This window comes from Phaenicophaeus curvirostris, chromosome Z (genome assembly GCF_032191515.1).
Source record: "Phaenicophaeus curvirostris isolate KB17595 chromosome Z, BPBGC_Pcur_1.0, whole genome shotgun sequence".
NCBI classification, from domain to species: Eukaryota; Metazoa; Chordata; class Aves; order Cuculiformes; family Cuculidae; genus Phaenicophaeus; species Phaenicophaeus curvirostris.
The window spans coordinates 25190461-25311483 of record NC_091431.1 but is presented as its reverse complement, the minus strand read 5'-3'; the positions used below and the strand labels follow the sequence as shown (position 1 = coordinate 25311483).

Below are 121023 nucleotides of genomic sequence, written 5' to 3'. Positions count from 1 at the left end.
CTCTCCCTCAAGAAGTGTCTTAAGTCCATCGTGTGAGGAGAGAGTTCACTTTAGTGACTTTAGTATCACTGCAAGATACTTTCAGTTAGCCTTCACCTAATAAGTAGGCATCTCACAATCATTTTTGAAGATTATTCTTTACCTTTTGCCTTGCTTAATGTATGGCTGATTTTTCAGGAACATACTGTTGCTTTGGATGTCCTTGTTAATGAAAGCTACTGGTGCAGGGAGAAATGGAAAATTAAGATAAGTCAAAGTATGCAAATACTTTCATAAATAGAAAGAAGGTGACCTTCAGCTAGGCCAAAGTCTATTTTAATTCCTGCTGTTCTTTAATGTGCCTGTATGTAAAGGAATTTACCAAAGGCTATTCCAGATGAAGACCCTGTTTAAAACAAAACCAAACCAACCTGAAAACGTGCCCCAGTTTGCAGCTTCATAGTACTTGGTTGACAGCTTTGTCCTGATACAACCTGTCAAAATCTGGTGCACTGATATAACTAAAAATACCTATCATAGTAGTCAGGATATGAAGAATCAGCAACACATTGCCCTCAGTGCACAAATTAAATTATATACTTCTTTTTTTTTTTTTAAATTGTGAGTATGGAGGTACTTGTTTGACTGAAACACATGAGATTCACTCAACAACAGCATTCTCCTTCACACCCCCAATCCCCAGAACACATAGATGAAAATATCCATCAGGGTACAAAACTATATGTTCTGAACTCCTCTGTGCAAGGAATATTTGATGGTTATTTCATTTGTAGTATTACAAAAGCAAGAGCAGCTGAATGTGCCACAGATGTGAAGTTGAACTGAAATGCTTTTGTATGCATTGAAATACACACATAAGAGAGCACAAAAGATCTTCTCAAAGGTGAAAAAGAACAGAGGCCATGTTGGAATAGTGCCAAGTGTTCTAATGGTGAGGAGGGAATGACCTATCTACAGATAAAAAGCCAAGAACAAATTCTCCAGTGTGTATACAGAAACAAGCGCTGGCTTTCAAATGAGGGAGTGATTGTTTTTGAGAGCTAAGGAAAGCTGGTAGCCATTACCATTATCTGCAACTGACTGTTCAGTACGTAGGAGTTTAGAAACAGGCAAGGCAGATTTAATTAGTACAGCTTAAGGTTTAATAGGAAACAATGATTAGACAGGTGATAATTACAAAGGAAGAGGGTAGGATCTCACAATACTTGCACATTGTTATTCATCAAAGTATTTCTAAGAATTTCTTCTTACGCTCCTTGCTCTTCCTGCTCACAGAGGGAATAACCATTAACTTTTAAAATTATTTCTGAATATTTTATCTGTATGGTCTGATCCTGGAAGCCACACTGTACTGCTTAGTAAACATTGACTTAAAAGACTGTAAACCTGCAGTTGGGAGTGGGGAACTTGTCTTTGAAAACTTGTACCTCTGCATAAACAACAGCAATCTGTGGCTCGATTCATTGCTTATATTGCCTTGTCAAAAAAGCTAAATCAATGCAATGTGATTTGTGTAAGTATATAAGCTGCCTTTTTAGCTTATTATGCCCAACACTTCTGATGTCCTTGCCTTTTCACACTGTGTGTAGATAGACATTTTTTGTTACTTTTTTCTAAGTTCTTAGATTGTCCCATTAAGAAGTATATTCCTATGACAGAATACCATCTAAATACCAAATCAGAGACCTAATTCAGTATGCAATCTATTCTGCTCCACAAAACAGTACTACTGTTCTGCTCTTTTCAGAGAAGAGTGTCTAGCTCTCCATCAAGCTTTCACTTAGAGGCAATATAATTTGCCATCACTTTGTTTTCAGAACACTACAGAGTTAATATTTTCTCTGGCTAAATACAATGTTAATTGTTTGCAATAATCTCATGTGCTGTTAAATATTTTACTTGAAATGTTGTAAAATGTTGTGAAACTGAAAGAATAACGAACCATTACATTTACTTCATAGGATCATGTAAACGTTCAGAATTGTATTGTTTAACATGATTTTCAAATATATCTTTACAAGAGTCAATGGATGAGCTAGTCACTTTTGCACACGTTCATATGTTTGAAAAAACAAAGCTAGGGCAGATTCCTCCAGTCTCATATAGGTAAACTGCAACTGAATTGGTAAGAATTATTATGTAAATATGAACAGCAGCGGCCTGCTACTGCATTTGTACACTGGAATCAAGTATTCCAAATGTAAACTTGTTCTCTGTTCTTAAAATTGGAATCACTTTATCTGCCAAAAAAAAAGCTTCAATAAATTAATGACCTTTATCCTCCTATAAATAGATGTTTTGCAAGTAAAAAATAAGAGTCCTGCACAGAACAATCTTTCAGGTTGAACAATTAAGTTAAATGCAGTCCTCCCTGCCCCCCCCCAAAAAAAAGAGAAAACCTGCATTCTTTGTTAGCATTAACAGTGAGACAAGTTGATGGTTTCAGTGACTGATGCAAGTCTTTGTATTAAGCACATTACTATCACTCATTTTTTCTTAAAAGAAATTACACTTTTTGCCAGTCTTAAATTAATTAAACCTGATGTGTCCCCTTTCTTCAGTAGAGAATTCTCCTATTTTTACCTGACTTATTTCTGGTTTGTGCATATACGGACATATACAGAGCTGTTTAAAAATCTTTTCTTAGCTAACTTAAGTAAACTGACTTTGACTTCAGCTTTAAAAAAAATTGATAGATTTTTATTTACACCCCCCCCTTATTTGCTCTTTCCTTGCCAGAGCCTGCCTGACACTATTTTTATCTTCGTGTGAGTCATACTTGAATTTATTCCACATCTTCTGCTTTGCTTTAGACAAAGTTATGCATTTAAAATAATTCCATGAATAGAACTTCACAGGAAACCCGTAGCTGTACTGTTTGCTGTTTTAAAGCATTGTCTTTTAATCGTCGTCCAATGTGACCACTGCTAGGGAACAAGCGAGACTTTTCCTACCTGTTGCCGCTGTGCTGGTAAATTCCTGCATTCTGATACTCTGCATTCTTCTCCTTCATGTCAGACAACTGAAGAAACCAGTAAGGTAGGAGAGGGAGGAATCTCCCTCCAAAAACATGCATATTTTCTGATCATAATCCATAGGTTTACAAGTTCCAGGAAGCATAATTAATGTTGAATTATTTGCCAGAGAAAGATCAAGTGAATAATAAAACCCAGGATGACTGGATATATGCCTTAATCACTCTTATCCATTCATGTTAATTTGATGGGAAGGGGACTTAAGAAAATGTAACCAAGCATTTATGCTGATACTGTACAATAATGGACTAAAGACTGTTACACAACTTTAAATTTGAATTAAGTCTAACAAAACTCTAGTTGACTGTCTTGATTTAATGGGTATAAACTGGCTGATGCTAGTTAGCTAGACACTACTCTATTTGACTAGACTCAGACAGGAGGACTGGCATCCCCTGTCTAGCAGAGATTGGCGGCTGTACTACTCCTAACTTGTGCGGTTTCTGTTGATATGCCAGTAAAGCAGCTGTTCTGGGTCTGGAAGGTATAGACATGTATGTTCTTTGTGCAGGTTGTCTGTGGATGGTTGCATGTATGATAAAGAGAGTGTACTTTGCTAACACTGTAACACCATCTGAATTAAAGGTGTAACTGCAGTAACTGCAGGCAATTCTTCAGGTAAATCACCTCTAAGAAAGAGCTGTCACCCAAAATATACAGCTGCTTCCAAGACAGTAGAAAAATCTTGGATGTCTTTGTTCCTGTCTTCGTGAAGGGTCTAAATTACGGTGTGTAAGACAGTAGCTGCAAGTGCTGTAGCCAGGTGTGTGCATTTTAAAAGATGAGATGAGTAAAAGTGCATGCAATTTAAAGGATCTGAAATCTGCTTTTTCCCGATTAAGTATTGGAATGAGTAACTCCACAATTACAATAACATTATTGACAAATGAACCTTGCATCTGTCTATTTCCAGTGAGCCATGTCCCTGAGCATGGCAGGGGGGTTGAAACTAGATGATCCTTAGGGTCCCTTCCAACTGTTCTATGATTCTATTAGGGATTGTGCCTGTATCATTAGCTACTATGGCTAGAAATGAGAGCTGAACTGGATTTCAGATCACCAGCCGCTCCTCCTTTTGAAGTTTCGTGAACTATCAGTATAGAGACGTGACATCAAAATTCTTAGCAGTTTCCTTTCTCCACTCAAGGAACTTCGCGAGCAAGGAAATGTTACTTCTTGGTTGTTACAGGTTAAAAAGTGTCAGAGAGGGAGATGAAAATGCCCTCATTGGTGACAGCCAGTGCACAGAAGTTAATTTCACAGAATCATTGGATCATCGAATTATAGAATCATAGAAGCATAGAATAGTTTGGGTTGGAAGGGACCTTAAAGATCACCCAGTTCCATCGCCCCTGCCATGGGCAGGGACACCTCCCACTAGGCCAGGCTGCCCAAGGCCAACCTGGCCTTGAACACCTCCAGGGATGGGGCAGCCACAGCTTCCCTGGGCAACCTGTGCCAGCACCTCACCACTCTCATAGCGAGGAAATTCTTTCTTATGTCTAGCCTAAATCTGCCCCTCTCCAATTTACAAGACCAACTCTCTCAGCCTGTCCTCCTACAGGAGGTGCTCCAGCCCTCTGATCATCCTTGTAGCCCTCCTCTGGACCCCTTCCAACAGTTCCATATCCTTCTGATGCTGAGGATTACAGAATTGGACACAGTATTCCAGACAAAGTCTCACAAGAGAGGACTAGAGGGGCAGAATACCCTCCCTCAACCCGCTTGTCATGCTTCTTTTGATGCAGCCCAGGACATGGTTGGCCTTCTGGGCTGTGAGCGCACACTGCCGGCTCACGTTGAGCTTCTTATTGGCCAGAACCCCCAAGTTCCGGTCCTTAATTTCATGGGCTCATCGAATCATAGAATCACCAGGTTGGAAAAGACCTCTTGGATCATCAAGTCCAACCATTCCTATCTGCCACTAAACCATGTCTCTGAGCACCTTGTCTACCTGTCTTTTAAACACCTCCAGGGAAAGTGACTCAACCACCTCCCTGGGCAGCCTGTTCCAGTGCCCAATGAACCTTTCTGTGAAAAATTTCTTTCTGATATCTAGTCTGAACCTCCCCTGGTGGAGCTTGAGGCCATTCCCTCTCGTCCTGTGCCCTGTCACTTGGGAGAAGAGGCCAGCACCCTCCTCTCCACAACCTCTTTTCTGCTAGTTGTAGAGAGCAATAAGGTCTCCCCTCAGCCTCCTAATGCCACGAAATGTAACGGTTTGAAGCGTTTCTTCAGGAAATGTTTTGAAGAGGAAAAAGAGGGATGGGGGAGGTAGGGAAGGGAACAAACCCCCGCCCTTCCCTCAATGCGGCTTTTTCGGATCCGGGCTCTCTAGCTCACTAAGTGCGAGGCGGAGCCCATCGCGCCCCTCCCCTCCCCTCCCTCCGCAGGCGGGGCGCGTGCGCGAGGCGGGGCGGGGGGCGCGGGGCGGGTCCCTGCGGGCGGCATGAAGACACCGGGGCGGCGGCGGCCCCCGCCCGTCCCTCCTGCCGCCTCGCCCCTCGCTCTCTCCGCAGGGGGGTCCGCGGGACGACACCTTCCCGCGCACCCGGCCCTGCCCGCCGCCCTTCGAAGGTGAAGTGACACCCCGCTCTTCCCCCATTCCCCGGGCTGACGCCGGTGCCGCGGGGGTCGGGCGGGGCGCGCCGCTCCTCGGGTAATGGGTGGGTCGCGTTCCGCGGTTTGTCCCCCCACTCTCCATCCCGCGGGGCGCGCAGGGCGCTGCCCGCTTCCCGCAGCGCCAGCCGCTCCCAGCTCCGCCCGATGCCGGGGGGAGCCTCACCGAAGCGAACCTTTCCTTGGCGTGTTGGGGGGACCCCCGCAGAGCCCCGCCGTGCGTGTTTTTCCATCGCGGGGGCCTTGAATTGGCCCTTCCCCGAGCGCGTTCGCCCTGATGATGCTCCTTTAGACAGGTGCGTGTGCCAACTCCCTTCGCAGGTCGCGTTCCGTGAAAAGGCGTCCCTGCTGTGCCGGTGGCTGCCGGTGTGCGCGAGATGCTGCGCATAATGGTGGGTGCCGGGAGGGTGCTGGTGGGATGGCCCCACCTTCTGGTTAATCCGTCGGTGAAATCATACTTGTGACCTGAGAGTTGTTCTGGAAATCGTGCCTCGTGATGCGCATGGTGCGCGCAAGCCCGTGGTGGAATATCTTTTTATTTTTGGGGTAAGGCAACGTGGAGATAATCTCCTTTTCTGGAGACCGTTCTGTTTAACATCAGGATAATCCTACCGCGTGCCTGTATTTGAATAGAAAAAAAAAATATTGCTAGTTTCTGATGTCTCAGTGCATTACAGTGATTATTTTATCTTCTGAAAGCATATGAGTATGTTTTTCCTTTTATTATTTTTTTTTCCCAAAGTGGGAGCAGGCTTAGTGTATGAAGTGAAATGTGATCTGTGTTTGTATAAAGTCCATACCTCCTGTCATGTCGGGTTTAGCTTTCAGTTGAGGTGTTGGAGATGGCAGTGCTTGTAATAAGTTCTCAAGAGATTCACAGATTGTCTTCCAAATAGAGGCTTTTGAACTTGAAAAGAACTCAGCTATTTTGTCAGCAGATGGCAACACACAATCAGCTGATTTATATTAGCTTACAGCTGCTAGGAGTAACTTTCTTGAAATTATGTGTGAGAAGCTACACTTGGAGAGGGAATACTCAGAAGAAGGCTCTCTGAAGTCCTCTTGGTTTACAGAGGTGGCTTGCTATTCCATCTCATGTTTAGGTTTCAGTTAACAGAAGGCATTCAGCTTCTCACTCAACAACTTGTCAGCAGTGTATCTTATGATTAGAGACTTCGCAGCCTTTAGAATTCATGACGATACTGTGCTGCACGTATCTGGGAACCACCTGTTTTTTGGCTCTCAATAGGTTAGTTGAAACTTCTCAAATTCCAGTATCTGTGAGCTGCTCGCTCTTAGGAGATTGTTCCTGTGATATGAGTTGCTCGTGTCTGGAAGAACTGAGCACTGCTTAAGTGAAACTCCTTAAATGACTTAAAGAGGAAGTCAAGTTTCTTGGAGTGAGTGTGCTGAACAAGGCAGCTGCTTGTGTCCGTGGTTAGGAAGGATTTGTAGTGCAAGTGTATCTCTGGGTATGTTTTCAAGGCCTGCCACTATCTACAGCTTAACTGTCCGATATCCAGTGCTAAGCTTCAAGAAGATTATGAACTGTTCAGTGTGTGTCCTGGATATATAGATGAGTCAGTGTGGTTTACGTTTGGAAATACAGTTTTCTAACAGTCAAACATAGGAAGATCAGAATTAGGGGGTAGGAGGAGAGCACCCAAACATCCATCCTTTCTTTTGCAGCATCTGCAGAGATGAAAGTCCTGAAACCATCATCCTAAAAGCTTCATGCGTTGAAAGGCATATATAGATTTTCACTGAGTCCTTAAAACAACCTTAGAACTTAGGAAAAGCAGGATGGTCCAAGGGTTTATGTACTGGAGGTAGCTAATACTGTTTTAATTGCTTTAAGTATAACTCATAAGCTAAGTGGTACAAGTCAGGGTTTTGAAAGCAAGAATGATTGCTGAGAGTTTCATTGATTGTGAGATGATTGTGTTTCTGTGTCCTAAAGAGGTTGAAGGGCTGAAGTGTATTTGAGTAGATAAATCTGCAACATGAAGCCACAGATTTTTTTCTTTTTTCCTCTCTTTTTTTCTTCTGGATTAAACTCAGGCTTAAGTGTTTGCTTTTGCTGGGCTGATTTAGTAGCAGGTTGAGATGTTTGGATTGATTTCCTTACAGACTGACCTTAGCCATCAAGACAGTATAAGCCAAAGGACCAGTTGCTAGGTTGAGAACTGGAAAGCACCTCTGATATTTAGCACTGGGTCAATGACGCATTTCCTAGAGCTGGGGAAAATTACTGTTTCTGCTGCAATTGTGCTTTCTCTCTGGTTATTTTTATTGCTGCATTCCCTGTGCCATTCACCTTCTACCTGATGAAAGGGTTATGCTAGCTGGGCAAGAAGCAGCTGACTTATGCAATTTTTATGTGGACCTGTCACGCAGGCTTTGAATGTGATACTCTGTGAGCCTGCTGATGGCAAGTTTGTCATATCATGAGGAGTAACCTTATGCTTGCTGTGCCAGTAACTTTCTAGGAGCTTCTTTCCAGGCAAGAAATAAAGTGTTTTTATCTTATTTTAATATTTTTCCAATAAGTGCACTTTTTTTTAAAGGGGGTCAGTATTAGCCAAAAAAAGCTGTAAATACCTATGTATATCAGACTGTTTTACAGTTAAGTGGACTGGTCCTAATCAGCTGTGTGACATAGTTGGCAAGCTGCTGTACAGGGCTTTAGTGCTTCAGTCTTCTGTGAAGCTTAACATATGTCGGTTTGAATATCTGAGTTTATACTGCAGTTTATCCAGTCACATCGCACAGTTAGCACGTTGCTGCAATGCAGCAATTTCAGAGGCATTTTTCTTTTTTACTATTAAAGGTTGTTAGCCTTTTCATTTTATTTTGAATTTGAAAATTAGACACGTTTTTATCAAAAACTTAACATAGTTTTGCTACTTAGAAGAGATGGCTAGCCCTAATCTTAGAAAAGTATCGGTAGTTTTTCTAGAGTCTTGAACAAACTTTTTCTCATGGAACAAATACTTTTAATGTACCCTTAGGTACGTTACAATCTTTTGATAATTCTAAAAGCTTTTTGTACTGCTCCATATTAAAGTATTAGGAAGAGATAACTGTTTGGAGTGTACACAAACCCATTCTGGCCTAGTTTACTCTTCAGTTTAAGAAACAGTGGGTCCTGAAAATTTTATCTCTGGGCTGTTGACTTGTACTTTAATTCCGACAAAACTTCCACAAAGTAAGATTGGGGATGGGAAGTCTGTTTTTGCTTTACCAGTGCTTGTAGAAGCTGGTTAAGGAACTGAGTTAGGAACAGGCAACTTCAGAAAACATATTCTCACTGCCACGTTTTTTATAACTCTGTATATGGGTTCTGTTTACTAGATTGTTGTTGAGTATGATGCAGGATTTGTCAGCTTGAAACTTAGTTGTGAAGTTTGAAGGATTTACTGAGGTTTTCAATTGCTACAGTTAAATTACAGATAAGCAAAACCTTTATGTATAGTACTATAGATTGAGCTTTCAGGATTTGAAGCAGTTTGTTTAAATAACTGTGGCATGTCATAATAGTTGGAGAGTTTTAATCTAACATTAAGTCTCACGGTTTTATTAAGGAAGTTGTTCATGTCCAATAAATTTGTGAGTTTGTATGTCTTTAAAATATGATAGAAGTGTTTTTTGTTAAAAAAAAAGTTATATAAAGAAATATTTGAGGAAGTTGTCATCTGGGGTACTGAATTGGGAAACAAAATGTCATGTGTAAATGATTAAATAGCCAGAGAGGCTATTGAAGGTATAGTTTCTAAGCCCTTGGAAAGGGGCAGTCTCCCTTATGGTACAAGGGGATGAGAAGGCAGGGGCAGCACCACTGTGTTAATAGCAGTGGCCAGTCCTTACTGCTGGTAAGGGAAGAGCACTGTGCTTTGTTAGAGAATGCTTCTTGTGTAATCTCAAGTAACATACTGGTGTTTTCCATATTGCACAGGGATATTTGTGGAGTCTTGCTGTATTTTGGGTGCTTTTTATCGTGGTGGTGACATGCTCTCTACAAGCTTTCTGGGTAGTTTGCTTTTTGGTACTGAGACGGTGACGCTTGCTGTCACATGCTGCAGTGCATCTTATTCCTACAAGTATAAATGTATTTAAGTAAACAGTCTGTTCCTGCAGACAATTTACTTCTATGTTTAGTACAGTAAAGCACAAGTAGTGTTTTCAAATTAAGACTGCTAGAGAACACCAAAGCAGTGGTCTTTAAACAGCCTTTTTAAGTGTCTTGAAAAAGAGTATTTTGACCTTTGAACAGGAGGCAAGTCTTAAGGGTATCTGGAATGGAATTCTATCAAAGACCAGTTTGCTTCTGGCTTAATCTGCACTGGGACATGTGTACTTTGTGGCAGGTAGCAGTCTTTTGGAGGCATACCCAGCAATGCTATCACCTGATGTAGTGGAGCGGTTTGATTTAGCTTTCTTTATGCCTAGCATTTATGACATTTTAAGTCACTGCTTATTTTCTCTGTTCATATTTAGTTTCTCTATTTTTTTAATTTGTTGATTTTTTTTGGACACAATTCTGTCCTTTCAACCTTTGTATTCCTTCTACTTTCACATATTAGTTTTCTTTTTTACTACTGCAGCATTTACAAAGATTTCATTCAGCAACTTACTTCCACTATATGGTAAGTATACAGCAGAGAAATTATTTGCTGTGCATCTGTTCATGATTACCTTTTAAAAAATCTTTCAAATCAATAACTTTACAGTGAACATAAGTGAAGACTGAGCTCTGGCTTTGAAAATACTTTGGGGTGCACCTAGCTTTGAATACAAAGCAAAACATCGAAATAAACTTAGTTCAACAATCTTGCAGGCTTTGCAGACTTACACTAGACATCAATAAAACCGAAGCTTTATTTTGTCTTTTCATGAATATTTGATACGTGGTTTTGCAACTTATTTGTAATTTCTTGTTTTATAATACAGTGTAAAGTATATTCTGTATAAATTATATTAGTTTTTTTTAGTATAATATGAAGTATACTGTGTATGAAGTATATTAGTTAAGAAAACGTTTCTAGAAAATGGAAACACAGAAGACATTGCAACTAGAACAGATTTAATAGTATCAATCAATAATGCATGTCCATACTTGGTTTTGAGTTTTCTGGTGTCAGTTGAAAAAAAGAACTGTCTTCTTTGGAATGGAGTTACAAAGTATGTTGCAGGAAAGTCCTAGTATTAACCAGGGTACATTTCAGAAGTCTCTGGCGTTTTTAAGGAGTTTATTTTCTATATGGTTTTTTTTCCTTGTGTCTAGATATGTGGGTTTTTTTAGTGGGGAGGAAAGAAAAGAAAATACAGAAGTAGCTTGATTTTTTTTTTTTTTTTTTTAGTTACTATTATCCTTTGAAGAGAGGCATGCTCGGTGTTATTCTTTTCAATTGAGGCATGTTAATTCTGTTAATGTAAACTCAGAATGTTTTCCAGCTTCAGTAGCAGACAAATTGTCTTCTCTAAGCGGGAGTTCTGATAGCAGGATTTTAGCATTGAAAGTGTTTTTGTTTTTAGTCCCTGTGGTCTTGAGAAGTAGGCTTTATCTAGCATGCTCTGTACATGTTGTTTCTGAACTCGTCTGTGTTTTGACAGGGTCGTTTTACCTTGTCTGACTTCTGCTGCTCCTTTGCTTTCCGTTAGCTTGCCACTTTTCTGTCTTCCATGGCAGTTTTTGGAAAACATATTTTGGGGAGATTTTCCTTTGCAAGAAAATGGGCTTGATGGCAAGGCAGCCTGGTGTAATTCCCAAATATGTATATAAAATGTATATGTATATAAACTTCCACTCTCAATGAAAAACAAAAGGGGGGAGGGGGGAGTAACCATGAAAGTGGAGCTGCTGTTGCTCAAAAGAAAAGTTTTGAGCCTCGGATGTGAAGTTACTGATTGTTTAACATGAGGATTTTTTTCAGATATGTTATCAAAATGACAATGAAAGTGCTCAGCACTGACACATTGTGATGGTGACTGCATTTTTCTTATAATAAGTTTAGAATTTGATTTTGTGTCTGCCTTCTTTATTGTCCATTAGTGAGTAATGGGAGACTAAAGGAAAGACAATTTACAGTGAATATACTTAGCTGCAGGTTCTGGTACAGTTGAGCTATGCATTACTCTACTGAGCTTAATTTGATTTTTTTCAGTTTTATTTAAATGTGGCTGTTCAGAGTATGTAGACCTTCACCAGAATTATCGCTGTCTTGGAGAGGCCGAATATCTTGGTTTTCTTCTACTGCATATAAATTGACTTACTATTCAGGAAGATGGTCCTCCTGATGAGTCCTTCCAGTAATACCTAATACATGAGCCTGAATGTGAGGTTGGAACGAAATGGTGCCACTTGGTATTTTTAGCTGTCCTTTTGAGCAAAAGAAAACAACTTTGCAATAGTTCTTGCCATTTGTGCAGTATCTTTGTGGTCAGCATTTATTCAAGAAGTAGAGTCTGGGTTCCCTGTTATTCTGTTACATTTCAGCACATGCCGAAAGATAAATATTGGGGTATCCGTGGCCATTTTGCACAAGCTTAGCTGCTGAGTGGCAAATTTTCACAGGGCTGAAAAGGTGGATTAGTGGAGAAGGTGAGTCAGTGGCTCAGTGACAAAGAATTCACCTAGAAGGGAGGCAGTTGGATGTCACATGAGGCATATCTTTGTTTTTCTGGGGAAAAGGTGTTAATTAGATACTTCTTTATGTATGTTTATTTTATCTTAGTATTGGTAGCATTATTATAGTGAGTACAGCTTTCTGATACAGAACTTTACTTCTGGAGAAGTTTCATATGAGGAAGAAGCTGCCTGTTTCACCTGTGCAGGTGGGAGGAGGCGGGGAGGGATAATGTTCTACAGACATTGTGAAAAGGCAGAGGGAGATGAACAGAATCCATCATGTATCAATGTAAAGTTTAACTAGTCAGCACTTCCTGGGCTCTCTGCTCCCCTCCAACTTGTGACTTTTTTTATTTTAGTGGTTGTTGTTGGTCTTTTAAGTGTAGAACAACTAATGTGAATTTACCCTCTGGTCTGCTACTGCTGACCAGCAAGTGGCATTGTGTTTAGAAATTATTTTTAAATTGAGACTTACATGCCATCTGCCTTTACCTTTCTATCAATCCTTTATTCAAAATAAGCATAATATTAAAAGTTCTGAAAATAGTTTGGAAGTCTTTGCATCACCTAGTAAAACAATAGAGAGATTTTTATTACTTTAGCATACCTAAATGTGTGACCAAAACTCTATGGATTGCTGTTGTGTGTTTCTGGTTTGTTTGGTTTTTTTGGGGGGGCAGAGGTTCTTGTCCTTTTTCTTATCTGCTTGTTTTTTTTCCCTGTTGACTGGGAGCATTTGCACATTACTGCTTACTGAAATACTTTGTAATGAATTTAGAGCAAAATAATTTAAGACCTTGGGGTTCAAGATTGTTCAGCTGTGTGGCTGGCTGTACTTGTACAGCAGATCAGTACACTATAATATGTAGACACTGTTGGCACTGACAGACTGTTCATCTTTCTGACAGTGGATCAGTGCTGCGAGCAAAACAGCACTTGGCTACTTGCATTTCAAGAATCTAATATTTCCCCCCAGTAAGACCTGCAGCATACTTTGAATAATCCAAACTTTAAAATTTATGAAAATATCTGCATTGTGGTGGGCACAGCTATTCTCTTGTAACTGTTTGTCTTCTTTAAAGGAAGTCAAGCTAGTTTGCACTTGAAGGTTACTTGGACAAATCTAGGACACCTGTTGACTTGAGTCAAGCTGGAATTCTTGTGAGAAGCTAAGCATTTGTCTCCTGGCTGCTGGGGAAAAGATTTTGCTTTCAGGTAAGTTTGGAAATAATCTTACTTCATACTTCGTCTGCTTTAGCCTTTTGGCAATTGCAGAGTGGAATTACAGTAATTAAAACCTGATTATTCTAGGTGCTGAACAACAACGATTTTTGAGAAGCCTTTCAAATTGGTCTTGGGGGCAGAGGCAGTGCCAGGCTGTATATATGTGTTTGACTGAATTTCTTGCCTGCGTGTCCCAAGAGAGCGAGAAGTTTATCTTCCTTGTTCTCACCACATGTGTCTTTGAACATCCTTTTTACTTTCTGCTCTGTCTTCTACCTTAAAAGTAACCACTGTGCCCTTTGAGGACACTGTTTTTCTTAGTGGGAGTATTTGTCATTCATGTTAGATATCAAACGGAAGTACTGAGGTTCAGTTAATGATCCTGTAGACTGCAGCCTTTATTGCTTGGAGGTACCATTTGTGGAAGCAGTGTACCTGGAGGACGCTGTGTTCTTAAAAGTACAGGAAGATTGGGTCCTTAGCATGATACGGTTTCTATCCAATAAATATATTCAGGTCTTGCTTAAATAAGAACACCAAACATTCCATGTTTCTCACCGTGCCTCCAATACTAGTTATCATTTAGATTAATGAAATGGGAGACAGAAATAAGTATGTGGTGCAATCTCACAATATTGTGAAGTAAGTTTAAAGTAGTATCTTTATTGGCTTCAGTAAAAACTTTGTTCAATAAAATTCTCCCATGTTGTTTGCTAAATAACTTATAATTTTCTATTTTATCATAATCAGATGCTCAGAGCTTGCTAGGACTGAATCATAATGCAGAGCCTATTCCATACTTATATTGCAATAGTTTATTTTAAAAGCAGTCAATGCAAATTGTCTTATTTAACTTATCGAGTGTAAAGGCATCCAATATGATGGTGGCATTCAATCATTAAAGAACAGAAGATATTAATAATATGTAGTTGCTAAATATCTTCCAGGTTATTGGAGATGGTGATCTGAAGAATCAGTTTTCCGATATGAACAAAGTAAAAACATCATCTGAAAAAAGGTAAATTTAGAACTTTTCAACATCATTGTATTTGAGACTTGTAAAAAAAATGAGGTTTTATCTTAATAAGATCAGTAAAATATAAACTATGGGTCCTTAGTGGGAATGTGTAAGTTGATTTCCTGAAACACTGAGGGAGTCAGTACTGGTTGGTAAAAAGTAGCTTCACATTTATTAGATAATTAAGTTCAGAATTTTTGACTAGTGTTAGACGTGTTGAAATACAAAATATACATTACATTTCATTAAAAAATGAACAGTTTAGTCATTTCATAGAACATTGGAAAAAACAAAATTATTTCTACTGAAAATATTAAAGGACAAGTTTGTAATACAAGTTTCTATAAGAAACTATGGATTTGTTGTAATATGTGTATCATTATCCAGCAATGTTGCAGTGCAACACACAGCTAGGATAAACAAGATTGAGATTACAGAAGATCTCAAGAATTAGAAAGTTGTTTGTTATTTTCATGATAACTTGGTTTAGGAAATATTTGACAAAGTTATGAGATTATCTGTGGGAGGCAACGTGTTAAGTGCCAGGGAACTATTGAAAGGTTTTCAGTCTTACTCTTTTCTTAAGCTAGCACAGGTTAAACTGTTTTGTTAAATCAAACCATGTAATCAGATTTAAAAAAAATATTCTAAGGGCAGCAAAATAGGGAATTTTGGCTTCAGTCTTAGTTCTCTGAAACATCAACTATTTTCCAAATGAGTGAGTGAATTTGCATGAAGGACATGCTCTGCTGTCCAAGATATACGTCCAAGATATAAAATTAATCTTGGGATGGATTTAAAATATGAATTTAAATAACTGAATGTAGATCATCTTTGCTGTTGCTAACTTTAACAGTGGAGTGGTTTGACATAAGAGCCAGGGTGTTCCTCTGAAAGGTGGATCAAAAGGAATAGTAAAGAAACCATTACATTTTCTACTTGGAGTATATTAGTTCTTTAGGTATTACGATCAGCAAAGTGAAACTTGCCCTCCACAATGGGTATTCTTGGAAGTACTACTACCAATTCTAATATGTAAAGAATACTATCACAAAGGGTATTAGGTGTTTGTAGAGCGGCTACTTAGGTGCCATTTATTCTTTAGTTATTGAGCTAAAATTAAAGTTTCCATCCCTGTAATTCAAACCAGTTATTCCCCAAGTCATCAATAAATTATGGTGAGTTTGTTGTAGAGAGAGAACTGAGAGCTAATTGGAAATACCAGCTCTCTATTTTGTGATCGTGGAGGTGGGTGAGAATGGTTGGACTCGATGATCCGAAGGGTCTTTAACAACGTGGTGATTCTATGAATCAAGAATTGGAAATTTGCATTGGTATAAAATGAAAACAAACGCATGAAAAGCCTGCCTCCTTTAAAATAGTTATTTAAAGACTTGCTGCAACATGCTGAAACACAGGAGACCTGTTTGCTGTGAGAAGGGAAAATACTCCTGATAAATTAATGTGCTTGCTAACTGCAAACAACAGTTTGAGCGGAAGTAGGTACAGTTGGGCAACTGAAGGTTTCTGATTACTTCCTTCATTTGACTATTAACTTTTGGAAGGCTTCTTGCTAAGTTATTAGCCGAAACCAGTTTTAAGATAACTAAATTTTTATAAGCTGCTGTGATGGATGTTAGAGTTACCTTTCTTGTTGTCAGCAGATGTTTACAAAAAGTGTAATGATGTGTTTTATCATTTACGTGGTGATAGTAGTGTACAGTGGGTAATGGAGAGTTGTGAATCTAACATTTCTCTGTAATGAGAGTAGGAATGCTTAAACATTTTGGGAGCTGGTGAGACTGGACAAAATATCCTTGAAGTGAGTTAACTTTCATTGATATGTTTTCTTATTTGGAGACTTCCTGTTCAAATGTGAAACCCTGAAGCCTTTTGTCCTTCGCTGTCCTGGCGTTTGCTTCCTTTGTATCTACTCATAGCTTCCCTAAGCAGAGGAGGAGGAAATCCACAAAGCTTTCTGTTTAGAATCATGCTGTGTGGTTTAGATGATGTCTAGCTTATTCATACTTCCTTTTTGCAAGCAAGATGGTTGTGTGAGGGGCATATTAAGCTGCTACATTTGAACATGGGGTGGAGAAAAGATTTCCTGCCTATGGAGGCATCCAGTGTATGGGATCCGATATTTTAGCCAGGTTAACTTCACATCAGGATGCTTAAAGAATGTCGAAATCTATCCCAGAATAATAGCTATTGTTTGTCATAAGAACTCAAGAGATTTGCTTTAAGTAGTGAAAGACAGAGATGGCCAACCTAGTGGTTGTGTCTGTGGGAGTCAAGGAGCAGAAACCAATTCTTTTGTTCACCCTTATGCTCTCTTCTTTGCACAGAAAGAACCTGGAAGAACGAACTAAACGGGTGAGGTTGCAAAAAGCCAAAGTTGGTTTGAATAGTTTTTGAAAAATACATCCGATTCCTGATTTGTGAGAGAATAACAGGTCTCATGAGCAGGAAAATGGCATTAAAATGCCACGTATGTTTTTAAAGATATACTAAATTAGCCATTGCAAATGATTGTTGTCAGAAAGCTAAGACAAGTCCTGCATCCAAGTGCTCTGAAGTAAAAGCACTGACTGGATGCCAGAGCAGTGGTACTTAATAGTTGCCAGAAGCAAATGGTGCACAGTTTTTCATGAGCTCATTGTTTTTGGTTATGATTAATGATAGAAAATATTTTATGCTTCGGCTAATGATCTGAGAGAGATGAATGAGTTCTTGTTAAATTTGCGGACAACTTAAAGTTCTACAAAAATATTGGAGGACAAAATGAGTTCAAAATATTCTTGTAAAATGCACAAAATGGTTAAGAATATCTGAGGGAAATATGTACAAAGTGCTGTGCTTAGAGAGGTGTGTCACTGGAACAGGTGAAGAACAGGCTCATTTTAAGTGGGGAAGGCCAGAAATAGTAAAAATAAGCTCTGTGGAGGAACAATTTCAGTGAGGGAATGCAAAGGGTTAGAACCAAGTTGCCTTTGGTTGTTGAATCACTATTTTTGCAAACTGTTGAGGACTGGTTGGGCTTACAGCTGTCATGAAGAGCAACTGTGATGACCATCGAACTCTGAAACTAACAGTTTATATGGCCTCAGAGTTTCTTTTGGTTCTCCTTAGTCATGAGTTTTAGAACTAAAGGTGGAGACTACATGTGACCTTCAGTGACTCCTGAGGCTCTTGTGAGAAGACTTTAGAATGGATGGTGTGAAAAATGTCTCTCTTGGCAACAGGAAGGTTACTGCATGACATTGGAAACCAAGTTTAGTGTGAAATGCTGGCCACAGTGCATAGGGTATTCATGTGAGCTTCTGCAATGTCAACAACTTAATAGTAAATCTGGCTTTGACAAGACACTTTTTGTACCATTCTGACTATTTTCTATTATCTAGATGTTGGATTAAAAATAATGAATTCCAGTGTCTCTGTTTTGGAGAGCTATCTTCTAGAGTCAGGTCCTGAATGATTTTTTAGTCAAAACATATATTTGTGTTACGTATATCAGAAAGCTTCCCATGCAGATTTGGCTTGCATTTTTTTCTTGGATCAAATGGGTTGTTACAGCAGTATTATGTACAGGAATAGTTTGTCAGGCTGGCTGCTGTAATTCCTGTCTTACAGACTTTTCAGTTTACTGTGCAGACGTTGAAGCGTGTTGCAGTTTTATAACCACTCTGTATATTAGTTTAGAATGCAAATAAATAAGAGTATAATTCTTGTTTTAAGAAGAAAATGCAGTAATAGCTTAGAAGAAATCAGGATTTGAATTGATATTTCAGCATGGACTCCGGGCTGGTGTTATTTTCAAGAGTGATTATTGGGTATGCTGAAGATGTGAAGTTTGGCTATATTTCTTTTGGGAGATCTCGTGCAAGATGAATAGCTTAAAACCATTCTGAAGATCTCTAACTGCTACAGTGAGTGCTTGTGGGTTTTGATAGAAATTCTGGCACTAGGAGGAGATTGTACCTCTGAATCTTAGGATTTAGGTACTACCACCCAGTGGTGACAATGACTTACCCTTCCTAAACTTTTTAAAGGTTTCTCTAAGGATGGAGAAGTTACGTTAGGTGCTAACTTTCTGCACATGGTATATTACTTCCACATTGCATTGTGGCTTAAATTTTGCAGGCTACAGCATTGAAAAAATCAGGTTTGTTTGAGATTTTAATATCTGTAAATGAGTTTCATCTTTAGGAAAACTTATTTCTTTTATTTGTTTGTTCCTCAGGATCTTTGCTCTGTTGAGCTGTTTCTAGCTTTGAAACTACATGTAGTTCGTTTTGAGACCAATGACATACCACAATGGAAATATATATGTGTATATATACACATACATACACACACACACACATACATGTTGCTGTTGGGATGGACATGACATGCAAGAGTTATGAGCAAAGATGGTCTTTATTATTATTACAAGCTCTTTTATATCTTTTTAAGAATATGTGTCTATTGAATTGGTTTAACTAAGGAGCAACAGTTCATGATTGGATGATTTTTTTCTCTTGTAACTCCAATAAGCTTTTTCTACTTGCAGTCTGGCAGTTGCTTTATCTTGTTTACTTAGCTCTTGGGATGTTCTGGTCTCTTCATGGATGCATGGGTATCTGCTCAAGGTCAATGTTAAACTTGCATTCCACGCCCTTGGGCCAGCCAAGATCTCATGCGCACACGAACTGAAAAGCAGTGGTTCTCTAACACATTGGGTTATATGTGGGTTGTCTGGACTCTTACTTGTTTTAATTTTGGAGCTGGTGAAGATGACATACCTTGGAAATCAATTAGTTTGTATGCAAGGTCAAGAGAGGTTTCATTAAAATCTTGGATTTATTTTGAAGTATTTGGAGTTCAGTGGATAAATAGAGGAGTAGAAATAAACAAAAGGAAGCTTATGCAGATAATAAAGGCTTTATGCTATTCAACCTGGTGTTGGATGATGGGAAAGGATTGGAGGGATTATGCTTTATTTATACAAAGGAAGTAATCTGTCTTGATTGCTGAAATATTACTTTTAGCTCAAAAAAACCACATTAATTGTTAAGTCTAGCAAATAACTGAGAAGATTACATGCTTTCACAATATAAAGTTATTCTGACTTAAGCTCTACAATTAGTGTAACCATTTCTTATTACTGATATTAACAGCTTGTAATATCACCTGTAATCTGAAATCCTTTTTGGATTGTTTCTCATTTAAATGTCAATGTGGAAAGGTGAAAGTGGTGGAAGTAGTTTTATAATGAGCTATTATAACATATACTTTCAGGGCAGTATAGCCTTTGCTGTCAGCTACCATTTTCATTGTTTTTAACGTTTTTGTCCACACCTAGACTAACTATTCTAGTGAGCTAACTGCAGGGGTGAAACCTTTACACAGATGTAAACTACAAATCACGGAGTAATAACTCCTCGTAAACAAAATGGACAGTGTTTATAAGGCTGGTGTTACATACTTCAGTTGATTGCAGACAGTCAGAACATTGTGTGTGTAAAATGAGTTGTTGATTATTACAGGAGACTAATGTTGAAGTGCAAAGTCAAGGTAGTTGATCCTTGGAAATCTTTATTTCCTGTAGTTAATTACATGACTATAATTCAGATGTTAAACATTGGTCTGAAAATTACTTTTGTGTGGGAATCTGAAAACTATTCTAAATAACTGTTATGATCTCAAACCAGAGAGCAAATAAAACAATTTCTAGACTGACTCAATTTTGAATACTATAAATATTGACATCCATTCTTTCTTTATAACCTGCCTATCTACGCGAATGCATGGCTTTAAGTTGTTTCTTATATTAACATATATTTTCAAGCCAATTTTATGATCTCAGGCCAGATTACTCTTGTGTTCAAAATCAATCCAAACTGATGATAGTTTTGGATACCTTTCAAAGTTTTTTCTTTTTCTTCAGCTTGTGTAGTTGGTTTGCTCACTTCATGAATGATAATATTTTCTTTCACTTCCCAAATGCTGGCTTATATGACAAACAGTCTTTGGGACTTTTAGTAGCCAGTTTTTCCTTGAATGGCAGGTTTGGTATTTGACATAAACTGTATTAAATGCAAGTTACTCTAATTGACTTGGATAAATAACATTTTTACCCATATCTGGATTTTATTTGTTGCAACCCATTTCCCTGTTCATAGTTGCTCTTGGAGGTGCTGTTATATATAATTACTTTGCTGCAATGCAGACTTCGCAAAATCTGTGAATTTGCCAGAATTAAGGAGAATTAAGACTGTTTTCCATTGAGTTAAAGCATGAAGGCGAATTAGCCACTCCTCTTACTCTGACATGGGATTTCTGTTGTTAGTGATTTTTGTTCTTCTCTGATTTAAATGGAAAAATGAATGTAAAAAACCTTTCTTGTAGTGTTTCTGCAAATTCTCGGACTAAGTCTCTGCTGTCACAGCTGGAGAAGATCAATTTAGACTCTGTACTAGGAGAAGCAGACAATGCCAGATACGTTACCTCAAAGATCCTTCATCTGGTTCAGAGTCAAGGTAAATACCTGAGTCTTGTGGTGTTGGTAATTTTCCTTTTGAGCCTTCTGTTTTGTATTTCTTTCTCACTGGACTTCTCTTTTATTTCTTTGTTTGGTGAAATTGATTATCTACCTATTTTTGTCACTGGTTGTTGAAAGCACCTACTTAAGGCCATGTTTAATGTTACCTGGCATAGTGCAGGTTCTGCTTAGTGCACTGTATATTGTTGAACAGCTATAATTTAAGCAATAATTCACAGTATATGTATGTGTATATACATGAGAATTAGAAGTATCTCAAAGAGAGCTTGTGTATGTGTATATACATGAGAATTAGAAGTATCTGGAAGAGAGCTTTCTTAGGGATTTTTTTCTTTACAGTTTTTTTTTTCCTAGGGCATGGGGAGATTGTTGAACAAGTAAAAGCAAATACAGGTTTTAAAATAACTTGTCTTCTAATTGTTCTACTTAGTACTAACACACACACACACATATATATATGCAGTTTTTAGTTTTTTTTTTTATTTACAGTGTAGATTTTCTCCTCAATTTGCATATGGTATTTTTTTCTTCAAGCAAGTATATTAAAAGAATTTTTTTTTCCTCATGGGCAGAAAAAACCAGGAAGGAGATGACTTCTAAAGGCTCCACTGGAATAGAAGTTATCCTGTCAACCCTAGAGGTAAAACCTTTTAATCTGTGTGGTTATGGGTACAAAGATTGTTTACATTTTATCATTTGGCTTCATATTATTAAAGATGTTGTTATCCTAGCTAGTGTCCAAAACTTATGTAGGACTGTAATGATTAGGTATGTACTTCAGATAACACTATTCTTAATTTCTCTCCTTATGCTTAAATATTCTTAGAAATTATTTGTCAACTATCAGTTCGAATTAATATGCCATACTACAAACTAGACTTTTATTGGTTTTGTGGTTAGTTCAGGCTGCAAAGGGGCATGGTGTGCTGGGCAATTACATCTTAAGTTTCGTTTAATTTAGTGGCAATTTCTCCACGTTGTTAAGTATCTAAACTGCTGTATTCAACCTCTGTGTTAAGCAAAGAAATATCTCTGGTTTTATTGCAGAATACAAAAGATCCTCAAACCATTCTAAATATATTGAATATTCTTATTGAGATAGTCTCAGTTGGTAAGTTTTAAAAAAAAAAAAAGGCAATTTTTAATTACATTCCTTTACCCTTCTACAGACTTTTCTTTGGAGGGAGGTTGGTTGGTTGTTTTCTTTCTAATGTTTGTTAAAGCTGGTTTATATGCAGAATAAAAAGTATAAATATTAAAGCACCTTTCAAATAATCATCACAAATAATTTGTTTCTCTAGGACTACCCCAGCATGTTCTTGTATTGCTTAGTAACATGTGAAGAAAGTATTGATATTCTAAAGACTTTATGGTAACTGTAGCTTAGCTACTTAATTGTTTCTTGGTTCTGGAGATAACAGCTGAGTTTTAATTTCTAGGTGGTGGTCGGAGAGCAAATGTCTTAGTCACTAAAGGAGGGACACAGATCTTATTGCAGCTGCTTTTGACTGCCAGCAAAGACTGTCCACCAAATGAAGAATTAATGGTGCTTCTTCATACTCTTCTTGCAAAAATTGGTCCAAAAGGTGGTAATGATAAACCTAAGTAATATGGCTTAATACTTTACAGGTTTAAAATTGAAACTTAAGCGAAATTTTCCTTCCATTGTTTTTATAAGCATCCATGTACTCAGAATTGGTAAAGGAGAATCAAATGTGAAGTAAAATAGAGGGGATGAAAGAATGGTGGCAAACAGATTTACATTATCAATAGAAGGAATTTTCAGTTCATTTAACTTTTTTTTTGGTAATAATTTCAAAATTGCTGTGATTGATCTTGTATTTCTTTGTCAGACAAAAAAATTGGCATGAAAGCAAGAATTAATGGCGCCCTAAACATATCATTGAATTTAGTGAAGCAGAATTTGCAAAATCACAGGCTGTTATTGCCATGTCTTCAAGTATTAAGAGTTTACTCAAGTAACTGTAAGTATTGCAGATAATTATTTTCTTTGTGTTATAGAATCTTTTACCTAGAGTTAAAATATCAGATCTAAATGCTTGTTTAATGTTAGATGGTTAAAATAATTGCTTTTGTCTGAGAATTTGCTTGTCCAGTGTCAAATTCCTTAAATTCTAAAAAACATAAAGCTTGTTTTTACTTTCTGTGTATCTTTGGCTTTTGTTCAATGTATGTTTGTGTGTGTATATATGTATAGTTGGGGATTTTAACAGTGCCATTGGATATGTGGAATTTTGAGTAATTCAATTTGCATAAATGCTGATGCCTTAAGATCTAAACCAGAAATGCCAGCACTGGGCACTATGCTTGTGAAAGCCCTTCAAATTAAATTATTCTTATTCTTTTTATTATTTTATTTTGTTCTTTATTGCTAATTTAAAACTTGGTTCACACAGGAAATATTCTATTTCCTTTATTCCTTGTGTTGAAGTGCCCTACTATTGGACTAATATTCTTCCACAAGAGCCTAATTCATTGCTTGGAATAGCGGTAGGAAGTTGATGAGAATAGTGTGTTTTTTGCTGTATTTCTGATGTCAGTTACATGATCTCAGTTTTTTTTCATTGAGCTCAAAATAGCCATTAAACCTCTTAAATGCGAGAGATGAAAACATAACCACATTCCTTGAAGAGAATTGATTTGATTATCTGCAGGATTATGTTTCAGGGCATTCATATAAGCACCTATAATTCATAAATTCCTAGTTCTTTTAAAATGTGGAAGTGTTATTTCTTTAGAGCTCTCTGATAATGAGATAAAATGCTTCTAAATGGAAGATTTTAATGCAGACAGTTACGTATCTTAGATGAAAACTTGCTTCATCTTGGAAGTCAGAAATTGAACCGAGTGTCTAATTTGGATTCTCACAGAATCATGCAATCGTTAAGGTTGGAAAAGACCTGTAAGATCATAGAGTCTGACCATAAACCTAACGCTGCCAAGTCCACCACTAAATTGTGTCCCTAAGTGCCGCATCTACGTGTCTTTTAAATATCTCCAGGGATGGTGACTAAACCACTGCCCTGGGCAGCCTCTTCCAGAGCTTGACCACCCTTTTGGTGAAGTAGTATTTCCTAATATGCAGCCTAAATCTTCCCTTGTGGATCCTGAAGCCATTTCCTCTTGTCCTATCACTTGTTACTTGGGAGAAGAGACCAACACCCACCTCACCACAACCTCCTTTCAGGTAGTTGTAGACGGGCAATAAGGTTTCCCCTCAGCCTCCTTTTCTGCGTACTAAACAACCCTCAGCTGCTCCTCATAAGTCTTATGCTCCAGATTCTATGTAGATCAATTCTGTCTCTCTATTTCCCACTCCTGAAAAATGGAAGTAATAGTAGTTGATTACTTTCAGATGGGTGGTACTATGTGAAGTTCGCATACTTCTACCAGAATATAATCCTAACTTTTCTTAGATCTTAGTAATGTTGGTGCTAATGGTAATGAGATTGTAACTAGGGTTCAAGTACTAAATTCACTACTAACAGCATTTGTTACATTGAAGTCAATTCTTAACTTACTCTTTTCCTACTTTGGTAGGAGTGCATTTTGCTAAACTCAGTCAGGAATTGGATTTCTATGCTTGTTTCAACAGTGTGTATTTTCAGTGGGTGTTGGGCTCTAGCCATATATATGCACCCAATATGCTTTTCTTGATCCTAGATGTCAGAGTAATTTCTCTTAATTTGCTCACTTTCAAATAAATTATTTTAAAATTTTCCTGGAAACAGATATGCTCTGAAAAGCTTATACCGATTGGCATTTCTAAATTTTACAGTGAACACTTGGCTTTCAAATCCTGGTGGACATATCTGTCTGTCCCAATACTGGAGGATAACAGCAAGTCATAGAACTTGTTAGATGTGAAATTTTAGAAACCCTGCTGTTTTGATAAGATGAGATTTTTATAAAAGAAAATTTTTTATGATGAATCGTAACAACTAAGAAAGCAGAAGCATGGACTGGAAGTAGTAGGTTATTTGTAGAGTAGTAACTAATTTTTTTCTTCTTTACCAAGTTTCAATAGGATTTGATTAGCACACTAATTACATGCAGAGTAGTGTCTGCTTGTCATTATGTCTTAAAGCACAAACATGTCTAACGTTTTTTGTACTTCAAACTTAACTTGCATGCAGTTTATAATAGTTTGAGTATATTGATCTTTGTTTTGCATTTCATAATATCTTAAAATGGATTATTTTAAACTCTTCCAGCTGTAAATGCAGTGTCCTTGGGAAAGAATGGAGTAGTAGAATTGTTGTTTAAGATCATTGGCCCTTTTACTAAAAGGAACACTAGCCTTATGAAGTAAGTGAAGTCTCTTTAATGTAGTATACGGAAAAACCTTAGATGCATTTCAAAACTTAGTCATAAATGAAAAATAATATCGGAAATCAAACATAACTCGTATTTGAAAGTTAAAATGAGAAGTGGTGGGAATAAGAACCACAAACCTGATAGTTGAGTTTCACTGAGTAACAAGAAATATTTGAATGTCTAGTTACAGTACTTGTAAAAGAATATAACTGTTATTTTTCTTTTCCTTCTGATATTCCTACATGGAAACTGCAGTGGTTATTGTCAAATCAGGACAAACAAATTGAGACAATCCCACCATTTTTATTTTTTTTGTTGAATTAGCTCCTACATGTCCTTTGTGTTCTTAGAGTGACACTGTCTGTTTTATTTTGTAATGAAATATTCTTTCTGTTTTACTTCAAAGCAATTCCAGACTCAGAGCAAAAACATAAAACAAAGTAGGAAGGGCCAACAATGTCTGTCTATTGGGCTACTATGTTTTAAAAAATGAAACTCTATTTACTGTATATCTTAAGTTGGTAACTTTAGATTCCCCTTGTCCTTGCCCTGTGTATTTTTATTTTTTGTTTCTAAGTGAATTTAGGGTGAAAATAGGGAAGTGGATCTAGCTCTCTTTATACACTACTACCTTTTTTGAAGTACACACCTGTGGAAAACTGAATTTTTCATTGGGTTAGCAAAACAGTGTTGTTCATATTCTAACTAAAGTATGAAAAAGTATTGTTACCTAAATCTCATATTTGTGGTCACTGTTGTATCTTTTAAAAAGATGCCTTGCTGCTTTAAGCCCCAGCTAAAATTAGACATATGAACTTATTATTCCTTGGTGTGAGTAATCATGATACCCTTGTTTATGGTTTAGGATCAGATGTGTGAAGTGTGTCTTTACAAAGTGGGTAAAAATAAGTATGTGTTCTGGTTTACACCTTGAGTTGATGAATACAAGATTCTTGTGTAGAAGAAAAATTTTACATGGATGATCTTGTAGTACAGATTGAGGAGTATTACTTAATATGTTTATACACTGCCATTTTTGACCTGCGGTTTTCTGAAATAGTGTCTTTTATGTTGTGGCAGTTCTTGTTCCGCTACTAGCATGGGAAGATGAGTTTCAAAGGTCTTACCCATTGCGTATGGTTCATAAACATTACATTGTCACTTATAGCGCTTTTTTTGCAAAGGCTGGAAGTTTTTATAGTCATAGTGCTGATATTTTTAAACTTCATTACAGACTTCAGATTTATGACGGATGCATGATGTTTCAGTAAAATCAAATTTCAAAAGTGAAGTCTGTAATGCAGCGCGACTGGGAAAATATGAGGAGACATGCTAAATAAATCTGTTGGTGTTAAATATGTTGTATAGCTTTACTATGATGTGGATTAAGCTTACTGGTTGGTTGTTCCTTTGACTTTTCTTGTTATGTTGACAGGGTTGCTTTAGACACACTTGCTGCATTGCTAAAATCAAGTAAGTGTTTGACTACAAGAACCTGTTTGTCTAGTTGAGGGGCGGCGCGGGGGCATGCGTGTGTGTAAATAAGGACGGAATCTCTTGCACTTTAATATTTGTATGCTATATAAATATGTGTTTCATAATTAGTTACTGTCTCTGCAGTTATGCAGCAGAAAGGCTGCACTGCTTCTGCAGAACTGATGTGGATCCAAGTTGGAGAAATAGCCTTCCACAGCCACTCAGTTCAGCCCTTCAGTAAAAGATATCTGTAGCTTAACTCTTATGCATCTTCCTATATAAATATCTGAAAGTGGTGGCAAGGGAAAATACAGGGTTTCTTCAGGTAGCTTTCTGGGTAATTAGATCTTGGGTTCTAATGACTGGTCTGCTGGTGATGCCCTTGAGGTGGAACCAAACATAATGAAATGTTGGTCTTTTCCCAGATACTGGCTATCTTGGCCAGCAGCAGTGGATCCTGACAAATGTAATCTCTGCAGGTTTAGCACCAGGATTGTAACTATCAAGGAATTAAACTCACTCCCTCAAAATAGTTGTATAAAGTCTATGGCATTCCTAGTAGTTTTAGTGAAGTTGGGTAAGAATTGAGGTGTGATTAAATTTACAGAAAACCATTTCAAACAAATGACAGGAAACTTCCATACTGATTATTACAGGGTGCTGAGTTTTCTTCTGTTTGATCAATGTGATACCTTGGTCTTGCAGGTCGATGTATTTAGTAATTTTGCTGTTTCTCCTTGGGAAATTTCGGGAAAGAAATATTTCTGAATTATTGTCAATATTCTGTTCTGTAAATTGGCAGTTAAACATTAATGCTGGGGAAAGAAATGTTGAAAAGTTGTCTGTTTAAAACAGGAGGTCTTTTGCATTTACTTTTGAGATGTCTTATTCAGTCCTGAGCGGTTTTGATACTGTAACTTTCTACACCTTATAGTAAGTAAATCTTTTTGTAACAACAGTAAATTGTGATGGATAGAGTCCAGTTGTTATACCGGTTGCCCAGTATTGGGTTAGGGCTGTTTTGTGTTTACAAGGTTTAAGTGTTAGTTGCTGCAAAACTATATAGATTACAAGTGTTAAGAAGTTTATTTCAAATCTTGTATCTAAGCTTTGTGTGTGGATAGAGATAGATTTGCTTTACATAAACACCTTTTTTTTTTTTTAATTTGCTATCTTGCAGTTATCTTCAAGTATAATGCACAGTGTTATGGTAAACCATGAAAATTACTTACAATGTTATTCTGAAGAATGAGGTGTAGTCTTTTCTGGCTTCAATTAGTCAGTAATTTTTGCTCAGGCTGGTGTAATACTTCACTAAACATGGCTAAAATACTACTTTAAAGGAAATAATTAATTTACTTGGGTAAAAAGAATAATTTTAATATTGATTTGAGAATAATATTGGAATAATTGGATAATTTTTAATTTTCTTTCCTGACTTTTTTGCAAAGAAACAAATGCCAGGAGAGCAGTAGACAGAGGATATGTGCAGTTGCTTCTAACTATTTATATTGATTGGCACCGTCATGATAGTCGACACAGATACATGCTGATACGTAAAGGAGTTTTACAGTGCATTAGAAGTGTTGCAAACATCAAATTAGGAAGAAAAGCATTCATTGATGCCAATGGAATGAAAATTCTTTACAACACTTCACAAGTAAGTTTATCTCAGGAGTTTGTTGGTTTTGATTCTTAGGCCTTAGAAACTTTATGACTCAAACTTGTCATAGTTCTTTTATGATATCTGTGGTAGTTCCTGGCGTAAGGATTATTTTCTGTACTTGACTGAAGTGGAATGAAAGAGTATGGACTTAAATTAATATTTGCTATTATTTGGCTGTGACTGTGGAGGGGCTGTTTAACTTAATTAAAAAAAAAGCAGGGGCAAGTATTTTAATTTTGAAGTTTTGGTTTTTAAAAAAGGTGAATTGAGTTGGTAGAAGTTCTTCTGGCCTTCAAAGGAGACATTAGCAAAATTTATTGTAAACAAAATAGTTTGCTATTAATGAATTCTAGAAACTGTAAAACAAAGGTAGTTTGAATCTAAGTAGTAGTCTGAGATACACTTTTCTCTTGTCTTCATTGTCTTCCTGTTAATAGGAGTGCCTTGCAGTAAGAACTCTTGATCCCCTTGTCAACACATCCAGCCTAATAATGAGGAAATGTTTTCCTAAAAATCGTCTTCCTTTACCAACTATTAAAAGTGCTTTCCATTTCCAACTCCCAGTTATTCCTGCCAGTGGTCCTGTGGCTCAGCTGTATAGTTTGCCTCCTGATGGTATGGTTATTTTCTAATATTTTGTCTTTCACTATGTCTAACTTTGCCTTATATAAGGTGGAATCAGTTGCAGTTATTTGTGTTTCTGCACTAAATATTGGATGCTTGAGACTTTGCAGCTGACAAATGGTCTGTGACTGTTAGTGTGGAGCACCAATTTCTAATGTTAAGTTTTAACTGACGAAAATTTTATCTAAACTTCTGTGGTTATGTTTGAGATAGAAGAAATAAACCAGGAAGTAAAACTTTTTATCTTCATCAAACTCAAGTAATGCATAGGCTGTACAATTTGGTCTACAAATTTAAATGTGCTCTTTCCTTAATTCACTTTACATTTCACATGGGAGAATGTATGTTATGCAGTGTACATCCTGTTTTATAGGGGTGTATGTTCAGTGATTTCTTTGTATTACTCTGATAATCTAAATTCACTAAATCCAGTTTAACGTGTGCCTTTTGAAGTGCTTTTTTTTTAAAATTACTCTGGTTTCTCGTTCCTTTGTGTACGAACTAAAGTAGAGCTACTTTCTTGGACCGGTACAGTCTCTTAGGCAACTCGTGCCTGCAAAGCATTTGTGTGATGCTTTGTAGGAAATAGGTTAATCACATTGTTAATACCTTTAATTATTGTTTGATAACTAATACTTAATGCTTTTTCAAATTGCTGTCAGAAAGTTGCTCTAAATTGAAGAGGCCAAATCAGACTTTTTATTATCTTGTTATTTACATTATCTCTTGAAACAAAATACGATCAATTTCCTCTGAAAGAGGGCAGCTGTCTGACTGGGGTTCATATAGGTCAGAGTCAAACTGCAGGAGTTTGGAGTTTCTTTGTTTTGTCTTTAAAGCAGAAAATAGATTTAGAAATATGTTCCAAAATCCACAGAAATTAAGGCTCTACCTAATATAGTACTTTTGAGAATCAATTATATCTATTTTGAAATTTTGTATTCTGTCGAAGTGCATTAGAGATAGTTGTTTGGTTTTTTTTTTTTTTTTTTTTTAAATACAGGCTTCTCATCTATTAAAAAAAGTGAAAAACCTAAGGAGGTATCATACGTAAGATTTTCTGGTAATGGAAAAACTGCTGTATTGAAAGACACATAGGATATTGGAGTGGGTAAAGCTCTTGAGTTTATTAAGAATATAATCTTTTATAGTCATCTTTGTAAAAGCAATACATAAAATCATTCTGATCGAACTTTTTGCTGATAGTTTCCTTCATGGAAAACACTCTTTCAAAAAAACGTGACAAGCCCCCCGAAACACTCAAACTGCATGAGATTTCTTGAAAAAATTCAGCTTTTCAACTAGTAAACAGAACATCTGTCAGAATAACCAGTTAATGCCCACTTCCACATATTAGGGAGTTAGCCCAGTTCTTGTGAGTCATGAGTGAAAATCAATTTGCTTTCCTTTGTTTTCTTTTGTTAAAAAAGGGGGTCCTAGGTTGTTCAGTGTAGTCAGTAGTATCCCAGATAGCTCTACATGTCTAAAAAATAACATCTGTCTTTTTTTTGTGGATAAAACTTGGTTTCCAACCTGTCCATGCTAAGCAGCTGTGATGTCTAGTCTCCTACAGTATCTTCTTGCCGGTTGAATCTCCTCCAGTGATGTTTCTGATTTTTTTTTTTTTAATTTTTAAGTTGTTAGGCCCCATTTAAGCAAGAAAAAAAGGTGAAGAGGTTGCTTTGTCCCACTGTTCCCTGACAGTAGATCAGTAGTAGCTAACATGACTAAAAGCTGCTGAAACATCTTTTTTTTTTTTTTTCCTCTAATGTGGCCATTATTACATACTTTGAGAAAAGGTGTCAGAGACATATCATTTTGTGCTGACCACAAGCTGTGCTGAGATGTTCTTGGCACATCCATGTTGTAAAGCCTTTCTATTGGCCATGTGCTGTCTTGCTAGGTGTTTTGGAGTTGTTTGGTGGTGTTTGCTAGGGAGTTGTTTGGTGGTGTTTGGTTTTGGTTTAAACCAGAGCGCTTTCTTTTGACAACTATAATAAAGTGAAACTGAAGTATTGTCAAACAAGCAGTTTTGTTTTCTAAATCTGGTAACAGTAGTTAGCATTTACTAGTTCGTTTTCAGAAGTTTTTCAAGTGGTAAGTTAAAAGGAAAAGAAACCGATAACATAGATTTATTTTTTTTTAGCATATGTATTGAATTAAATGTATGATCTGTCTTAAAACTTTTTTGTATCATAGTGGATGATGTAGTAGATGAAAGTGATGATAACGATGATGCTGAAACAGAATCAGAAGTTGAAACTGAAAATGATGATGACAAGGACCAACATTTTAAGGTTCGTGTGAGACAAAATTAAATGGCAAAATCAGGTATCACATTTTTTTTCAGTTGCTTGAGTGATGTATGCAGCTGTACGTTTTAAGTTTTAAAAGGGCTTTGAGGAAGTTTTTAGGGCAATTGCTAAAATAAAGAAAGCTCCTGAAACTTAAGGAAGGTGGGTCCTGCTTGAAAATATCTTTGTTGTTCAGATTGATTTGAGATTTCTATTCAAAGCTGTTTGCTTCACGTGTTATGTCTGGTGCACAGATGCCTGGAACAGAACTGCCAACTCTTTTAGTAATATTCTGTTCCCAATTTTTATTTCTCTCAGCTCTCTATTCTTACCTATACCACTCAGTGCATAGGAGCTGCTCCTTTCCTGTCATTCTGGACAGGATTGAATAGGTTGGTGTTCCAGCAAGGTAACTTAAGTTCTGCCAACTGTAGAGGTAGAGCTTAGATCTCTCACTGTTACATGGCTTTGGGAAGGTCCTGTTCTGCTCTTCAGCTGTCAGTTATGACATGAGAAGACATTTGGTCGGAAATGCCTTTTTCTTTATTTTTGTTACATGTATTCAGGTGTTAATCGAATTGTCTGTCCACAGACTGGAATGAGAAATTTTACTCAAGACTCTAATGTGCCCTATCTGCCATAGAAGCAGTTATTCCTTTGTCACCACAGTCAGATGGAATCTCCACATTCCAGGTTGCAGCAGTTGGATTATGCACAGATCTCATGTGAAGTGTAGTCTGATGTCTGTACATAATACATTTGGGTGTAAACAGGAAAATGGAGGTGTTTGTACTATTTCCGATGAAATGAAGGCTTTGGTGTACTAATAAGACTGAGCTGCTTAAACCTGTGAGGTGAAAAGTGCAGGTCAGCTAATTTTAAAATAGTTATATTCAGCTTTTAAAGTATGCCCGTGTCAGTAGTAAAAGGTGGATGTAATTATTTTAGCAGTTCATTAATTCTGGATGCAAGATTAATTTGTTCTGGTATTCTTTCAGAATGATGATATTGAAACCGATATCAATAAACTGAAACCTAGAGAGGAGTTGGGAAGACCCATAGAAGAATTGAAAATGTATGAGCACTTTTTCCCAGAACTTTCAGAAAACTTTCAGGTAGAGTACATGATTCCCAATGCATTCCTCATCATGACTTATTGATTCTGGAACACACTCTTGACATTCTTCACTGGGTGTGTAGTTCCTCTAGCCAAAAAATGTGTGTGCAGTTCTAGAACTAAATATGAGTGTGCTATGGAGTGACTTACTTAATTAAATTTTATGAGTTACTTTGAGAAGGGAACAGTAGGCACATACAAACAAAGTGTTTTCTGATATGTGATTGTTGCACACAGCAGAAAGTAAAACAGTAAGAAAGGTTGTGACATTTCTGAAAAATATTCATTGTATCGTTTCTTTAAATGCTGTGGACAACTTTAAAGTAGTATGTTAAGATATCAGGGGAATCAACATAGAGTTGTTAATTTGTTATTGGTGAACTACTTGTTTATGACTTTGACACTACATTCTTGTAAAAGCTGAAACTTCAGCTGTTTACTATTTTTTAAAATATTTTTTCTCTTTTGTTCTTTAAGAAATATGACTTAATTTCCAAGGAGCCAAAGCCTTTTGTACCTGATGCAAATCTGGGTGGACCTATTGTTGTTCCTACAGCAGGAGAGGAGCACTCTGCTGAAGCAAAACAGTCAACCAAAGGAATTGCTTTAAAGGAGAGCAATCCTTTATTGACAGAGGAATACAATAGAAGGCCAACCTTTCTGGAACTACCAAAGAAAGATAGTATCAAAGACAGTGGTTTACACTACCAAAATGATCAAAGAAACCTGCTTCCATCCTGCCAGTGTCTAAGCCAAGAAATTGTGAAAGGCTTGGACAGAATAAGTCTGCAGAACAATGGAAAAAATGATCAGTATTATGTTACAGGCTGCGTAATAAAGAAAGAAAGCAGAACTAGCCTTACTCCACTTCCTTGTAATAAACCCTGTGAACATGTTTCACCTTGTGGCAGCAGTCTCCTTGAAGGATCGCCTGTCCAGCTGGGAAAACTCTGCTGCACTGGAGTGGATTCGGAGGAGGAGGATTCCAGATCTAGTTCATCAGGGGAACAAGTAGTGCTTGAGGTTTCTGATGTGTCACCAGTTCATGACTGTGATCTTTATATTGAAATGGTAAAAACCACAAAATCAGTTCCTGAATATTCAGAAATGGCCTATCCAGATTATTTTGGCCATATTCCACCCCCATTTAAGGAGCCTATTTTAGAAAGGCCATACGGGGTGCAAAGGTGAGTTACCATGCTCCTTTTTTTGTTGTTGTTTTGTTCCCTTAAGAAACAGTCTTTTAAGATGAGATTAACAGGCACATATACAGTGTTTACTTTGGCATCTAGAAATATTGTGGTGAAAAGCAGTATGAAGGTAGGTGAGTAGGCACTGATCATTGCAGAGCCATAAGAAAGAACGCAATCTGGTTTTGTTATTTCTAATTCTAATTCTGTACTTTGGTTTATAAATACCAAGTTCTGTATATAGTCCGCCTTTCTGCCTTCCCACTATCCCTTATCTAAATTTTGTAGTTTCTAAAAAAACCAAACAAGAACAATACACAGCCCCAACAAACTAACAGCCTCCACCATCTGAATACTCCTTTCAGTTCTTAGCAAAGAGCACAGTTAATAGTCTAAAGGTCCTTCAGCTCTTCTCTTTGCTGTGCTAGAAAAGCTGTCTTTCAGGAAAATGTAGTGGGAAAAATTAATACGCTTGAGTGTTTGGTTTTAGTGTTTGCGGCATGACAGACTTGAGAGGTAGAGAATGCTGTGGATGCAGTTTGTGTTAGGTCCTGCAGAGTGACATGCAATAAACACAGAATGAAAAATAAGAAGCCAACAAAAACCAGCACATCAACGCATCCATTTGTTTCTTCACTGAGTGATATTGGAAGATAATGAAGGATGATAGGACTCTTTAAGAAAAGTTTCCAGAGGCAGCAAGAAGAGCTGGCTCATAGCTATAGCAAGGCATTATAATGACAGGTAAGCAAGCTGGCAGAACATATAACAGTATGTATGAGACGTTGCCACTAGCTTAATTATTATATTGAATGCTTTCAGCTTTCTGACTTTAATGAGGTTTTTCATATTTACGTCTAGTTACTAAGATAATTAAGAGATTCTTTAGGCTGTAGTGTTAAAACCCTTCAGCTGTTTCACACGTTATAAAAAAAAAGTGATCTTTCTAGTTAAATGACAGTGTTGAAATGCTAACAATGAAAATGACTATACTGTTACTAGAAAGTACTCTTCAGTGTTGAAGTAGAATCTTCCCTACAAACTTATTTTTGAGATAGATTCAGCTTATTTAGAAGGGAGATAATCTTGAATCAGAAGTTACACAACTGCATTTCAAGAAAATCTTTTAAGTCTTCATGTACTTTCTTATAGTATTTAATTCTGAATTTTCCTCTATAAAACTGAGGTCAGATAAAATTTGTCATTTCAGTGCTTGTTCTTCTTAGATTTCTTGATTCTGACTTTAAACCAACAAACCTACCTGGGTGGTTATAATATGATATAAAGATGATTTCTAAACTGTGAAGGTAATCCTAGAGTGTTTTATTTTCATTTGCTTCAAAATGTTTTATTGTATTTGCTGTGTTGTAAGTAGCTTTTTTGGGTCTTGTATGAAACAAGATGAATTATCAGGTAATACTGAATACTTGAATAAAAAATCCTGCATCACCTTTTGAAGCACACTGTTCTAAGAACCGAGTTTTCTATGAATGACTTGGTCATATTACTGCAGTAGAACAAATTCCTGAGAAGAGAACCTGTTTAAAAAGGCTTCATCTTCAATATGCTTCATAGTTATAGGGAGGTGGTGAAAATTAGTTTGGTAGGGGACATGGAGAAACTTTTAATTCTTCTACAAAGCCATGTCCAAACTATTTTGGCATCCAGTGGGATTTACATTCTTTGTAATGCAAGCAAATAGTCAGTACTTGTCAGCTAAGTCTTATTTAGAAATCAAAAGGTTGCCTTAATGCTTCCTTGTAATAAAAGACAACGTTGTCAGAGCTGAAGTTGGGAGTTAGTTTTCATTTTACTTTTTTTAGACTAATGCGATATGGGGTTTGGAAGGTTCTCTAAATCTTGCAGTATGCTAGGAGGTGCGATGTTTTTGAATTTGTACTTTGGAGTGTTTTTGGGTTTTTGTTTACTCTTAGTAATGTGTTTTTCACTGTATTTTTGTTTGGAAAAATGTCATTGAGAAACGTTTTATGCTACGCTACCTTTTAGGGGAGAAAATTATTACATAATTCAATACCCTGTACATTCAGGGTTAAATTCCTACTTTGTTCAATCCCTTAAAACTTGAACTTGTTTTTTGCTGTACGCTTTAGTATTTTCTAATTACTTCTGCATTTTTTAATCATCTGGCACTTAGAAGTGACCATCATGTAAATAGGGATCCACAAAGTACTGACTTAGCTCCATGTCAACAGTGTTGTTTTTATAATTTTTCCTTGAATTATTCCAAAATAGCTTCCCTTTTCTTGTGTGTGTTTTGGTTTTTTTTTCGACCTGAAGGTTTTCACTACAATTTTTCCCTTTTTTGTGTGCATCTCAAATACCATTTCTTCTTTCCTTTTGTCTACTTTGGTTATTAACTATGTTTTTTGAATGCCTGATACTCATTAATGGACTTTGTCTTGGCAAAACTCCTGTGATGACAGGAAGTATTATGACCCTTTAGGGCTGAGTCATACTGAGATCTAAGGATTTTTGTGAGGTCAGGTGTGAGATCAAAACCATGTAGTTCTGCCCTGAGCTGAACCTTGTGAGATTGTGGTGAGTCAGCCTTTTTACAGTTTTGTTAGTGTATTGAACCGGTGATTCTTTTTTTTTTTTTGTGTAGTTTTAATTCAGTAGGAGGTGCTAGGGTTGTGTACTTACCTTCTTTCTCTCATTTATTAGCAGTATTTAAATTAAATGGAGAATGTCCATCCTGAACGTACTTTACCACTTTGTTCCTGTTTTCTTCATTGTTAATCTGCCTCCTTTTCTTCTTATTGCAGGTGCTGTGCAAGCTTTTCCACACAGCTCTGCCACTATATTTCATTCTTGAACTGCAACACATTCTTACTTTTCCAAACCAGGACCTAGATACTGCCAGTTGTGCAATGATTTTATGATCTGGATAAACATGCACCTGACATTTGGCTGACATCACCAAATTCATTCTTATTTGTTACCTAGTCGATAAATGAACCTAGATCTCCAGAGGTGAAAAGTTAGTGCACTAACACACTCACTGCACGACCTACTCTCTAAAACTCATTAATTTTAATTATGGTAGGACTCATGTAAGTTACTAATGTTATCAAGTACTGTCCTGGATTAAAGCATTAACATAAGTAATGTTTGAGTAATTCTTGCTTCTACTATAAAGTATGAAATGGTGCATTTTTTTCCGTAAGATAAAAGAAAATTGTGTGCATGAAAACTCAGTTCTCTTGCAGACAAATATTGAACTCAGTCAGCTGTGGACGCAGGTTTTTAAACTTAAGTACACTTACAGTTCGTGCACATAAGTGGTAGTGAGGCTCATGTCTCTGAAAATCTATCCCAACTTCTTCCTGTCAGCTTTATTACTTTTCGTTGTTGTATGAGGCAGTTTCTCTTTTGTAATTGGAAATGTTATGCAACAATTTAAACAAGAACTCTGCTTTTTGTTTTAGGACAAAAATATTTCAAGATATTGAAAGACTGATTCATCAGAACGACATTATAGACCAGGTTGTGTATGATCTTGATAATACGAGGTAAGTTTTTACTCTTATGAAAACAGTATTCAGCTAATACTCCAAGACTATCCCACTTTTTCTGGGATATGACTTGCAGAATTTAAAACAATACTATCATGACAGACTTCGATAAAAGCTTCATCATACATAACTGTGTTTCTGCTATCCAGGCTGTAGTTAGAGGAAATTTCAGAATAACTTCTGAAGTACCAAGTGAGGACTAAAATAAACTTAGATTTGTTTTGGTTAGGTTTGTTATATTAATTTTGGTCCCTTTTCTTTTTCTACTCATAGTTGCTCAGCACCAAAGAAAGCAGGTGTTTTGAAGTTTAATTCCAAATTTGAATCTGGAAACTTGCGCAAAGTTATTCAGATCAGAAAGTAAGATATTTAAACTCTTCTTTTCATAAATAAGGCCTTTTATTCCTGCTTCTTAATAAAATATTGATTTGGTTTTTTGTTAATTTTTAGAAACGAGTATGATCTAATTCTGAACTCGGATATAAATAGCAATCATTATCATCAATGGTTTTACTTTGAAGTCAGTGGAATGAAAACTGGCGTTGGTTACCGGTTTAACATCATCAACTGTGAAAAGTCAAATAGTCAGTTTAACTACGGTAAGATGCATTTTCTGTTTTCTGAGAAGAAATACATAGAAAAATAACTATACTAGACAGCCCAACTGTGTCCTCCCTTCAGTTTCAACTAGGATCAGTGGTATATGTTTTCAGATCAGATTCTTTTTTAGTAGTGCTGCTAGAAAACGTTTTGACAAGTTTCAGTTAAAAAGAAAGAACGTGTCTTAAAACACTGGGTGTCAGTTCTTAAAATCAAGTTCTGTTGTGAGGCTAAAGCAGGTAGTAAGAACATTGTGGATGTGGCAGCATCAGAGCCTATTGATCCACACAGGTTCAACAATGAAAGCTGTCGTCACTAATCTTTTTCTGCTTAGAGGTGTATTTCAGATGTGAAAGTAAGCAGAGATGTTCTCTACTGGTTTTGTCTTGCTGATGGGGAGGGGCATGTTATTTGAGAAGGAAAAGTAAGCCTCCTTTGAAGCAGGTGACCCTTGCAGTCTCCAGTGAGCAGCGTTTGCTGCTTGTACCTCATCCAAAAGTACTGGTGTACTGGCTTACTGAATATGCCTTTATTCCACTTTTCTAGGGCAGAGAGGACAGGAAGAGGGATATCATTAAAATAATTAATTAAAAAAACTGACTTGAAACGTTAGTTATTTTCCAGTTATCGAAGTGAATGGATCATAGCATCAATTTCTGTGTTCTTTGAAGACTCGTCATAATGATGAGTTGGATGGAGTGGGACCCAAGACTTCTTGTATGTTACTTTTCATACTAGCCACAGCTTTCATTTAAACATTTCATTTTGGTCTTCTGTAGAACTGATTCTTCTTTTAATTTTTTTTTCTGAAAATTCAGATGTGAGGGAAAATCTTTGGTCCCCTGGTTGAAAGAGTGTACATACCCAGGCATTCATGAAAGTATATTCAATAATAATGAGTGAATGTGTATAGGTAGTTCAGACACTTCAATATAAGTGTTGATGTGGATCATTAACATCTTGATGTTTGATGTTAAGCATTAAAATAAGATTAACTTTTTCTTTAAGGTATGCAACCTCTCATGTATTCTGTTCAAGAAGCACTAAATTCTCGACCATGTTGGACTCGTGTTGGGACAGATATTTGTTACTATAAGTAAGTACACCAATCAAACATACAGCAGATCTCACACTAAAGATTAGTTAGGGTTTTTGAAGTGAAATACTTACTTCCAAGTTTGGTGATTTTATTTCAGTAGCTCTGCTGTGAAGAGTTTCTTCGTGGGTTACTATGAAGAGTAACAGAAGTGATAGAAATATATAGGGTCTTGTTAGCACACTGCTAGAATTTAAGCTGTTTATCTTTTATGCTTTTGACAAACTGCATGCTGTTGCAGTTAAGTTTTTAAGGGAGTGTATATATAAATGCTTACTTGAGATCTTAACAGTGGCTTCCAGTAATACTGATCTTATGGTGCTTGTGATCAGTCTCCTGTGTTCTGTAGTGCAATCATTGCAGAGTAATCCTGAAGCACAGGATGAGATGACACACCATACCTATGCATTGCCTTTTTTGATTGACAGCTGTTTGCGTATTTTTCATTAAGTTTGGTGTGGGTTTCTTGCTGTTTGTTTTTGTTTACTCACCTCTTCCCAGTGAGTGAATGTCTGTCACTGCTATAGCAAAGTATCTTTACAGATGGTGGAAACAAGTATTTAACCTGTATGCACATAGAGAAATGCAGTCGTTAAAAATTTCTGGCTTTTAGAGTGTGTATTCAGGAATAACCAATGATAAATTAAAAAAATTACTCTAATGCATTTATTATTTTTATTTTACTCTTAGGAATCACTTTTCAAGAAGTTCAATTGCTGCTGGAGGTCAGAAAGGAAAATCTTATTACACAATTACTTTCACAGTGACTTTCCAACACAAAGATGATGTCTGCTACTTTGCTTACCATTATCCATATACATACTCAACTCTAAAGGTGAGAAGATTATGATCTGTTATATAGATAAATAATTATGCTTTTGAACACAAGCGTTAGTGAGTGATTTTTTTTTTTTAATAAAGTTCAACTTGCTCCTTAAAATGGGCAGTCTTCATTAAGTGTTAGTGTTTAGACTGGGGAAGAATGTAGGGTTTTCTAGGGACTGTTACTTAGAGCAGTAAAATTGATACTTGCAGGCTAAATGAGTTTTCTGGGAATCATAATTAGTAATTGACTGGAAAAGGTGCTAAATGGATGAAATATTTGTGTTTGTGTTGAGTGATTCATGTGCTACTGTTCTATATATACCTCTTAATAACTAACCTACTAAAGGTTCTGTATTTAAGATAATTAGAAACCTTTTTAGGATGATAATTTAGATAAAAAACTATTGTGAAGTGTTTTGTACTGAACAAAACTCTTGGCTAGAATTTCTGCTGGTTGTTTCTCTCACAGCAGTAAAAGCTAACTTGAGGGTTCAGTGGCCAGCACGTAACAGTATTGAATGGAGCTTTTAACTAAGCCACGCGTGTTCTAGGAAGAAGTACCTGTTAAGGGATGTTATAAGCACCTGCTGCCTCCAACAGCTTTGAGGCCTAGAGTTTCTCCTGCCAAGCTGCTGGGGCCTAGCCAAGGGACCCTGGAAGTCTGTCCTGGGCTGATGGGTTACCATAAAATCATAAACTGGTTTGGGTTGGAAGATCACTCAGTTCCACCCTCCCTGCCGGGGCAGGGACGCCTCCCTGATCCCACTTGATTAGGTTCCTCAGAGTCCCATCTAACCTGGCCTTGAACACCTCCAGGGATGGGGCTTCCATGACTTCTCTGGACAGCCTGTTCAAGTGCCTCACCACCCTCACAGTAAAGAACTTCTTAATGTCTAATCTAAATCTCCCCTCTTCCAGCTTAAAACTGTTCCCCTTGTCCTAAAACTACACTCTGTGATAAAGAGCCTCTCCACAGCTTTTCTGTAGTACTGTTTAAGTAGTGGAAGACTGCTATAAGGTATCACTGGAGTCTTCCATAGGCCAAATGAGCTGAATTCTCTCAAGTGTCCTCATAGGAGGTGCTTCAGTCTTCTGAGCATCTTTGTGGCCCTCCTTTGGACTTGTTCTAACAGATCCATGTCTTTTCTCTGCTGGGGACTCTAGAACTGAATGCAGTGCTCCAGATAAGCTCTCACAAGAGCAGAGTAGAGGGGCAGAATCACCTCTCTTGACGTGCTGGTCATGCTTCTTTTGATGCAGAACAGGATGTGGTCACGCATTGCCAACTAATGTTGAGCTTTTCATCCACCCACACCCCAAAGTCGTTCTCTTTAGTGCTACTTCCAATCCATTCTCATTCCAGCCTGTTTGTTTGGGATTGCCTTGGCGTAGGTGCAGGACCTTGCACTTGGCCTTGCTGAACTTCATGATCTTTGCACAGGCCCACTTTTCAAGCTTGTCCAGGTCCCTCTGAATGGCATCCCTTCCCTCCAGTGTGTCGACCATGTCACACAGCTAGTGTAAATGGCAAACTTGCTAAGGGTTAGGTGCTCCATGGTTATGGCAAACCTGGGGTCTCCTTGTGGTTGCCCAATATTCTCTACTGCTAGTTCTTCATAGATCTCTTCCCACTTTGATGCCCATAACAACTTTTGGGTCGGGCTTAAGACCATAGTCGCTAGCTGTTTACGATCCCAGGGGACTAGTACTTGTCCTAAAAACACATTCTCCAGCAATGACTGTGTAAATGGGGCTCTCAAGCCATTCATTTGTTCTGTTTTTTGGACTTCCTTCATGAGATCCCGTTGAAAAGCTGCCCATTGAGGTGGTGCATTTTCGTGGAGCTGAACTGGGTAAGCTGCTTTAGGCACACTTTTCCCTTCAGCCACAATGTTTTTAAACACATCATCCCATCTATGTCTATAATCTTGTGACGACTGATACCGTGACTCCGTCTCTTTCTCAAATAGGGGAGCAGATGGATGTACAATTATGTTTTCAATAGCAACTTTTTGAGGTTTAAGAGTGGGTCTCCTGGGTCTCACTACACTTTTCCTTTCTACCTCTGCTACTAATTTCTCCCCTTCGTCTTCTGACGAACTCAGGCATACTTCAGAAGTCTCCTGAACTTCTTGTTTTCTGAATAATCATTTTGCATTCCTTTGGCATCTAATGTTTGTTTTACTGCCCCAGCTAAGGACTTCTCCACTTCCAGTGCTTCTGCAGTCGCTAATACTAAGCGCCTCGTGGCTGCTACACGCATGGCTATATCATCTCCATGGGAGACATGTTTCCAAATTAAGTCTCCTGCATGTTGCCAGCTTTTGAGATCAAATGCTTGAGGGGTTTCTGTCAGAGCTCTATGATCTTTGAGCCATCTCAATAATACCTGCAGGGTATTTTTATCATAGGTAACTCCTCTTTTTGATAAAACATGCATTATCATCTTTACACTAGCTTTATCTTCTGCAGATATCTGGGCCCCCATTTCTACTACTATAACTTTAGCCGCTCACCTGAATTCGCGATTTGGTGATTTGCCTGGGCGTAGGTTTGTCCACTCAGTCCAGCTGGCCAGATGATCGTTAGGCTCAAGTTTCACTCCCCACACTGAGTGCTGGTTCTGCAGATCCAGACACCTTGTAGACTCATCACACCGAGGTCACCATTTGAGGGGATTGATGCACAGACTACTGCCTGGTGAGCGGAAGACCCTTATTTAGGCTTAATGGCTCCTTTATATATGTTAACTAGCCGCAGTTTTTCTTTACAATGATTGGTTGGTTTTGCTACTTGTTCCCTCACATTGGTGTTATACGATTGGCCAAAATTAACTGTTGTGTGCCGTGGTGTTATACGATTGGCTAAGATTAACTGTGCATGCCTTCTTCATGCTTCTTCTCTCAGCCAAGGTCTTTCAAGGACAGCCTCCATTTTCCTGTGTCCTTCAGCCTGCAAAAACCTCCGCAGTTCCCCTTTTTAAGGCAGTGGGAACTTCACCAGACTGCCATTGCTTTTCAGATACAATGGGTAGTGGCTTAGCAACTTCCTCTACCAGTTCCTTCAGGACCCACAGACACATCTGATCAGGTCCCATAGACTTGTGCATCTTCAGGTTCCTTAGATTCTCACACCTGATCTTCTCTTACATTGAGTGGTTCTTTGATCTCCTAGTTGCTGCCCTTCACATCTCCAACTTGGGCAGTGTGGCTTGAGCCCTTGCTGAGACTGAGGCAAGAAAGTTGTGTACTTTTGCTTGGTTCATATCCTCGGTAACCTGCTATCCTTTTCCTTCCAGAGAGGACCCCACATTCTCCTTAGCCTTCCTTTTATCACAGACATACCTACAAAGCGTGTCTTGTCCTTGACATCCTTGGCCAGATCCAATTTTATCAGGACTTTAGGTTTCCTAACCTGATCCCTGGCTCCTTGGACAATTTCTCTGTATTTCCCCCAGGCTACCTGCCCTTGCTTCTGTGCTCTGTAGGCTTCTTTTTTGTGTTTAAGTTTGTCCAGGAGTTCGTTGTTCATCAATGGAGGTCCCCTGGCAGTTTTTGCTTGACTTCCTGTTTCTTGGGATCTATCACTTGGAGAAGATGATCCTTGAATATTAACCAGCCTTCTTGGGTCTCTCTCCCCTCCAGGCCTTTATCCCATGGTATCCCACCAAGCAGATCCCTGAAGAGGCCAAACCCTGCTTTCCTGAAGCCCAAGGTAGTGAGCTTGCTGTCTAGTGAGCTCTGGTCACTAGAGCCAAGGCTTCCCTTGAGCTTCACTTCCACATCAGCCCTTCCTTGTTGGTGAGAATGAGGTTCAGCATAGCTCCTCTTCTCATTGGCTGTTCTGTCATTTGCAGAAGGAGTTTGTCAGCTGTGCATTCCAGGACCCTCCTGATTGTTGTTCGCTGCTGTGTTGTCCCTTCAGCAGACATTGGGGTAGTTGAAGCCCCTCGTGAGGACCGAGGCTTGCAAATGTGAGGCTGCATCTGTCTGTCTATAGAGGGCCTCATCCACTCATTCTTCCAGATTTGGCAGACCCCCCACTGTAAGGTCACATGTTCCAGCCTCCCCTTTAATCTTGATCCATAGGTTTCTCCTATATCCCTATGTGAAAACCAGTGTATGAAGACAAGTATTCAATCAATCAGATATAGAGAACAATATTTTGTGTTCAGAATTACGACGGAAACTTGAATGTTGTTTAGAACAGCAGAAAGAAAGATTGAAGAAATAGGACTTGTGGAATGTGGTGTGATATGTGACTGCAAAAGTTTTGAAGTATTTATTTTTTTTATGCAGATGCATCTTCAGAAACTAGAATCTATGCACAACCCTCAACAGATATATTTTCGACAAGACATTCTCTGTGAGACACTGGCTGGCAACAGTTGTCCCTTAGTCACTATTACAGCCATGCCAGAGTCCAATTACTATGAACATATCTCTCAGTTCAGTAAGTATGACTTTTCTTTCTTGTCTACTGAAACTAATCTAAAACTAGGTCTTTAGGAAAAAAAGAGTAATGCATTGTAAAATCAGCAATGTAAAGTCAAGTTAATTTAGTGAAACTAGAAGTTGTCAATATTTGTGATTTGCTTTGTATTTTATATTAATTTATGGTAGTCTAGTAAGGATGTTAACATCTTGATATATAGGAGTACATATATTCATGTTTTTAATAGTTTTCTAGATATTTTTGTTACCTTTTGTAGATAACACTTTCTGGAAAAAAATACCTTACTTCTTAGTGACTTTTTTTTCCCAAATGCTCAGGTTATTTGCTTGTAAAAAATCTTTCATAAGGCTAGTATCTAAGCTACTGTGATTTGTAGTCAGCTTTAATGACAGCATTCCTAGCTTACTCTTCCACACCAGTATTTTTCTTGGTTGTTGGGAAAAAAAAGCCAGCAAAGTCATCCTATCATAATGGCCAGTTCTAACTAGTTGTCATGGTATAATTGTCTGAATTTAAGACTCCATTGTGGGAGTTCTGTAATTAGTAGTCCTTATAATGGTATTCTGGCAAGTTCTATCAATAACAATGATAACCTTGAATACTTGGCTCTCAAATACCGTGTTTTGCGTTGTTAATAAATGAAGCTGGCTATTACCTCTTTTCTCAATAAACAAACTGTTTACTTAGCTTGGATCATATTTTGCATTTTCTGTGCCTACCTATTTTAGGGAATCGTCCGTACATTTTCCTGTCTGCTCGTGTGCATCCTGGAGAGACTAATGCAAGCTGGGTTATGAAGGGAACGCTGGAATACCTTATGAGCAATAATCCAAGTGCCCAATGTTTACGAGAATCTTATATTTTCAAAATTATTCCCATGCTCAACCCAGATGGTGTCATCAATGGAAAGTAGGCATAAGTTTACTCTTTTTCCATCTATTATTAAGAACAAAACAAAAACCAAAGTAATCCCAGAAACATACAAGTGCAACAACTTAATATGAAAAAAGAATTTACAGAATTGCTTGGACGTTTGAATATTTTTGCTTTTCAAAGACAGATGCGTTGTCATGAGTTTAACTTCATAAAAACTGTTTTCAGTTGTTCATGAATGATAATGCACATTTCCTATGTTATTTGGCACAGCGGTTTAATTGTCTGTATGAACTAGTCTTGGTTAGGTGTATAGTCTTATAGGGAAAGATGGCTGCTTTTAGGAAAAGATAAACAAGTTAGTTGTTCTCATGAAAAAGAACAGCTCTTGTCTCTGAGAAAGGGTTTTTATGTGGCTATTCTCCCTTTTTTTTCTTATTCATGTCTTTAGAAGAATGTTATGGAAATGGCTATAGTCAAATGTTATCAAAAGTGGGAGAGTTAGTAGATGTGTAAGAGTATCCTGATTTAATTAGTTACTAATGGCAATTCTTCCACTCAATACCACTTCTTTTATGTTTAAGGGGTATTTCAGAACCTTTTGATACTGCTATGAGTAAGCATTAGCAGTTTATATTTATTTGGTTACAGGGAATTCATATGAAATGCAAATTTTGGTATAGTCAATCTACAGTTCCTTCTTAACCTGTTTATGGGTAGATTTAAAAAATGTTTTGTGAACAAAATTAAACATAGATTTGAGTAGAACCAAAGTAAAGTTTTACCAGAGTAAAAGCATGTATATAACAGAACAGCGAGAATTAAGTCATTCAGAATACAAGTGAAAATTTAATGCAGGGAAAATTAAGGAATCTATTCCGGTAGACGCAACTGAAAGACAAAGTCACTAAGGGTGACTGCATGAACGTAAATTTCAGGAAGTTTATAAGTTCTTGCTGGTAATTGACTGAATGCAGAGATGATCTTTATTTGTTTGCTGGTTTTTTTTGGTTGGTTGTTTGCTGGGTTTTTTTTTTCGTTGGTTGGTTGCTGGGTTTGTGGTTTTGTTGGTTGGTTTTGTCTTTCCGTCTGTGTCTCTGCCCTAACAACTTCATGTTTCTGGTTGACTTTAGTCTTTTTATTACAGAGGACAAAAGGCCAAAACTGTAAAGTCACCATTTATTCAAAATTACTGATTTTGAGCTAGCATTTGAGTAGAACTGCAAGCTTTCAGTTTCAACATCAAACAAACAAGAATACAACTGATGTCATATAAGAAGCTACTTCTAACTTGTTTTTAGGTTTTCTGTAACATAAATTAAAAAAAAAACCAAACACTTATTTCATTTATCTTGTTAGAAAAGAAGCTTGTTTCTTACCAGACCCCTTCCAAAGAAGCACAGATGACAAAGAAAACTTTGGGGTTGGGGGTGGGGGAGGGAGAGGCTTATTTAAAAGTATCATAATACAGATTACATCCTGTTTTTTCCCACCTCCCCCAATAGCCACCGTTGTTCTTTAAGTGGAGAAGATTTAAATAGACAGTGGCAAAATCCAAATCCAGATCTACATCCCACTATTTACCATGCTAAAGGGTTACTGCAATATCTGGCTGCCATAAAACGTTTACCTTTGGTGAGTATATGTGTAAGGAATTCTGAACTTTTTTAATCTTATCTGTGTAACTAGTTGGTAAAGTGAATGTTTTAATATGGTATTGTAGACTGTGTCACACTTAAATTTGTCTTGAGCTGATGTTCTGCAGACCTTTAGATCTGAATCTAAAGGTTTCTTCCCTAGATGAATTGTACTTTTTTGTCTTAATGCACAACTTTATTATATAGGCAGTTGTTTCATGATTATTTGGAACTGTCAACAGTACAAATAAAATTTATTTGTCCTTCTGTTGCTTCTATGAAATGTTAATTCCATATGCCTTGGCTTTATTTTGCCAAATGATTTATTGTAGGTCTACTGTGATTATCATGGTCACTCTCGTAAAAAGAATGTATTTATGTATGGGTGCAGCATTAAAGAGACAATGAGGCACACAAATGTTAATGCTGCCTCTTGTGACCTGGTAGAAGACCCTGGATATAGGGTAAGTTTGATATTTGTACCCCTTTCACTTGGCATGAATTTGGAACAGACTTTTCAAATAGCTCCCCAGTATTATTCTGTGCACACAGTATAGCATTATAGTGTAAGCAGACTCATGGAATGATTTGTTTGTAATTCAGGAGTGTGCTTTGAAGTATTTGAGTGCATTAAACATTGTGCATTAGTGCTGCCAAGGATTTAATGCGAGTAGAGTGCTTAATTTTTTTTGTATCAGTATGTGAGTTTTTTTGTGTTCAACATTACTGTTGTAGTAAACATATGCAAAATACACTTCTGCACATTTATAATTACTGGATGAAAAAAGCCATTTAAACATGGAGAACAGCATTCTATCAAAAAGAAAATAAAAATACTGAATTGCTCTGAGAAATACTCGTTTTTGTGTATGGCAATAAGCAAAATTACTCTTAAGATGTGTAGTTAAGATACGTAGCCCTGATACATATGCATAGTAAAGTTGCACAAACAACATCTATTGCATTGTATAAGCTTTCAGAACTTTTGTAAGGTACCAGTCGGTGTTGCCTGTTTCTTCTATGTAACTCCACTGCCACCTTGTGTCAGTTGCAAACTGTGCAACCAAATGCGTCTGAACCCCATGTTTTTTTTCAGGAGATGGAGACTTAGACTTGAAAAGCCTGTGAATGCACGTTAAATACTAGTTATGCATCGGTAAATGTAAACGAGTACAGATGCTCTCAGAATTTTTTTTCCTACTCTTCCTAGTTCTGTAGCTCCTTGATTTTCTTGGTAGTTTCCTGGATGCTGAGTCTGTTGCTACGCATGTCTGCTGCTTAATATGTCTATATGGGGGTTTGTCACTTCAGCCTGTACTACCATAGCTCACAAAAGACAGTAAAACTTGAGGGGAAAAAGCTTTTAGGCTCCAGAAAGGTGGACTGAAATGTTTGGGTAAGATTATACTAGTAATGGTATAAGTGCTATTGAAAGGGCAAATTCAGTGTGGTCATATGTTTTGGCTTAATTGATATGAATATAACCTATAAAGAATGTAGTCATTTAGCATTTCTCAAGTATATGCGTTTACATAAGTGATTCTTTGTTTTTCCCCAAACCTGTCATGTAAACAGTTGTATTGAACTTTGTTTTGCATTCTTGAAGTTCAACATGCATCTAGTGCTTTGCTAAATAAGCATTAATTTTATGCAGTGATAAAATACTGCCTGTGTTAGGTTTGCAAATTAGATTGTAGGAACAGTCTGAAATTGAATTAAATTAATTGTGTGGTGTATGTAGTACATAATATGAGCAAAGTTCTCAGTGAATTAGGGTAAGATGATGATGACTTGGAGAACTCTTTTGTATCCTGGTTCTTGCCCACATGGCCAACATTTAACTTGTAGTGATTGAATCTGAAGAAGAGGGTTTTAATAAATAGGAATTGGCAAACCTGTTGTCACTTGAGCACAACAGGTTTTGAGAACTTGGGACAGAGAAATGTTTTCATTCTTGTTCTTTTAATTCAAATTCCAGCAGAATTTTTTGATAGAAGTTTGTGATTGAATATTCTCCCCCCCCAGCTTCTCCAAATGAAATAACTGCTGTATTTCTCAAATTTCTATTGTGCAGGTACTCCCTAAGATCCTGAGTCAAACTGCCCCAGCATTCTGCATGGGCAGCTGCAGCTTTGTAGTGGAAAAGTCCAAGGAATCAACAGCGCGAGTTGTTGTCTGGAGAGAGATAGGAGTGCAAAGGAGCTACACAATGGAAAGCACATTATGTGGATGTGACCGGGGCAAATATAAGGTAAGAAAATAAATGAATTAAACTGTACATGCTTTATAATTTCCTGCCTCTGCATTGATATCTCGTTCTATAATGCTGCTTGCTTGCTTGCTTTACACTTCTAAAACTCAGAATTCTAAGATCTCTGTGTACACTTACAGCGAAATTATGTAGTTCATATTATAAGTTGCGTAAAAGTCTTCACCTGTCACTTAAACTTCTTCGTAATATGTTATGCTTACTGGCTGTTCTAACAAGATTAATTATTGCTTGTAACATGTATGTATGCATGGAATTAAAAAAAGTCAGAACTGTTCTTTCAGTATATTATTAAAATTGGGTAGGAATGAATGCCAACAATAGAAAAAAAACTTCCTTCACACATGGCGATTTCAGACATCACCACGGCAGTTCATAAGTCTTCAGCAGATATTTAGTATTATCCCTTACAGAATTTTTGGATGTCGCTGCAGAAACAGGCTTATAAATCAAAACACGTTTGTATTGGGTTACTAGAACTACAGATTACACAACTCTGAGCATATAATGGGTGTTCAGCTTTTTAACTTAAGGCTTGCTTTCAACTTGTTTCCTTCAGAGGTGTTAACGGGACTGGATATTTGAAAACAGAAATTGAGTGTTCATAACTTCTCACTAGTAGAAAACTTATTTCAAAGAAAATATTTGTAAGGCAAAAATGGAGAACTACCAATCTAACGTCTGGTCTTTAAGTTCTGTGTCAGGGTTAAAATCAGCTACAAATTGAAGCAAGTTTTTAAAATGCACATTCATGGAAGAAGACAGTTCCTCTGCTAGAAAATAGGGTTTAGGGATTGCTAGTTGAGAAAATGACCACAAACCTCAAGTAAGGTGCTTGACAAAAGGTCAGAAAACTGGAATCAGGGTGGAGCTGGGCAGGAGCAAAGAAAAGATGGAACAAAGTATATTTAATGTATTAATGTGCTCCAACACTCATCTCCCTAGACAGAAAGACGGCGTATATTTTGGTGGGAATTTCAGTAGGTCTATACCTAAGTAAACAAGTTAATTTTGTTAATTAACAACAGAAGCATTCCTCCTATTGTTGGAATATTCTGTTATTCCTCAGGTGACTCATCCAACTGGCCTATTTTATAACTTCCACAGTGTTCCTACAGACATGAACCTTGCTGGCTTTAGCAGTGTTGCTACAAAAAATTCTTAAAGGTGAATTGATGCTTTGTGAACAGAATTTCAAGATGCTTAACCTGCAAAGCACTTCTTCAGTAAATGAGGAAAAAAAATAGCTGAATTCTGTAGAAAAAATTATTTACTCTAAAGGGCATTCTTTTGTAATATAAACTAACTGAAGAGATCGAATTGCTATTCTGTCATTCATTTTGTTTGGAATAAACCAGTTTGAGGTCTTAGTCATTCTCTGAACATGCAGCATTCTGAATTTTTTTCTTCACTGTGATAATGCTCAAGCTTATTAAGAAAATGTATCTAAAAGGGAAAGGTAACTGAACAAAGCAATAAAGAGTAATGTTTTTCCAGTGGGAAGGTCTAAGAGATGAAAAGGCTGGGTTTTTTTGGGTTTTTTTTAGTGGAGGGAGTAGCACTAGCAATTCTGTGAATAAACTGGTGGTATAAATTACACAACATATTTCATAATGTTATTTCAAAAAACAGATGATTTAAACTTTAAAAAATACCTCTTCTCCTGTTTACCACCCTGAAGGGCAAGATACTAGATATGAGGGACTGCATGTTGTGTGAAGGTCTGAAGCACTTTTTGCATTCTAGTTGGGCATCATCAGTGAATTTTGTTGAAAGCTCAAAGAGGATTACTCAACAATTCTGTTCTTTGTGGAAGAAATACAGAGTCTTTACCAAAGCTGGATAATATCAGAACATCAGCGTTTATTATTTTTTATTTTACTAAAGCACCAGTGATGCTAGACCATTTCCAGCCAGGAAGCTGTTGAACTCGAGCAAGGAATTCTTGCTTGATGTTAGGATCCCTGGTGACAGTGTTATCTCTGGAAGCAATCTTGTTTTAACTGCTTGTGTTGCGTCTTTGTAGTGCTTTGAGAGTTAGAGCTGCAAGTATTGCTCAGTCATCTATGATTCAAGATTTTGAAAAGCAAGTGTTCAGGTGAAGAGATGCTCAAAGATCTACTGCGGAGAATAATTAAGATGCCAGGCGAAAGAACAATGCCTTTGATAATTCAAACAATCAGAAAACTGAAGTGAGTTCCTTTCCTGATTGGAGATTAAGTTTGGGAGTATTACTTAATTTTCAAGTTAATTGATAAGATTTTGTTACCTAGAAATTTTATGTTGCAGATAAGGAGATAAAGATTCAGTTGACAAACCTTGTCAGTTATCATGATCCTTCAGTCTCTGGATTTAGAGTTCTCAGAAACGGGCACATCTTCTTAGCCTCTGCTGAATAAGAAAGCAGAAAAATAAGATCCTGTTTTGCAGTCCAACTGACTTCTCCAAATCTTAATATGGCTGTTTTAAATTTATGAAGTACATATCAGGAAGATTCTTCTCAACTTGAGGTCGCAGTCTGTTGTGCCTTTGTTCTGCATCTTTGCTTTCAGGTATCGAAGTTCATTGCTAAGACACTCTAGTCATTGGACAGTATTCTAATATTGCTGTTAGGAAGATTTTGACCAGCCATCTAAAGTGTTACTGTTGTATAGAATACAAAGAAAAAGATCTGAAATTCAGTGCATGTTAAAAAAAAAAAAGAAAGGCAAGCAGCTACATCCAAGTGGCTTGTGCTTAAAAACAAACCTTAAGGAACCTTAATAGGCCACAGTTAAAGGCCACAAAAACTGAAGGTGATTAGAAGGTCAAGAGGAGGAGTGTGTTCAAGGCGTCAGTGAAAATGAACTTCACCTCTGTTCCCTTAGTTAGGACAACTGTTTATTATTATTTTGAGTCTCTTGTTTCATGAAAGTTAAAAGATTTGGCTGTTGGAAGAATGAAAATGGATTAAGAAATTTGGTCTTTGGAAGCTGTGGCATATTACATTCTCCATTATGATTTAAAGAAATGACAGCAGCAAATCTAGACTTTGGTAGGGGCTTTTACTGCAAGTACTTAGACCTTTTAGTATAGTAAGTTCAAACTCTTATCATTCAGGTATTTCATTTACCCACCTCCAATCTGGTCCGTTTAGGTATCTCTTTAGTTATATTCTCTTTCTGCTATGTTGAAAATAGCACCCACAGAATATGCACACGCTATTTGCCTTTCTAACAATTGTCTTTGCACTTTCTTTCATACTGTACTCTTGTCCTTTTTTGACTTGGAGCCACTTCTGTTATACTGTCTGTAAGGAATCTGCCAACTAATGATAACTTCTTCAGCAACAGATGTAGACAATGATTGGAAAAAGCTTCTGACCCATCGAGTTGTGCACGTTAGTAATCTGTGTAACAGTGAGATTACTGTTACTCCTCTCCTTCCTCTTCTGCATACTTGTTGCCTCTTGTCCTTAATGTTATTTTAATCTTTTTGGGGCAGGGACTGTGTCTTCCTGTGATTAGCATAGTGGAGCCCCAGCAGTGATAGGGGTCTTCGAATCTTACTGACGTGCAAACAAATACAAAACAAAACCAAAAAATTGGCCTCTGTGGATAAGGTACTACACTGGGAGTGAGGAGAACTGATTTCTGTTCCCAGCGGGGTCAGTGACATGCTGTGAGACACTGTGCAAATCGCTTCAACCCTCTCTGCCTCCATTTCTCCATCAGTAAAGTGAGGATAATTCTTCCTTTATTAATAAAGTGGTTTGAAATCTACAGCACAAAAGCATTATAAGAGAGGTAAGTAGAATTACTATTAACAATAATACTCAAATATCCAGTTCTTCTTCTGTTATAACAGGTCTCTGTACCATTTGGCTGGAGGATGACACTGATTAGAATAGTAGATACAGCTTTAGCTTTCTTGTTACTAAAATGCAACTTTTTTATGAAGACTACCAAGGGAAAAAAAAAAAGAACTTGGAAGAAAAATAAAATCAAACCTTCCATTTTTTAAGTGTATGTATGTTCAAAACAAGTACATGGAGAATATGCAGACTATAACATTTCTGGAGCAACATAACAGTTTGTTTTAAGCCTTGCAAATGTCAGTGTGGCAATGTATGCAAAGCTTGTATGTGTGTGTTTGAACTTTTAGTTAAAAATTTGCTACTTCGTTCCTTTTACTTCAGCTATTTTCTTGTCTGGTGAGTTAGCTCACCATGAGTTCCTAGTCCTTCTGCTTCCCTGCTTGTTTTGTCAAAGCTCCTATTTAACTACTCTTTACCTTAAGAGGCTGAAGAGATACAAACTAAAATCCTTTTAAGTTGTCCTGAGATATAGAAGTTGCAAAAGATTAGAGTGAGTTGGGTTGTGACAATGAATTTGTTAGTGTATATACAGTCAGTATTAGCCAGTTCCATAGTTCTTTGAGGGTCATTCTGGAATATCATTCTCTTTATTCTTAAAGTAACTGAAGTTGAAGGTTCTGTCCCTGCATACTGCATTTTGATAGGAATGGTTGGACTGGATGATCCGGTGGGTCTCTTCCAACCTGGTTATTCTGTGATTTCTGGGTAAATTATAAGTGTAGAATTACCTGATGGGAGGCTTTATCACATATGTAAGCCTGGAGAGTATTATGCATGTTCTACCTCCCAAACACTCTGCAGAGACAGATGCTTTGGTATATTATTTGAGCTAGAAATGCCTGTGGCTTTTGATACTTTGTTTGCTATTTTAATTGCGAAATGTGTGAATAAATTCTTACAGAATTAACACATAGCCTGCAGTTTACAATATGTGGAGAGATGTTTGTTTCAAAGAGTAGCTTTTTTGCCTTATGTAGGCTTGTTTATAATGCGTAAGAATATTGTGATGAACATGATGAACTTGATCATAACTGCAGTATGAATTCCCTCATTCATTCTGATGGAACTGATGCTGAAGAATCTTGTGTTTGAAATCTTAGTATGTGAAATTTATTTTTAAAATTTCTGTCCCAGGTTTTTAGAGTAACAATAATACTTAGGAAATACTTGGACATGAGTTTTGTTTCTCCTCCAGTGCCACTAGGTAAAGTCCTGCTAGGTTTGATACACTATAAGTGTAGACTAGAAGGCTTCAAAGAAATGTGGACATGTCGAGAAATATCTGTTCAACTTCAGAGGAATCATGTAGTTATTCTTTGAGTTTTCTGATAATTTTGCTAAATGTTTATCTAAAGTTCATTTGTTCTGTCTTTAAAGCAAGGTATATTAAATGAAACAATTAAATACTTCCTACACAGTAATTCTGCAGTATGTATGGGTTCATCTGCATGTACCTATTTTGCATATTTAAATATTATTTTTAAATTAGGGATTGCAGATAGGGACAAGAGAACTGGAGGAGATGGGAGCAAAGTTCTGTGTTGGCTTACTGCGTTTAAAAAGAATGGCCTCACCTTTGGAATACAATCTGCCTTCTGGTCTGCTGGATATTGAAAATGAGCTGATTGAGTCAAGCTGTAAAGTGACAAGGTAGTACACATTTATTATATTTGCTATTTTTTTCCCCATGAAAAAGTTAAGTTTTCAAGTGAGGTAAAGATTCTCTCAAAAATGTTCTTCCCCTCAGCAAAAATAATGTTGATGTGTTGTGGCCTGTTAGAGGAACAATAATCTGTATATATTGGAAGCCTATTGTGCTTATTGTGTTAATTCAAATGCTTCAGACTTCTAAAGAAAAGAATAAATACAGAGTTAGACTACATCACATTTGTTGGTGAGATAAACAGTGGCAATTTTAATATCACCAGGGAGCTATATGCAGTGTAACTGAATTGGTCTTAAATCTCAATTGTCTGTTTGAGGGCTTTTTTTTTTTTAATTACTCGCTGCGTTATTAAAGATGTATTTATACAGAGTATGTGAGCTAAAGCACTGTAAGAATTGTAAGTTTTTTCCCAAACTTTTTATTTTTTTTTTTCCCATCTGGAGGAGATATGTAACAATGTTTTGAGAGTTTAAAATGTGTGAAATAAGGTTTGGGATGCAAAATAAATGTATCTGCTCAGTAGCTAGTTTATTAAGTTGCATTCTAACAACTCTAAATTGGCTTGCAAAAGTATGTGTACTGTTCCCTGTTTCCTTTCATGTAATTCATCACTGAAGCATCCGTATGTGCATGGTCATTGGGGATACAAAGAAAGCAAGTGATTTCAAATATACAAGCATCTCTCTCTGAAAATCTACTTAGGTTAAAGCAGAATTCCAGACTTCAGAAAAGCAGTGAATTAGAAACAAATGAGAATTACACACTGTAATATGTTATGACTTGGTATACTTACTGCCAAAACTGTCTTTATAATGACCTTAGCTGTAGCTTCAACTTAGCTAAAGCAATACTGTGGAAATTTGGGGAAAAAATGAAATTTATTATTGGTTTTGTGCAACTGAAACAGGCAGGTACTTGAGACTTTCATTAGAAGCTAGGCTAACAAGCAGTTGGTCTGTATACAGTGCAAAACTAGCAGAGGTGTGGGAGGGACTAGCAGAGGTTGTGGTAGCCTGTGAAAGGGGAAGATTTAGTTCATAGAATAGTTTGGGCTCAAAGGGATCCTTAAAAGTCAAGTACCCTGCAATAAGCAGGGACATCTTCAAGTAGATTATGTCGTTCAGTACCCCACCCAACCTGACCTTTAATGATTTCAGAGATGCGGCATCTGCCACCTCTCCAGGCAACCTGCTGCAGCGTTTCACCACCCTCTTTGTGAAAAATTTCTTCCCTGTATCTAGTCTAAATCTTCCCTCTTTCAGTTTAAATTTATCAACCCTTGTCCTGTTGCAGTAGGCTCTGCTGAAAAGTTTGCCCCATCTTTCTAATAAGCCCCCTTTAAGTATTGAAGTGCTGCAGTAAGGTCTCCCGCTAGTAGCTTCTCCAGGCTAAACAATTCCAACTCTTTCAGCCTCTCTTCACAGATGTCTTCCATCTCTCTGATCATTTTTGTGTCCCTCCTCTGGACCTGCTCCAACCGGTTCATGTCTTTCCTGTACTGAGGCCTCCAGAGCTAGATGCAGTGCTTCAGGTGGGGTCTCATCAGAGCAGAGTAGAGAGGCTGCCTGACCAAGAAAACAAATGAATCAGGCCTTCTAGACACAGCTAGAAGCAGCCTCATGTTTGCAAGTCCTAGCCCTTGTTGGGGGACTTCAGTGCCCCAATATCTGCTGGAGGAACAACACAGGAAGGCATACACAATCCAGGAGCTTCCTGGAGATAATTGATGACAGCTGCTTCACTCAAGTGTTACAAGAAACAGCAAGTAGAGGTACTTTGCTGGACCTAGTACTCGTAAACAAGGATGTGCCTGTTGGGATGTGGAGGCAGTCTTGGCTGTAATGACCAGGAGATCATGGGGCTCAGGGTCCCAAGAGGAGGAAGTCAGGCAAAAGGCGAGAGGACAGTTTGGTCTCTTCAGTGATCTTCTTCGAAGAATCCTATGGAATAAGGCCCTGAAGGGTAGAAGGACCAAAGAAGGCTGGTGGATATTCAAGGACCACATCCTCCAAGCTCAAGAGCAGTCCATTTCCATAAGTAGGAATTTAAACAGAAATGCCAGGAAGCTTGAATGGATGAATGAAGGAGAAAAAACTCGAACATGTAAAGGAAGTACACAGGAGGTAGAAACAGAGATAGGTAATCTGAGAGGAATATAAAGGCATTGTCTCAATATGTAGAGACACAGTTAAGAAAAAGCCCAGCTAGAGTGGAATACAGTGTGGGATATCAAAAGCAACAAGAAGGTCTTCTAAGCAGTAAAAGGAAGAATAGGGAAAACTTGGGCCTGCTGCTGAATGGGCAGGAGCCCTGATGACGTGGGACATGGAAAAGGCTTCTGTTCTGATCACTTTCACCTTAGTCTTTAGTAGTAAGACCAGCTTTCAGAAATCTTAAGGATTGAGAGACTGGGAAAAGTCTGGAGTAAGGAAGACTTACTCCTGGTGGAAAAGGTTGGAGAACATGTAAGCAAACTGGAATTCATTGTCTGTAGGTCCTGGTGATATGCACCTGTGAGTGCTAAGGGAGTTAGCTGATGTCACTGCAAGGCCTGTCTCAGTCTTTGAATGATCATGATGATTGGGACAGGTATCTGAAGGCTAGTGAAAAGCAAATGCTGTTCCTATCTTCAAGAGTAAAAAGGAGGGCCCAGAGAACTACAGGCTGGTTAGACTTGTCTTGATTCCTGAGAAAGGTGATGAAACAACTAATTCTTGAAAGCATTGCCAGCTATATGAATGAGGAGATTGAGTAGTTAACACAGATTCATGAAGTAAGTCATGGTTGACCAATGTGATAACCTTCTACAATGAAATGACTGGTTAGGTAGATGGGGGGAGTGAAGCGGGTGTTGTCTGCCGTGACTTCATGAAGATTTTTGACACTGTCTGCCCTTGGATCCTTACAGAGAAGCTGATGAAGTGTGGGCTGGATGAGCAGACATGTGGACTGGAAACAGGCTGAACAATTGGGCCCATAGAGTGGTGGTCAGAAGCACAAAGTCTAGTTGGAGAATAGTAACAAGCAGTGTACCCCAGGGGCACAGTGCTGGATCCACCTCTGCCTTAATGATCTGGACAGTGGAGCAGAGTGTACTCAGCAAGTTTCTAGATGACACCAGACTAGGAGTGGCTGATCCAGAGGGACTTTGACACGTTGTAGGAATGGGCTGACAGGAATCTTAATGAATTTAATCAAGGAGTGTGAAGTCCTGCACCTGTGGAGGGGCACCAGTACATGCTGGGGACTGACCATTGGGAAAGCAGCTTTGCAATAAAGGCTGGGGAGGGGGTCATAGTGGACACCAAGTTAAACATGAGCCAGCAATGTGTCCTGGCTGCAGAGAAGCCTAATGGTATCCTGGGCTTTATTAGGAGGGGTGTAACCAGCAGGTAGAGGGATGCATTTCTTCCAGTCTCCTCAACACTGATGAGGCCACACCTGGTGTCCAGCTCTGGGTTCTCTAGTGCAAGAGGCATGGACACAGTGGAGGCAGTACGGGGAGGGGCCCCTAAGATGATGAAGGGACTGCCATAGAAGGAAGGACCGGAAGAGTAGAAACTACTGGTCTGGAAAAGGCTTAGGGAGCATCTTATTAAGATATACAAATAGCTGAAGGGAGGTTGTAAAGAAGATAGAGCGAGGCTCTTTCCGGCGGCACCTGTTGACAGGGTAAGAGGCAATAAGCACAAACTACAGGGGAAATTTTATATATGTAATGGAGATATAAGCGAGGTCTGACAAAACCCAAGACTAGTCCTGTAGCTTGGGAATCTAGAGTGGGATCGATAAGACAGTCATAGAACACATCTTGTGCTGTGGCTCAACTTGGTCACTTCATTCACATTCACTTTTATGAGTGGATGTCTGTTCAAATACAGACGTTTTCTTACCCATGATTGGAAAATGTCAGTGAGCAAGAGTGAACAGTGAGCTAACATCAAGACAATGCCCTAGTGAACAGTGCTTTGTCTGTGAAGCATTTTTTAGCTAATAACTGCCTTTTCCCAAAGGTCAAATCAGGGCTAAAGGGAACCCTGTCAGTAGAAGATGACAAGGCAAAAACTATGGAGGTCCTTAATAGTCTTTAAGTAACTGATAGGCAGAATTGCTTTGAACATTGGCAGCACTGGCGTCAATTCAGAAGGGAACTATTTTGAAGGTGATCTTAGTCAATTTTCTTAATTTGTTAAATAGTTATTACAAGCACAGTCTCTTTGTGTTGGACCTCCTATATATCTGTTGATGAGGGTACTCAAGCATTGGAGCGAGTTTCTCGTGGACTGTATGGAGTCTCTATTCCTGGAGTTACTAAAAACTCTGTGGATGTGATCTTCGGCAACCTGATATAGGTGGCTCTTCTTGAACAGAGGTGTTGGACAAGGTGACCTCCAGAGGTCGCTTCTGACATCAGCCATTCTGTGGTTCTGTGAAAAGGGGGAAGTGTCTCCAGTCTGTCCTCAAAAGACACTGAGTGCTAGTATTGTGAGCAGCTTCAAACTGGAGTGCTAATTTAGATAATTAAAATACAGTGTTCTAAAAGCTTTGGAGAAAGTTAGAATCCCAGTTCACAGGCTGTACTTTGGGAAAAAAATCTGTGCTGGATGTGGGAGTTCATTAACAGCCTCAAAAAAAGCACTTGTTGAATTGAGGAAAGTTGTGGATAGTACGCTTCAGCATCAGGATGGGGTAAGAAAGGGTGAAGAGTCATGTACCAACCAACCTTCTAATGAACACATGCACAGACTTCTAGTTCTGAAGGTATTTGAAGGAAGTGAGTAGAAGTAACTATAGTTCTTGAGCTCCTTTCCCTGGTTGTGGGGGGACAAGCAGGTGGTTGCAATTGTGTTAATGAAGTGGAAAAGTATTATCTGGATTAAATGTCGGTGCTAGATGTTAACTTTAAAGTAAGAACAAGATTACCAGCATTCTAGTATTTCTGGAACTTTCAATAGGCTAGTACAATAACTTCTTGAGAGAGATTTTCTTGTTCCAATGAAATGAAGCTTAAGGTAATGATTATGCTCCTGATTCTGGAATATGATTACCATACTTAATCTGCACAAGAGTTGATCAGCTTCTTTGAAAGTATGTGCAAGCATAAATGTAATCCTCTGGAATTAATGGTTCTTCCATTTTGGACTTTGGGATAACATCGTTTATGATAGGTATCAAAGTGCCTTCAGTGAATGAAAGAGTGTTACTGCTTTCTGTTTGATAGTAATGATAGGTGACAAAAAGAAGCAAGGAGAAGTTGGGTTGTTTTGGTGTTATGAAATCCAACAAATCTTTTAGAGATGTGAATAGACCTGCATAGTTTGAACATCCTTCTCCAGCTTAAATACTTTATAATCCAGGTAGCCCTAGAGAAACTGTTATATACCAAGATTAATTGCATTCAAAATGTGGCCATGCTTGGCACAGGGAGGAAAGTACTTCTAACCTGATTGATATTTTGTTGGTGGGAGTGGGCCATGGGAAGATTTTATTGTGGGTTTTCTGAAAGCACCAATATGAGACTTAATACTGCAAAACCACAATGTAGTTAGCTTAGCACATATGAGCGTAGATGAAAAATGACATAAGGTTCATAATAAGGTTAATGTTAGTGAGACTGCATGTGGAAATACTTGCAATTTTCTTATGTGAGGAAGGTAACTAGTACTCAGGAACTTAAAAAAAACCAGGAAAAGATTCCTGAAAATCCTCGAAGTAATTGTGCAGCAGCAAGATAAAGTCTTAAATTGGAGAAAGATCATTAAATAACTTCGTTCAATGTTTTGAAAATGAATTCGTATATTAAAAAAAAAAAATTTTCTTCTAATCCTGACCTTTGGGTGGTACATAGCTATAGATGGTGAAGAGTGATAACCAAATGCTTCTGCAGGAAAGAAATTAGGATAGTGGGGAAAAAAAATCAGGTTTCGTGCATGTTAAGAGTTTTCATCAGATAAGCAATATTGATATAAGCATTGTGCTTTATTGGAGAAATCTATTAGCAGCTGTTTAGGTTCTTATAGTGTCTGATGGTCTTCTTTCTTAAATTTATTAAATGAAAATCTAATGACACTAAAGTAGAAGAATTTGTAGCGTGAAGTAAGAAAGTAGGTACCTTGCTCTCAATGTTCATTTAGCAATTCTATATGTCTATGTGAAAATCTGATCAAAAAACTAAACGTGTAAAAGAATTCTAACAACTTACCTTTAAAACACAGCATTAAGACTGAAATATCTTTTGTATTTGTACCTGACTGTCTATGTGTTCTGATCCTCACCTTAAAAATGATTTGATAATTGTAAGTATTTATAGAGGCTGACTTAATTGATTTCAGTGAAACTGCTTTTTATTTAAACAGTGGGAGTAGAATCAGGCACTTAACAGGGGATGTTTTTCAGAGAAAAGTGCAAACTGTACTGCTGTCTGTATCAATACTGGAATATTGACCTTGTATCACACTACCTTGTTTTCAAGTGTGAATTTTCTTAGTTTTATGTGTAACGACAGCAACTTTACGTGCAGCCACTGATTTGTCTGTAGCACTGATGTATTATCAAACAGATTTGCTTAGCCAAACTTACCTAAGGAGGCATCTCTAACTAAAAACATTGAAAAATAATTAAGGACCTAATACTTTGACTGGCAAAATATTCCTTTAGTAAATCTAGAACAAGAACAGTATGATTACTTTTGTTAGAATTATAATTCTAGCATCCTTCTGAGACGGGAATAACCCTCATCTATGCATGATAATAGGAATTTGCTTTCTGGGTAACTGAGTTAACTCCTTTTTATTTTGATAGCTGTGCTTTGTGCTGTAGAAGCCATGTATGTACATTTTTTTTTTTTTTTTGCATAAGCAAGAAACTATAGTTTTGTTTGTAGTACCTCTACTATTAGCAATAAAAGTGCTTTATAATCATTTATGTTTGCACATTATCCTCTTTCATTCTTTGCTATAGGGATTAATACTGCCTTAGGTGTAATTTTGTTTCCAGCGGCTCAGAAGCAGAGTTCTGACATATACCTTGGGCCATCAGACTTTTTGCCTCAGTTACTTGAAAATGTTTGTCTTTATTCTGCTCACCAACAAATGTCCATATTGCAACTGGCCAAGATACCCTTTGAGTACAAGTTTCCTGTCTCGGGTAGCCCTCACTGGATGTCTTTGCGGAAAGTTAAAAATCCTGTGCGGTTCATGGGAGGGGGAAGTCTCATGCTAATTTTTACTCACTGACTTATATTCAGAACTGAAGCACATACTCTTAAACAGCTTGTAGTTAAAAGCCAGCATTTATAGGATAATGGAGATACCATATTCCATGTGCCTGTAATATTAGAATAGAGGAAAGTATAAGATTGTAGTTATTTCCTTTTTTATTACGGATTTCACTAGTTTTTTTTTTTACAAAATCAGTGTTAATGCTTTACAGGATAAGCAGGCAAGTTTAAACATCCAAATCTAAATATGCAGAAACACTGCCTTTATTTTTTTGCGAATGATTTTGAGTGTTTCTCAAATTCTTTGATTTTACTGATTGTACTTAAGATGACCAAGTAAATGTTAATATTTTAAAATATACCTTCAGTGTTTCATTATGTATAGGCTCAGTTTCCATGAGTTCATTTTGAACCATGTCTGAAACATATTTGACTTAAGAAAAGTAAGGCAATAAGCAGATTTATTTCCCCCTGGCAGTGCACTTTAACATTTTAAGTGATGAATTAAGCACTTTATTTTTCTTTAATTAGTTCAAATCCATTTGCCAGTGTTTCCCCTCAAGTTCCAAATGGAAAAGATTAGACTAAATGTATTACTGATCTTACTACAGTAAGAATTATAGTTGTTATGCTGATAGGTTTGATGGGATCTGCATGCAATGAAACAAAAACACATAACTGCAGTCATGACTGTTAAGACTTACTATAATTAACTTCTGTGCAATAACTTGACCTCTTTTTGGGAATCGTAGTTGTTCTGTTGTTTTGAGGCTCACTGGTGTGTTCTAGAACCTGGTGTATTTTTGTTTGGTAATTTGATATAATTATAGCAGAAAAGCTGGCTGAGCTTTTGAGACATGACGTATCTAGGAATTGATAGGAAAAGCAGTGTGCTAAAAGAAGTTGTGGGAAATCAAACCTCTGATGCAAACCCCATTTCCTGCACTTCGTCTTGAGAAAAGAAGTCAGACTGGTGATGCAAGGAGTGAAGGGTACCTGCAGTGAAAATGTGTCCAACATCTTCTTGCAAAGGGTCTCTTCCTAGGCTGCCAGAAGGAAACTGCGTTTGTTGTGCTTTATTTCCCTCCTCCTTAACGGTATCTCTTAAACTTTGTCCAGATGCTTGCATACTTCTGCTCTCCTTTACAAGAGACTGAAAGTTTTTTTTCTTTCTCACTCTCTTGCAGTGTAGTGTTTGAGCTTTTCTTGGTGTTTTTTCCAGTACCTGAGGAGTACAAGTTAGTTAAAAAGTGATCTTAATGCTGCAACTTCTGTCCTGTCTGTCCTTTTCACGAAGTTGGAACAAAAAGCTATCAAAGGCGAGGCCCAGAATTTCACTGGTGGGCCTCATGGCAGTGCCTGTGCACCAAACCCCTCCTCTGGCCTGAATCAAAGTGGTTGCTTTAATTTCTACATTGACCATAGCATCAGAGTGCTGTTTATCTTCTCTAAGGCAAAATAAAAAAACTAGTAATCTAGGAAAAAAACCCAACCAACCAAACTGAACAACAAATAGAAAAAAAATAATTGTGATGGACAAGTTATGTTCTTCACATCAGTTTTCAAGATTTTTTTTTTTTCCACTGCTGGTAGTATGATCCAAATGTTAGTGTGGTCTTCAGTCAATTTTGAATCAAAGTAATTTATTCCAGTTTTGAGTTTCACAAAACCTGTTTCAGTGTGACAGCGCAGAAAGTGTTGAGATTAGTTTTATTAAGCTGTGGAATAAAATTTTGTAACTCTAGAAGCTGGGATATTTAAAAACAAGATTTAGATGGGATTGGGATACCCAGCTACTTAAGTGGTAGAAAAGAGTTGGGCATGTTATTCTCATCCCGTAGCCCTGGAAATTCCCTTGAGGAAATACCCTTACTACTTGGGAAAAACTCATAGGTGAAGAGCTCCTGAAGGGGTCAGTACATCTAGCTGCATGTATGACATCATCTACTGTAGCAGCTTTTCTGATCCCTAGAAGAGAATATAGACCCTAAAGGGAAATCAAAAGGAAAATATGGAGAAATAATTCCTTTGTGATAATTCCTGACTCTCTCAACTCCTCTAAAATTACCCCTCCCCTGGCAATGCAGTTTTAAAAGTAATCATTAGTTTTTCAGATTTTTCTCTCCTTCCTCTCCCAATTCCCAAAGTAGCTGCAACTCTCCATATTTTGGCAGGGAATATTTCTTTATTTTTTCTTCCAAAGTTTTAGAATTTATACATTTCCACTGCATTCTTAGAAAACTGCTTATCTCCATGGGCCTGAATTGGTAATGGTTGTCTGGCTTGTGGATTAATTTCTCTGTAATTGAGTCATTCAGATAATGAGAAATCCAAGTATCTCTTGAGGGACAAATAAAACTTAAGTTTGAAAAAATATACCACATTTGTGAATAACTTTATTTTTTGAATGTTTGGAGTGTTAATGTAAACAAGAAAAAATATAGCAAGGTGTTCTCATTAAAAAATAATTAATATATGTTTTAGGAAAAAGTTGTATTAATTCCTAAATTTAGTGGACTCAATGGCAGGTGATGCAGAAAATACTCTTTTTTTAAATGCAAGAGATATCCCTGAAGTTCTTCATAAGCTTCAAGACCTTAGGTATACTAATCAGGTATTTAGAAGTTCATCTTTTACCCTTAAAAGTTGTTTAAGTAAAATCTGCAAAATTTCAGGTTTTCATATAGTGTTCTAACTACTGTGACTTCAAAGAAAATACCCAGATTATGGCATCCCTTACATTACAGAACTGTAGCTGTGTAATAAACTACCTCTGCTAACCTGAGAAAAATAATGGTTTCTTTTTAAAAAGAAAAGCAGGAGGTGTAGAAGTAGAGGAAGAGGTATTATTGAGCAAGCTAATTAGAAACAGCCCAAGGGAAAAGTTAGGAAATTAAAACCCATAGAATCAGCATGATGGCAGCTAAAAATATATTGTCACGAGGTATGCTGAGGGTGAGGAGCAGTAGGGAGGCAAATAAAGAATTTGATTAAATAGCAAAAATTTTTCAGGTGTTTTGATATCTAAATTTCTTGTGACCAAGCCTCAGTAAAACAGTGGAGTAATATTTACACTTTGCACATTAAGGCTAACCTTTAGAATAAAGGTTATTGGAAAATTAAATATAAGGTTAACATTTGCTACATCAGAAGAAAACATAATAAAGGAAAGCAAATATGAGTGGTATGCAACACATTTTTCCTTTGAATGTGGAAAAGTACTCTGATACTGTTTTGTGAGGAATGAAGACTCAAGAAAGGGGAAGTGAAAAAAAACCCTTTAACTGTAATAATAATATTTATTTTCAGTAACAAATGATTGCAAAGTCATGGTGCTTTGTTCTGAATGGTAGTAGAAAGCTAAGGTGATTGAGGCAGATTTCAGAGCAAGTTCTGAAGTTAGAGATTTATATAGCTTTCAAGATGAGATTATTAATCTAGTCGAATGATATTTATTTACTTGAATGTAGAAATAAGTTGTTTTTTATTTTGTTAAATTAGAAATGTCAATGAAAAGCATTCTTTGACTGTAGATGAGAATTTTGAATGTCCACCACAGCAAGTGTCTAGAATGTGTCACGTCAGACACTGACACTGACTGTGCACAATGGCTGAATTTGTAGAATCTGAGGGCATGCTTGCATTCTTACACACACATGAGTAAAGTAAATGTATATAAATAGAACAAAAATATATACTGAATACACAGACCCATGTGTTTTTTCAAGACAATATAAAATAAGACATGTTCTATGAACTGCCAAGCCACTTGAAGAAATGTGTTGTGTTTTGCTTGTATCTAGTTCTGCGTTCTGTCCTTAATCTCCTTAAAATTGGTTTTATTGTTTGCTTTTTTTAAGTGGATCAATAATGTGAGTTTAGTTTCCAAATAATAACACTTATTAAAAACAATGTAGAGTTTTTTTTAAAAGAGCTTAATATTCTATATCATATCTCACTAATATCTGTGTAAAGTGATTGGAAGCAGAAGTTGAAAAAAAAGCATTTCCATTGTTGGCATGTGATACATTTGGTGGAGTTCCTTTAATTTTCTCCTTTAAATAAAACTTGTAAATTTTTTTCTTCAACTTTTTTTTTTCCTTAGAAGAAGTGTTAATAGATGGTGACTTCCTAGGGTGGAAAGTATCACAGAATGAAAACAGAAAAATTGTGTTCCTTTGCTGTTTCTACCACAGGTTCTTCATGCGAAGCATGTATCCTCATGATATGTTTGGTATCCTACCTATAAAGTGAAAGAGACATCTTAGCAAAGATGCTGGTTGTTTTCCTCATTCTTTGCTTTCCAAAATGGAAATGCAGTTCATTAATCAACATGATGAATTGTTGCCCTAGTTACAGCTTAAATAATCTTTAGAAGTGATTAGTTTTGTGGATCATTCCATTGGCACGGCTTAATAAGTGTGAGCTTGTTTAGTGAACCCCGATAGAGATTGTTTTAAACATGCATCCAGAGACTGTGAATGAATTTAATTTTTGATAATTTTTTTTTTACCGTTATAGCTAGTCTGTTTTTTTTTTCTGAGCTATGGCTAACAATTCTTCTCATTTGCTTTTCTCCCAATATTTGAATTAACTGTCAACAGCACAAAGCATTGCAATGTAGCCTGGCATTGAGGCTGCAGGTAGAGGAATAATACTGTGGAATTTATTTGTATTGATTAGAGATTGCATTGCAGATTTCAGGTGATCTATTTAAGCTTCTAAAAGACCTTTAGGAGGAAGCAGTGAGTAATTCTTTTAATTATAAAACTACAACCAAGCTAGACTGTTGTGTGCCTTAGGACAAAATTCATCAAAATGAACATGCAGACATTTCTACAGACACCCTGTGATCTCTCTCATTGAAAACATTCTCACTGTTTTGTATGAGTTCTGTATGATGTGATTATTAAGTAAAATGCATTACAAAAGCCTTCTTAGGACTTCATCTGAATATGAAGTTACTTATGAAATATTTAGGAATACTTGCCGCTTTTAAGAAGATTGCTTTTTATGTCCCATGGGAGGTTAGGAAAACAGGGTCTGGAAAATGCAGGTCTCAACCCCTGCCTTCCCACTCTTCATACCTCTGTTGTAGGGAAGTAAGAGAATCAGAAAGTTATATTTTAACCCTTATCCAGCAAACACTAAAGGCATTACTTCTCCTACTCTTAGAAGCCATTAATTAAGGACATAGATGATCCTGTGGGCAATCACTCAGTTCCTTAAAATCAGCATCTCTGAATTGCAAGGCTTAACATAGAGATCTTAACTGCATGCATGTGAGGACCTGATATGAGTGAAGTGATTCATATGGGAACTTAATCTTAGTTGTAGATATAAATTTGACTCCTTGTTTGGTCATCTCTGGTATGTAAAGTATAATTGCTCGCAGCACAATACTTCCCAGTAAAATACATATTTTAATAAAATACAGATGTTACTCTATTGTAGGCTCTTATAGTTTGTTTATACCTTATAAAAACAGCTATTTCTTTATTTCCTTCTGCAACAACTTCTGATACTGCTAGAATTATATGAAGTTCTTACAGGCCAATAGTGTAGGTCTATAATGCATAGCTAAGTTGTCATGACGCATTTGGGGAACGAGTAGTGTGTGATTGACTAATTAGTTCAGGGTCTCAGTTCATGTGTGTTTGGCTTCCAGTTGTTTTACATTCAGTTAAAAAATTGATACTGTTTCAGATGAACTGTCCCTTTCCTGAGGTAATTTTTTTGTTGTATGTCAGAATAGGGACATGACATGACATGAATGTATTGTTCCGTGCAAAATTTTTAAGGTGATTCATGCAACTCTTGTTCATTATAGCCCCACTACATACGTTTTGGATGAAGATGAGCCTCGCTTCCTTGAAGAAATTGATTACAGCGCAGAGAGTAATGATGATCAAGAGACTGAACTAGCTGATAATATGGGTGATTATGAGGCACCTGATCAAGAAGATGGACTTTCAGACTCAGATTCAACAAGAACACTCGTTTCTTGATCCATCTTTGCAGCCAGTAACAGGAAATTCAGTGTTCTAGAATTTCTTAGTCAAATAACTTTCTTACTTTTGTCTACCAAGGGGATACACTTAAGGAAACACAGATAACTGTGGCCTGCCTAGCTCAAGGACAATAAATATTTCTGATTTCTGATAAGCTGGCATTTGTTCTATTGAAGGAGTTCTGTGTTTTCTTTTAGCACTAAATAGATAAATTTATTTACTAGTTCATTTTCTACTAAATAGCACTGCATGGCATTTTGTGTCCTTAAACACCATCTTCAGAAAAACGGATTATCATTTGTGGTGTGTCAGAGTACAGAAACTAATTCTTTGTGGTACAATTCTTTGAGTTGCTTCCTGAAAAATATGTATGTAAAGATTTTATAAATTCATTTGTTTATATGTGTGTATATGCGTGTGTGTATACTGAGGTGAAGAGGTTATTTTTTAGCTTTTTTTCAAAGATACTTGACTGTGTTTGAAGTAATGTAGTGCCTGCTCTGGAACCATTCAATAATTACTAAATTAAAAATTAAGAAGTGAATTGCTGCACTTGTTTCTTGCTTCTGAGGATTATATAGTTTTGCCACACTAGTAGGTGAAAATAGATAATGTCTGTTCACAGTTCAAGAATTTTGCAGTGACCAACGCAGCCTGTGTTTAAAAGAGCTATACACCTATATAAAACCCTTTCCCATGGAATAGGCACAGTTTAATATGAAGAGGACTTTTTTCAAGTATACATGACTACAAGAAGTGGTTACATCTATGCACTGTATGTCTGTTCAGCTACCCAGTTATGCATTTTTTCTTGTTCAACATGCATGTAGTTAAAGAGGTCATTTTATTGGGGGGTGCATTGACTATATATCTAATTAAAATGCTTTAAGATGTTAGGTGGATTTTGGTTTAAGCAACTTTTGTCTGGTCTCAGTCCCATATTAACCTTGCTCTGAGGAGGAGTTTAGACCGTAACTTCCAGCTTGAATAATTATTCTATAAACCTGTATTCTTAGAGTTTAAATTCAAGCTGTCAGACATGAGACTTATTCATCTTCTCCTGTCATTTACTAATTCTTACTGCCTCTTGCCTCTGTTCAAAATAAGATCTGAAAGAGAAATTAAGTTGTACCCTGTTCACGAATGTTAACTATATGCATACATTTTGCAAAGTTTTATTTATTTTATGTGACCCAGTTGTGGCATTCACTTTCTGCTGCATGTGCAAGGGCTTTGAGAGCATGAAAAATAGCACTTCTAAGTTACAGCAGGTTTTTAACCAGTGAGAACTTTGTTTACTGTTGCAAATAGAACTGTAGTTTGGAGGGGAAGAATGCTTTTGGTAGAGGGATTGAAAAAAATTGAAGACCATTAACTGTATCAATGGTTCTCTGTTGGGAGATGGCTTTTCACCAGCATCTGCTGTTTCAGAAGCAGCATTGTCTAGTGATGGTGATCCCATACCATCCTCATTCTGAAACCAGAGAACGGCTTTTGATCCCTTGGGTTACGCTACTGTATTTTGTTTAAAGACTTAAATTTATATTAATAACACATTTAATCAGATGTAGGGGTACAGTGGAAACATTTCCATTCTTGTCTCTTTTATGAATTTCTCTCTCTAGTGAAAATTACCTTTCCGTGTGTTCTGTGAACTACATAGTGTAAATAAAGTTTAATACCCCGTTGAAGGGGAGCCCTCTTCATTGAAACTGTAGAAGAATTTTGAAATCTGTTGAATAGGAGAATTAACCTTGTCACAAAATTTGAATTATCAGCCTAGTGAGAGCAGTGCAGAGCGCTCATATTACTGTGTCAGTTTTATACTAGTTATCTGCATAAATAGCTTTTCATCCTTAAGGACTTACACTTCAGTCCCTTACTTAAATAATTTTGACTTAAATTTCAGGAATTGCAGGGTGGCACATGATAGTTAATCCTGTTGTGCATTTCTCCTTAGTTTTCATACAAGTTTGTATTAATCCTGGAACATTATACACATACTAGAGTCAAGACCAGGAATATATTCCATCCATTTAGAAAGAATTATGGCTCAATAGTACAAAATTAACTATTCATCCTGAGCAAATAAGCATATGTGTTCTTCGTGTGTCTTTCACAGCTTTTAGTCTGTGCAAAGGAGGAGTTATTAATGACTGATATAATGGCTTAGGTTAACAGACTTCCCTAAAACAATAATATTGAGTTTATACATTAGATTTTAATGCACTTCTGCATTAAATTAGATGTATGCGTTTGATTAAATGAGATGTCGGTCTTGCAGTTGTGGGTCTGAACTTCTATAACACCAGTGTAGTTCTGATGAAGAGTGAAACTGTCCTTATCTCACATATTGTTGAAAACGTGAAGACTTTTATTTCTTGCAGCACTTTCTAATGTATCTTCTGAAAGGCAGTATTCCCACTTGCGCTCACAGGGATGCCAGTTTGTGGGAAGAACTGCTGCAGTGGTAGCCGATTCACACTGTTTAATCCTTTCTCTACTACATGTTGCCATTTTTACAGACACATGCTGGTACTGGCTGTTACCTGTTCTGGTTGAAAGTCTGGTATATAGCTGGAAGTGGGATAGCTTAGGCTTGAGCACATGCCTTCATTATGTTACTAGGACATTCACCCTGAATAAATGGGCAGAATGGATAGCAAAGAATGACAGCTTATTGCATTGTCACAAATCAGTCATCTAGCATGATCCCAGACAGTTGACTGTTTTTATTTTATGCATTGGCATTCCAGTGTGGTTTTGGGTTTAAATGAAGCTCTTTACTGTAAGCATGACTGATCCTGTATAGTAAAAGAAGATAGTCTTATCTTTTTCCAGTAATAGCAACAAATAAGGTTATAAAAAAAAATTTCATCTGTGTCATTTACTGTCTTGCTTCTAAATAATTGCCAGATGATTAATTACTTTATTTTCTTTCCAGTTATAATTCAAATTGCAGCACAAATTTTGGTATTGTCTTCTCTGGTGAAATCCCCTGTTGTAATGTAACTCACAGCTTAATCCTGGAGCAAAGTTTGTGCCAAAATCTTGCCTGGCTGTTTTTTGGAGGTGAATTGCTTTCAGCTTGACTTATTAGGGAGAACTGGTTTGAATGTCAAATAAGACTGCAGTAGCAGTAACCACTGTTCACACACAGCAAAAATCCAAGGTTTCAGGTAGTTTCTATTGTAATGCTGTGATAGATACAATTGTTGCAGTGTCTTGCATGCCCCAAATAACAATACTTATTAATAAAAAAACATAATAAAGAATTAATTACAATCACTTTGCTTTCCTATTATTGATTAGAAGTGTTTAAAAGATTTCTCATCCTAGCATTTGCAACAATGTGCCTACCTATAAGAACTGGAGTGTGCTTAGCATTTCAGAATAAGAGGATATTTTTGTTCTCTCTCAAGTTAAATTCAGTGTTCTGCAGGCTTAGAGTACCATTTGTGTATTAGTAGATTGAAATATAACTCTTTGATATTCATTAATGTATGTAAAAGTTATTTTGATTCATCTGAAGTCTTTATAAAGGCCATTGCAGAGCACACAGAAGAGGAGAGTCATTTGGTGAGAGCCTTTGACACTGCTGGAAGACTTCTAATCTGATCTAGGGAATGCTTAAGTTCATTCTTCAGTAAGTCATCCCTTTGCAATTCGACTCGGTCTGCAGTTAAGGACTAACTTATTTTAATATTTATATTTTTGCAGTAGCAGTTTTAAGATTTGAGACAACTTTTTAGGTAGAGCTTAAGGTACAAGCGGATCTAGTTGTATGGAGCTGTCGGAGAAGAGCAAGTCGTTGCTAGGGATTGTCAGTGACTTTTGCAAATGCATATGCAGTTTCCTTAACTACATTTGTCATGTGAATATTGAACAACTTCCTTCAAAGCCCCTTTGTCCAGACTGTTGGAGGATATAGAAGAGTCACTGTGACTTCTCAAAATGTTAAGAAAGATATCCTTAATTTAAGGCTATCAGGGTGTAGACCATCTGAGATGTTACCTTGCACCCTCCTTGCTTAAATAAACTAACTGTAGATTGCTTTGAAGTAAGGGCTCCAGAATATGAAATGCTAAATAACTTAGATACCTAGGAAAGAATAGATTATCTTAAGTTATGGATGACTTGACTATTTTTAGTAGAATCATGCAGAGAATTTTAGTCCGTGTTAAGTACTCCATAACTATTAAACACACCCCCTTAATAATTCTGTTAGAAAAAGTTAGGTGTGGTGCCTTTTTTTTTTTTTTTAAAGCATGATATTGTTAGTGCAGTTTTTGAGGCAGTTCAAGAACCATTGCTGAAAATTGCAGTTGGTTTAACAACAAAAGAAATGGCACACTATAGGATTTGTTGATCCAAAACATGTGGTTACTAAATGCAAACCAGCTGCTGCTTTTTGCTGCCTATGCAGCATTCTTACTGGAGATATTTGTGTTTAGTGTGTGCCTTTCTTTCTTGGAATGGGCTTATTTAGTATGCATCATTTTTTATGGTAGATTAAGCATGTGTTCTTCAAACTAGCAACACTACCTAGCACTACTGGAAATTTTCACTGGGCTGAATGCTAAAAAATAAAAGAACCTGACTAATGAAATTCCCCAATAATACTCCATAGAATCACTAAGTTGGAAAAGACCTTTGAGGTAATCAAAAGTCAATCATACCTATTCACTACTCAATCATATCCCTAAGCACTTGATCTACTTGTCTTTTAAATATCTCTCAGGATGGTGACTCAACCCCCTCCCTGGGCAGCCTGTGCCAGTGCCCAATAACCCTTGTGGTGAAGAATTTTTTCTTGATGTCTAATCTGAACTTCCCCTGGTGCAACCTGAGGCCATTCCCTCTCATCCTATTACCTGTCACTTGGGAGAAGAAACCAACACCCACCTTGCTGCAACCTTCTTTCAGATAGCTGTAGACAGGGATAAGGTCTCTCATGAGCCTCCTTTTCCCTAGGCTAAATAATCCCAGTTCTTTCAGGTGTTCTATGTAAGACTTGTTCTCCATCCCCTTCACCTGGTTTGTTACTCTTCTCTAGACCCACTCCAGAACCCCAACATCGTAGTGTAGTGAAGGGCCGAAAACTGAACACAGAATTTGAGGTGTGGGCTCAGCAGTGCTTAGTACAGGGGCATAACTTCTTTGCTTCTGCTGGCCGTGCTGTTTCTGATCCAAGCCAAGATGTTTGGCCACCTGGGCACACTGCTGGCTCATGTTCAGTTGGCTGTCAACCAACACCCCCAGGTCCTTCTCGGCCAGACAGCTTTCCAGCCACTCTTCCCCAAGCCTGTAGTGCTGCAAAAGGTTGTTGTGTCCAAAGTGCAGGACTTGGCACTTGGCCTTGTTAAACCTCATCCTCTTAGTCTCAGATCATTGATCCAACTTGTTCACGTCCCTTTGGAGAGCCTCCCCACTCTCAGCCAGCTTCTCAAGCAGAACACTGTGAGAAACAGTGTTGAAGGCCATACTGAAGTACAGGTACACTATGTTCACAGACTTTTCTTCATGCTTTTGGCAGGTCACCTTATCATAGAAGATCACCTTATCATTGGCGGGACCTGCTGTTCATAAACCTATGCTGACTGAGCCTGATCACATGTTTGTCCTGTGTGATAGCACTCAAGATCACCTGCTCCATGACCTTCACTGGCACCAAGGTCAGACTGACAGGCCTGTAGTTTCCCAGATTCTCCCTCTGGCCCTTTTAAATTGGTGTAACATCTGCCAGTCTCCAGTCAAGTGGAACTTCACCTTTCAGCCAGGACTGCTGGTAGATCATGGAAAGAGATTTGTTGAGCACCTCCACCAGCTCCCTCAATAGCCTTGGCTGGATCCTGTCTGGCCCCATAGATTTGTGAGTGCCTAATTGGCTGAGCAGGTCTCTAACCATTTCTTCTTGGTTCATGGGAGCTTTTTTCTGCTCCCCCTCCCTGTCTTCTGGCTAATGAGGCTGAGTAGCCAGAGAACATGTCACCTTACCATTAAAGACTGAAGCAAAGAAGGCATTAAGTACCTTAGCCTTATCCTTAGTCACTATTGTCCCCTCTGCATCCAGTAAAGTAGGTCGTTTTGATGGATGGCTTTGGGTGTCTTAACCTAGGGAACATTTCTAGGCTGAGACCCGTCATCCTCATTGAGGTTTGGTTCCACGTGCAGAGCTTCATATCTACTGTCTAAGGGAACCTAGGAGTCTGATGTTGGTACAGGGGAGACACATCTGCTGCACTGGACAGGAACCTGCTGCCATTCCCCTCCATCTCCTAAAATTCACTCAGCTGGATGGAGAAAGGATAGGGATTCCTCTGTTGCACAGAACCACCAGGTTGGAAAAGACCCATTGGATCATTGAGTCCAACCGTTCCTATCAATCACTAAACCATGTCCCTCAGCAAGTCATCCACCCATCTTTTAAACACATTGAGGGAAGGTGACTCAACCACCTCCCTGGGCAGCCTGTTCTAGTGCCCAATGACCCTTCCTGTGAAAAAGTTTTTTCTGATGTCCAGCCTAAACCTCCCCTGGCAGAGCTTGAGGCCATTCTCTCTTGTCCTGTCCCCCGCCACTTGGGAAAAGAGGCCAGCACTCTCCTCTCTACAACCTCCTTTCAGGTAGTTGTAGAGAGCAATGAGGTCTCCCCTCAGTCTCCTCCAGGCTAAACAACCCCAGCTCTCTCACCTGTTCCCCGTAAGACTTGTTCTCCAGCCCCTTCACCAGCTTTGTTGCTCTTCTCTGGACTCACTCCAGAGCTTCAACATCCTTCTTGTGGTGAGGGGCCCAGAACTGAACAAAGGATTCGAGGAGCGGTCTCACCAGTGCTAAATACAGAGGAAGAATAACCTCCCTGGACCTGCTGGTCATGCTGTTTCCGATCCAAGCCAAGATGCCATTGGCCTTCTTGGCCACCTGGGCACACTGCTGGCTTGTGTTCAGTCACTGTCAACCAACAACCCCAGGTCCTTCTCCTCCAGGCAGCTTTCCAGCCACTCTTCTCCTAGTCTGTAGCACTGCACAGGGTTGTGCCCCAAGTGCAGGACCTGGCATCTGGCCTTGTTAAACCTCATCCCATTGGACTCTGCCCAGCGGTCCAGCCTGTTCAGATCCCTTTGCAGAGCCTCCCTACCCTCCAGCAGATCCATGCTTCCACCCAGCTTAGTGTCAAAGTGCATGAGGCACGCCTGCCTATTGGGTCTGAGACAGGGAGCACAGGGTGTTATTCCAGTGGTCAATCTCCCTCTCACACCCCTTGATGGTCCTCAGCCTGCTCACCTCCTCCCTGAGTTCTGTCACTGAGTGGAGGATTTCCTCCACCTGAGCACAACTCCCACAGGTGAGTTCCCCAGCGGTGTCCAATACCAGTGCAAAAGGGGGGCATGTCCTGCAGCTGGGCATCTGGGTGGCAGCGTGCACCCGCTGGAGCTCTGTCTGGGAGGCTGCATCAGTGACGGCTGGTACAGAGCTTGGAGCGGCCTAAAATTTCTGCTGAATGGCCACCATGGTTCTCTGGTCCTTCTGGTTGCCCTGCCTACACTCTTGCCTGCTCACCCTGATTGCATGTACTGCCTCACCACGCCCTTCTGATGCACTATGCACCTGTTTGCCCACACCTGTTCCTGCTCTCCTTAGGGGCCATTTAAATCTTCTGTGGATGCTTCCAAAACCACTTTCCCATGTGTCAGCCACCAGGTGGGAGCTGCCACTTCCAGGAGTTAGGAGCTGCACACCCCTAGCTGCCTTCTGGGCTTCCCTCACTCCACGTATTGGCTTTCTGCGTCGATCTAGTGCCCTACTGCAGAACCTGCCATCCCTGTGGCTGATGCTCACTGGCTGAACTATACATGAAACACTGCTCTTAACATGGAGTGGGAAGATTGAGTTACGATCTTCTTTGCACAGTCTCTCCCAACTTAGATAAGATAATGAATGTGAGAATGGATCTTCACAATAGAGTGCAGAATAAGAACTATTTTTTTCCAAACCCCAGACTATGCTTACCTACTTTTTTGTCCTATTCACTTAAAAATATAAAGATCTAGATTTACTTGTCATGTATTTAGAGAATTACTCACTCTATTACTCAACTATTCTGTCTTTTTTCCCCTGAAAAAGGCAACTGGGTGAAAAAGTGATGTAATACTTTTCCATAAGTCTCCATAGAGCTTTATCTGCATAAGATATCTCAATTTAAGGAAGGTCAAAGCTTATTAGAAAAGCTGTCAAGTTTGTAACAAACCTTGCCCCAGAATTCATAGTTCTATGGCTCAGGAATGGCTGAGACAGTGGGTGAGCTGTCACACAGCAACAGTCTTTCTTCCTCTCAAACTTGAAAATCAAACAAAGTTTATTTGCCTTCCAGGCAGCTGGGAAGGGCATGCAGGCTGAAGTGAAAACAGTGGCCACCCAGCCCGTGTTTTGTTTACAGCTTGCAGTTAGTTAGCCCTAGCACCTGAAACAGCTCTGGGGGGCTATCGGCTTTTGGATTTTGATTGCTTTGCAGTGAGGTGATGTTACATGGCTTGATTGCAGACTGCTCTCCCTTAGCAAGTTCGCTTCATTCCTAAAAGAAAATGTGAAAATATTTCAGCATAAACAAGGCATGAAACACAGAGTAAGGAAGACAGATGACCTTCGATATTTTGCGTAATATTTGCTTAATTCTACTATATTGAGATAAATCTTATGAATGATACTTAACAAGTGATGCAAGCAGTCCAGCTCACCTCACCGATTAAAATGGCTTAGCTGTACATTTTGTGAAGACAGGCTGGAATGAAGTGTCTTGCAAAAACCCTTAGCCAACACTCTGCCTTAATCCTTGGCTTTGATCCAGCATCCCACTTAATTTGATTTAGTACAATACACTGCCAAATGAAAAAGTCCTAAACTGGGTCACGCAGTACTCCAAAATAATGTATGCCTGGATTTTGGGTTGGTTTTTTTTTCCTGTGAAGGCTATTGCAAAATTGGCAGATTCTCTGCAACAGTCATCCTGCTGTGACAGCTCACACATAATCACAAAAGGTAGACGTTCAAGTTACACACGTCTTGTACTTGTGTACAGTTATGCACAAGTTCAATTTAATTCACATCTGCTCTAGGTTACTTTGTTGTAAAGCATCTAGGTCTGGTCAAGTCAATCCTTTAGCTTAAGTGATTAGCTAGTGGCATTTCCCTGTTCCTTTGGGTTTGGCCTCACAGCTGACAAAAACTATTTGTTATGGATCACAAAAGTCAGTCACAAAAATAATCTGTGTAAATACTGTACCTCATTGCTCTGCATGTCAGGTTCTTGTTCCTTTTGTCCAGTGACTGAATGTCTACAGCAGAAGTAGACTGTATTTAAGAAGAATAATTGTTCAGATCTATGATACTGCAATGAGTGACTTCAGGAAGATACTTCTCTATACAAGTCCTTTTATGCTATGCACCTGAACCCAAATTTTATTAGGGGAGTAGATCAGAACTGATGCACTCAAGAAGGAGTGGCTCCCGGTCAGTTAATTCTACAACAAAGCCAAGTCACTTGGTGTTCCATCTTGCACAACTTTCTGTGTTGAGGAGAAAATACTCTCATTCACAACAAAGAAAAAAGTCTTCTCCTCAACATCATTCACCTGGCTGCATCTGCCTCGCAGACAAAAATGAGGCATGAGCATTGTTTTGTAACTTAAAATCATCATCTTAAAACTAGGGTCCACCTCCAAAGTTGTACCAGTTAGATTTTGTGATTTGCATCACAGGAATTTAAGTTCACCCTTAGCAAGTGCTCATGTGAATGGAATAATATAAGTGGAGTACTTCCACAAAATTTGAGAACTATTTGTCAGATTTAATGGTGGAGAGAATGTGCCTGAGACCCCAGCCTCACATGCAGGAAGCCTCGTGTGCTGATTGGGGTTTGCCGGAAGAGTGATTTAAACAAATGTGTCTGCCCAAGGCTGAGTAACTCTGGGGAAATTTGGAAAGGTGTGGTCTTATTCCCAATGAAAGGCTTCAAATGCCTTTAAGTGCTAAGGACTTAAACTATATCAAAAGAGGAGGAAAAGAGATTATGGTAATGCAAATTAAGGAGATGTCAAAGAGGTTTCAAATAGCTTAAATGCACTTAATTGTGTTTACTGTACCTGAGACCACAGATGGCCACAGTCCACATCTTGTATTTCTAGGCGGAAATGACTACTGTCACAGGCCAGTGAAAATGCAAGGATACCTGTTTAAGTCTTACTAGGTGTGCTAAGGTTGCTGTTAAACTGTCGTTGTAAATTCAGGTTTAACAGGTAGGAATGTTAGCAGGTAAAGCAAGGGAAGAGTAGGATGGAAGCGCTTGCATAATCTAACCTCCACGCTGGCAGTAATCCTCTCAAGGAAAGAAACGACTGCTAAAACAAGTCGATCCTTTCCTCCTCTCTGTTTGTTTCTGAATTTCTGAATGTTCTGCAAGTTTCCATTTTTTGGCAAACCTGAAAGATCTGCGTTGTTGCATTTTTTGTAGATTTTGGGACACTGGCACAAGGCCATGCAGTGAGTTTTCGAAAGAGCTGATTTTGAATCAACTTTTAAATATTATTTTCTTGCAAAATAGCAGAGGTTATAGACTTTCAGGACAAGACACATGATTACACCTTTCTTTCATTAATGCTGCTTAAAGGGTCATCAAACAGATCCTGTCTCAGGCTGGTTAATGGTGGCTGAGAGAAGTATTCATATTTCAGCCCTGAATTAGACTCCAAGAGCTACTGAATCCTGAGGAAACTTCTTGAATCACTAATTACTTCTGATGATTGACAAGGAAAATTCACATTTTCTGCTTCTAGTGTACTTCGCTGCTGATCTCTGGTACATGATGTCACTTTGCCTGCTTATTGTTTAGGAATCACTACAAGAAAGTCACCCTTCAATCTTTCCTTTGTTGAGACAAGTGGACTGCACTTTTAAAGCCTATTTTCCTCTATTGCATCTTCCTAAACTTGGATTCAGTCTTACAGCTTTTTCTAAGTGGTCTCTGGGTCACCAGCTTCCATTCAGCACCAGTCGTCAGAGACCCGAGACCCAAATGGCAGCCCTCCACTGTACCCACAGTCCCCCCGATGCTGTGGGAGGTGGTTTACCAGTTTTTCTGCTTCTTGTAAGCCTTCTCCTGGATATACATCTAAGTATATCATGGTCTCTGCACTGAGATTTGACACAGATTAACTGCACTGACACAAACTGCTTTGCTTATGTTGTTGTTCTCCAAAACTGTAGTCATTATTCCAGAACAGTTTTTTATTTTTCAAATGACTGAACTTGAACTTCAATGCAGGAAAACTGTGAGCTCAGCTAATCTTGCAATTGATTCTGTGTTCGGTGGGTAAGCACTCTCATCAAAAAGAAGAAAAATGTATATTAGCTTTGGAAGAAGGGACAAGTGTCTTGGGTGGACTACAGGAGGGAAGTGAGATCGTGCAGAGAAAAAATCAGGAGGGCTAAGGCCCAACTAGAAATCAGATTGGCCAAGTCGGTGAAAGATAACAAAAAATCTTTCTATAAATACATTAACAATTAAAGGAGGACTAGGGAGAATATTTAGTCCCTATTGGATGCAGAAGGAACAACAGTGACAGGGGATGAGGAAAAGGCTGAGGTGCTTAATGCCTTCTTTGCCTCAGTATTTAATAGTAAGGAAAGTTGTTCCCTCTGTGTACAAACCCAGGAGCTAGAGGAGCAAAATGAGGCTCCCGTGATCCAAGAGGAGGTGGTCAGAGCCTTGCTAGCCCGACTAGACACCCACAAGTCTATGAGGCCGGATGGGATTCATCCAAGAGTATTGAAGGAGCTGGCAGATGTGCTGGCCAAACCCCTTTCCATCATCTTCCAACAGTCCTGGAAGACTGGGGAAGTTCCACTGGACTGGAGGCTGGCTGATGTTGTGCCCATCTACAAGAAAGGTCACAGGCAGGATCCAGGAAACTACAGGCCTGTCAGTCTGACCTCAGTGCCAGGGAAAGTCATGGAGCGGGTGATCTTGAGTGGTACCATGAAGCACATGCAAGAAAACCGGGTGATCAGGCCCAGTCAACACGGGTTCACGAAAGGCAGGTCTTGCCAAACTAACCTGATCGCCTTCTATGACAAAGTGACTTGGCTGCTGGATGAGGGAAAGGCTGTGGATGTATCTTTGTGGACTTCAGTAAAGCCTTTGACACAGTTTCTCACAGCATTCTGCTTCAGAAACTGTCAGCCTCTGGCCTGGACAGGCGCACACTCTCCTGGGTGGAAAACTGGTTGGATGGCCGGGCCCAGAGAGTGGTGGGAAATGGTGTGAAATCCAGCTGGAGGCCAGTGACAAGTGGGGTTCCCCAGGGCTCAGTGCTGGGTCCAGACCTGTTCTATGTCTTTATCAATGACCTGGATGAAGGCATTGAGGGCACCCTTAGCAAGTTCGCTGACAACACTATGCTGGGTGGAAGTGTTTATCTGCTGGAGGGTAGGGAGGCTCTGCAAAGGGATCTGAACAGGCAGGACCGCTGGGCTGAAACCAATGGCATGAGCTTTAACAAGGCCAAATGCCGGGTCCTGCACTTGGGGCACAACAACCCTGTGCAGTGCTACAGACTAGGAGAAGTCTGTCTAGAAAGCTGCCTGGAGGAGAGGGACCTGGGGGTGTTGGTTGACAGTGACTGAACATGAGGCAGCAGTGTGCCCAGGTGGCCAAGAAGGCCAACGGCATCTTGGCTTGTATCAGAAACGGCGTGACCAGCAGGTCCGGGTAGGTTATTCTTCCTCTGTACTCGGCACTGGTGAGACCGCTCCTTGAATCCTGTGTTCAGTTCTGGGCCCCTCACCACAAGAAGGATGTTGAGGCTCTGGAGCCAGAGAAGAGCGACAAAGCTGGTGAGGGGGCTGGAGAACAAGTCTTACAGGGAGCGGCTGAGAGAGCTGGGGTTGTTTAGCCTGGAGAAGAGGAGGCTGAAGGGAGACCTTATTGCTGTCTATAACTTCCTGAAAGGAGGTTGTGGAGAGGAGGGTGCTGGCCTCTTCTCCCAAGTGACAGGGGACAGGGCAAGAGGGAATGGCCTCAACCTCTGCCAGGGAAGGTTCAGGCTGGACCTTAGGAAAAAATTATTCATGGAAAGGGTCACTGGGCTCTGGAACAGGCTGCCCAGGGAGGTGGTTGATTCACCTTCCCTGGAGGTGTTTAAGGGATGGGTGGACGAGGCGCTGAGGGACATGGTTTAGTGACCGATAGGAATTGCTGGACTTGATGATCCAATGGGTCTTTTCCAGCCTGGTGATTCTATGATTTTGGAGAACAGGCTCTCTATTATTCTTGCAAAACGTAGAGACTTCTATGCAAATTTTAAATTTATATGAAACTTAAGGAAATCACTAAGCATAATTTTCTGTTTCAAAATATGTAAACTTGTGACATCCTGCATTTAAGCAGATTGTAGAAGCAATGTGAAAATTTGATGCCAACTTATTTTAGTATTTAATACCCAAGAAAACTATGGAGTAGTAATATGGAAAAGCACTACTGTATCAAAAACGAGCCTCATGTAGGCAGGAAAGGCTTGTCTTACTCAGCCACAGGTGTTGTGTGGCAAATAAAGCATGGCTTAAGAATGAAAAAAAGCCTCAGTTGTTAATGCCAGCCTGAAGATCTAGAATTGGTGTCTACTGCTGCTTCTGCCTTGTGGAGTTAGCCAGGTCCTGGCTCCTGGCTTCTCAGCAGCTGACATACGTCAGTTCCTGAACATCTGACTTGAGACTGCCAAAACAGTAATTGAAAATGGTGGGAGCTGGTTCTGAATGTATGGAGTGTAATGCTTCAGGCGTCTCACAGGGCACTGAACATTTGTAGTTATTTTGATTCTTAAATTCTCAGCACACTAAGTCCCAGCTTAAAAAATGGAAGACCCCTCCCCTCCCTCCTGAAAAATTTTGAGTTAACTAAATAGAAATACAGTGCTGAGCACCAGTATATTTCTTTAAAAAAAGTCTGTTTCTAAGAATCCTGTCAGGAACTTGAGGATTTTGTTTTCAGTATATTTGAAAAGCAGGAGATCCTGCACTGGACAATAAGCATGAAACAACATATCAAATAGTTGCTCATTAAGGGTAGAGATTCTCTTTCGTGCCATGAACGAGGCACAGAAGCAAGGGAAAAAGGTATACACCTAAAGTTTGCATTGTAGTTTATAAGCATATGCGTGCTGAATAGATTCTGTACAGGTGCCTTTGGAGTTCTTGAATGTAGCTTTATTACTACATTATTGCGGTTTTATATGGAGCATACAGTTAGGTCTTTCATTGCACTCCAGGAACGAGTAAATGCCTATTCAGTCTCAGAGTCTTCAAATGATTCCAAGAAGTTGTACATATTGAAAAAAAAGAATGAAAAACCTGACAAGAACTTTTTCAACTTCATATTGACATATGTAGAGGAAATAGTTGTTTGAATGGGGTAACTGTAAGATATTATTAGTTTATTTACATAACAAAAAAGCTGAAATTTCCCTAAAATATCCCCACACAAGAATTCAAACATCTGCTTTTATCTTGTGCTTATTTTTGAAGGAAAGTATGTAAAATACTTATGTTTTAAGAATAATTAAAAATCGTAACTTGTCTAAAGCAAACTTACCTCCAACATTAAATCCCTTACTTTTTCTGAAAATAAATTGCTTTTATTTTAAAGTTTGGGGTTTTTTATGGGATGTTTTTCATACTTTCATTTCCTCTTAATGGCAAAGCAAAAAGAGATAATAGGGTTTTCTTTCTACAGACCATGGAAGACCTTACACAAAGTTCCAGAAAGCAGAAGGAGGACTGAAAATCTGAAGCTTGTTTTGCATGTTTGTCATCATATTTCAGGTTATGAAAGATTAGAGTAGCTGCTAATTAAAAATTAAGTCACAGGTAGTTAAAAAAAAGGTCATTCAGGACCACATTAGCCTAGAATTAGACCATGGGGCGCTCAGACAGGGGTAGGGACAGAGGTCTGGAGCTCTCCAGGACAGGCAGAGCAACTCAGGGCTCTGTCTCAGAAAGGATCCATTTTTGGCCTTAGGCATGCAGCAGGAACTTGGAGAGAAGCTGTGTGAGGTGGCCACCATCCTCCAGATACAGCCATCCTCATGTAGGGCAGAGGGCAACAATCTCTCCCTGTTGAGACTTAGGGTGGGTGGCAGCTGTATGGTTTGTTTGCCCTGCAAGAAGGAGAAGATCTCTGGGAGGAAAATCCAGAGCTGCTTACAGCCTTCATGGCTGGGACCAGGGGAGCCCAGAGGGCTGGTCAGCGGTGTTGAACTGCGGGGAGAGCCCTTAACACTCTGTTTTGCAGCCTCAAAGGGAGGCTTGAAGTGTTACCAGATGAATCTCTTTGTCATTTTTGCCTGGACATGTGTGCCACAGCCAGCATGACCTGGTGGGGCCCCAAGAAGTCATAGCTGAGTTCTCAGTCAGTGGTATGAAATGCACAAGGCAAAAGATCTGGGGGATGGAATGGATTTGCAATACCCAGGGATGTGACCTGTGGCGTGAATACTACCAAGGTGTCTGCTGGGGCTGGAGATGGCCCACTGTGATGGCCTTTGGGCAAGTGGCCTGTGACAACCCCAAGTGATGAAATGTGGCCATGCAGCCCTTGCTGCTTATGTGGGAACAGCATCTTGCCCAGCTATCTTGTGCTTTCCCTCTGTCTGAGTGTGTCTGTGAGGTTTGGAGGGTAGAGCAAGGCCTTAGCTTGTTGCTGGGGTTGTGCTGCTGACAGCAGCCCTCAATGCCCATTCTCCGAGCTCTTGTGGGGTTTGCCTCAGCCCTGCCAGGTGCAGGCAGCCAGGTGTCCCAGGATGCACACTTGCAGCAGTAGAGGTGAGCTATGCAGGGACACCTCACGCAGCGGTGGCCATGGGCTGGGCACCAAGGCTCAGGGAGCTGCTCACAACACAGCCAGCACCTGGCCTTTTCCTGGGGGGAACACGAAGTTCCTGAGATGCACAGTAGCCTGGAGAGTTTCCTTGCAACCTCCCGGGGCCAGCAAATGACTATGTCCTCCCTCTCTTTTGCAGTGAGATACCTGCCACTGCAACACTGTTGAGGGAGAACGCCTCCTCATTCCCAGCTCTGCCCAGCCCCCCTCAGTGCACTGTGAACATGGACATGCCCTATTTACCTTGACACCTGGGGGAACAATGTCTACATAATGCCATGCCTCCATTGGCTTTGTTTCAGCTATATCCTGCACTGGGTTGAGAACAAATCTTTCTGCTCCCTCTGCAAGAAGTGTGTCAGCTCCATTGTGCACTCAGTGAAAGCAGATGACAAGTTCTCAGAGGTTGTCATCACACTCATCATGGAGCCATCAGTCATTACCTGACATGGAAATTTCAGGGATGCTTGAATGCCCACATCCCCCATTGTCCCACAGTCTTCTACCCATGGGCTGCACAGTAGTTGCCCTGGGCTGCTGTGGACAGCCTGCATCCCCACGTCTGAACACCCCTGTTCTAGGACCACCCAGAGATCCCTCAGGCTGTGCTGCCCTGGCTGTGCTTGGAGCTGGAGATGCTCTTTGGGGCCGAGCACTGGGAGATGGCTGTGGTGGAGAATGGCATCATGTTCAGCCTGTGCTTCTTGGAGCTGAGACAGGAGACCCTTGTTTGGGTGCTGCATGACTGCCTGCAAGACTACACAGGCTTATTTATCTCCTGGCTCATCAACTTCATTGGGCTTTGCTGCAGCGAGGAGGTCTGCTGATGGCCAAACCTGGAGGACTCCTGTGCAGCTCCGGGGCAGGAAGGCTGCACTGCGGCTGCCCTCCAGCCTCGCCGGCAGTGCTCCCATCTCCACCCCGACCCTCTCCAGCAGCCTTCCCAGTCGCACAACAGAGGAGCTCCCCAACTCACTGGTCATTGCCCTTTTGTGTGATATCTGTGAGGAGCCCCACCGCGAGCCGGGGGTGATGACTGCAGGTCCTTCCTCTCCCAGCTCTGACTGGGACTGCTTGCAAGGGGGTCCTTGACACCACCTGAAGAGGAGGGCTGGCAGCCCCCAGGACTCTTCACTGCAATGCAAGATGCCACCCCACCAGTGTCACTAGGAGGGCAGCCCAAGAGCTGGCAAAAGTAAAGCCAGGCTAGCAACTAGGGCACGTGTCACTTCCCAACAGGGCTCAGAGGCTTTCAGCAGGAATTTAATTATTTCAGAAGAAAATAAAACTGAAAACTACAGGTTGAGCCTTAGTCTGTCATTACTAGCAATGCAGTGGTGTTGCTGCTGGAAAGGCTGAAGGTGGACATGCAGAGGAGGACGAAGATGGCTCCAGAGCATTAGTTGGTGCTGCTGCAGCTCTGATGCTCAGGCACGAGTAGGCGTGGAGGTCTGGAGTCCTCCTGGACAGGCAGAGCAACTCGGGACCCTGACTTGGAAGAGATTCCTCTTTGGCAGATGGATGCTGTCTCAGTTCCCCAGCACCCCTCCCCACCTTCCCCAGCATCCCTCCCCATTGCATGCTGTCTGATGACTTCCCCCAGCTGAGTTTCTCTCTGCTGTGCGTGAACCCTGCATAAAATGCTGCACACCTCCTGGGACCCCTTGCTCTTCTCTTACAAAGGTCCCTTTCTCAAGACAAACTGGCTACATAAGATGAGGGGAGGGATAGAAGATGGCTGTTGGCTTTGGCACCAAAGAGCTGCTGCTGGACACCAAAGAAAGAACCAGGTCCCAATGCCAGGGCCACAGGTGATTCTGCATGCCTCAGCATACACCAGGAACCTGGAGAGAGGCTGAGTAGGATGAGGCTCTGCAGGCAGGCAGGCAGAAAGCAGCAAAAGCAGGTCACAGTCTAGTGCTCTGAGAGAAAAAGCCAGCTGCAAGACATGAGCTCTCCCTGGAGACCACACAATGCATGAGAGCAGCTGCCTTCAGGGGCGTCTCATGGGGTCTCTCTGCACTCCTCAGGCTCAGGAAGGATCCATATTTGCTCTCTTGCAACTAGCTTCTGCAGCTGGACTTTACGACTTTCCCTTTCAGTTGTGTGGAAAAGATTGTTAATCCCAGCCAACTACCAAATGATGGCAGAATTCAACCTGAATTGCTTTTGTGGACTTACACCACCTTTCTGCTGTTAGATCTAAGCAGTGCACTGAACACATATGTATTTTTTGCCTGCCAAAATTGGTTTTGAAAGCACAACAGAACAGGCTAACAGTCAGATTGAAACTACAGAAATAATGCCAGAGGCACAAAAATCACAAGGCACCTTTTAAATTACTTTTAATACAGATGTTGCCTAATAGATTTCTGGATAGGGGAAACAGAATTTTTAGGCCACCTAACCCATTTATAATAGCTCCCAAATATACTGAGGCTCTTTTCATTACAACAGCTGTTCCAGCTTGCCCTACAGCATACTGTCTAGAGCTTTTTTGCCGTCTTTCAGGTAATAAGCAATGCTTTAGTTCTCTAGAACTTTTCCTCTGCAGATATTTCTCATTACCTGTTTGCATAAGCCAAGAATGTTTGATAACTTTGCTACCTAAGCACCATTAATGTATGATAATGTGAAAGACCATTCAATGCATCACAGAATTACAGAATAATTGAGACTGGAAAAGATTTGTGGACATTTCTAACCCAGTTTCCTCCTCAAAGCAGGGTTAAATCCAAAATTGTATCAGCTCGCTTAGGGCTTCATCTGCTTTGGAAATGCTCCAAAGAGAAATACTCCACTGCTTTTCTCTGTATGTGCTCGCAACACTTAACCTCACAGTGAAAAGTCATTCTTCCTATGGAAAATCAGAATCACAAATCTTTCCAGCTTTAGCAGGTGAGTGCTGTCAGTTCCTCAATTTTTAACTGAAAATTTTTGATTGAAAAGTAAAAACCCAAGAAAATTTGGTATAACAGAAAATAAAGGTTTATAAGAAAAGCAGTTCAACAAATTTAATTCTGTTTGGGGTTTGTTTTTTTTTTTTTTGTGGCTATTGCAGGCTCAGCAATGATGCAGTCCTTGTATAGTTCTACATCTCATTCCTGGTGAATCAAGAAAAAAACAATACAGATGTAAGATTATAGATGTCTGCATATCTCACTTAGAATGACCACAAAGGAAGCCCTTGGATGATTAGGAATTAAATGTGGTAATTAGTTCTCATCTCCATCACTACTGGAAGTTGCGTGTTCTTAAGCACTTAGGTTATTTTCCTGTGTCTGATCATAGATGATATTATCATCCACACTGATTGCTGCACAGATATTATCTTTATGTCTGAGAAACCTGCAGACAATCCCTCTTGTTAATGAGCTAAGTGTATGCAAAAGAAGCTGCAGCCTGCTTTCAGGTGACTTAAGGAGGAAGCCTGGGATTTGCATCTAAAGAAGTCATTCAGGAAAAATGCATCTTAAGGGCATTTTTGCCAGGCAAAACTATTGGATTGAGAAGCTGGAACTCTAGTGCAGTTTTCAACAGGACACTCAAGGAACTAGACTTCACAAAACAGGCAATAAACTTCTTGGATTCATTAACAGTAATATCGCTAGTGAACTTACTTCCGCAACACCTTTTCTACCCTTTATTAACCCAGAGGTGAGTGATGAGTTTTCAGTGGTTTCTGTGGCTGCTTTTTCCCCAAAATGCAGAATAAAATTACTTTTCTTTCCCAAATGCTTGACTTCTTTCTTCTTTCACAAAAGCATTATTTAAATTGTTCCACCCACAAATGGAAATGCCGACAAGAAAACCCTCTTCACTGAAGATTGTCCATCTAAGCAAATCCTGCATCCTTATCCATTCATTCTGTAGTTCATGTTGACTAACGAGGTATAATTGGGCTCACATTTCCTAATATATACAGGTTATATCAGAGCTTTTAAAAACATTGTTATTTGCAGCCTAATACTACAAGCTATCTTTCTACAGTGCTACACACATGAGAACATCCTATTTTGTGTGAATGCTAATTTTCTAAGAGACATATGGCAATAATCATAGCACATGCTTGATTTTTGTTTTTGTGCTAGTGGTAATGCAGTAAAATCCTTGTGTATGTGTATGGGGAAACTGTCCTTGTTTTTAACTCTGTTGACACCACCTTTGCAATGACTTGATAATACTAGAAGGCCATCTGAACCAGCTGGACCTGCTTTAGGATAAATATTTCTTTAAATTGACCTTTGCTTAGTTTTCTTGCACCTCAGATTTTAAAGAAGAGTTTTCAAATTCCTATGCATATGGAATATATCCACATGGTTCTTGTCAAAAGGGTTTTTTGAGGGATGAGTTTCTTCACTTGTTTCAATATCAAAGTTACACAAGGAGGGAAATAAAATCATTGTGAAAGAAAGCAGTGCTGAGATAGAGAGAAAGGTCCTAGAAAGAAAAGACAGTATAAGCACGTACTGCAAAGTCCCACTGGCTCCTTTGTTGTCAAAGGGAAATATCTGGCAAAATCCAGGTATTTTTCTTTGCTTTCTGCTTATAACAAATGATTAAAGAAGCAAAGAAAATCTAAAAGAAGCATGATCAGCAAGTCACATAACAGTTAATTCAAGCGCTAGAGAACAAAAGGTTTTGTCCCTTTTTTAGGCTGATAGATTCAGTGTCTGTTGATCTGTATGAAAAACAATAAGAAACGTGACTTTTATTACTCCATAGTGTCTTTGGTTTCTCTTTTCAACTCTTATTTCTTTGTTTGTTCAAGATATCATGACTTTGAGTCATTTTGTGATGTGTGGAGCAGCATGACTCTGAGCTGGCTGGCAATAGTTCATAAACGATTCTCTCTAAATGAAATAAAAATGTAACTCTCCTGGCTTGGGTGTTCCTCATGTGAGATCAGCAGAAAACCTATGGTTAAGGGGCTGTGCTTCTCATGGCATGCCCACCCTCACAGTCATACAATCCAATACACAGACTGGACTCCTCCTGGGAAAATATTGCAGGGCATCTTTGGTTTGGGCCTGTGGGGCTTTTTGCTTAGCAAGGGTCATGATTTCCATCTTTCTTCATCAGCTGTATCATTGCCCATCTTCCTTTTCTTGCTCATTTTCTTTCCATACCTTATCCCCTTACAGCATCTGGACTTTCTCTGCCAGCAAGGTAGCTGTCCTCCACATGCCTCAGTTCCCAGACTGCACCATGGGAAACTGAGCGTCTTTGTCCTAATTTCTTTGTTACTTCTTCTAGTTACCCTGAATTCTGGGTAAGGCCTGCCTAACAATGAACTTTTTAATATCTAATTGATGAAGCAACTAATTTGTGTGGTTAATGGTGTAATATCAGGTGTCTTTTCTGTTGGAAAAAAAAGTTTATAGCTGGCAGATCTCAAGAGTAATTATTTTAGCAGGTAGGAGTATGATGACTTATATAATAACAGGTCTGTTTTTCCCTCCCGCTGCTGAGTAGTGGACTAATCCTTCTTATGCGGTAGTTATCAGTTCCTCCAAAGACTGGTTGGTGGAAGCCAAATGGTGCTCTTGACTGCCAGCAATCCTGCCTTTTGGCGTTGGTAGCAGAACTTGCAAGAGGACAAAATATGGCAATTTCAGGTCCTAAATTTGTATATCAGCACAAATATTTTAAAACTATGGTGGCAGTTGAAAACTAGAAGTGAGGTGAACTGGGAATTACTGAGAAAGGGAAGTTGGTTTCTGACTGCAGCATGTGTATAGCGTGAGAAATTTCCTTCTCTGTTTCTTCCTTCTTCTCCTTTTGTAGGTAGTTTCAGCCAGAAAGATATCTAAACTGGAAAGACTGAAGATGTGGGAACAAAGGGTCTCTGGAAATAATGAAGGTCTGACATCTTTCTCTGGTAAAAGACAGTGCTATACTGATTTCTAGGTTCTGCTGTGACTTTTTTTTTTTTTGTAAGAAGATTTTGACCCTTTTGGGTGTTTAAACTCTGAGTTTCGTTTTGGTTTTGCAAAACCACTGAATAAAAGGTGGGTGGTTTCTCACTCAGTAAGAGTTATGAGAGCCTGGCAGCTAAATAAGGGCCATTCCCAGAAGGAGGAATATTCCTTTACAGAAAATACTCGTTGTTTTTTGCACCTAGAGCTGCCATCTTCCTGACTGAGAAGTAGCTAAAGGTATTTCTCCTGGCATCCTCTCTGCCATGCTCTTTGAGTGAAACTGACGGTACGTTGTCTGGCTCGCAGCTTAATGAGAGCTGCACTGAAGGGGACTCTGCTTGGCTCCTTGTGGCCCAACCAATGTGGAGGAAACCTCTGTCTCCCTCCTCCTTTCAGCCTAAGGGCCTTAGGGATAGCTTTGGTTCAGGAAAAGGATATGGATGTTCTTAGAGAGATAGCAGAACCCACCCTTTTATTGCTGAGTAAGTGAGTGATCCCTGCACTGATCTTTTAAAACAGACATAAGCATTTAGCAGACAGGGTTAGTGATGTATCCTTAGCTCACATAAGTGTTGCTATTGTGGATGGTCTAAAAGAGTTGCATCACCTTTATTGGTGCCCCTGTATGCAAAGGAATGGAAAACATCTGCTCCAAACAAGAAAAATTGGATACTAGGTTTGTTACAAGATCCATTAGGAATAGACTGGTCTAAGTTCTGGAGCCAAATTCATTCCTAATTTAATTTCATTGCTATTTCTTTGAATTATGGCAGATGCAAGTTTATTCTGTAGAGATTAAATATTTTCCCAAAGATTTGCAGAAGTTTCCAGGTTTTTGGGAGAAGTGCTTTACTACTGCATACATTAAAACATCTGAGGGTCAAACGTCTGAGAATGCATGTTTAATCAAAACAAAGCCAAAACCGAGACCATTTATTTTTTTCATTGTTTTAAAACTGGTGGCAGACAAATAGGGATGAAAAAGTTAAATTATGAGATGCGTTTTTCTCTATTTAGAAATACGGATTTCAGCACATAGCTGAATGTCTGTGAGCAGTGACCTATCTAGAAGGAAGAGATGACAATGACAATCATGGCAAGCATAAATCAGACAATTCCTTTTGCAAAATTGCTATAAAAATAAAATTACATCTTAGTAATAAATCCACAATCATTCACTCCTTTGCTTGAGAAAGTAAAATTCGTTCTGAAATGTTAAACTGATTTTTTCTTTTGGTTTGTAGAGCAAGCTGCTTCTCACTAATCCTGAAATGTCATAAGCTGAATCTACTGAAATCAGTGGGAAGCTTTCCTGATTTAATTGTGTAACAGTTTCCTTCATAAAACTTGCCACTTTTTTTTTGCTTCACTTTTATTCTATACGTGTTGGAATAGAAAGAGAAATTGGGAGAACTGTTAGGACGTACAATATGGTTACTGTTTGTTTTTAAATGCTCTACCTTCTTTTTGAAACACAAATTTTGTTTTAGATGCCTCATATAAAAAAATATAATATTTTACATCTATTTTAGATTTATATTTTAACAGTAGTACATATTCATATCTTTCAAATCATAATATGTAGTCTCTATTAACAGAGGCTCATAGGTGATCATATTTTAAAGAAATATTTGGGGTTTTTACACAGAAAAGTACACCTTGGCTTCCCACAGAAATTTTAAATTAGCTGATGCTATGTTTACAGGCAGGGAAACTATCCCCAGCAGATCTTGGAAATAAGCTTCCTGACTGAACGTTTTGTTAAAACCAAAATGAATAACTTTTCCCACTTTTGCATATTGTTAGTTTCTGAACTGAGGTTCAGAAATCATTATCAGAGAGTCTTGTGATAACTGGTTGTTTAGGGCAGGTGATGAAAAGATGCTATACTCGCTGGAAAAAAACTTTACTAAATGAAAGGAGTTGGAATGAATTTTGACTTCTGATGCAGTATCTGAAAACTTAGCTGAGCAGTTCTTCTTATGTATTTCTCATAAAATAACATCATTTCTCCCCACCTTCAGCTGAGACAATAACTTTGCAGACCAGTGGGAGCAGCTTAAATATACAATATTTGGTTGCGTATTAGTGAAATAAATGCAGGGACGATCCCTCTTGTTAAGCTTTACTGTCTGCTTAGTGGTTGTTTCTGATGGTTGGGCTTTGCTTTTTATTTTTTTTTCTGTTTCATCAGTTTGTTTTTTTTTTTCTGTTTCATCAGTTTTTATTTTTCATAAGGCACATCAATGGTTGTTCTGTCCTCTCAGCTGAGGAGCAGGCTTGCTTGTCTCAGCTGCAAAACGGGAAACTAGGGATAGAAGGTTTCTTGTAGACTTGACAATATCACTGCATTGAGTGTGATTTCCTGTTGGCTAATATTCTCCCCAGGCATGGGAACCTTTCTGGTGTGCCTGCAAAGGCATCATACTGATGAGTGGTGGGGGTCTGAGCACTGGGTCACTGGTGGGGAACAGCAGCCCCTTTCAGCCAGCCCGGTAGCACCAGCAGTTGCAAATAGGAAGGAGGCCTATTTTGGGGAAACAGCAAGACAAAGTCTGCTGATTCAGAAAGATTTGCATAAAAGGTGGAAGAGACAAAGGGAATTGCTGGGCTTTTCCTGGGGACTGACTGGCAAGACATGGAACACATCCCAGCATCCTTGAGCCCTGCTTTCACATCCTCCGCTGCTGATCTGAGCATATGCCTGTACTCTGGAGTGAGGTGATGTGCCAAGGCATTCCTACTGGCCTCACATGCACGCAGCCATCATGACATAGTCAGATAGGAACTCAAAGTCACTCCTCTTATGGCAAGAAGGAAAAATAAATTAAATATAAGATAAACACAGGCCAGTGGTGCTGAAGACAAATCACTCTTTGGGATATGGTTTTGAAAAGGGACCATGAAGTACCCAGTAAACCCAGGTGGAGCCCTCTGCACAAGTACCTGAGTTTTGTGCTTTACACACATCTAGTAGGTGCTTACAGCAAGCATGCTTTACTTTTTCACTCAGGCTTTTTGCTTAGAATATTGGAAGTTTTATGATTAATGTTCTTTAAGTACGCAAAAGAAATGAGATAAAAGTTAGATGGAAGTATGCTCATTTCCCCTTTCGTAAGTACACATTGTATTCCTGCTCTCTTGTGCTTTCTCTCCCTCTCTCTTTTTTTTTTCTGTTCACATCATTCCAGACAGTTCTTGTGCTCACAGCTTTCTTTAACAGGACTTTTTTATTCTTTACAAAATTGAGACTTATAAAAGAAATAAATTTCGCTATTGTTCTCTTGGGTTGCAGCTGTGTTAAACTGTAATCATGGGAGTTGAAACAGGTTTCCTCTCACAATAACATTTATGTTCATTTCCTGACGCTCTTTCCTAATAACATGAGTGTCTTCAGCTGACCAAGGGGAAAAAAAACCTCAGCTGAGCACTTCTGAAGGTAAAATAATACTTGTGCAGCATAGAATAATTCCTTTGTGTTGCAGTATTTTTGAAAGTTTTGTTGCACTGGGTAAAGATCCACTAGATCTCTATTTTCCAAGATAATACTTCTGTTTTCCTCTTTTTCTCCTATGTCTGAAGTTTCTCCTGCTACTGAGACATCTTTTTGCATTGATGATTAATTTATCCAGACTTTCCCATCTACCTTATCTGCTTCTCCTTGTATTTTTCCTCAAGGCTGAGCACAGAAGAGTGGTTCAAAACATCTGAGAAAGAGGCAAATAAAGCTTGTAGTCTCATGAGGATGGAAAAATAGGAGACTTCCAGATCATTATGGCACTTCCTCTGACCTCTGTGAGCAAGAGCAAAGTGGGCACTTTTGTTTTTCACCTTTTTCGCCTGTAAAAGTTATTGGAGTAGTTAAACAGTATTCTCTGCATCTCCTTTCTGTGTCCAGACCCTTTGATAAAATATTTGTCTAAATATTAGTCTGCTTTTAATCAGTGATACATAAATAAGTGTAATACTCTTACTTTGGAGAAGAGACGCTAGAGATTGATGCTTTAGTGGCTGAGATAAAAGGATGTCTTTTCCTCTTTTTGTTTTTCTTTGTGACATCCAATGAATAAATGATATCTACAGAGCAGTCAAGATATTACAAATATTATTGAAAACAGGAAGGAATGAGCTCTTTTCACTTTCTTTTTCTTTTCAGAAGGTGTTGCTATGGAAAGCAATGCATGCTTTAAATAAGTGTGAAAAGCCATACAGAAAACTCTTCTCTTAAGGTTAGTATTTGTAACTAATAAATTGTCTTTGTTTATACATGAGAGAGACTTCTAAGCCTTTCAGAAAAGCCTGCATAAATGTATACAATCACAAAACAATCCCATGTTGTGTTCCCATCTTTTGTGTCTGCCCTGCAGCTAACACATTGCACTGTATCCTTCAATGAGGACTAAAAGCACTGTGAGCCCTTCTTATTACAACCTTTCCCTTAACACAGAGGCGAGTCTGTATCGGGTCCTAAGTAAGAAAGAAAATATCATGAGAAGGTTTGGGGTTTTTTCCCTGGGGGATCAGGGTCATGAAAATTATAATGTGCAGGATGCAATGCATGGGTAAACTGCTTATGGAAGGAGCTGCCAATGGGAAGAACATCTGTAAGGGGCTCTGTTCTATCTCATCCTCACTGTGTCTCTGTTATTGTACACCAAAGAGTATGTTTGGCAGAATGCTATCACAGACCTTTGCTGAATGTAATCCTTAGGGGCAACATAACAGATCCGGTCAGAGGATACCTGACCCAGCTGGTAAGTTCTTGTAGAATTGACTCAGAGCTGCTATTGTCTCCCATTTCTTCATGTCCACAGGTCCATAGGAATTTAACTGTGGTTAGCAGAGTTATTCAAAGTAAAGTAGGAACACAGGCCTTGTAGATGCAGTTTATGGGCACTACAAATCCTCCATTGTTGTTAGACTGAAAGAAAACCATCAGAGAAGAAAAGGAGTAACTTCAAGGCTGAAGAGGAGAGCAGCTGTCCAGTCTGGAGTCTCTATCCCATTTTTGATAATTGATTTATTTCTTGCTCCAAGACAGATGTAAGCCTAGAAGAGGGGGTTTGTAATGCCCCAGACCAAAGTCAGGAGGGTTTTGCTTGGAATCCTTGAGACGAGATAAAGACACAAACAAGGGCAAGTGCTGTAAACCAAAAAAGGCTTTCTTTATTGCGAAAGGCAGTAGATGAAAGGCAAGATAAGATGAACAGCAACAAGGAAGTGAGAAGCAAAGGCAGAAAGTTAAGCAAGAGTTCAGGATAGGATTGCAAGTGTAGTCACCACCATAGCTGTGTAGCGTCTTCAGGGGTCGGAGTCTCAGAGGTCCTGCGAAGAGTCAAGGGGCCCACAAAAACTGTTGGTGGGCAGAAGGCAAGTGCACGGGCTTTTCAGGTGCTTTTTATAGCTTTCTTCAGTTCCTCCACATCTGTGCATGCTCATTGCTGTCTGGTCTCAAATCTGCATGTGACAGCCACGTGGCCCCTCCTCTTTCTTCTGTGGAGTGCTGATTCACTGACTTTTGTGGTTTTGGTAGCTTCCTATGTATCTGCTTCGTAACAGCAGCAATCTTTGAGGCAACGATGTTTTAATCTGGCTTTTCACAGATTTAAAATAGATATTGGTCAGATCTTTCTTGCTTAGCCTAAGGAGAGCACAGTTTAAAGTGGGTATTTGAAACACAAGGCAGGTAGAGAGAAAGCAGAGAGGTAGCTGCAGCTAGCAAGAATGAATTTTGGACTGATGCTTTTAGAAACAGAAGGATGAAATACCACCACTGAAATTGCAAGGGTGTATGTGGTAGTAAAGGTGTTGAAGGAAAGCATCAAAACCATGGAACTGATACAGTGATGGAAGAAGGAAGTAGAGAAAGGAAAATCATTCTGGTTAGAAAAAATGGCGGTTTTTGGTGAATTCTGTTTCACCTAGAAGCAAGAAAAAGTCTCCTCTACTGATGTCTGTGGCAGTATTTGCCTGCTGTATAGTGTTCACGACTGTAACTATTTACTTAAGCGTAGCATTTACATGGATGATAAAGCCTGACTTCAGCAGTCTTGAATGTCACACATCTCATGTGTTACATAATATTTACACTGCTGAAACCCAATCATTGGCTGTGTACTGAAGGGCAATGACATGCTGGAGAAAAATTCCTGCCATTAGAAATCATGTGGCCTGGCTTCAACTCTTTTTCAAGGTGCAGCTTACTATAAGGTCTTAGGAAAGACATTCTGTACGCATTTAATGTGTGTCAAGTCCTTCAGTGTGACAAATCTTTTTTAATATCTGTGAACTTATATGAGATCTACAGAAGAAAAGCACTTGGAAAGCTTGATGCGTAACACTAGCCAAAGCCCTCCAGTCAGTCATCCACATGTCTCACTCCTAACTTTCTCTTCCTCCTACCAGCCTGAAGCTGTGTGTCAGCTTTGCCTGAGGCTGAATAGTCTTTGAAAGGCTGAGGAGATAACAGTATAGCTACACCATGTTTAAATGTGAGATGAGAGGAAGGAAGAAGAGCTCTAAACAAGCAAAAATGAACAAATCAGTCCCAGGGATTTTATGTGAACATCTGGTAGTGCCAAAGCCACATGAGGCCAAAGTCTGAATTTCTGATTCTAAGAAAGGACCTAATGAGTATAATAAGTGCTACTGACTGTCTCAGTGGAAGGCTATGATTTAGCAAAAATGAACCTTTAAAAGCCATTGTTTCAGTAGTTTCAACCACAGTAATGTTTTTAATCATGATTTGCCTGATTTTTCATTAGAAGTCCATACACTTTGTTCTTGTCTGGATGGCTAATTAGTCTCCTTGTTAAAAATATATGAAGTTAAAACTGTTGTCCGTGGTTCCGAAATGCTTTTTGCTACTGTTTTAACTTTGGCCCTGACCTTACTAAGGCATAAGAACATGGTTAGTTTAATTACAATTACCCAAATAAAGGTAAAGATGTGCTTATAGGCTTACAAGAAGGTGACACAAATCTTTAATTAGTTATTCAATTGCTTGCCAATCATTGATTGCTTAATGATAGAGTGTGCTTTCTACCTATGATACAAGAAAACGTCTGATTTTAGCACAAAGTGACATAATCTTGTTTCCCTTCAAACTGCTGAAGTCACATAAAACCAACTTTATCTGATTTGGATGGAATATGAGAAAAAATTTTTGTCAAAAAGCCCAAATCTGCCCTTGTATGCAAGCATGCACCACCTGAGTTTATTTGAAGACCAGTATCTATATCTAAAAATACAATACAACTTGCCTGCCTTGGGCTGAAATTCAGTGCTGCTATGCCATGAATGAAGGAGTTATCATAGATCATATCAGGCATGATCTCTTTCCATCATCTTCCAGCAGTCCTGGAAGACTGGGGAAGTTCCACTGGACTGGAGGCTGCCTGATGTTGTGCCCATCTACAAGAAGGGTCGCAGGGAAGATCCAGGGAACTACAGGCCTGTCAGTCTGACCTCAGTGCCAGGGAAAGTCATGGAGCAGGTGATCTTGAGTGCTGTCATGAAGCACATGCAGGAGAACCGGGTGATCAGGCCCAGTCAACATGGGTTCACAAAAGGCAGGTCTTGCCAGACTAACCTGATCGCCTTCTATGACAAAGTGACTCGAATGTTGGACGAGGGAAAGGCTGTGGATGGATCTTCCTGGACTTCAGTAAAGCCTTTGACACAGTTTCTCACAGCATTCTGCTTCGGAAACTGTCAGTCTCTGGCCTGGACAGGCGCACACTCTCCTGGGTAGAAAACTGGTCGGATGGCCGGGCCCAGAGAGTGGTGGGAAATGGTGTGAAATCCAGCTGGAGGCCAGTGACCAGTGGGGTTCCCCAGGGCTCAGTGCTGGGTCCAGCCCTGTTCAATGTCTTTATCAATGGCCTGGATGAAGGCATTGAGGGCACCCTTAGCAAGTTCGCTGATGACACTAAGCTGGGTGGAAGCGTCGATCTGCTGGAGGGTAGGGAGGCTCTGCAAAGGGATCTGAACAGGCTGGACCGCTGGGCTGAAACCAACGGCATGAGGTTTAACAAGGCCAAATGCCGGGTCCTACACTTGGGGCACAACAACCCTATGCAGTGCTACAGACTAGGAGAAGTCTGTCTAGAAAGCTGCCTGGAGGAGAGGGACCTGGGGGTGTTGGTTGACAGTGACTGAACATGAGGCAGCAGTGTGCCCAGGTGGCCAAGAAGGCCAATGGCATCTTGGCTTGGATCAGAAACGGTGTGACCAGCAGGTCCGGGTAGGTTATTCTTCCTCTGTACTCGGCGCTGGTGAGACCGCTCCTTGAGTACTATGTTCAGTTCTGGGCCCCTCAGCACAAGAAGGATGTTGAGGCTCTGGAACAAGTCCAGAGAAGAGCAACAAAGCTGGTGAAGGGGCTGGAGAACAGGTCTTACGAGGAACGGCTGAGGGAGCTGTGGTTGTTTAGCCTGGAGAAGAGGAGGCTGAGGGGTGACCTCATTGCTCTCTACAATTACCTGAAAGGAGATTGTGGAGAGGAGAGTGCTGGCCTCTTCTCCCAAGTGACAGGGGACAGGACAAGAGGGAATGGCCTCAAGCTCTGCCAGGGGAGGTTCAGGCAGGACCTTAGGAAAAATCTTTTCATGGAAAGGGTCACTGGGCTCTGGAACAGGCTGCTCGGGGAGGTGGTTGATTCACCTTCCCTGGAGGTGTTTAAAGGATGGGTGGACAAGGTGCTGAGGGGCATGGTTTAGTTATTGATAGGAATTGTTGGACTAGATGATCCGATAGGTCTTTTCTATCCTGGTGATTTTATGATTCTATGATTCTTTTCTCCATACTGATTAAAAAGTTTGGAAAAACCCACCTTAAATTTATATGGAAAGGTATGTGTTTTGAGCAGTGAAATAGAATAAACCTGACAGAAGTATTTAATATGCTACTTATAATATTTTTCGCAGGAAACATTTCTATGGTTAGAGAAAGTTATCACATTAATACTGAAATTGTATTTCTGAAATCTCTATGAATTGCAACTTTGTGGGTTTGCCCTGCCTATGCACTTGTCCTGTGAAGTGTCAATGCAAGTAACTCCATGTTTAACTTGAATCCATGTAACTGTATCGATACTCGTCATCAACTCTTTTGATGCCCATCCATCTTGTGGCAGGGCATTTTGCAAATAAGGAGAAAACAGGCCAAAGTAAAATATTAGAAAGTACCTTTCTTTGTGGTGCTTATGCTGAAAAAAAAGATGAGCAATAGTGACATGTATTGAGAACTGACTGGATGGCAGAACTCAGGGGGTTGTTATCAGCAGTGCAGAGTCTAGCTGGAGCCCTGTGGCCAGTGGTGTTCCTCAGGGGTCAATACTTGTCCCAGTCTTGTTCAGCGTTTTCATCAATGACCTGGATGAGGACGCAGAGCATATACTCCCAGCAAGTTTTCTGATTACACAAAACTGAGAGGAGTGGCTGATGCATTGGAAGGCTGTACTGCTGTGCAGCCAGACCTGGACAGGCTGGAAAGTTGAGCAGAGGGGAACTTAATGAAGTTCAGCAAAGGCAAATTAGAGTCCTGCACCTCAGGAGGAGTAATCCCACACACCAGTACAGGTTAGAAATTGGCTGGAAAGCAGCTCTGCAGAGAAGGACCTGGGATTCCTGATAGACAACAAGTTGACAACGAGCCAGCAATGTGCCCTTGTGGCCAAGGCAACCAATGGTATCCCAGGGTGCATCAAGAAATGTGTAGCAAGCAGGCTGAAGGAGGTTATCCTCCCCCTCTACTCTGCCCTCAAGAGGCTGCATCTGGAGTCCTGTGTCCATTTCTGGGCTCCCCCACTCAAGAAAGACAAAAAACTACTGAAGAGATTCCAGCACAGAGCCACAGAGATGATCAGGCGACTGGAGCATCTCTCTTACAAGAGGTTGAACGAGCTGGCTCTGTTTAGCCTGGAAAAGAGAAAAATGAGAAGGGACCTTCTCAGTGCTTATAAGTATGTAAAGGGTGATGTTGAGAACATGGGATCAGTCTCTTCTCAACAGTGCCCAGTGACAGTGGCAATGGGTACAAACTGGAACACAGGAAGTTCCACCTTAACGTGAAGAAAATCTTCTTTTCTGTAAGGGTGACAGAGCACTGGAATAGGCTGCCCGGGGAGGTTGTGGAGCGTCCGTCTCTGGAGATACTCAAAACCCTTCTGGACACATTCTATGCAACCTGCTCTAGGTGAACCTGCTTCAGCAGCAGGGCTGGACCAAGTAGTCTCCAGGTTCCTTCTAGACCCTATCATTCTGTGATTTAATCCCGGTCTTTTGTTAGTAGCAGCTTTAATCCCAGCTTTTTGTTAGTGGTACACACACACAAGCACAGACAGAGACTCCTATAGTACTGACAGCTACAGGGGCAGGTCCATGCCAGTTTTACTTCCCCCTGTTCCAAACCAGCCACTTAAGGATGTTTGTTTGCATAGTGGATTGGTTTTGTGGAGGAAAAAACAAAAATTTAGTCTTTCATAAAAGCTTTGTGATTTTTTTTAAAAAAAATTTTTTAATTAGAAAGGAGAGTTTGTAGCAAAAATTGTTGCTAAAAGCTGTCACTTGGACTGTTAAGGCAAACTGAGCCTCAGGTAACCTGAAATCCAAATAGGCAAATAGATGAAGGACACAAGCTTAGATAGAAAAAAGGACTTTTCCACTGCTGCTAAAAGAAAAGTCCAATCTTACAACAGAACTGTTGTCTTCCTGCTGACCCCTGCCAGGCCAAGAATCACTGTGATATTCAGCCTGACTTAAAGCTAACATGAATGTCTCTGAGGCAAAGCACAAAGCACAATCTATAAGCTATACACTACTACAACATTACTAATCTCATATTAGTAATGTATGTGTTTCCTTGAACAGTGTTAGAATATTGAGTCTCAAAATCTTCCTCATTAGGCAGATACTGAACCCTTTGTTCTATTGCTGAGCATTTTCATTCTATTTCAGGAGTGACTGAAGTGATTCAAGCAGCATTTAGAAGATAAAACGCTTTAATTTCTCATGTACGACAATATGATCATGTGTGTAATTTTGTACTGAAGAGTTTTGTGACTTGCTCCTAGATTTCAAATAGTCCCATGTTTACAAACTGTTCTTCTTTTTTATATTATGTAATTTTCATTTACTACGTAATGAGAAGGCTCTGTGCAAGACAACATATCCTCTTAGAGAGCGCTGGCTGAGAGAGGTGGTGGAACCTCCTCGGAGATCCTCAGAAGTCTTCTGGACATGATCCTGGGCAACCTGCTCTATGTGGCCCCGCTTTCACCAAGTGAATTGGACCAGACGACTTCTAAATGCCCTTCCAATCTCGTCCGTTCTGTGGTTATGTGAAACTGTAAGAGAAAACAAATTAGATCTTCTCTCCCTAAGAAGCATGTGATACATAGAGGCAAGAACAGACAAGAAGACAATGCAGAAAAAGGGTGAATGAAGTGTAGTTTCATTTCTCTTGTATTTACAAAGGAATGTAACCATTTATTGATGGTTGCTACACAAAGCCCAGGCAATTCTACAATGTGAATTCAGATTTCTTGAAGCATCATGACAATAATCACCTTGATCCTGTTTTCCTGAGATGGAGATTTTTTTTTCTATCAAAGCAGACATTTTACCATTCTACATATAGGTTTGGTTTCTTACCCAAATTTATCTCTGCTTATGTCACCAAGAAAACATTTGACCTCACATGATGCTGGTCTCCTTTACTAGCCATTGAAATCGAAATGGAATTCAGTGTTGCTATGAATATTAAAGAGTGGGAAAAGGGCCCTTACTGGTTCTTTACAGAACCAGACTCAACATTTAAAATGAAGAGCTATAACAACTTTTCATAGAAAGAAGTAGCTATGTATAAAGGGGATTAAAATTTTTCATTCCTCCCAGTGCAATTCCTTTAACTGAATCTGGACATTAAATAAGTGATTCATGTAAGGTAGTAATTTCTTTTGCAGGTGGTGAAGAATAACAAGGAGAGCAATAGTAGCCAAAGGAATTAGAACTACAACCTGGAAACCATGAAACGCAGTATATGTGTAAACCTGATAAGAACAGATCCTTTAATCAGAAGTAGAACATGAAAAATTCTGTTTGAAGCAGACACAAGGAAGCTATGTTTAAGCTCTTGCTCCTGATTTTTCCCTGAAGCAGATTTGAAAAGGAAGAGGAGGGAATAACAAATGGTTCCACATGATGTTTTGGTTTTTTTAAAATTACTTTTCTTCCAAGACCATCCCTGCTGAAATCAATTTCCCCTAATAGAGCTGCGACTAACTACTGTTCTACATTAAGAAGCCAGGTGTTCTGCTTGGTCTGTTTTGAATAAATGGCAGAGAATTTCTAAAAGACAATTTTTTGTTTCTACTTTGTCATATTTATTTGGTCTGTTCTTGTTTCAAATTGATCCCTTGGCACTCTCAGCTCTTGTTGGCATTAATTAGAATTTTAAAATGACATTGTCTTCGAAGTCAAAGTTGATGTTTATAGCATTCAAATTACAGAGTCTTGAGCAAGAAACTGACAGATTCTTCTTGGATGAAGAAACTGCAGAATTTTTAGAATGATTTTACAATGGAAAGGGCAGTTTCTAGAAAACAGCTTTGCACCAGGAAGCTTTCAGTTTGCCTGAGATACAGCATGTTGATGTCTCACATAAGGTCAGCTCAAGTGGCTTTATGATGCTCTGGTTTGTTCAACCAACCTCAAATATTTCTTGGCTATTAATTAAATCAGGATGGATGTCCCTACTCGGGCAAGCAGCTGCCTGGAAATCCCACTCTGTTCTGCTCTCATGCTGAAATGTTCTTCTTCCCCTGCCTAACAGCCTGCTGCTGTCTGACTGCAGGGACAACGTGGGAGATGTAACCCGGCCTGTAAAGGCCTTTGGGAACATCGACTAAACCACAACTCATGTGGTTAGTCACATAACAGGTCTACTCCCATGAGCATCTGCATGGGTCTCTGGGTGTGTAAGTGTCCCAATAAGAAATGCAAGAATTAATCTATATTTGTCACCTCTGCAGAATTTACGTATATTTACAGTGGGCCAAATATTGACATGGGCTTGCAGAATACACTGGAAACACAGAGCTAGTACAGGATATTGGAGGTTTAGCCAAGTGTGAAATCCTTGCTTTCTGCCACTTTTACTAGGGATTTATGAAAGACACAGTTGGAAGATGTCCATAGACTTCTTGCCACCCCTGCATCTAAACGTGAACAGTATTTTTCTGGTGGTTCATGCAAGGAATAATTATTAGCTGCGGTGGGCTGACATCACAAGAAAGAATGAGACTGAGAAGTTTGTGAGGTTATACAAGGACAGGGAGATCACTTACCAACTACAACAATATGCAAAACAGACCTGACTTGTGGAAAATTAATTTATTGCCAATTCACATCAGAGCAGGATGGTGAGAAGCAAAAACTAAAAAACCTTCCTCTCAGCGCCCACAAACTCAACTTCAGTCCTTCAATCCTGACTCTTCTACTTCCTACCTCTGAGCAGTGGGAGACAAGGAGGAACAGGGTTTGTGGTCAGAACAGCAGTTGTGGTCACTCCCTAACAGTTCCTCTACGCTGCTCATTCCTCCTCATACTGCTCCCCAGCTCCATTGTGGATTCCCTCCCACAGGATACATTCCTTCATGGACTGCTCCAACATGGGTCCTTTTCATGGGCTACAGTTCTTCAAGAACTGCTCTAGCATGGGTTCTTCCCATGGGACACAGTCCTTCAGGAACAGACTGCACCAGCGTGGGTCCCAAATTGCTTCAGAGGTCCTGCCAGAAAACCTGCTCCTCTGTGGACTCCTCTCCACAGGCTGCAGCTTCCTTCATGGCATGTCCACTTGTTGTGTTGTGGGGTCCTCTGTGGGCTGCAGCTGGACATCTGCTCCACCGTGGTCTTTCACAGGCTGCAGTGGGATGACCTGCTTCTCCATGGTCTTCCCCACGGGCTGCAGGGGAACCTCTGCTCCAGCACATGGAACACCACCTCTCCTTCTTCACTGACCTTGATGTCTGCAGGGCTGTTTCTCTCACATTTTTCTCACTTTTCTCTCCCAAAACGGGTGAGAGATACTTTTACTCTTTTTATTGATGATTTCCCAGAGTGGCCACCAGCTTGACTGATGGACTGCTTGCCTCTAGCCCATAGTGAGTCTTCTTTAGCAGTGGCTTGAACTGTCCCGGCATGGGACAGCCCTTGACTTCACCTCACAGAAGCCACCCCTGCAGCTCCTCACTGTCAAGACTTGTCAATACATTCGGTAAAGAGGCTCAAAGCCCATAAACCTCCTTGAGCACAAAATCCCTCAACTAGGCACAAGACTTTCTCTTCAGACCTGAATGGCGCCAGTTTCCTGCTGCTCAGGTCATACCATCTTTGCTCCTCATGTAAAACTGCTGTAGCTCTTTCTGGTAGTCCCTGGCTCTCCATGTCATGACTCACGTTGGATATTCATGAAGCTTTTGAGCTGTGGTTAATTCTGTCACATTGCTTTATGCCAACCAGCAGCAGTGGCAAGGTGCAAAACCCGTGTTTTGGGTGGTGTGCACAGATTAGATGATGTGGGTTTGAGCTACCACAATGATGCAGGAATTCAGTGAGTGCTTAGCATTTTGAGATAGAGGAATTGGGTCCAGAAGCTGTGAGGGGGAGGGCTGCATCAGAATTGTGACCAGCAAGTCAAGCGAGGCGATTCTCTCCCTCTCTGCTACTCTCCTGAGACATCACCTGGAGTACTGAATTCAGTTCTGGAGTCCTCACCACAGGAAGGACATGGATCTGTTAGAGTGAGTCCAGAGGAGGGCCACAAGGACAATCACAGAGCTGGAATACCTCCCATATGGGGGCAGGCTGAGAGAGCTGGGCTTGTTTAGCCTAGAGAAGAGAAGGCTCTGGGGAGCCTTCCAGTGTAGTAGCTTTCCAGTACTTAAAGGAGGCTGACAGGAAAGCTGAGAAGGGGCTCTTTATAGGAAGTACAGGGATAAGATGAGGGGTAATGTTTTTAAGCTGAAAGAGGGTAGATTCAGACCAGATATTAGGAAGAAATTCTTTACTGTAAGGGTGGTGAGGAACTGGAACAGGCTGCCCAGAGAAGCCACGGATACCCCATCCCTGGAAGTGTTCAAGGCCAGGTTAGATGAGGCTTTGAGCAGCCTGATCTAGTGGAAGGTTTCCCTGGTCACGGCAGAGGTGCTGGAATTATATGATCTTTATTGTCCCTTACAACCTAAACCACTCTAAGATGATTCTATGATTTCCTGGGGCATTGCAATGGCCAGACAGTGAGCTCTCATTTTGGAGAGAGTGCTGACTGAAACTAGGAGATAAGGATGTTTTCTAGTGCTCCTATGGTTCACACTTTCTTAGAAACCTGTACAGCCCTGGTTCCTGAGCAAGCTTTGAATAAGGAAGTGTGTTGTGCTTTAACCTGGCAGCTGAAAACAAAGGACCATGTGGAGTCCAGACTGCAAAAAGAACTATGAGACTACAGATCTTACTCCTGAGCTGCAAACAAAAAAGCCATGTTGGCCACTCACTCACATACTACCCCCTTCTTCTTCTATGATGGGAAGGGGAAATGAATACAAAAGATAAAACTTGTGGGCTGAGATAAAAAAAAAGCTTAAAAGAGCAGCAAAGGAAATAAAAATACAACAATAACAATAAAGGTGTATATAAAATAGGTGATATACAATGTAAATCTCTCACTGTCCAGGAAATGATGGTTGCGTGTGCTCATGATTCTGAATCCCCAGCCAAGTTCTGCAGCTACGCATCTGGACTCACCTGCAAAAACCCCATGCACCACTCCGTGCTGCACTGACAGCTCGCCATCTCACAAACCACAACCCCGGACTGGCTACCTTCTTATAACCTGAGCATAGCACCATATTATTGAATATCCCTTTGGCTGGTTTGGGGTAGCTACCTCCAGGCTGTGTCACTTCCCAACAGCTTGTGAAAATTCAGCTTTTCCCTCTAAAACTCAGGAAATGAACATTCTCCCAGCTAGAACCAGGAAAGCGAGGATCTTCACAGAATCACAGAATCACAGAATCACAGAATCACAGAATAACCAGGTTGGAAGAGACCCACCGGATCACCGAGTCCAACCGATCTTCTTCAGTGGAATGATGCACATAATCAGCTTAATGCTATGTGCCCATTCCCACAGCACTGGGAGACTAACAACACTGCATTGGCTGCAGAGCACTGGCTGTGAGTGACTGAAGGGGAGATCTTCTTTTGAGAGCAAACCTATGACGGAGTGTCTACGCTGGCAAACATGGGAAGAGATATGCCATCATCTATCTGGACTTCTGAAAGGCCTTTGATGTGATCCCTGACAACATTCTTATATTTAAAGTGGGCAGATGTGGATTTGATGGGCAGATTGTTCAGCGGATGAGGAGCTGGTTGGATGGTCTTATCCAGAGAGTAGTGGTCAATGGCTCTATGTCCTGAGCAGGGGATCAGGGACAAGTGGTGTCCCCCAGGGATCTGTACTGGATCTGTACTATTTAATCCTCATCAGGGACATAGACAGTGGGATCAAGTGGACCCTCAGCAAGTCTGCAGATGACATCAAGCTGAGTGGTGCGGTTGATATGCCTAAGGGATGTGATGTCACCAGAGGGATCTGGACAGGCTGAAGTAGTGTGCCTATGTGAACCTCATGAGGGTCAACAAGGCCAAGAGCAAATTCCTGGGCTGGGGCAACCCCTGGTATCAACACAGGATGGGGGATGAGGGGACTGAGAACAGCCCTGTGGAGAAGGACTTGCGAGTACTGGTGGACAAAAAGCTGGACAGAACTGGCAATGTGCACTTTCATCCCAGAAAGCAAAATGTGTCCTGGGCTGAATCAAAAGCAAGTTGAGGGAGGAGGTTCTGCTCCTCTTGTGAGACTCCACCTGGAGCACTGCATCCAGCTCTGGAATCCAGCTCTGTACTGAGTACAGAGAAGACATGGACCTCCTGGAGTGGGTCCAGAGGAGGGCCATGAAAATGTTCAGAGGGATGGAACACCTACCTTATGAAAAGAGGCTGAGAGATTTTGGATTGTTCAGCCTGAAGAAGAGAAGGCTCGGAGGACACCTTATTGTGGCTGTTTACTACTTAAAGGGGGCTTATAAAAGAGATGGTGGACAGACCTTTTAGCAGGGCCTGTTGTGATGAGGCAAGGGGTAATAGTTTTAAACTAAAAGAGGATAGGTTTAGACTAGATACAAGGAAGAAATATTTTATAGTGAAGATGGTGAACCACTGGAACAAGTTTCCCAGAGAGGTGGTAGATGCCCCATTCCTGGAAACACTCAGGGTTGAGATGGACAGGACTCTGAGCAACCTGATCTGGTTGAAGACGTCCTTGCTCACTGCAGGGGCATTGGACTAGAAAAATTTTAAGAATCTTTTCAAACCCCAACTATTCTATGATTCTGTGATTTCTTTATCCACCAGTACATACAAACAGAGCATGGGTAAAATCCTGTAGTGCATTAAATCAGGTTATTTTCAGGTAGTGTGAGTTTTTTATTTATACTATCTCATAGTAAATCAAAGGGCATAGATTCTTTGAAGTCGTGTCTATGAATGCCAGCATGCTTAAAGAAGACTGGGGGTGGCTGGATGACATCACTGAATCCTATTTAGTACTTATAAAAGACACAAGAGCATTGGCTTTCTTAATAAAGAAAAACCTGGGCAATGAGAAGTGATTTTTCCCCTTGACTTACTCGGTTGATCTCTCATAATTTTAGGCTATGTCATTAACTTTATTGTGTTTGTCACTCCCATGATTTCCCATTCCTTTCTTTTTAAGACTTGTTTGAACCATTGTTTGTGCTATGCTGGAGGCTGTACTGCAGAGCAGAATAAATATTTGTAGGGAATGGGTAAATGTGATCTTTCTAAGAAAAAATAATTAACCGTCCCCAATATTTAACAGTATCCAGCTGTTTGCAGTCACATGCTGTCTCAGAAGTTATTTGCCATGAGTTAGCTAGCATGAATAGAATTTCATGAGTAGAATTTAATTTTGCACTGCCATTATACAAAGCTGAAGTTTATCACTTATTAAGAGAGAATAAATCCATGTCTATAAGGGTGAAAGCCATCTCAGTAGCCTAATCTACCTTCTGGACTCCACACAACAAACAAAGAGCTTTGGGGTCTCCATTACCAGCAGTCAGATGACAACCATTTAGTGGCATTCTATTATATTACAGGAAAATATCTCATGGTAACTTGAACCTTTACAGTCATTAAAAAGAAATTCCTTAAAATATTAGTCCATTTTTACTGTTTATGTGTTGACTTAACTCAGATTAGAAGGTCAGACTGTCCAGAGCACTTTTCCTTTCTGTCTTAGTGAAAGATGAATAGTTTAATTTTCTCACTAATATTTTCTGTTGCATGACCAATGGAATAGCAGCAGGCTGTCCAACCCTCTCCTTAGCACTCTCTCAATGTTATATTAATTTCCTGGTCATTTCCTGGCCACCATTTGCTACATCACTTATATCTCTTGTCTTTTCAGTTTCTCAGGCATAGCCTTCTGAAAATGCAGGATGCTCATAACTTTTCGGCTAAATGGTGGATGCTAGAGGATCTTTCCCATACACTAGTTGCAGCAGTGATACCATGAACACTAGGCTGTGTTCAGTAACTGTCATTTCAGCTGTAAATACCCTTTACAGTTCAGAGTACACTGGGATAAAGAAAAATAGCCTGGATTCCAAATGCATGAAGTGTAAAATGGTTGTTTGTTTGTATCTATCTGAAGCATTTCTCTAGTGCTCCTTTCAGCTACGCACGATACATGTTGCAGAGAAACTGCCTGTATTAATAGCACAGAAGCAGGGCTTACAGTTATACACAGCAATGCAGATTTAATTCCTGATATAAATAACATGCACTAGAGGGTTTGTCTAAAGACATGTTAATTTCTCAGCAATAATAATTCCCTTGAAGTTTATGGCTACTGCAGATAAAAAGCCTGCCATATATCTTGTAATTCCCCAGAATATAACAAAGACTTTATTTTTCCCTTCTTTATTCTTTTCTATGCTGTGTTTTTCTCAGGGTTTGCTAGGATCTTTGGTCAAATACCAGTTTTATGTGTGTACTACTTCAGCTGTGGGACCAGTGTCTTGTGAGGCTACCCTTTCCTTACAGTCATTTAGAGACCACACAGAGAGAATGTTTGGATTTCCCCCTCCTCCCCCGCGTAAAGGCTTTTTGCCTATGTAAAAACACATTGCATATTTCAAGAAATCTCTTCTCCTTGTATGCTTCTTAAATGGGAAAGCATGAGTTAAAAAAGAACAGCTGAAAACTGAAACAATCAAATGCACAAAAATCTTTGCTCACCCAGAAAAACATTCACAAGAACGAAGAGGTTTATTTCCAGGCTGAAATGACGTCCACACCTTGTTTGCTTGGAAACGTCTTGCTCTTTCAATGGCACACTTTGGTTGGTAAACAACCATTAAAATTCTGAGCAGATCTGCATAGCTTGCAGGAAAATCTCTCAAACAGCTGCAGTCTCCTTTCAGCAGATGGGAATTAATAATAGCCTTTGTTCTACAGGCTCTTCCGTTTGCATCCACAAAATGGGGTGAAAGCTGCTTTACCCAGACCACTGATGCCTACAGGAGCCTGACACACCCACCATGGTGTGAGCTGTGGGTTTAGGATGAGCAGGGGAGGGTAAGCATAGCACTAGCCTCTGCCTCTCCCCTCTCCCTTGCTGGCCTCTGCAGATAACAGTGCTGAGTCTAGCTGGTACAGTGACACACAGACCCACTCTCACTCTCTGCATCCCTCTTGTCTCTCCTTTCAACGCAGGTGAAGCCACAGGGCATACTTTTGGTGCTGCAGTGTCTCTAGGAGATGCATATTTGGGACTGAGGTGTGAGCTTTGTGCATGGCTCAAGTGCCACCATGGGATTGAGGACTTCCAGAAAAGTATGATAATGTACCATTAAGATAGATAATAGCTCACCTCTGCTGGCTAAGAGAAGCTAAGCAGTGGCACCACCCTGCATGCAGATGGTGAGGCCTTCCTAAACCCTGGCCGTGGAGGTAATCCCCAGCCCGCAAGATGCAAGTAATGTCCGTAGATGCCTACATTGATGTGGGACTGAACTAGGGGCTGACTCTAGCCAAACTTCTCTTTATTCACCCAGAGTTTACTGTTTTGACTGCAACAGGTCCACATTTCAGCTGGAAATTCTGGCTTGTGCCTTTATTCTGTGTTTGCTATTTTTGTACTGGAGCTTTTACCTCTAAAAGTTAGGGAATTGCCAGGAATGCCTCTTGATTTCCAAAGCTGCTCGTTACAAGGCCATGAGACTGCTGGCAGGTGATCTGCACTTAGTTTAGCCACTGTCTGTCATCTGGAGCTGCCTCCCATCCTTGCTGCATGCACATTGTTGAGCATCCCTGTGCCCTGGACTTTTGTCCTTACACTCCCCATGGATCAGGACCAGACTGCCAGAGGAGCTGCCCATTGTTTTGTGATGCTCCAAGACCACATTGACTCCCCCCAGGATCAGGTGACAATGGAGAAAAGAGGCAAGTATGTGAGACATGGAGAAAAATGTTCTTGGTTGAGGGCACTCACCTGTGACTGGAGCTCTTTGAGGAGATGAGACCCAGCCAAAATCTCCAGGAGATCACTGAATCACAGAATGACAGAATCATAGAACATAAGGTTGGAAGGGACCTTAAAGATCACCTAGTTCCAGCCCCTATGCTGTGGGCATGGACACCTCCCACTAGATCAGGCTGCCCAAGGTCCCATCCAACCTGGCCTTGAACACCCCCAGGGATGGGGCAGCCACAGCTTCCCTGGACAACCTGTGCCAGTGCCTCACCACTCTCACAGTGAAGAAATTCTTCCTTAGATCTAGTCTAAGTCTGGCCCTCTCAAGTTTATACCCACTGCCCCTTGTCCTATCACTACAAGCCTTTGTAAACAGTCCCTCCCCAGCTTTCTTGTAGCCCCTTCAGGTACTGGAAGGTTGCTTTAAGGTCTTCCTGGAGACTTCTGTTCTCCAGGCTGAATGAGCCCAACTCTCTCAGCCTGTCCTCATATGAAAGGTGCTCCAGCCCTCTGATCATCCTTGTAGCCCTCCTCTGGACCTGGTCATCACTGACAATCTCTCTCCTGACCCCTCCCAGGTCAATGAACAACAAGATGGGGACCAGGGAGGTAAAGCCTGTCCCACTGTAGGGGAAGATCAGTTTCATGACCACTTGAGGAACCTGAACATACATTAGTTTATGGGAGCTGATGAGATGCATACCAGAGTCCTGAAGGAATTGGCTGATGTGATTGCCAAGCGACTCTTCATGATATTTGAAAAGCCATGCCTGTCACAAGAAGTACCCATTGATTGGAAGAAAGGTAATGTTGTCCCCATTGTGTTGAAAAGGTGACCCTGGGAACTGCCGACCTGTTAGCCTCACCTTGTTGCCTGGGGAGATCATGGAACAGATCCTCCTAGAAGCTATGCTAAAGCACAGGGAGGTTATTCAAGACAGCCATCATAGCCTCACAAGGTTAAGTCCTACCTGACCACCCTAGTGGCCTCCTGTGGTGGTGTCACTACATCAGTGGATGAGGGAAAAGCTACTGATGAGGCCTCCTTGGACTTGTGTAAAGCCCTTAACACGGTCCTCCACAACATGCTTCTCTCTGGATCTCATAGGTATGCATTTAGTGGGCAGACTGTTTGGTGGATAAGGAATGGGTTGGATGGTCACATTCAGAGTGTAATGGTCAGTGGCTCAATGTCCAGATGGAGATCTGTAACCAGTTATATCCCTCAGGGGTCTGTATTAGGACCAGTGTTGTTTAATATTTTCATTGATGATATAGACAGGAAGATTGAGTTCACATTCAACAGGTTTGTAGATGACACCAACCTGACTGGTGCATTTATGACACCTGAAAGGCAGAATGTGATCCAGAGGCACCTTGACAAGTGGGAGAAGTGGGCCTGTGTGAACCTCATGAGGTTCAACAAGGCCAAGTACAAGGTCCTACACCTGGGTTGGGGCAATCCACGGTTTCAATACAGGATGGGGGATGATGTGGTTGAAAGCAGCCATGTGGAGAAGGACTTGGGGATGCTGGTTGGTGAAAAGCTTGACATGAGCTGGCAATGTGCACTTGCAGCCCAGAAAGCCAACCTTGTCCTGGAGCTGCATCAAAAGAAGCGTAGCCACCAGATTGAGGGAGGTGGTTCGCCACCTCCACTTTGCTCTTGTGAGACCCCACTTGGAGTACTGCATCCAGTTGTGGAATCCCAGACATGAGAAGGATATGGAACTGTTGCCATGGGTCCAGGGGAGGGCTATGAAGATGATCAGAGGGCTGGAGCATCTCTGCTGTGAGGATAGGCTGAAAGAATCAGGCTTATTCAGTGTGGAGAAGAGAAGGCTGCAGGGACACCTTATAGCAGGCTTCCAGTACTTAAAAGGGGCTACAAGCAATCTGTGGGGGAACTTTTTACAAGGGCATGAAGTGATAGGATGAGAGGGAATGGATTTAATTTGAAAAGGGCAAGATTTAGATTACACATTAGGAAGATCTTCTTCAAGATGAGGATGGTGAGACATTGGAACAGGTTGCCCAGGGAAGTTATGGATGCCCCCTTCCTGGAAATGGTCAAGGACAGGTAGGATGGGGCCTTGAGAGGTCTGGTCTAGTGGGAGGTGTCCCTGCCCATGGCAGAGGGGTTGGAACTAGATGATCTTTAAGGTCCCTTCCAACCCAAACCATTCTACGATGTTACTATGCTATGATAATTTGCCCCTGCTGGTGTGTTTACTTTCTGCTTAAGAACCTAAAAGGCGTGCTTTAATACTGTGATCTAGGCAGACTTGCACTTCTCTTTCCCCTGTTTTAAGACACCAAATGAACAAAAGTTTTTTGCTGATTAAAAGAAACAGTGGAACATGTTGGTGAACTATTACTTTTCTCTAGTGTAAACTGCTGAGGTCTGATGAATTTCTTTCATATTGCCATTTGATTAAAGAAGAGGAACACGTTCCCCAATAATTTTTAATTTCAGTAATTTTCTTGCATTGTTTGGAATTGTTTAGGCTTTCTTGTTTTTATATACATGTTGATGATGTGTGCCTCAAAATCTTCTTTCTCCTACCATTGTCAGATGCCCAGCTGCACAATGGTGTCAAGTTCTAACTCAGATGACAGTAAGGAAGTGTTGCAGAGAAACAAGAGGAGGTTTTCTGCATAGCAAAAACTCAAACAGACTGAATTTTCTTTCCTGTTCTCTTCATACCAAAAGAATGCCGTGGGATATGAGAATTAATGCCACATGTATCTACTCTTTCTTTTTCTTTCACTATGAGATGGAAGCAGAAGGGATACTTACACCATTTGATGACAGATTGATTGAACTAACGACTTGAGGACAACAGAACATATTTTTATGTGGCAGCATGACATCTCTTTAAACATCTGTCAACAGACAGGTATTCATGACTGGATAGACATTCTCTATTATGCTTAGAGGAGAATACATCCACTGTCTGTACCTAGAATTCAATGCACTGCAATCAGTGAAGGTAGTGGTCTACAATGTTAGACTTGCAATGTTTTGGGAACACTAACTTAGGTTTCAGATAAAACTTGTTTTGCCTACTGCTTCATGGGCACCAAGGCTGCTCCCCAGACAAGTCGCAGTTGTCCTCCAGATGCCAAATTCTGAAAGGGATCAGCAGGGGCGCAGTAAGCAATTCAGGTCAATCAACTTCAGCAACCATTTACAGCCATTGCTCTTTTCTGATGACTCATATAATCGCCTAGTTTGGCTTCATTTTATACCAGGAACAAACATTGCTTCTGTGTCAGGAAAAAGGGAGCAGAAGCAAACTGAAAATGTCTGTGCTTTCTAAATGAAGGAAAAGTCAAGAAGTTGTCTTTTAAATACAACTGCACTTCAGATGTGCTGGGTGGGATCCAATCAAGCACTGCATCTGAAGTGCACTTGAGATAAATTCAGAATAAGCTGAAGGCCTTCACATTTTCCAAATTTGTGAGCATTTAGTTAAAGCGAGAGTGTAGCCACATCTCTTAGCTACCCAAGCCAAAAGTTAGAAGATAGAGATAGGAGAAATAAACCCCAAATCACTGCAAATTCCAACAAAAGATCACAAGATGTACTGTAAGTAGGTATAAGGTTTCCTTGTAATCAGTCACTGAAGGGATAAATATATATGAAAATGCCAAGAGAAGTTTATTTTCTCTCAAACAGGAAGAAGATTAGTTTACTGGGATACATATTCCTATTGATTTCATGATGGCTGATTATAAGCAAAGATATTCATATGATACTATGGTATGGGACACATGGACTATACACAGCTTGTCAGGGACTTAAAACTCTGAAAACAGTTGCAAAACATCTGCACTGCTTTACTGGAAAAGCCTGTTCACATTTCAGGAAAAAGTCCCAGAAGAAATGGTACCAAAGATGTGAAAGAAGGAAAAGGTATATCCTTTGTATTTTCTGTTTTGTCTTACAAATGAAGCAAAAAATAAAACACATCCAAAAAGTTTCACTCAAGGATTTTGTCATAAAAAGGAAAGTATTACAGTTCAGGATCAAGAATAATGAAATCAAATAACCTGCACTCCTGAACGGCAGTTCAGAATAGAAGGAATGCGTGTAGACACTGTAGGAAGGCAGCTGATGATTTCAGAGGAAAGGAGGCAGTTAAAGCAAAGTGAATTGCCTCTGTCAGATACATGAGGGTAAATGGATAGGGTTTTATCAGTGTGCTGGGGAAACAGCAGAACTTGGTAGAAAGTCCATCTGTTAATAAATCAGGATGGAGACTATGGAGGCTAAATGAACAGAGACTTAGTGTGGTTGAAATACTGCACTTGCTTTTGCATTTTTCTGAAGAAAAATAATAGGCAAAGTAGATTGAAAAGAAGCCCCAGTAAATGCAAAGGGAATAACCTAGCTTAAAAAAACCCCAAAAACCAAAGAAAGAGGTGAAAAAAGATATAGGAAATCTGGGCTCATACGTATCACCTGGATGACCCACATTCGTGGGTGTTAAAGATACTGTTTCCTGAATAGTTTTCTGCCACTTAGAACTGTTTGAAAACCATGGGCAACTGTGGAAGTGCTGAAAGATGGAAGGAAAGGAAATACCATGTTGCTTTTCTAAAACAGAAAGCAGACAAATTCTAGCAAAAACCACACCAGGTCTATGGTTCCCAGCTCTCCCCAAAGGGTAGAGCCATAGGAGCACCCCCTCCCTCCTCTTCCCTCTGTCCTGCTCAGCTTAAGGAAGCATCTCAGCCTCTCAAACCCAAGTTCACCTTCAGTGATACATAAGCTTAGCCATAGGGCTTACTTGGATCTGTGTTTCTGAGAAGAAAATAATTTCTGGGTATTTCTACTCAGACTGTCAATGGACAAGGAACATGCAAATGCGTGTGAGATGGTGGAGAGAGAGGTGAATGGGATATAAATACTGTTTTGCTTGATATTAAACATCCAGGAAAATACAGATTATCTGGAAGCTCATAGAGTGAGAATATATTAGTGCAGCATAACACAGTTTCAAGATTAAAGCCAAAAATCTGCAGCAGCATTAAAAAAAATACAAACATAAAAATAACCCTATTCCTCAGGCAGGATGCCATTGATTTTGTCTTTTGTAAACTCGGGAGATACAAAAGAAATCATGAGATTCATTTGCTATTTTTAATACACGACAATGAATTTCAGCCATTAAAGTGCCCCAGCGGGTGTAGATGTGGAATAAAGAGATGCATGGAAATTCAAAATGATGAACAGCTCAACAAAAATTTGCAATCTACTGGCATTATGAAAAATATCAGGATATTATTAATTGTGGTAATTTTTTCCTGTTTCAAGGGAGGGTTTTTCTGTTGGGGATGTAAATACACTCACTGCAGCTTTATTAAAGGCTTTCATAAACTAAGTTTCATTAAAGGAAAGATCTGCAGCATTTCATCATGTCTCTAATGTCTCATTTGGACAGAGCAGCTCCTTGATCTAAGCTTCTGATACTTATGTAGCCCTGATTCAGAGAGGCATTTATGTTCAGAAACAGCCCTTAGTATCAAGCATAGATATGAGTGATTTTCTAAATGGGAAAAGCCTTAAAGACATATTTAAATTCTTGCCTGGCTCAGGGGTTGCTTGTGGTCTTTCCTAGTGCTATGAAACAGAAACAACTGTGACTGTTACTGCGGTGTGAGCTGTGAACTGCGGCAATTTCAGCTGGAGATGCCCTCCTCTTTGAGCTTCTGACTCCCTTTTTGTAGCCTGACCTAGAAGTGCATTAAAAAAGAAAAGAAAACAAAACAAAAAGCAAAGCACATATATAAACTTCTCAGTTCAGCTGTTGAGTAGAAAGGAGTATCTGGAGGTCTTGTCTGGGAAAAATTATATCTTGTGGGAATAGCACTGTTTCATGGGAAGAAACTCATTCAGTAGTGCTCTACTCCCATGGAGTAACTCATCTGCAGTCCACAGAGCAAGATTTCTCTGCCTGGAAATCTAAACTCCCCTTTCTTGAAACAGATAGCAAACTTTGTTGAGACCACTTGTCCAGAATGCATGCAAAGGCACCTACACTGAGTGAGTCAGATCAGGTACTTCTGTTGATTATGACGATCCTTGAAAGAGGATTTCTCACAGGATCTTCTATTCTCCTTCCAATATATATTTTTTAAATTATTTAGTCATTTAATTTTTGTCCATCACATTATAAGGTGGTTTGTGGGTTTTGCTGGTTTTTTTTTTTTTATGGTTGCCTTTTACGTTTCACAGAACACAATGTGAAGAGAGAAGGTTTAAAAATACTCACTTTAAAACGAATTCCAAATTAAATCCATCCTCAGCAATTTAACTGGTAGAAAATAAATAGAAAGTATTACAAGAGAAATGCTTTCTCCTTAGCAGGTTAGGTGGGAAAGCATTTCACATAGTCAAGTTGGTTTGCAAATCTGCTCTCCATCTCAGCCTCTGCCACTGCTTTTCTGTGAGACCTTTGACAAGCTGCTTTGTTTCTCAGTGCTGTTTTTTAACTCTCAAGGTGCTTTGTCAGTTTTTGCTATTTAGGATATAACCTTTGAGGGCCAGAAATTCTCAAGGTTTTTTACCTCAGGGGTACTATAAAGGTACTTACCCTCCCATTTCATTCAGAATGGCTGAGAGGAACCCTAACAGACTGTATTTAGAATTTCCTGTCTTGGACTTCCTTACACTGCTGACATTGAACTTGCAGAACAGTTTTTTTTCCAAAGAAAACTAGTCGATACTTCTGTTTACCTAGTGTGGGACAACTGTAACATTTACCACCAAGCATCCACCAATTAACATCAGCTGTCCGGTTTTTCACTGTTTTACTTCTGCATGTGATTGTCCTTATAGAATTATAACAGTGGGAAAACACTTCCTCTAAGTCTCTTGATGTGTTGGACCGCAGGAAAGATTTACAAGGATGGATGATTGTGCAGTGAAAGCCCAGCCATGTCATATTGATTCTAAAATAACACTTTCTGTCCCTAGGTGGCTTGTGGTACTTGCACCATGTGTTAACTCAAGCAAGTGGTGATGGATGTGGAGCCCTGTGCACAGGATCCATCCCTGATCAGCTGGTAGATGCTGAAGGTTGCAACCTCACGATTTTCACTGTGGTCTCCAAGCAGCCTCTGCTCTCCTGGGTCAGCATTACAGATTAGCGGGAGGCAGACAGGGCATGGTGGGACCCCTCTGGTGACTCAGTCTGGCGTCTGACACAGAGCCCTTCAGGACAGGGAGTCTGAGAGGCTTTAGGACATGGACAGGACGCAGACATCTACATGTGGGCTGTAGGACCACCCTGCTGCTCAAGCCCTGCAAGGAAGGGGTGCAGAGCCCTGGTGCACAGGGAAGGGGGAACACTTCTGCTTCTTTCTCTGCTTTCTCTCCATTTTCCCTTCTGTCACTATCTCTTTCTCCTTGAAGTGTTTCTCCCTCAGCCCCCACAGTGCCACAGGAAACTTCACCCACTCTACCTATTTTTGCCTGCTGGCATGTGGGCAGGTATACCTGCCCTGCACGCCTTAGCTCAGCACTGCATCATGGAGCAAGCACTTTTGTTCAGAGCTCTTTTTAAAGCTATTAAAATTTAAAAAAGAAAAGAAAATAAAAGAAACATGCAGCATGAAGCCTGAATAGCAGCATTTCTATCATCTGTTGTCATGACACACAGCTGACGTGGGAACACGGCAGTAAGGCTGACTGCTAGATGGGTTTAATTTTGGTGCAGAAATTTGCTAGAAGAAGCTTTCAAAAATATCTCTGGGTGGGAGGAAAACAGGTGGGTGCTGGTTATATGTATGAGGCAGGAGGAAATAGTTGTCAGTCTTACCTAAGCATTACTCCACATGCATCAGACCTTTGGTACCCTCACTGCTCAACAGGGAAATAAATGATACCATCTCTCTCTGCTTCTCTCTCCTGTTACTCCTGGAGAAGGTGCTGGTGGGCCACAGAGTGCAGAGAGACCACACGTGGTGACTGGATAGAATCATGGCTGTCTTGGTCTAAATAAACCCTGCCCATGCAGTCTCTGTAAAGATGCCCGTACAGGAAGGCAACCTCAGTATCATCCACTGGAGCCAGGTGATGGTGAGATCCACATAGGAGAGACTTCTGGTCATTAGTGTCTAAAATGACAACTGATACTGGAGGTGGGTTGTGATTATGTATGGTCTGTATAACTTCTAGACTGAACATGATTTCTGTAGTTGTCCATTTAAGTAAATGAGTAAACTCAGTAGCCTTGGTGGTCTGTTCAGCCTTGTTACTATGCCCCATATACATTTTTTGTTTCAAAATGTATATTTTGTTTCAAAAATGTCTTCTTTTTCCCTGTCAGTGTCCCTAAGTAAGACAGATCTAGTCTGGTTTTCAGCCATTCGTGAGCAGTCACAGTTTCTGTTGGCTATGAAAGAGTGTAGGTGTTCAGAAATATTCTCTAAAAATCACTCTGCTAACCCATTTGAAGATCATTTTTTTCTACCACAACTACCCTCTATTAGTATATTTCTCATCTCTGTTAGTCATCTTGATTAATGACTTTACTAATCTATACTAGTTTACTCACTCATTTCAATACTTTCCTAGATCACAGGAACATTTTGTGGCTTAATTAATTAATCTATTAGAAGCTCAGAGGTCTTTGAATGAAATGTGTTATGTTTTATAAAAGCAAAATAGTATGACTACATGACTGGAAAACATAATAATTCAGTGTAGGGACTTTCTTTCTTCTTCACATTCAGTGTTTGAATATCTGCAGTGATGATGGTAACAAAACTGGAACTGAAGACTCCAACTGCCACCATTCAGAAGTTTGAAAGAGGACATCCACGCTGCTGAAAGTTAGTTATGTGGACTGAGACAGAGTCAGAGAAAGAGGAGGAAGAACTTACTTTGAGAGCAGATGCACCTTCCCACCGGAGTTGCTTGAACCATTGATATTCACTTTATTGTGCCCTGAGTAGATACTGATTATATAAGGGCTATGAGCTGCTGTCCACTGAGGAACTCTTCTTAGCAAACTACTCCTACTCGAGGGTATGTCCATCTGGTTCAGGCCATCAGAAGATGGGATACAGTGTCATTCTCCTGGCAAAGTGTTCAGTGCCAAGCCTCAAAGCAAGTCTATGTTTGGTGGGTGACATTGGGACTACAGGGTTAGAGTATGACCGGCTATATGGCATACTGCTCTCCTTTTTGCACACGGAAAGAAAAAAGAGAAACAGGATGCCTTGTCTGAATTCTTGTCACATTTCTTTTTTCTTTTTCTATCTTTTCCCTTCTAAATTCTAGGGGGGAAATGATGAGTTGAATGGGAAAATCGAATGTCTTTGTTGAGCATAGAAGCTAGTTTGCCCCTACGGTCACCGTAGGGGCAATCTAGCTTCCTATGCTCAACAAAGACATTGATTTTCCCTTCCTCCTAGTTATTGTACTTCACATAATTTTTTCAAGCCACCTTAAAAAAAAACAACCTGGAATAGCATTCTTCCTATATAAACAGCTCTGTCTTTGGTAGAAAGGTTACTTTCCTATATATGAATTGCAGCCATGTGCTTTCAGTCAGAATACCCTGAACAAGAAAGGACTCAATTACAATTTTTAAGATGCGTGGTTTTTTTCTAGTCTCTCTGCTGCCTGCTCAAAACTGAAGACAAAATGACTGCCTGTCTGACGACAGCAGATGTCTCAGCGATGTAAGTGTTCACTACCCCTGAATCAAAGCCCCAGCATAGCTGAATACACTACTGTATAAAGACAATATTGACTGCCTTTGTGTTTGTTTGCTTTTTGTGTAGGGGGTTGAAAATTCTAGTGATGTTTAAACACCTCTTTAGAGTCATTACAAGATAATGTGCAAATATAGTAATTTTTTCCCTGGTAAGCAGGCATGAAATGCACATTTGCTTACCAGAATGAAACAGTTCCAGGGGAGGTATTGATGTCTGTCAGGTGAATCATCTAATCTCCACATTTAACGTATTGAACTGGGTAAATAACTCACTTTTTGGAGATGTCTAAATATACATTTCCCTGAGAGCTTTTCCAGTCTCTAGGGTAAATAAATCATACTTACATAAAGATTGGGGTTTTGTATAAAAAAATATGACTACCTGAATAAATAATTGTGGTATAACCATGTAGTGCACACACCAAGCATACTTAATTCCATACATATTCCTTTGTAAAAATGCCATTGCCAAGCTGCATCAGCCATTTACGATTTAATAACCTATCATAAGAAATTTCCCCCTCCTACTTGGGAGAAAAAGAAAAGCAAATATAAAACAGATACAAATTTCACAGTCAAGAAAATTGCCATACTTCTTAGGAATATTTAAGTTGTAGCATAACCTGACAAAAATCAGGAAGTTAAAATTCAAAACCAAGCCTGTGTCCTTAATTCACCCCTTTATGCTTTTTCTTATTATCATGCAGAAGAACATGGCCATTTCTGCTGTGAATCTTTGCAACACTAATCTTCCCTACTGCATTTTCAAGATTACATATTCTGGCTGCTACCTACCTCCAGAACTGTTATGGAATGTCATCTAGTCTATCTCTGCCAAAGCGCAGTTTATCCCTATTGCTCATTTACAAGGGCTTATCCTGCCTCGTGTAAATATCCTAGGTGAGCAGGCTTTCTCTTTATCTTTGCTTTACTGCTGAATTATTTTTCAGACTAGACATATGTTAAAAAACCCGCATCTTTCACCTGATATCA

General features: G+C 39.7%; 1 protein-coding gene across 1 annotated transcript; it reads left to right on the top strand.

Moving 5' to 3' along the window:
* Positions 1–5480: 5480 nt before the first annotated feature.
* On the top strand, positions 5481–68363 carry AGTPBP1 (ATP/GTP binding carboxypeptidase 1). Its single transcript, XM_069881219.1, has 27 exons — positions 5481–5612; positions 13365–13497; positions 14454–14524; positions 20918–21048; positions 21644–21711; positions 22119–22182; positions 22511–22657; positions 22925–23056; positions 25307–25400; positions 26845–26882; positions 28337–28545; positions 28989–29166; positions 31375–31472; positions 32468–32584; positions 33064–33773; positions 37226–37309; positions 37586–37672; positions 37763–37911; positions 38921–39008; positions 39699–39843; positions 44132–44285; positions 45017–45197; positions 46667–46796; positions 47131–47262; positions 48873–49049; positions 54413–54573; positions 67639–68363. The coding sequence occupies exons 3-27, from the start codon at positions 14493–14495 to the stop codon at positions 67814–67816; spliced, it is 3684 nt and encodes a 1227-aa protein (XP_069737320.1). The 5' UTR covers positions 5481–5612; positions 13365–13497; positions 14454–14492; the 3' UTR covers positions 67817–68363.
* The last annotated feature ends 52660 nt before the right edge of the window (positions 68364–121023 follow it).

What these genes read in the sequence shown, in the direction of transcription:
- AGTPBP1 (XM_069881219.1), top strand. Translation starts at nt 14,493, where the DNA reads ATGAACAAAGTAAAAACATCATCTGAAAAAAG. An exon ending in AAGAGTTTACTCAAGTAACT is followed by an intron (nt 23,057 to 25,306) that starts GTAAGTATTGCA and finishes AAACTCTTCCAG; the next exon opens with CTGTAAATGCAGTGTCCTTG. An exon ending in GTATAGTTTGCCTCCTGATG is followed by an intron (nt 29,167 to 31,374) that starts GTATGGTTATTT and finishes TTTGTATCATAG; the next exon opens with TGGATGATGTAGTAGATGAA.